The sequence below is a fragment of the Salvelinus fontinalis genome, chromosome 9, assembly GCF_029448725.1.
Source record: "Salvelinus fontinalis isolate EN_2023a chromosome 9, ASM2944872v1, whole genome shotgun sequence".
Classification (NCBI taxonomy): Eukaryota; Metazoa; Chordata; class Actinopteri; order Salmoniformes; family Salmonidae; genus Salvelinus; species Salvelinus fontinalis.
The window spans coordinates 41,409,478-41,553,656 of NC_074673.1; the positions used below are offsets into that span (position 1 = coordinate 41,409,478).

The 144,179-nt window shown below is 44.1% G+C and overlaps 4 protein-coding genes across 5 annotated transcripts; 2 read left to right on the top strand and 2 right to left on the bottom strand.

Moving 5' to 3' along the window:
* The first annotated feature begins 3,738 nt into the window (after positions 1-3,738).
* Positions 3,739-12,228, top strand: klhdc4 (kelch domain containing 4). Its single transcript, XM_055934461.1, has 12 exons — positions 3,739-3,967; positions 4,222-4,313; positions 4,667-4,745; positions 6,234-6,332; positions 9,010-9,146; positions 9,266-9,358; positions 9,564-9,726; positions 9,885-9,963; positions 10,101-10,309; positions 10,428-10,842; positions 10,934-11,080; positions 11,418-12,228. The coding sequence occupies exons 1-12, from the start codon at positions 3,866-3,868 to the stop codon at positions 11,591-11,593; spliced, it is 1,791 nt and encodes a 596-aa protein (XP_055790436.1). The 5' UTR covers positions 3,739-3,865; the 3' UTR covers positions 11,594-12,228.
* Positions 12,229-14,797: 2,569 nt separating this feature from the next.
* On the bottom strand, positions 14,798-72,339 carry jph3b (junctophilin 3b). Of its 2 annotated transcripts, none has more exons than XM_055934463.1 (5): positions 70,725-72,339; positions 48,290-49,091; positions 25,695-25,819; positions 19,960-20,915; positions 14,798-18,527 (listed from the first exon to the last, which is right to left on the bottom strand). In XM_055934463.1, exons 1-5 carry the CDS (start codon positions 71,104-71,106, stop codon positions 18,447-18,449), a joined length of 2,346 nt encoding a protein of 781 aa, XP_055790438.1. In that variant the 5' UTR covers positions 71,107-72,339; the 3' UTR covers positions 14,798-18,446. The 2 variants fall into 2 exon arrangements, with proteins under 2 accessions (XP_055790438.1, XP_055790437.1); XM_055934462.1 differs by having other exon boundaries at positions 19,960-20,921.
* Positions 72,340-89,589: 17,250 nt separating this feature from the next.
* On the top strand, positions 89,590-134,577 carry zcchc14 (zinc finger, CCHC domain containing 14). The gene is made up of 13 exons (XM_055934464.1): positions 89,590-91,105; positions 93,787-93,913; positions 117,745-117,815; positions 117,984-118,055; positions 118,261-118,346; positions 120,743-120,840; positions 121,385-121,421; positions 124,355-124,634; positions 125,089-125,177; positions 128,503-128,627; positions 130,564-130,719; positions 130,825-131,994; positions 132,128-134,577. Exons 1-13 carry the CDS (start codon positions 90,464-90,466, stop codon positions 132,181-132,183), a joined length of 3,009 nt encoding a protein of 1,002 aa, XP_055790439.1. The 5' UTR covers positions 89,590-90,463; the 3' UTR covers positions 132,184-134,577.
* Positions 134,578-135,731: 1,154 nt separating this feature from the next.
* On the bottom strand, positions 135,732-140,998 carry map1lc3b (microtubule-associated protein 1 light chain 3 beta). The gene is made up of 4 exons (XM_055934465.1): positions 140,723-140,998; positions 138,701-138,756; positions 137,790-137,896; positions 135,732-137,581 (listed from the first exon to the last, which is right to left on the bottom strand). The coding sequence occupies exons 1-4, from the start codon at positions 140,760-140,762 to the stop codon at positions 137,407-137,409; spliced, it is 378 nt and encodes a 125-aa protein (XP_055790440.1). The 5' UTR covers positions 140,763-140,998; the 3' UTR covers positions 135,732-137,406.
* Between the last annotated feature and the right edge of the window lie 3,181 nt (positions 140,999-144,179).

Genomic DNA, 144,179 nt, shown 5'->3' on the forward strand with positions numbered 1-144,179 from the left:
TTCCACAATATTTTAGAGCCAAGACAGAACAGACACATACTGTAGCTGCTCTACTGCTCAGGATTAGGACATCTGGGAAAACAGTATGTTTCCTTCTTTCGTTTAGCTACAACGTCTGACGTCTTACGTCATTCCATTCTTACGTCATTTCTCTCTTGCACATAGCCACGGTATGGCCATACCTGTCGCCACTCACTAGGGCACAATCCAAGAGGATTGAGCATGTTTTCACTCCTTTTCGAAGTACCCCAGTTACTGGGACACACTCTCTTCCCCCTCTGCAGATTTATTACACCCTTGGTGCGCATGACACGCAGACACTAGCTTATTCCAGCCTCTAGAGACCCCGCTTCTCGCATCGATCCAGACTGACTGCCAGACTGTTAGAGGTGACAACCCTGTAAGGGTTTTTAGAGACTCCATCCCCAAGTGGGGATAATGCACCACTAGGGGTGAAAGCGCTAGCACACCCTTGGCAAGGATAATGCCTTACGCTTTTTCCTACTCTATGCCTAATAGTCCCCACTCCAGTAAACAGAGTGAGGGAACAGGGCTTATCCCTCATCTTCGAGACCCCTCGGTGACCAGGGAAGCTCTGGTTGGCAGAGATCACTCTCCTGCTTTACAACCAGCCCAGGCAGCTATCTTAACGCAGGGATCTTTTGACCCAAGTGAAGGAGGAGATTTGCCATCCTCACCAAGAAGCCATGACCCTCTGGCCCTGGCCTGTGAGAGGCTGAATCTGAATGTGACAGACTTGCCACTCAAGGCCATTGAGTATCCAATGCCTGAGCCCCTTCTACACGCCCAATGTATGGAAAAACAAGTGGTGTGTCCTAAAAAAGACAATTCCTTACCAATGCTCTGTATCCAAGATTTAATTAGGAGTGAGTGTTTGTGTGTGTGTTGGAGTGACAGTGTTGTGTGAGTGTGTAGGGCCCTGTGAGTGGGCATAGAGACAGTGCAAATATTGAAATAGAAGGTCAGTAAAGATACAAGGTAAACTCAGTCCGTGTAGCTATTTTGTTAGTTATTTATCACTCGTATTGCTTGGGGATAGAAGCTGTTGATGTCAGACTTGATGCACCAGTACTACTTGCCTGATGTGACTAACCTTATCTGACCAACCATCCTATCAGCTAACTTCCACTGACATACTGACCATGTTCCTTAATAAGGTGATGTTCCCAGAATACATTTGTTATACCTCAATGCTAGAACTGTAGATCAGGGCAGGACTCAAAGAGAACCCCAAAACAGCATCAAGATTAGACACTGTGTGAGAGCCATACATGAAGCCTGCCGGGTGCACATGGTCTATGCCTGTCACAGGGTTTCAACAGTAAACTGAAGCTCGTTTCATCAATTTGAAGGTGATGTTAAATTATACACCACCAGGAGGAACATTTTTTTATAATATTTTTTTTACATTTCACCTTTATTTAACCAGGTAGGCTAGTTGAGAACAAGTTCTCATTTGCAACTGTGACCTGGCCAAGATAAAGCATAGCAATTCGACACATACAACAACACAAAGTTACACATGGAATAAACAAAACATACAGTCAATAATACAGCAGAAAAAAGAAGACAAGAAGTCTATATACAGTGAGTGCAAATGAGGTAAGATAAGGGAGTTAAGGCAATAAATAGGCCATGGTGGCGAAGTAATTACAATATAGCAATTAAACACTGGAATGGTAGATGCGCAGAAGATGAATGTGCAAGTATAGATACTGGGGTGCAAAGGAGCAAGATAAATAAATAAATACAGTATGGGGATGAGGTAGATAGATGGGCTGTTTACAGATGGGCTATGTACAGGTGCAGTGATCTGTGAGCTGCTCTTACAGCTGGTGCTTTAAGCTAGTGAGGGAGATATGAGTCTCCAGCTTCAGTGATTTTTGCAGTTCATTCCAGTGATTGGCAGCAGAGAACTGGAAGGAAAGGCGACCAAAAGAGGAATTGGCTTTGGGGGTGACCAGTGAGATATACCTGCTGGAGCGAATGCTACGAGTGGGTACTGCTATGGTGACCAGTGAGCTGAGATAAGGCGGGGCTTTATCTAGCAGAGACTTGTAGGTAACCTGTAGCCAGTGGGTTTGGCGACGAGTATGAAGCGAGGGCCAACCAACGAGAGCGTACAGGTCGCAGTGGTGGGTAGTATATGGGGCTTTGGTGACAAAACAGATGGCACTGTGATAGACTGCATCCAATTTGTTGAGTAGAGTGTTGGAGGCTATTTTATAGATGACATCGCCGAAGTCGAGGATCGGTAGGATGGTCAGTTTTACGAGGGTATGTTTGGCAGCATGAGTGAAGGATGCTTTGTTGTGAAATAGGAAGCCGATTCTAGATATAATTTTGGATTGGAGATGCTTAATGTGAGTCTGGAAGGAGAGTTTACAGTCTAACCAGACACCTAGGTATTTGTAGTTGTCCACATATTCTAAGTCAGAGCCATTCCAGAGTAGTGATGCTGGACGGGCGGGCAGGTGCGGGCAGTGATCAATTGAATAGCATGCATTTAGTTTTACTTGCATTTAAGAGCAGTTGGAGGCCAGGGAAGGAGAGTTGTATGGCATTGAAGCTCGTCTGGATGTTACTTAACACAGTGTCCAAAGAAATTCCCAATCTGGCCCTCAAACCATCATGGTCACCTAATAATCCCCAGTTTACAATTGGCTCATTCATCCCCCTCCTCTCCCCTGTAACTATTCCCCAGGTCGTTGCTGCAAATGAGAACGTGTTCTCAGTCAACTTACCTGGTAAAATAACGGTAAAATAAAAAAATAAAAAAAAGGGGCCAGAAGTATACAGAATGGTGTTGTCTGCGTAGAGGTGTATCAGAGAATCACCAGCAGCAAGAGCGACATCATTGATGTATACAGAGAAGAGAGTCGGCCTGAGAATTTAACCCTGTGGCACCCCCATAGAGACTGCCAGAGGTCCGTACAACAGGCCCTCCGATTTGACACACTGAACTCTATCAGAGAAGTAGTTGGTAAACCAGGCGAGGCAATCATTTGAGAAACCAAGGCTGTCGCGTCTGCCAATAAGAATGTGGTGATTGACAGAGTCGAAAGACTTGGCCAGGTCGATGAGTACGGCTGCACAGTAATGTCTCTTATCGATGGTTATGATATCGTTTAGGACCTTGAGCGTGGCTGAGGTGCACCCATGACCAGCTCTGAATCCAGATTGCATAGCGGAGAAGGTATGGTGGGATTCGAAATGGTCGGTAATCTGTTTGTTAACTTGGCTTTCGAAGACCTTGGAAAGACAGGGTAGGATAGATATAGGTCTGAGTGATTGGGACTCTCCTGACCAACTCAATTAATTATGTTACAACATGCAACAGGCCTGTCCTCTCTAAAAAGAATGAGCTTAATCTTTTTACGTGCCCTTTAACATACTTCTTTACAATACCAGGCATTATGTCTTACATGATCCAAATATGAGTTGAAACATAATTTATTTAAATGTAGCATAATCTACTGAACTCATTGTGTGAAATAACATCTGCAATGCTTCCCAGATCACTGGTCCACAGAACTAGCCTACACTTTCCAAGTTGATATTCCTTTAGATTTACAGTTTTTCACGAACTAACTATTTCTAGAGTCTAAACTTGCTTCTCATTTTACTAGGAGTGAGCTAGTACTACATCCAGTCCAACGGGTGGCACTGTTTCATATTGTATAGACAATAGACATGTTTCTATGTCACTTTGCTGTTGTTGCCGGAAGTGAACCGCGCTTGTCTGTGGAAGTACATGTGAGTTTATTTAGCTAGACAATTTACATGTGGTTCTGATTCCACAACTGATTCAAAGCTAATCTGTAGCTAGTACTGTCCTGTAAAAATGGGCAAAAAGGGTAAAAAAGAGCAAAAGAAAGTGAAAGGAGCAGAGAAGACAGCAGCCAAAATGGATAAAAAGATTTCAAAGCGGTCTAAACGAGAAGAGGTAACATGTCTGTCTCCCTTTCAACCGCTAGCTACTAACATTAGCTAGCTAGATAGTTCTACAGTACATTACAATGTCTTTATAGCATAACATCTTATTGCATCAAATTGTGTGTGTGTGTGTGTAAAATTCCAAGTCAATTAACTTCTACTCAATCACATTACATTAATGTCGTTGTCTGACAGACATTGTACAGAGTGAATAGTTTCAGCTGTTGTTCACTGCTGTGTTGTTTTCCTTTGGCATTGGTACAGGAGGACCTGGCTGCGCTGATAGCTGAGTTTCAGTCCTTGGATGCAAAGAAGACAACAGTTGTGGAGACCGCCTGCCCGCCCCCCTCACCCAGGTGACCGACCCACTACTCTGTCCTAGGTGTTGATTTGGCTCGTGTTCAATGGGCACAAAACGGGAGAAAATGTGTTGAAACCAGGGAGTTACTATGGCTGATCTTGTACAATAAGAATTGTCTCGTTTTAGATGTTTTAAATTTCAAAACCTTTGCTGTTTCGTGCCTACTGAACATGAGCCTGGTGTTAGGTGTGGCAGCTCAGGTTAGAGCCAGGTGTTAGGTGATTTCACAGCCAGGTGTCACAAGCATTTTGCTACACCTGCATTAACATCTGTTAAATATGTGTATTGCGACCAATAAAATGTGATTTGATTTGATAGTAGTGGTATCCTGTTTGTATCATCACTCAGGTTGAACGCCTCTCTGTCAGCACACCCCGACAAGGATGAGCTGATCTTGTTTGGAGGCGAGTTCTTCAATGGCAAAAAGGTACGATTCATATACACTACATGACCAAAAGCACGTGGACACCTGCTCGTCGAACATCTCATTCCAAAATCACAGGCATTAATATGGAGTTGGTCCCTCCTTTGCTACTATAACAGCCTCCACTCTTCTGGGAAGGCTTTCCACTAGATGTTGGAACATTGCTGCAGGTATGTGCTTCCATTCAGCCACAAGCATTAGTGAAGTCTGATGTTGGGCGATTAGGCCTGGCTCGTAGTCGTCATTCCAATTAATCCCAAAGGTGTTCGATGGGGTTGAGATCAGGGCTTTGAGCACGCCAGTCAAGTTCTTCCACAACGATCTCGACAAACCATTTCTGTATGGACCTTGCTTTGTGCACGGGGGCATTGTCATGCTGAACCAGGAAAGGGCCTTCCCCAAACTGTTGCCATAAAGTTGGAAGCACAGAATTGTCTAGAATGTCATTGTATGCTGTAGCATTAAGATTTCCCTTCACTGGAACTAAGGGGCCATGAAAAACAGCCCCAGACCATTTTTCCTCCTCCACCAAACTTTACAGTTTGCACTATGCATTCATATGTCAGACTATCAGATGGTGAAATGTGATTCATCACTCCGGAGAACACGTTTCCACTGCTCCAGAGTCCAATGGCGGCGAGCTTTACACCACTTGCGCATGGTGATCTTAGGCTTGTTTGCGGCTGCTCGGCCATGGAAACCCATTTCACGAAACTCCCGACAAACAGTTCTTGTGCTGATGTTGTTTCCCGAGGCAGTTTGGAACTCGATAGTGAGTGTTGCAACTGAGGACAGACGATTTTTACAAGCTTCAGCACTGAAGCTTACAGTCTCGTTCTGTGAGCTTGTCTGCCCTAGCACTTCGCGGCTGAGCCGTTGTTGGTCCTGGATGTTTTCACTTCACAATAACAGCACAGCATTTTGATGAACTGACTTGTTGGAAAGGTGGAATCCTATGAAGGGGCCACACTGAAAGTCACTGAGCTCTTCAGTAAGGCCATTCTACTGCCAGTGTTTGTCTATGGAGATTGCATGGCTGTGTGCTCGATTTTATACACCTGTCAGCATAACCAAATCCACTAATTTGAAGGGGTGTCCAAATACTTTTGTATATATAGTGTATGTTGAACACCTTTTTTTATTTGACCTTTATTTAATCAGGCAAGTCAGTTAAGAACAAATTCTTATTTACAATGGCGGCCTACACCGGCCAAACCCTAACCAGGACGACGCTGGGCCAATTGTGTGCCGCCCTATGGGACTCCCAATCATGGCTGGTTGTGATACAGCCTGGAATCGAACCAGAGTCTGTAGTGATGCCTCTAGCACTGAGAAGCAGTGCCTTAGACCGCTGCGCCACTCGGGAGCCTTTATATTCATATATTTATTAATGTATTCATATATTTATATTCACCATATTTTTGTCTGTTATTAATCCTTTTTGACTTTGGATGAATAGGGTTGACAGTGGGTTAATTTTCTTCCTTTCAGACGTACCTCTACAATGACCTGTTCTTCTATAACATAAAGAAGAACACCTGGGTGAAGTCAGACATCCCCAACCCTCCTCCACGACGCTGTGCTCACCAGGTAACTATGTACCTCCTATCAACCTCCAACCACCATCTCTACAACCACCCCCATTTTCTTTCAGGGATGCAAACATGTCTCTTCAATGATATTCGCCGTTTAGATCTCAAAATAGATCATCCACGTGAAATGTGTAGATCCTTTAAAGGAAGGTGTTGGGCGGATCTGACGCAAAGTTCACAGACGTAGAGTGTATCACACATTAACGCTATAAAAGAGAACGCAAACAGATCTTCTCCCTCTGCGATTACTGCCTTCTCTCTCTAAATGAACGAGTACAGGATGCATCCCTACTCTACGCGTCCTACAAATTGAATATCAAACGGAGTTCAGAGCGTGATGTCAGATATATTATATCAGAATGAGTGCTTCATCCAATATCACGTGTGACAGATGTGAGCAGTCAGCCGCATCCCCCTAACCAGCCATTAGCCTACTCAGCTGCTTCTCGCCGTCCGTTCTTTATGCACATCAGTTTTGAAAATGTTATTTAGCCGTGATGGCGAGTTGGGGTGTGCAGACAGTCATGGGGTTTCTGTTGTTACATTTGTTTAATTATTAGAGCAGCTCCCAGGGTGAGCAAAGTGGATAGGTATCTTTTCATTTCGCCTGTAAGAACAAGCAGGCCATTTTGTGAGTTTTTGGTTTCATAACAAACGACCTTGTTTAGTCATGTTACCTGGCTAGCTAGCGAACACCATGGTACCTTGGCTATGCGCACATTTGGATGGCGCAGGGAAAAGGACTAGATAGCCTAGTCAAAGAGATGCTTCAAAGGTAGGATGCATATGTCTAATCAATATAATTCTATTCTCAATCTGAGGGGGTGGATCACCATACTACTAGGTATTGTGGTAGTTGGCCTGGTATCACGTTGTTAGTAAAATCAGAATACCCTTTATTCGACAAGTACATTTACACATACTCAGAATATTACTTAGTGATATGGTGCTGCTAGTGATAGACAATATTTAGAGACAGAATACAGACAGCGGCGTTTAAACAAAGTTTACATACATGATATACAACTAGGTAGAGTGAGCATAGAGCTATAAGAGAATGAGCAGTTATACAAATATACAGTGGGTGTACGGTTGATATACAGTGGGTATACGGTTGATATACAGTGGGTATACGGTTGATATACAGTGGGTATACGGTTGATATACAGTGGCTATACGGTTGATATACAGTGGGTATACGGTTGATATACACTGGGTATACGGTTGATATACACTGGGTATACGGTTGATATACACTGGGTATACGGTTGATATACACTGGGTATACGGTTGATATACAGTGGCTATACGGTTGATATACAGTGGGTATACGGTTTATATACAGTGGGTATACGGTTGATATACACTGGGTATACGATTGATATACACTGGGTATACGATTGATATACACTGGGTATACGGTTGATATACAGTGGGTATACGGTTGATATACAGTGGGTATACGGTTGATATACAGTGGCTATACGGTTGATATACAGTGGCTATACGGTTGATATACAGTGGCTATACGGTTGATATACAGTGGCTATACGGTTTATATACAGTGGCTATACGGTTGATATACACTGGGTATACGGTTGATATACACTGGGTATACGGTTGATATACAGTGGGTATACGGTTGATATACACTGGGTATACGGTTGATATACAGTGGGTATACGGTTGATATACAGTGGGTATACGGTTGATATACAGTGGGTATACGGTTGATATACAGTGGCTATACGGTTGATATACAGTGGCTATACGGTTTATATACAGTGGCTATACGGTTGATATACAGTGGGTATACGGTTGATATACAGTGGGTATACGGTTGATATACAGTGGATATACGGTTGATATACAGTGGGTGTAAAAATGTACAGTATCAGTATGAATATACCTAAATGTAGAGAGACAAACATAACATTTCCATCGATTTCTCGTGTTTCCGTGAAACATTTTTTTCAACTTTTTGAACCCTCACCAGTTTGCATCCCTGTACTTTACAGAGCTCACCAGATCCCCCCTGCCTTCTTCAAGGAGTCTATCTTTACTCTTTATAGTCACTTAGACAGCTCAGGGTAACGTTTTCACACCTTTGTTCTACTTCTGGGGAACTCAAAGGCATATCACACCTTTACTGACATGTTTTATTTTATTTGTAACTTTTTCTCTGTTGTGGATGAGTGATTCCTCTCACTGCGGGTCTCAGCTGGCAGCCTGCCCATTGTTCTGTCGTTCTCCCTTTTGGACACCAGGGGACAGACTCTGCTTGATACAGCTATGAAGAGATTTGAGAGATTGCCAAAGTAGATGGTATCTATCTGATAACTCTCTCTCTCCCTTCCAACTTTCTCCATCTTTCTCTCTCTCTCTCTCTCCTTTCTCTCCTTTCTCTCCTTTCTCTCTCCTCTCTCTCTCTCTCTCTCTCTCTCTCTCTCTCTCTCTCTCTCTCTCTCTCTCTCTCTCTCTCTCTCTCTCTCTCTCTCTCTCTCTCTCTCTCTTTCTCTTTCTCTTTCTCTTTCTCTTTCTCTCTTTCTTTCTCTCTCTCTCTTTCTCTCTCTCTCTCTCTTTCTCTCTTTCTTTCTCTCTCTCTCTTTCTCTCTCTCTCTTTCTCTCTCTCTTTCTCTCTCTCTTTCTCTCTCTCTCTTTCTCCCTCTCTGCAGGCGGTGGTAGTTCCCCAGGCAGGGGGGCAGCTGTGGTTGTTTGGCGGGGAGTTTGCGTCTCCTGACGGGGAGCAGTTCTACCACTATAAAGACCTCTGGGTTCTTCACCTCTCCACAAACACCTGGGAGCAGATCAAGTGAGGGAGCCATATTGCTATTGTAGTAATAGTGGGTTAAACGTATGTTTGAGATGCTACTAGATAAACCTGTTTGTGTCAGTGTGTGTGTGAATTCAAGTGTTGTGTCTGTAACCCAGGGTTCCAGGTGCACCCTCTGGTAGGAGTGGACATCGTATGGTCCTGAGTAAGAGGCAGTTGCTGGTGTTCGGAGGCTTCCACGAAAGTGCTAGGTAAGGAGAGATGATGGGAGGAGCTATTGTGTCAGTTAAGGAGAGGTGATAGGCGGAGTAATTGTAGGAAATAAGAGGAGAGGAAAGAGAACCTTCTGGCTAGCTTTATGGAGGTCAAACTATCACAATATTAGATACAGCCGCTGCATGAAATATGCAAAATGAACTAGATTATTTTGTTGATAGTATACTTCTTATATTGCAGGGATTTTATCTACTACAACGATGTACACGCCTTCAGTTTGGACTCTTTCACCTGGAGTCGCCTCTCCCCCTCCGGCAACGGCCCCTCCCCTCGCTCAGCCTGCCAGATGACCTCTACCCCCGATTGCTCCGGGGTCATCATCTACGGAGGATACTCCAAAGTGGTGTGTGTGTGTGTGTGTGTGTGTGTGTGTGTGTGTGCACTCAACAGGTTCTTAAGTTTGCTCATGTTAATTCGATATGATATTGAGAGATATGCAGCAAGTCTTTGAATAACTCCATGACATTTTAATCAAAGTTGTGTTTTATTGTTCCCTATTAGAAAGCTAAGAAAGATGTGGAAAAGGGAACCATCCACTCTGACATGTTTCTTCTCAAGAGAGATGGCAAAGAAGAACAAGGTACAGTGATGCTCAGGCTTATACTTACTATTGGCTACAGACTAGCCTGGACATATAAAACGCAGGGCAGAGAGGCAATGGGATTTCTGTTCACATAACATTGCTCCTCATGTTTATTTTCTCCCTGTCCCTTTCAGAGAAGTGGTTGTGGTCTCGGGTGAGTCCCTCAGGCTCCAAGCCACCCGCCCGGTCGGGCTTCTCCCTGGCTGTGGGGCCCACGGGCCGGGCGCTGCTCTTCGGAGGGGTGTGTGACGAGGAGGAAGATGAGACTCTGGAGGGGGACTTCTACAACGACCTTTACCTGTATGACATCAACAAGCACCGCTGGTTCCCTGCTCAGCTCAAGGTAACTGCTGGAAACCTCCATTTTGGCACATACAGTAAATATAATGTTTACTTGGACATTTGTAAGCAACTGTGTTAATATTATTGTTGTTGACCTGTTTTTCCCTCCCCTTGTCCAGGGCTGTAAGTCGGAGAAGAAGAAGCGTCGACGGGGGAAGAAGGGAGGGGAGACAGGGGAGGGTTCAGGGCAGGGTCAGGAGGAGGAAGGAGCAGCAGCACAGGGACCTGTGGAGGTCATCAAGGAGATTGTCACTGAAGACGGAACGGTCATGACCATCAAGGAAATAATCCCCGGGACACAGGCGGAGGAAGAGAGTGAGGAAGAGGAGGAGGAGGAAGGTGAGGAAGGTGCCTCGGCCATCCTTGTCGAGCCTTGTGCTCGCTCCAGTGCCATGGCAACAGTGAAATATGGGAAGCTGTATTTGTACGGGGGCATGTTTGAGGTGGGCGACCGCCAGTTCACCCTCAACGACCTGTACTGTCTGGACCTCCACAAGATGGACCAGTGGGAGGTGCTGGTCGAGATGGACCCCAGTAAGTAAGAGGGAAACTGGGATTTTCTGTCTGTGTGTTTCTGTGGGATGGAGGTTGTCTTCCTGATCACACTGACCCCTTCTCTCTGCAGAGACCCAAGAGTGGCTGGACGACTGGTCTGACTCAGAGGACGATGAGGAGGGGGACGAAGAGGAGGCTAAAGGAGGTGATGACGAAGAGAAGGCTAAAGGAGGTGATGACGAAGAGGAGGAATCTGAAGAAGAAAGTGACGAACAAGGTAAATGAGAAATATCCCTCTATTCTTTTCAGTGTATGTTTCTAACCCTACTTTATTCTGCTCTTCATGTATTCAATGGTGCTGATTGGCTGAAAGCTGTGTTATATCAGACAATATAAACTGAATGGTTCGAGACCTGAATGCTGATTGGCTGAAAGCCGTAGTATATCTGAGAATGTACTTCTCCACTAGAGCAGTGAACAGGTTGCATCAAAGCCGAAGCCAAAAGCCTCTTATAGAAAGCCTCAAGGGACAGTGCTGTCTAAACACAATGTCAGTCGCAGTAGTGTTGACACCAGCAGTAACACTCTCTTCTGTGTGGTGTATGCGTTTACAGATGAGGAGGATCACCCACCAGTGCAGCCAGGTGAGGCGCTGGAAGACTTCCAGAGTCGTACAGAGCAATACTGGGTAGGCCAGGCCCGGGCCAACATGGGCCCAGAGGTTAAGGATACAAAGGTGCAGAAAGTGGGCATAGCCATGGCCAAGGTGTTCTATGAAGACCAGCAGTGAGCCAGGGTGTATGTGCATGTGTATCCGCCTTCTTTGTGTGTGTGAGTGAGAGAATGGGACAGGTGGGGAGTGATAGTTTGTCATAGGGAAGAATGAGGGTACTCATCAGTGTTTCCCAACTCCAGTCCTCAAGTACCCCCCCCCAACAGCACACATTTGTATTGTAGCCACGGACAAGCACACCTGATTCAACTTATCAACTAATCATCAAGACCTCAATGAGTTGAATCAGGTTAGTTTGTTTGGGGCTACAACAAAAATGTACGCGGTTGGGGGTACTCGAGGACTGGAGTTGGGAACCACTAATGAGTACCCTCATTCTTCCCTATGACACATTATTAGAGTTGGAAAACACTGCTTTAAACTGAAGAGGCCAATGAAATAATCTCTCTGCTTGGTGAACATTTTCTGCCCTCATAACCCCCCATGCCTTTGTACAGTAGGCCTAACTGTGCAAGAAAATATGCTGCTGTTTTGGCTGTTGGACTATACTGCAGTATGTATACTGTATCGTATTTGGAATTAGTTTCTAGTTTCATATCTTCAAGAAGATGGTAAGAAAATCCTTGTCATTGCTCACCCCCTTTGATTATTGTTTTCTAAACCAATTTGTCATTAAACATCCAACCATAATACTTCTGTAGTGTCTGTAGTCTTTTTAAAGGTGATGGCCAATTTGTTTAGTGTTGAAAATGGCTCAACTTGATAAGTACTGGTTGGTCTTTCCCTGGGTTTGTGTTGTATTGAAGATAAGAAGATTATGTTTTAGCCTTTAAAATAGGTTGTTGACTCAACTCTTGACATATTTGAACCACTCTACCCTTCTGACTTATACCAAAGCTTTGCCACAACATATACACCTATGTAGTACATTGGCTCTCCAACTGTTAACCTTGCACTGTGCAGCGGTCACACATGTAGTCAAACTCCCCCTGCTGTATGCTAAAAGTGAATTGTTCCTTCGTTTTAGCTCTACCTCTCCTCCAGACTCATCTTCTTATCTGACGATGGAGAGAGGAAGGTATAACGCAGAGGGAGGACGATTCAGCGACTGAGTGATTTGTGATTTGAAAAGGACAATAAATACTTTAGAATAGTAGTCAGGTATCAATCAATCAAATGTTTTTTTTTTAAAGCCCTTTTTACATCAGCAGATGTCACAAAGTGCTATATAGGAACCCAGTCTAAAACCCCAAACAGGAAGCAATGCAGATGTAGAAGCACGGTGGCTAGGAAAAACTCCCTAGAAAGAAACCTAGAGAGGAACCAGGCTCTGAGGGATGGCCAGTCCTCTTCTGGCTGTGCCTGTGGAGATTATAGGAGTACATAGACAGCCATTAAGGCCAGATAATTCTTCAAGATAAGAGACGAGGGGCGAGGAAAGCAGTGCCTCCAAATGAAAGTTATCCCAGAGTGACCTATTTTCTCAGCCCTGAGAAGAATGAGGGATGAAGAGTGGAGAGATGAATAATAGATGGAGAGCAGATAGATGGATGAGGTTACTGGGATGCTGCAGACTGTCTCCAACTCTTTCTCTCACTCCCTTCTTCATTCGCCTTCAACCCCATTTAAAAAATAAATAAAAAATCCTGTAAAAAGACAGATATAAATAACTAAAAATATACTTTTTTTGGGGCCCAGTGCTGCTGACGTGTCGGAGCACATGAAGTGTTATCTTCACAGACTCGTCAGTAGTCCCATGTGAGACTCATTCAGAGCGTATGGCTACTTCAGTGTTAGTTGTATAATTTCATACCCTGTTTTCTTGATCTTTTTGGTGTTCTCCTATTTGATAATAGCATATTAGGTGTTTTTAGACTGACTAGGTGCAATAATCATTCATTATCAACCCTTCTCCATGTTGTCGCACTGAAGCTGTTCCGGCCCAGTATTCTGACTCATAACATGCTAATACAGTTTCCAAGATAAGAAGTCAAATAATTCAATTTATAGCCATTTGTTTGTGTGTTTTATGTGAGTAGTTGTGATACACCCAGCTGTCAGCTGGACAGATATTTGGTGAGTCCACGACAGACTGTTACCTCTTTCTCTACCTCCTCTCTACCTCCTCCAATAGATTTAGAGAAATTACCCATCATCCTGTTCTAGTGGTGGGACACAGCTCAACTCCACACAGTGATTTCATTACAGTAATCTGGTGAAATTGGCTTAACTTCCCTTCAGACAATGAGCAGACAGGGAGGCAGTCAGAGACACGACAAGACAGACCGAGAACTGCACTGAGAAAAGGACAATGGTTCTGGAATCTGAGATAGGGGTTACTGGGAGTTGACAGGGGTACGACAATACTAGCAATACAACTAGGATATGTTCTTATGTACTTGTGCCATTATATACCAGCTAAGCTAAAGAATATAGTTTGTATGTAAGTTGCATCCTGCTGGTTTTGTTGTGTGGTCTTGCTGTCTGATGTAGCAACATGAAGGCCACACACACAAACTAATGTCATTGACATGAAGCCTACAAGCTGCAGTTGTGTATTTGGAGTGTACCATTTGAAATCTATTCAGGGGGAAGACTTTTTTTTCTCTGGGTAATGGTAATGCAAGAGCATGGGAAATAAAGAAGAATAGAAAAGGATAGAGGAAGGGTTCACTTACAGTATATAGACTGAAATGGCACAGAGAGGGAAGACTGAGGGAAATGAAGGTGTGTCGAGCTTGATACACCATTTTCCTCTCTCGCTCTCTCGCTCTCTCGCTCTCTCGCTCTCGCTCTCGCTCTCGCTCTCTCTCTCTCTCTCTCTCTCTCTCTCTCTCTCTCTCTCTCTCTCTCTCTCTCTCTCTCTCTCTCTCTCTCTCTCTCTCTCTCTCTCTCTCTCTCTCTCTCTCATATTGTGCAGATGGGTCCCAGGAGACAAACCCCGCCCTCATGTCTGACCACGCCCCTCATATGATGGAGGGGAATACTAAGTCAGGGTTGCCATGGTGACCCACCCTCCAATGCTGCAGTTTAAAGTAGCTGCTTGGTTTACTCCTGTGTCTTTGTTGTTCTTTGGTATCTAACATGTTGTTTACCTTAAACAATTTAACAATATGCAGTGTATACCTGCATACACACGCACATTCAATGAATTTTATCTCTGACATCTTAAATCCTTTTCATTATGGACAGAAGACCTGAGTAAAACCAGACTTGAAGAAAGAGGGAGAGGACAAAGATTCAATAACCACAAACCAGGAGTTTTCTTTCAAACACTTTCATAATTTTCTCCACATAACTCAAAAACGAACAGACCCCCAAAATGTAAAGAAATAAAAGAGAGGAGAAGAAAAGAACTGGGCATGCTTGGGCATGCGATGGGCTCACAGGGTGATGGGTACTTCCAGTCGGAATGGTAGAAAAACCACAGGAGCAGGTAGATCAGCCAGTTGTCACCTCTGCACCTCTCAGTATCATCAACAGCCACTGGAACACTTTTCCATAGTTGTTCTTTGAATCAGTAAACCCTTTCCCATAATATGCCTTAACCCTGTAACGCTATCAGTCCAGTTTCCAACAGTACCTACGAACTCATGTAGTCAAGACTGGGGGAGCAAATGTTGTTGAAAAATAAAACTCCACACATTTGGCCCCAACTTTCATTCCTTCACAGTGGCAGACCTGTTTAACTTTGCTGGATAGAGAAACGGAGAGGCATAGGAGGAAGAGAAGAGCGAGCACACACAGACTGGATGATCACTTACAGGAGGACCAGGAAAATCAGGGTGGAGTACAAGCCCCTTACAGACATGCGATAAAACATCTCAGTCTTTGAGTTAGTTAGCCAGCTATATATAAAAAAAAAAGCAAAACACTTCTCTTAGTTTGTCTGTTTTTTCTCTCTTGTTTTCATTGCATCTAAGATGTGGGCTTTGTCTTGGAGAAGCAGTGGGATGCAGTAGACTAGTAGCCTGTGTCTGGATCTTGTAATGTACTGTAATGTACTGTACTGTAGCGCAAGCCCAGGCTACCCTATGGAAGAGTCTGCTTCACAGAACAGTACTGGACAACATCTGGAAAGGTTCTGCTTGCTCAGGACTAAGAGCAACTTGGCAAAGCCTGTAAAGTACCACTTTTATTTAAATGTAATTTTTTTGCAGCCCCCCACCCCCCCACTCCCCTCTTATACTGCTTCCAAAACTAGCCCTCTACTGCACATCGTTGCCCTCGGGCAACAGAACATATTTTTGCCCCTCAACCTCCCCATATTATGATAATATGTGATGACATGTCTGTAAACAATCCAATGAGGTGCAGAAGTTGGTATGATGTATCAACTGGGGGAGGGACCTTCTTTCAGGAGGCAGAGCAACCTGAGCATGTGGTGTGACTGAAGTGTACAATACATTTCATTCTTTTGCATGTTTAACTAGAGATTAAAAATATCTACTTGTGTAGGAACCTGTAAAGAAGCATATTTGATAGGTTTTGAACACACACACATATATATATATATATATATATATATATATATATATATATATATATATATAAACAAATATAGTTTTCTTTTTGTTGCCTCAGGGCAACGTTGTGCAGTTAGGCTACTTTTCAGGGCAATATCATGCTCAATGAAAGACATGTAATTTGATGGATATGGATATTTTTGCCAAAATATACACTGACATTCACATGCAATGGACACAGCGACATTCTATGGGCGAAAGGATCCTAATGGAGCAGTTAGGATCACCCTCTGATATTGAGGACAGTGAGCTGGAGGACAGTGACAGCGAGGAAGAATCAGGTTTGAGAGGCAGTGAAATACTAGTTTATGCCCCCAACTTGTATTTCCTTATGAAAAGAGTGGGTTTTTTCTACTATGTTCCTCTTAATAAATGTTCTAAATATATCAGATTTTCCTTGTGGTTTTAGCAACAAAGAAATCTGGGTGGAGGGGGAGAAAAGCCTAAATCTTCCCAAAAAATAGGATGGAATATTAGCAGTAGAGGGCTAGAGGAGACATTTATATTTTTCCCCAAAAAGGTTTATCTATACAAAACTAAAACATACATGAGCATGCATTTTCGATATTTTTTTCAACTTTATAAAACAAGGCAGTAGGCGTTTTTTCAGAAGTCTTGCAAATAGCACAAAAATATGATTTTTTTCTGTCTTGGTAAATAATTTGTTTTGAAAGCAGCAGTTTTAAACATAACAGTCTCTGAACTTGCACTAGGCCTCTTACACTAGGCCTCCAGACCAGGTGTGTGGGTTAAGATTTGGGTAAAAACCTTTAGACATGAAACTGTAGAGAGAGAAAAAGCGAGAGAGAGAAAGAGAGAGCGAGAGAGAGAATTGCTCTGTAGGGGACAGAGGAGCAGATAGATGAGAACTGACATAATGTTATGCGTTAGTCCTCATATAAAGTTCAACCTGTGCGTTAAAGGCCAGAGAGACATTGAGAAAGTTTTTTGGAATGTCAATATTTTATATGAATATAGCTTATCATCATTCACATACCACGGTATGTGTGGGAGTATTGTACCTGTTGTGTACATGGTATTGTACAATGTGTGTGTGTGTGTTTGAGAGTTCTTTCCTTTAGATCATTTGTTCATTTTGTTGTATGTTGACTATAAAGAGAATCTTTCACATTAGAAGCCCTTTCAGACAGACTATTCCTACTCTGGTTGCAGACAGATTAGAGTTGATATACAGTAGTTCTTTGCACATGGCTCAATCTTGGTAACCCAAGTTGCTACATTTGCAACAGGTTTACTAATATAGATAGGTTTTATGGTGCTATAGTTGTTAGAGGCAATTTTGTGTTGGTCATCCCGGTTTTTCAGATTGTAAACATGTCCTGTTGCTAACTAGGATCTGTAGTTGCAAAAGTGTTTTTGTAGCCCTATTTTATTTAATCATATCTATTTTTCATGAAGCACCTGCTTGCCATGGACATTCTCTGGTCTATTTGGGGAAGTCTTGGTTAAGATGGCTGGTTGTAGGAATAGTGGAGCATGGTGGGGCATTAAATAAAAGGAGAGTTACATGAAACAAATAAAGGGGGTAACAGGATATGGCGTGATGTCATGAGGGGACTACCGGGAAGTCGGAGGAAGGGGGGATGAGAGACTGAATTAATAACTGGGAAGAGTAACAACGTGTCAGGAGGGAGAGAAGGGGGAGGGTTTGGAGGGCAGTGGGTAGGACAGGGGTCCGTTTCCCATCCCTTTAACGTTGTATTACCTGGTTGGACAACACACCTGGGTTTAAATAGTACTTGAAATCTTTCAAATACTTTCAGCATTTGCTTTAGCCTGCCTCGACCACCAGGTAGGCAGGGTTTTGCACTTTTCAGACTTTTCTATTGTTTCCATTGCAACAGGCAAGCTCAATAAAGCACAGCTAAAGTATTTTAAATTATGTCAAATAGTTTTTGAACCCAGGTCAGGTGGACACAGCCATAACCAGACTAGATACATTATATCCTGTCTCATTCGACACAAGAAGTGCTCATCTGAGTCTACCATTCCAAACAAACTAAACCAAAAGAACATCAGCAATATTAACAGAGAAAAGGCAAGTAAGGAATAAAAAATGATTTAAATGAATATATCATACGTGTGCAAATAAGTTACAAACCTTTTTTAAACAATGCTTTAAGATGAAAAACAGGTAATGTCAGGGAGAGAAAGAATTTACATATATATATATATATATTTTGCAGATCACTGCTTATCTGAAATCTGGGCATTGGGAACCAGCTTTATCCCCATATTGTTAATCCTCTTACTATACTCTTTACATAGTGTCAAATGGCCAAGGGCTGTATAGTTATGATAATACTCATAATATGTTATAATAATAGCATAGATAATAATAGGATTGAATAGGCAATCCATTTTTAAATAAAAAAGTGAATAAACAAAATTGCGACTCCAATGTTGAGCAAAATCACCATGACGACCAGAATTGAGCTGGAGCCCTGTGGAGGAGGGAGGGAGAGAATAAAACGTGTTAATTCAGACTACACACACACACACACACACACACACACACACACACACACACACACACACACACACACACACACACACACACACACACACACACACACACACACACACACACACACACAGAGCTCTACCTGTACACACACAAAAGCAAAGGCACAGCAAATGTGTACTTTATTTAATGTTGGTATTTAGGTTCATTTGAGAGATACTGCCTTTGCATGTACTGTAAATGAGTCTCTCAGTGTTATTGAGAGCCAGCATGTTAAAAAAGCAGACTATTAGGGACATCTAACTGATGGGTTTTTGTAACTCTGCCATGGAAAATATATAGGACTGGAGCACTCATAAAAGGGAAAGAGCATTACAAATGACCTATGTAATTATCAAAGCAATTACTTAAGTTGAATCCATAGTATGACATCTAAAATACTTTAAACTGTAATTCACATGCTCATTGGTAGCCTCTAACAACAGCTATGTTTACTCTACACCATGCAACTGAATGATCATTCCCGAAGGATATGTATGTTGTGTATAATTGATGCATTTCATATGCCAGTGACCCTGTCTTTATGGTGATGCACTCGCCATGCCAGACATGTTGTGTAGATGGCTCAGTTCACTGATCCCATTTGTCTGTGATACGTTGACATTAGCTCCATGTGCCCTGTTGGCGTATCCTCGTGGATATCTATACGTTTAACTGTGCTGCTGGAATAGATTATAGGGGAGAGCTTTGTGCAAAAGTGTTCTACAATGCGATTACTTAAAGAATCTGTGTCTGCTTATGCATGAATGTATCTGTGTTTCATGTGAACCTGTCTTACACAAGTCAGCTGCATTACTCGCCTCTCTGCGGCTGCAACCCCCCCCCTCCAGTCACCATTACACGCCCACTGATTGGCTACTGCTGAAGCAAGGCATAAGCTGTTTCCTAGCAACAGAGCGTGGGGCAGCCAATGCGGGGATGCTTTGTGGAAGGAGCTACTTTGCCAATCTGCTGTTACTAAGGTGCAGTGGGAGATGGCTAGCTGAGGCTGTGTGGTGCGGTGGAGGGGATGTGGGAGGTTAGAGTGTCCAACCATAGCGTCTGTGTTGTGTAGAGCACCTGCCTATCAGGAGACTACAACAGGTCCCCGGATGCTCCCACTTACTACTGTACATAGCTACTGTATGATTTCATTCTGTTATTATGTCTGTACATCGCACAGTAATGATACATTCATAGCTCTTCTATCATTGATTACAGTACAATTGTGTCTGAATGCTGTGTAAATGCAGTTACATCTGCATGCAAGTGATTACTCACGCGTGTGTGATTTTCTGCATGTGTGCACATGACAAGCAAATTATATGACTAAGTGTGGCTATGAATGTGTGGGTGAGAGGAGGCGTCCTTACCGAGTTTGCTTTGAGCTGGGTTAGTTTCTTGTCATCGTCGTGTTCTAGTGCAATGGGTGAGGATTTTTGTGGGGGGGAGAGGGTGAGATCCCTGCGCAGAGGCCGAGCTTCCAACTTGTCCCCCTTGCTCAGACTGTCCAGCTTTTGCATTGAGTCTGGGGTCGGTCCCTCCCTTTCCCTGCCCTCCCGGGTCTTAGAAGGCCGCTGTCTCTGCAGTGTGTGGGAGCGGGCCTCGCCACTGTGACCATGGCGCTCCTCTCCCAACCCATAGGGATTCTGGGAGTTGGAGTCCATGGGCTGCAGCGGCCTCATCTCCATCTCGTAGTTGCTCAGCTTCTCCTCATCCTGCTCCAGCAGCCGCGTGTCACCGCTGTGCGTCCGCTGGGACCTCCACGATGTTGACGGGCAGTCCGACCATCGGTCCCTGGAGGCCTTGTGATTGGACGAGCCATGCTCTCGAGACTTGTGATTGGAGGAGGCGTGCCTATGGCCGTGGCCGTTGGTGCGGTCCCTGGCCTCGTCCTGGACAGAGGGGGTGGTGGAGCGACCGCTGCCCCTGCTGCCCCCCCTGCTGCCCCCCCTGCTGCCCTCTTTAGAAGAGCGTTTGTCCTCGCTCCAGCTGTTGGCCCTTAGGTAGTCCCCCCCTCCACGGCCCTCCATCAGCACCTGGATCTCCTGGCCACCACTGCCCCCTCCCCCGCCCCCACCGCCACCACTCCCAGCGTCGTCCACAGCACTCTGCCGCAGGAAGCGTGCGTTCTTGGTGCAGTATGGCTTGGAGGTGGTGGGGCTGCAGGGGGGCGAGGAGGGGTGGCTGGCCTCAGGGCTAAGGTCAGGGGTCAGGTTGGGGGGTGTGGTGCCCTTTATGTAGAGTTCAGGACTGTCTGGCCCCGTGCCACCGGAAATCACCTCAATGTCGTTCTCACTGGAGTTCTGATGCTTTGGCCTTTGGACCTCTACTCCTGACCAACAGCAAAGAGACACAGGGAGAGAGACACAGGGAGAGAGACACAGAGAGAGAGACACAGAGAGAGAGAGACACAGAGAGAGAGAGACACAGAGAGAGAGAGACACAGAGAGAGAGACACACACAGAGAGAGACAGAGAGAGACAGAGAGAGACACACAGAGAGAGACACAGGGAGAGACACAGAGAGACACAGGGAGAGAGTCAGGACAGCATGACACACAACTTTGGGATAGTCACATTTCAAAACATTGGTATAGTTCCATTTCAAAGTGAATGATTTAGAGTTATTTAGCTATTCTCTGTTTTGCATGCATGTAGTCCAACATCTGCTTTATAGGCGAGACCAACTTACCCCGTAAATGCCATGAACAACTGTACTGCTAATGTCAACCAGATGATGTCAGTATAATGTTAAGGAAATCAAAGGGACGTGCATCTGGAAGGAACCATTACCCCACACATTGACTTTAATTAAATGACCTAATTTTCTTTCCAGAGATGCGTGTATTTGACGTCCCCATTCTATTATGCAATCATGCACACAGCACATAATACCTCTTTAAATTAGACAGACTATTCGTGACCACCCTTGTTCTGTCTGTAGACTAGACTCTGCCTCTTTTCAAGTCAGCAGAACCAAAGTGAGATCGGAGCTGGTGAAGCATTCTACTCAGTTACTCTAATGACCTCTCTCTTTCTCTGCATTGCCTACCTTACCTTGTCTTCTAGACATCTGCACCCAGACAGTCACAGCACTTACACAATCTTTATCTTCTGCAACACATCACAGTACACTCATAGAAGAAAAGGAACCCTGAAGAACCTTTTGGGGTTCAAAACGATTGCCACTGTGGGAGAACCTTTTAAATTCAAAAAGGTTCCTTGAGGAACCCCTCTGAAAGGGTTCTTAGAGGAACCCCTCTGAAAGGGTTCTTAGAGGAACCCCTCTGAAAAGTTTCTTAGAGGAACCCCTCTGAAAAGTTTCAAACATGAACATCAAACATGAGCCCCACCTCTGGATGAGCATTTTCTTGTTTGCTTATGGCCTTATACAGCTTGTTGAGTGTGGTCTTAGTGCCAACATCGGTTTGTGGTGTTAAATAGACAGCTATGAAAAATATAGATGAAAACTCTCAGGCGAGACTTCCTTAATATTAGATTTTGTGCACCTGCTGTCATTGACAAATAGACACAGACCGCCACCCCTTGTCTTACCGGAGGCAGCTGTTCTATCTTGCCGATGGACTGAAAACCCAGCCAGTTGTATGTTATCCATGTCGTCATTCAGCCACGACTCAGTGAAACATAAGATATTACAGTTTTTAAATGTCCCGTTGGTAGGATAGTCTTGATCGGAGCTCATCCATTTTAATATCCAATGATTGCACGTTGGCTAATAAGACTGATGGTAGAGGCGGGTTACTCACTCGCAATCGGATCCTTACAAGGCACCCCGACTTACGTCCCCGATATCTCTGTATCTTCTTCATGCGAATGACAGGGATTTAGGCCTTGTCAGGTGTCTGAAGTAAAACCTTTGCGTCTAACTCGTTAAAGAAAAAATCTTTGTCCAGTATGAGGTGAGTAATCGCTGTCCTGATATCCAGAAGCTCTTTTCGGTCATAAGAGACGGTAGCAGAAACATTATGCACAAAATAAGTTTCAAATAACGCGAAAAAACACATAAAACAGCAGCCATCTCATCCGCCGCCATATTTAAGCATGTCTCTTGGCTCTCTGTCACTGGAAGAGCCCCTCAATCTTCGCTCCTGGCACTCCCCTGAGGTAGTGGCAACGAGGAAAGTGATGACGACACACTCCTCACTCACAGGCTGGGGCGTAGGTCACGAGGGGAAGCCAATAAATGGAGTGTGGAACCCACAACTCTGCATTGTTCACATAAATTACCTTGAATTGCTGACAGTGTTTCTCTCTCTGAGACACTTTTGACCCTCCCTTCAGAATTTCCACGTCTTGATCAGAACGGCATTTGCTCCCGTCACTTACACAGACTATACGTTGGGATTATTCTGTGGCGCAGAGTACACCTACTGTCACTTTTTGCCACTCAACCTGTCTCCGACAGACGTGCGTGATTGGTTCTTCGAGCTTCTGAGATTCTGGTGAATCCCTCTTGTGATATCTCCCTCATAATATCAGTGAACCGGGGTTAGGCAGTATAGTAACCTTACGTTTTATTCGCCCGTAGCAGCTTGTTGAAATGAACAATTTTTCAAAGAGCGGTTAGGACAATCTGCTGCCATGGCTCTGAGGATAAACCCAGCCTTATAGGGAATCTGTGACTGTGATTCTTTATAATGTCATGACATTAAAAACAGCTATCAAGGTATCGTCAGGTACGTGGACAAAAAAAACATGCTCGGGACAGTATATGTCAGGAAGTGTGTGTGTATGTTTGTGTGTGTGTTTGTGTGTGTGTGTGTGTGTCAGTCAGCCTGCCTTGCATGGGCTTGTTGGAAAGGTCATTGTTGACCTCCCTCCAGCTTCCTGTTGCTCCCTCCATCACTCATGGCCTGCACTGCACTGTGGGTAACCGGTCCCATTGGGCACGAGCACATACTCTACAGCAATCACACGCCTGACACTGACACCTGATTAACTTTGTCATTCTCTCCTATCTATCTCCATTAGTTACATGGTCCTCTCTATTAGTTACATGTTCCTATCTCCATTAGTTACATGATCCTCTCTCCATTAGTTACATGTTCCTCTCCATTAGTTACATGTTCCTCTCCATTAGTTACATGTTCCTCTCCATTAGTTACATGTTCCTCTCCATTATTTACATGTTCCTCTCCATTAGTTACATGTTCCTCTCTCCATTAGTTACATGGTCCTCTCTCCATTAGTTACATGGTCCTCTCTCCATTAGTTACATGGTCCTCTCTCCATTAGTTACATGTTCCTCTCTCCATTAGTTACATGTTCCTCTCCATTAGTTACATGTTCCTCTCCATTATTTACAAGTTCCTCTCCATTGTTACATGTTCCTCTCTCCATTAGTTACATGTTGCTCTCTCCATTAGTTACATGTTCCTCTCTCCATTAGTTACATGTTCCTCTCTCCATTAGTTACATGTTCCTCTCTCCATTAGTTACATGTTCCTCTCTCCATTAATTACATGTTCCTCTCTCCATTAGTTACATGTTCCTCTCTCCATTAGTAACATGTTCCTCTCTCCATTAGTTACATGTTCCTCTTTCCATTAGTAACATGTTCCTCTCTCCATTAGTAACATGTTCCTCTCTCCATTAGTTACATGTTCCTCTTTCCATTAGTAACATGTTCCTCTCTCCATTAGTTACATGTTCCTCTCCATTAGTTACATGTTCCTCTCCATTATTTACATGTTCCTCTCTCCATTAGTTACATGTTCCTCTCTCCATTAGTTACATGTTCCTTTCCATTATTTACATGTTCCTCTCCATTAGTTACATGTTCCTCTCCATTATTTACATGTTCCTCTCCATTAGTTACATGTTCCTCTCTCCATTAGTTACATGTTCCTCTCTCCATTAGTTACATGGTCCTCTCCATTAGTTACATGTTCCTTTCCATTAGTTACATGTTCCTCTCCATTATTTACAAGTTCCTCTCCATTGTTACATGTTCCTCTCTCCATTAGTTACATGTTCCTCTCTCCATTAGTTACATGTTCCTCTCTCCATTAGTTACATGTTGCTCTCTCCATTAGTTACATGTTCCTCTCTCCATTAGTTACATGTTCCTCTTTCCATTAGTTACATGTTCATCTCCATTAGTTACATGTTCCTCTCTTCATTAGTTACATGTTCCTCTCTCCATTAGTTACATGTTCCTCTCTCCATTAGTTACATGGTCCTCTCCATTAGTTACATGTTCCTTTCCATTAGTTACATGTTCCTCTCCATTATTTACAAGTTCCTCTCCATTGTTACATGTTCCTCTCTCCATTAGTTACATGTTCCTCTCTCCATTAGTTACATGTTGCTCTCTCCATTAGTTACATGTTCCTCTCTCCATTAGTTACATGGTCCTCTCCATTAGTTACATGTTCCTTTCCATTAGTTACATGTTCCTCTCCATTATTTACAAGTTCCTCTCCATTGTTACATGTTCCTCTCTCCATTAGTTACATGTTCCTCTCTCCATTAGTTACATGTTGCTCTCTCCATTAGTTACATGTTCCTCTCTCCATTAGTTACATGTTCCTCTCTCCATTAGTTACATGTTCCTCTCTCCATTAGTTACATGTTTCTCTCCATTAGTTACATGTTCCTCTCTCCATTAGTTACATGTTCCTCTCTTCATTAGTTACATGTTCATCTCCATTAGTTACATGTGCCTCTCTCCATTAGTTACATTTTTCTCTCCATTAGTTACGTGTTTCTCTCCATTAGTTACGTGTTCCTCTCTCCATTAGTTACATGTTTCTCTCCATTAGTTACATGTTCCTCTTTCCATTAGTTACGTGTTCCTCTCTCCATTAGTTACATGTTCCTCTCTCCATTAGTTACATGTTCAGGAGACATATGTGACAATGAGGTGGTTGCCTCCCTTTGATACAGTATTTTCTCTCAGCATTTCGAGTTGATAACATAAAGTGACACACTGTAAGTGTCAAATAGACTAATAGCATTAGTGCATTGGCATTTGTGGTTATAAATAGACGACTGTGTGTCTTCAAAACTGGTGCTTCTGGTGTATTGTATTGATGGTTGCCATGGGGATGGTGATCACGGCAGTGAGTGGTGGGCACACTCACCGTTTTCGCGGTGCTGGAAGGAGGGGGAGAACCCTTTGGCGGTGACCCTGGCGAGGCGACACTCCTCCTGGGCCTTCTGGCTGGCTCCAATGGCCGCCTCTGCCTTCCCCCGTGCATGGGCCGTCCTGGGGGGGGGGGGTAATAATAATATTAATAAAAAATCGAAATAAATTCCAGACAGCAACTAAACGGGGCATGTTGATATGACTGACTGTGATTGTACTGTAAGTGCATTGGAAAGTACAGCTTTTTTGTTGTGCTTAAAATATAATAGATGGCCAATTTCCCTTTTCCTAAGAGCCACTCTGAGGTCAGGCCCTCTAAGTAGTAAGAGGCTGGCCAGCTGGGATAGCCTAATAAATAATGCACCTGCAGAAACAATGAGTCCACCCTGTATCCCAGCCATAATCACTGTCTCCTCTGTTTTCATCTGGCTGCTCTCTCATTGATCTCTGTCATATTCTTTACCTACCTTCAATCCCACGTTAGCCTCAGATTCCTCTCTGTAGTCTGGTGAGGTAGCCTACTGACTGTACAGTACATATGATGACAGACAGACAGCCCCAGGCTTTCATCTTTCTCTGTCATGCTACTGTGGTCTTATAAAAGAATAGAGGCCTGTTGATAATGTGCACTTAACAATCCCTTCAAATGGATAGTTCTGTTTAAGCTCGCATGACATAATGCCGACAAAGTCGTTTTGCTTTTACCACTCTTCCTAGTCTCTCTCTCTTTGTGTCTCTCTCTCTGTCTCTCTCTCTGTCTCTCTCTCTTTGTGTCTCTCTCTCTGTCTCTGTGTCTCTCTCTCCACACCCTCTATTCAGTCTCGTTCTTTTTCTATTTCCCTCTCTCCTCCTTGTTTGTGCAGGAACTGTCTTGGTGCAGTATTGCATGTCGATGGTTATTGATTTTTTTTTGCCTCTGTTTCTTTTTGCTTCTGGCTCTCTTCACCCTGGCAATAGAGCCATGCCGGACATATCAGAGAACTCGCAGCACTGTGTGTGTCTGTGTATGTGTGTGAGCGAGAGAGATATTGTATGAGTTATAGCGTGACTAATAGTCTGTACATTTTTCTGTTTATTAGGTTTAGTTAGCCATGTGTCGAAAGTGTTGGCTGGCTTGGTGTGTTTGGTAGGGACACATTAGTGGGTGTTGGAGAGGGGTGTGGTCAGGATGGGGGTGAGGAGGCAGCTGAGGTGAGATAGAGCTCCATTTCCTGCTCTACACTGGGAACTAGCCCTCTCCTGGACCGTTGTCCTAGCAACTGCAGGAACGAAATATTGAGAGAAAGGAAGAGAGAGCGAAAGAGAGAGAATGAGAGAGAAAGGGAGAGAGAGCGAAAGAGAGAGAATGAGAGAGAAAGGGAGAGAGAGCGAAAGAGAGAGAATGAGAGAGAAAGGGAGAGAGAGCGAAAGAGAGAGAATGAGAGAGAAAGGGAGAGAGAGCGAAAGAGAGAGAATGAGAGAGAAAGGGAGAGAGAGCGAAAGAGAGAGAATGAGAGAGAAAGGGAGAGAGAGCGAAAGAGAGAGAATGAGAGAGAAAGGGAGAGAGAGCGAAAGAGAGAGAATGAGAGAGAAAGGGAGAGAGAGCGAAAGAGAGAGAATGAGAGAGAAAGGGAGAGAGAGCGAAAGAGAGAGAATGAGAGAGAAAGGGAGAGAGAGCGAAAGAGAGAGAATGAGAGAGAAAGGGAGAGAGCGAAAGAGAGAGAATGAGAGAGAAAGGAAGAGAGAGCGAAAGAGAGAGAATGAGAGAGAAAGGGAGAGAGAGCGAAAGAGAGAGAATGAGAGAGAAAGGGAGAGAGAGCGAAAGAGAGAGAATGAGAGAGAAAGGGAGAGAGAGCGAAAGAGAGAGAAGAGAGAGAAAGGGAGAGAGAGCGAAAGAGAGAGAATGAGAGAGAAAGGGAGAGAGAGCGAAAGAGAGAGAATGAGAGAGAAAGGAAGAGAGAGCGAAAGAGAGAGAAAGGAAGAGAGAGCGAAAGAGAGAGAATGAGAGAGAAAGGAAGAGAGAGCGAAAGAGAGAGAATGAGAGAGAAAGGGAAGGTAGGCAGCGCGAGGGAGGATAGGAATCTTCCATTCAGTGTTACTGTGCCCCAGAGCACTGCATGAGTTCATTTAGAGTTTCATGATTCAGACATAATGCAGTGATCATCGCTCTCTCAATTCAATTTCAATTTCAATGTCAATGTAAGGGCTTTATTGGCATGGGAAACATATGTTTAGAAATAGATAATAAACAAAAGTGAAATAAAACAATACAAATTAACAGTAAACATTACACTTAGAAAAGTTCCAAAAGTATAAAGACATTTCAAATGTCATATTATGTATATATACAGTGTTGTAATGATGTGCAAATAGTTAAAGTACGAAAGGGAAAATAAATAAACATAAATATAAATTGTATTTACAGTAGTATTTGTTCTTCACTGTTTACCCTTTTCTTGTAGCAACAGGTCACACATCTTGCTGCTGTGATGTCACACTGTGGTATTTCACCCAACAGATATGGGAGTTTATCAAAATTGGATTTGTTTTCAAATTCTTTGTGGGTCTGTGTAATCAGAAGGAAATATGTGTCTCTAATATGGTCATACATTTGGCAGGAGGTTTCCACCTAATTTTGTGAGCAGTGTGCACATAGCCTGTCTAGTCTTGAGAGCCAGGTCTGCCTTCGGTGGCCTTTCTCAATAGGAAGGCTATGCTCACTGCGTCTGTAAGATTTCCTTAATTTTGGGTCAGTCAAAGTGGTATGGTAACCTGCCACTGTGTACTCTCTGTTTAGGGCCAAATAGCATTCTAGTTTGCTCTGTTTTGTGGTAAATTCTTTCCAATGTGTCAAGTAATTATCTTTTTGATTTGGTTGGGTATAATTGGGTTGCTGTCCTGTGTTGGTGAACACAAACAGAATTCAAATAAAAATTCTGAAATTCGAATTCAGATTGCTTTATTGGCATGAAATACAATTTGTAGATATTGCCAAAGCAGTATAGTGGTACAGTATTTCAGTAAATACAATGCAATTAGGTTACAGTTAATTTCACTAGTAATAATAATAATAGTACATATAATCATGTATACAGGTACAACACTACTGCTGTTGTATTGTGTAATCGTCGTTCGATACATTTAATTAAAGAAAACTACGATTATAAAAAGAAAAAGAAAGAATGGCTAATAAATAACAAAATGTACACGGATGATGGTTACATTATGTATTACTTGTAAGTTATATACAATGTACATACTTTAGGGAATTAATGGTCATGGGATGTCCCTCAGGCTAGGGCAATCATATTCATACCTGGCAGTAATATTTGCAGTTACTCCTTCACCCAGAATAATTCCCAGCTTTATGTCATTAGTAAATGCACAAAAGCTGGGAATTGATAGAGATTCTCTCTCCCCCCCCCCTCTCTCTCTCTCTCTCTGTAGGGATGGCGTGTAAGGCAAATATGGATCGGATCTATATTTACTGTGGTACTGGGTTGAGGTGTACATATTTTCTGTCTATTTACAGGTCATTCGGAAAGTATTCAGACCCCTTTACTTTTTCCACATTTTGTTTCATTACAGCCTTATTCTAAAAATGATTCAATAGTTCTTTCCCCTCATCAATCTACACACAATATCACTTAACAACAAAGCAAAAACAGGTTTTTAGACATGTTTGCACATTTATTTAAAAAAATATTTAAACAAATATCATATTTACATAAGTATTCCGACCCTTTACTCAGTAGTTTGTTGAAGCACCTTTGGCAGTGATTACAGCCTCGAGTCTTCTTGGGTATGACGCGACGAGCTTGGCACACCTGTATTTGGGGAGTTTCTCCCAGTCTTCTCTACAGATCCTCTCAAGCTCTGTCAGGTTGGATGGGGAGCGTCACTGCACAGCTATTTTCAGGTCTCTCCAGAGATGTTCAATCAGGTTCAAATCCGGGCTCTGGCTGGGCCACTCAAGAACATTCAGAGACTTGTCCACGAAGCCACTCCTCCATTGTCTTGGCGTGTGCTTAGGGTCATTGTCCTGTTTGAAGGTGAACCTTAGCCCCATTCTGAGGTCCTGAGCGCTCCGGAGCAGGTTTTCATCAAGGATCTCTCTTTACCAGTGGAGGCTCCTCAGAGGAGGAAGTGGAGGACCATCCTCCTCAGTGAAATTTCATATAAATAAAAATAGTGAAACACTAAAAAAGTTATACATTTTTCATAAAACTATACTAAATATATTCATATGTCACCAAATAATTGATTAAAACAAACTGTTTTGTAATGAATGTCTATAGTAACTTCAACAGCACCCTTTGCCTTGATGACAGCTTTGCACACCCTTGGCATTCTCTCAACCAGCTTCATGAGGTAGTCACCTGGAATGCATTTCCATTAACAGGTGTGCCTTGTTAAAAGTTAATTTGTGGAATTTCTTTCCTTCTTAATGCGTTTGAGCCAATCAGTTGTGTTGTGACAAGGTAGGGGTGGTATACAGAAGATAGCCCTATTTGGTAAAATACCAAGTCCATATTATGGCAAGAACAGCTCAAATAAGCAAAGAGAAACGACATCACTACTTCAAGACATGAAGGTCAATACGGAACATTTCAAGAACTTTGAAAGATTCTTCAAGTGCAGTCGGAAAAACCATCAAGCGCTATGATGAAACTGGCTCTCATGAGGACCGTCACAGGAAAGGAAGACCCAGAGCTACCTCTGCTGCAGAGGATAAGTTCATTAGAGTTATCAGCCTCAGAAACTGAATCCCAAATAAATGCTTCAGAGTTCAAGTAACAGACACAACTGTTCAGAGGAGACTGCGTGAATCAGGCCTTCATTGTCGAATTGCTGCATAGAAACCACTACGAAAGGACACCAATAAGAAGAAGAGACTTGCTTGGGCCAAGAAACATGAGCAATGAACATTAGACCGGTGGAAATATGTCCTTTGGTCTGATGAGTCCAAATGTGAGATTTCTGGTTCCAACCCCTGTGCCTTTGTGAGATGCTGAGTAGTGTGTGGTTCCCACCGTGAAGCATGGAGGAGGTGTGATGGTGTGGGGGTGCTTTGCTGGTTACACTGTCAGTGATTTATTTAGAATTCATGACGCACTTAACCAGCATGCCTACCACAACATTCTGCAGCGATAAGCCATCCCATCTGGTTTGCGCTTAGTGGGACTATCATTTGTTTTTCATCAAGACAATGAACCAACACACCTCCAGGCTGTGTAAGGGCTATTTGACCAAGAAGGAGAGTGATGGAGTGCTGCATCAGATGACCTGGCCTCCACAATCACCTGACCTCAACCCAATTGAGATGGTTTGAGATGAGTTGGACCGCAGAGTGAAGGAAAAGCAGCCAACAAATTCTCAGCATATGTGGGAACTGCTTCAAGAATGTTGGAAAAGCATTCCAGTTGAAGCTGGTTGAGAGAATGCTAAGAGTGTGAAAAGCTGTCATCAAGGCAAAGGGTGGCTACTTTGAAGAATCAAAAATATTGTCACGTCTACTCCCGCTCCTCCCCTCCAGCGTTCGACATCACCGGTTTACTAACCACTGGCCCTGGCAACCATCATTACGCGTACCTGTGTCACATCCTGAGACACACCTGGACTCCATCACTTCACTGATTACCTCCCCTATATCTGTCACTTCCTTAGGTCCATTCTACAGGACGTATTGACTATGTGTTTCATGTCTATACGCTACTCGTGGTTCTTGTATCGTTCTATGTTCCGTTTATTATTTAACTGCACTTGCTTTCCAACTCCCAGCGTATACGTTACAAATATAAAGTATATTTTGATTTGTTTAACACTTTTTTGGATACTACATGATTCCATATGTGTTATTTCATACTTTGATGTCTTTACTATTATTCTACAATGTTAAAATAGTCTAAATAAAGCAAAACCCTTGAATGAATAGGTGTGTCCAAACTTTTGACTGGTACTCTACATGGTAATTATGACCACTTCCAGAGGACGACCTCCAACCAATCAAAGCTTATGCAGTATGAACTAACATGTTGTCCATCCAATCATAGGATTAGGATCAGAGAAGGAACCTAGTATGTTGTATTGGGGTTGTGCCACAGATCATTATGGGGGGGTTCTATGTGTTGAGAAGCTTGGTGAGTTGGGAAAATTATTGGATAGAGATTGAAAAGTGATAGTTGAGCATTTTTGGGATATTATTCAATTCATATTCGTTTCTTAAAATTACAGGAGACGGTGGAGGTAGATTATAAATAGTTTTCTTGGTTTTAGAACTTTACTTTTGTGTCCAGTAAGTGCAATTTATTTAAATTTGCCTTGCTAACTTCAGTAGCAAGTAGCAGTAGCTACCAGCTCGAGTGTGCAGTTTTCACCACCAACACTACTACAAACGTTGTTGACTTTTTGTTGAAGAACCCCTTTCATTCTCAGGGGTACACAGAAAAGGTGTGAATTAAAACCGAGGGTCGACCTCTGTGTAACCATGTGCACTGAGAGTCGGGAAGCAAGTTCAGCGAGGGAGTGTTTTAATAAATAAACACATCTAAATACAAAACAAGAACCACAAACAACGCACAGACATGACACTGGAACAGAAACAGCAACAATGACGACTGGGGAAGGAACCAAAGGGAGTGACATATAAAGGGCAGGTAATCAAGGAGGTGATGGAGTCCAGGTGAGTGTCATTATGTGCGTAACGCTGGTGACAGGTGTGTGCCCTGATGAGCAGCCTGGTGACCTAGAGGCCAGAGAGGGACACGTGACTCTGCCTGAGATTAGTTTCATGAAGAGGGATGAAAAGGTGAGGGCATTTAATACCAATTGGTATCAGATGTATAGCTGGTTTCATCAAGCCGCCTGTATCGCTGGCCTTCCCTGCTTTCTGGAAAGTCTGAGCCTTGGGTGAAAGATTGGTACAGTGACCTGAAGAACATAGATCGTTCAGCTAATCGGCAAAACAAAAACAAGGAGCATATAAATGCCAACATCAGATTCAAGCTTCTGGGAAGCAGCCGCATTGATCATGACGAAGGTCTGAGTATTCAAACTGCGCAACACAACGAGAAAGTAAGAAGAAACAGGGATGATGTTCTCAAGCAGCTTATCAACACCACTGCGTTTTTGGGAATGCAAGAATTGGCTTTTAGAGGAAATGACGAGAGGGAAAGTTCTGCTAACAAGGGCAACTACAAGGAGCTTGCAGTGGTAATCACAGATCACGATGCTTTACTTGCTGAACATAATGGAACTTTCTCCTGTCTTTTCTGGGATGTCGAAATCAATTCAGAATGATTTAATGGCTTCCATCGCATCATCCATTAAAAGTTAGATTAAAGACAGAGGTTGACGCAGCGCATTTTCTTTCTGCATACATTCCGAATGCACTGTATATCCCACCAAGTCGCAGCAGTAAGAACACCACTTCTGATTTCACAGAGACACTAATCGTTCCATGACATCAGACACACAAAGGCCTTCCTGCCTACACTCTGTTAATACAACATCTTCGCACGCACACACACACGTATGCATACACACACTCAAATAAGTTATTCCACCCCTCTATGACTCTGACACTAATTTGTGCACACTGTCTCTATACTTCTTGAACCCTCTTTCTCATGCAAACACAGACACGTTTTCTCACGCAAACTGCACTCACCTTGCAACACCTCCCCTCTAGCACACGTTCAGAGAGCTAACTTCCTCTCACACCTTTATCTATCTAACACATGTATTCACACTGAATATACACTAAGTGTACAAAACATTAAGAACACCTTCCCCATGCTGACTCCAATGCTTCCCACAGTTGTGTCAAGTTGGCTGGATGTCCTTCGGGTGGTGGACCATTCTTGATATACCCGGGAAACTGTTGAGCGTGAAAAACGCAGCAGTGTTGTGGTTCTTGACACAAACCGGTGCGCCTGGCTAGGGCAGTGGTGGCTCATGAGATTTTGTCAGACAGTGATTGTCAAGCAAATAACTGCCGGTCTCATGGTAATTAACAGAAACACATTTAGCATCTCCTGGCTTCCCTGCACAGCCTACAAGCCACTGATGCAGACCTTTGGAACATCTACATTTTAAAAAGTCTAATAAATCCATTTAATATAGCCTACACCTTCACAATAAATCCATTATTTATTTTAGACAGGTCTAAAGAAACATGATATGAAGAAAATGTAGTCTATTTCAGAAGAACAGAATAGCATAATCTGAGTTTAGGCCCTGATGTGACTATGCCATATGGCTGTGGGCTACACTAGTTCATTAAGCAGACAAGATTTGCTTAGAATTCCGTGGCATTATTTTATATTATTTTATAGTATGAAGAATAGAATTGAACATGGCTGAATAAAATAGAAAGGATTTTTTCTCCAAACGATTTGAGGAAGTGCGCACATGCGGCTATTCTGTGTTGAGCAGTTAACAAAGAAACAGGAATTCCTATGCTTAATTTAGTTATTTATGTAAGTTGTGATATAAATGTTGGGCTATATGTTTAGATTTTCAATACATTCTAAGTTCGCATGATGTGACTCAGATTTGAAAAAAGTCACATGAAAGGCATGAGCTCTGCTTTGTTTTTTTGCGCAGGTTGTACACACTTCATCAGTCTCTTATTCACAATTTGACAAGAACTTGATAATGCCTTGAATTTCCCGGCTGCATGCCGAAGCACCTCTCACTCACATGGCTTTCTGTCACATGATCGGGTCTTTCTCACAGGCTACAAGTGAAGACAGACACATTGGGGATGCAACTGTGCGCGTCCTTATCCAATTCCGAGGCGCATATTGAAGATATTGGAAGAACTGTCCACATTTACTTTTCATCAGCCAACAAGATGGGCTCTCATGAAGTGTTTTATTAGATTTTGGATTACACTTGCATTGATGTCAGAGTGATTAGAAGGACAATAGCACAGGAGGTTGGTGGAACCTAAATTGGGGAGAACGGGCTCGTGGTAATGACTGGAGCGGAATAAGTGGAATGGTATCAAATACATCAAACACATGGTTTCCAGGTGTTTGATGCATTTGCGCCGTTCTGGACATTATTATGAGCCGTTTTCCCCCTTAACAGCCTCCACTGGACAATAGAGTGCTGAGTACCAGGCAGTAAGCAAGTTTGGTAGGCTACTAATGACCATCAGAAGCATCAGAGTTTGGAAAAGCCTAATTACCGTGACTAAACGGTCACATGGAATTTGACTGCCGTCATGACTCGTGACCACCGGTGTGGCGATAATAAGGTCACCGTAACAGCCTTACGCCTGGTATCTATTACCATACCCCGTTCAAGGGCATTTAAATATTTTCTCTTGCCCATTCACCCTCTGAATGGCAGACATATACAATCCAAGTCTCAATTGTCTCAAGGCTTAAAATTCCTTCTTTAACCTGTCTCCTCCCCTTAATCTACACTGATTGAAGTGGATTTTCACATCATAGCTTTCACCTGGATTCACTTGGTCATGGAAAGAGCAGGTGTTCATAATCTTTTTTACACTCAGTGGATTTGTCTTGAGAAAAGCTGCTAACCTTATGTTACTGTAAAAGGGGCCATGCTTACAATCTTTAATAACCTAGAATGGCCTGACTAAGGCATAGTGAAGACACGGCTTGGCGTGAGAGGCTCCATCCCAAATGGCACCCTATTCCCTATATAGTGCATTACGTTTCACCAGAGCCCTATGGTGAAATTGGTGCCATTTGGAACACAAAGAGTCTCACTAATCCTCAGGATGACACAAGTAAGCTGCCTCTTTTTAATAAGTTGCATCAAGATGGACTTGAGCGGAGCCAGAGATGATTCATGCTTGTTTCCGTTATCAGTGCCTCATCAGCAGCACATGTGTGGAGGACAGGATTCTGTTTTAAACATGACCTACATGACACAGGGACTCTGATAAGCTTATTTAACACATCTCACAAACATCTGTTTCTGTATACTGTTACTTTGGTCTCCCTTTGCCCCTGTTTGAGAGTGTTTGTTTGTGTGTGTGTGAGAGAGAGTTTGTTGTTGTCCAAAATATGTTGTCTATATTATTCTTTGACTATGCATTAGTGCCTCTTACAGTAACTTTTGTCTTGGTGTTCTACAAGGAAAATACCTTCCCTCATAATATCTGGGTTAGCCTGAGTACTGCATGCACCAGAGAACTGCTCTCGAGGCAATTCCAATGTTTAGCATAGGAATGACTGAGGTCCCCTGTCCTCTCTTCTCACAGACAGACAGACATATGCTACTGACGTTCTCCTTACTGTATTTTAGCACAGCTGCAAAGTATTGTTCCTGTATACAAAATAAAAACACTTCTCTGTCCTTCCCCCAGACAACTGCACAAAAAATGCTGGGCTGTATGGGTCTTATTTGGGGTTCCTACTGAACCTTCATACAGCTCTGACCTCATTATTTTACCCCAGTTCTTCTCCTCTCCTCTAACTCCATTCTACAACAGTGCCACACTGAGTCAGCTGACATGGGTTGCCATCTCCTGCTGTAGCGAGGACCTACAGTGCATTTGTAAAGTATTCTGACCCGTTGACTTTTTCCACATTTTGTTACGTTACAGCCTTATTCTAAAATTGATTAAATCAATATTTTTACTTCTCAATCTACACACATTAATCCATAATGACAAAGCGAAAGGTTACAGTACCAGTCATACCTTTGGACACATCTACTCATTATTTTCTCTTTCTTTTTTACTATTTTCTACATTGTAGAATAATAGTGAAGACATCAAATCTATGAAATATCACATATGGAATCATGTAGTAAGCAAAAAAGTGTTAAACAAATCAAAATATATTTTAGATTTTAGATTCTTCAAAGCAGCCATCCTTTGCCTTGATGACAGCTTTGCACACTCTTGGCATTCTCTCAACCAGCTTCACCTGGAATGCTTTTCTGACAGTCTTTAAGAAGTTCCCATATATGCTGAGCCCTTGTTGGTTGCTTTTCTGCGGTCCAACTTATCCCAAACTATCTCAATTGGTTGAGGTCGGGTGATTGTCGAGGCCAGGTCATCTGATGCAGCACTCCAGCACTCTCCTTCTTGGTCAAATAGCCCTTACACAGCCTGGAGGTGTGTTGGGTCATTGTCCTGTTGGGTCATTGTCCTGTTGAAAAACAAATGGTAGTCCCACTAAGCGCAAACCAGATGGGATGGCGTATCGCTGCAGAATGCTGTGGTAGCCATGCTGGTTAAGTGTGCCACACATGCAGAGATCATCCGTTCACATACTCTACGCCTAACAAAGACACCGTGGTTGGAACCAAAAATCTCACATTTGGACTCAGACCAAAGGACAGATTTCCACCGGTCTAATTTCCATTGCTCGTGTTTCTTGGCCCAAGCAAGTCTCTTCTTATTATTGGTGTCCTTTAGTAGTGGTTTCTTTGCAGCAATTCGACCATGAAGCCTGATTCACACAGTCTCCTCTGAACAGTTGATGTTGAGATGTGTCTGTTACTTGAACTCTGTGAAGCATTTATTTGTGCTGCAATTTCTGAGGCTGATAACTCTAATGAACTTATCCTCTGCAGCCGAGGTAACTCTGGGTCTTCCTTTCCTGTGACGGTCCTCATGAGAAACAGTTTCATCATAGCGCTTGATGGTTTTTGTAACTGCACTTGAAAAAACTTTAAATGTTCTTGAAATTTTCCATTTTTACTGAACCTTAATGTCTTAAAATAATGATGGACTGTCGTTTCTCTTTGCTTATTTGAGCTGTTCTTTACCTTAATATGGATTTGGTATTTTACCATATAGGGCTATCTTCTGTATACCACCCCTACCTTGTCACAACACAACTGATTGGCTCAAACACATTAAGAAGGAAAGACATTCCACAAATTAACTTTTAACAAGGCACACCTGTTAATTGAAATGCATTCCAGGTGACTACCTCATGAAGCTGGTTGGGAGAATGCCATATGTCTTATTTCATAGTTTGATGTTTTAATTATTCTACTATGTAGAAAATTGTACAAATAAAGAAAAAACATTGAATGAGGTGTGTCCAAACCTTTGACTGGAACTGTATAAAAAAAATAAGAAACAGAAATACCTTATTTACATAAGTATTCAGACCCTTTACTATGAGACTCGAAATTGAGCTCAGGTACATCCTGTTTCCATTGATCATCCTTGAGATGTTTCTACAACTTGGAGTCCACCTGTGGTAAATTCAATTGATTGGACATGATTTGGAAAGGCAAACACCTGTCTATATAAGGTCCCACAGTTGACAGTGCATGTCAGAGCAAAAACCAAGCCATAAGGTCGAAGGAATTGTCCGTAGAGCTCCAAGACAGGAATGTGTCGAGGCACAGATCTGGGGAAGGACACCAAAAAGATTATGCAGCATTGAAGTTCCCCAAGAACACAGTGGCCTCCATCATTCTTAAACAGAAGAAGTTTGGAACCACCAAGACTCTTCATAGAGCTGGCCGCCCGGCCAAACTGAGCAATTGGGGGAGAAGGGCCTTGGTCAGGGAGGTGACCAAGAACACAATGGTCACTCTAGAGTTCCTCTGTGGAGATGGGAGAACCTTCCAGAAGGACAACCATCTCTGCAGCACTCCACCAATCAGGCCTGTATGGTAGAGTGGCCAGACGGAAGCCCCTCCTCGGTAAAAGACACATGACAGTCCGCTTGGAGTTTGCCAAAAGGCACCTAAAGGACTCTCAGACCATGAGAAATAAGAATCTCTGTTGTGATGAAACCAAGAATGAACTCTTTGGCCTGAATGCTAAGCGTCACGTCTGGAAGAAACCTGGCACCATCCCTACAGTGAAGCATGGTGGTGGCAGCATCATGCTGTGGGGATGCCATTTAAGAATAAGGCTGTAACGTAACAAAATGTGGAAAAAGTCAAGGGGTCTGAAAACTTACCAAATGCACTGTAGATACGTACTTAGTGTGTGCCCTGTGCAGATACTTAGCTGTAGTCAGTGTTCCTTACGTAGATACTTAGCTGTAGTCAGTGTTCCTTACGTAGATACTTAGCTGTAGTCAGTGTTCCTTACGTAGATACTTAGCTGTAGTCAGTGTTCCTTACGTAGATACTTAGCTGTAGTCAGTGTTCCTTACGTAGATACTTAGCTGTAGTCAGTGTTCCTTACGTAGATACTTAGCTGTAGTCAGTGTTCCTTACGTAGATACTTAGCTGTAGTCAGTGTTCCTTACGTAGATACTTAGCTGTAGTCAGTGTGCTTTACGTAGATACTTAGCTGTAGTCAGTGTGCTTTACGTAGATACTTAGCTGTAGTCAGTGTGCTTTACGTAGATACTTAGCTGGAGTCAGTGTGCTTTACGTAGATACTTAGCTGTAGTCAGTGTGCTTTACGTAGATACTTAGCTGTAGTCAGTGTTCCTTACGTAGATACTTAGCTGTAGTCAGTGTGCTTTACGTAGATATTTAGCTGTAGTCAGTGTGCCTTATGTAGATACTTAGCTGTAGTCAGTGTACTTTACGTAGATACTTAGCTGTAGTCAGTGTGCTTTACGTAGATACTTAGCTGTAGTCAGTGTTCCTTACGTAGATACTTAGCTGTAGTCAGTGTGCTTTACGTAGATACTTAGCTGTAGTCAGTGTGCTTTACGTAGATACTTAGCTGTAGTCAGTGTTCCTTACGTAGATACTTAGCTGTAGTCAGTGTGCCTTACGTAGATACTTAGCTGTAGTCAGTGTGCTTTACGTGGATACTTAACTGTAGTCAGTGTGCTTTACGTAGATACTTAGCTGGAGTCAGTGTGCTTTACGTAGATACTTAGCTGTAGTCAGTGTGCTTTACGTAGATACTTAGCTGTAGTCAGTGTGCTTTACGTAGATACTTAGCTGTAGTCAGTGTGCTTTACGTAGATACTTAGCTGTAGTCAGTGTGCTTTACGTAGATACTTAGCTGTAGTCATTGTGCCTTACGTAGATACTTAGCTGTAGTCAGTGTTCCTTATGTAGATACTTAGCTGTAGTCAGTGTGCCTTACGTAGGTAGATACTTAGCTGTAGTCAGTGTTCCTTATGTAGATACTTAGCTGTAGTCAGTGTTCCTTATGTAGATACTTAGCTGTAGTCAGTGTGCCTTACGTAGATACTTAGCTGTAGTCAGTGTGCTTTACGTAGATACTTAGCTGTAGTCAGTGTTCCTTACGTAGATACTTAGCTGTAGTCAGTGTTCCTTACGTAGATACTTAGCTGTAGTCAGTGTACTTTACGTAGATACTTAGCTGTAGTCAGTGTTCCTTACGTAGATACTTAGCTGTAGTCAGTGTTCCTTACGTAGATACTTAGCTGTAGTCAGTGTGCCTTACGTAGATACTTAGCTGTAGTCAGTGTGCTTTACGTAGATACTTAGCTGTAGTCAGTGTTCCTTACGTAGATACTTAGCTGTAGTCAGTGTGCTTTACGTAGATACTTAGCTGTAGTCAGTGTGCTTTACGTAGATACTTAGCTGTAGTCAGTGTTCCTTACGTAGATACTTAGCTGTAGTCAGTGTGCCTTACGTAGATACTTAGCTGTAGTCAGTGTGCTTTACGTAGATACTTAACTGTAGTCAGTGTGCTTTACGTAGATACTTAGCTGGAGTCAGTGTGCTTTACGTAGATACTTAGCTGTAGTCAGTGTGCTTTACGTAGATACTTAGCTGTAGTCAGTGTGCTTTACGTAGATACTTAGCTGTAGTCAGTGTGCTTTACGTAGATACTTAGCTGTAGTCAGTGTTCCTTACGTAGATACTTAGCTGTAGTCAGTGTGCTTTACGTAGATACTTAGCTGTAGTCAGTGTGCTTTACGTAGATACTTAGCTGTAGTCAGTGTGCTTTACGTAGATACTTAGCTGTAGTCATTGTGCCTTACGTAGATACTTAGCTGTAGTCAGTGTTCCTTATGTAGATACTTAGCTGTAGTCAGTGTGCCTTACGTAGGTAGATACTTAGCTGTAGTCAGTGTTCCTTATGTAGATACTTAGCTGTAGTCAGTGTTCCTTATGTAGATACTTAGCTGTAGTCAGTGTGCCTTACGTAGATACTTAGCTGTAGTCAGTGTGCTTTACGTAGATACTTAGCTGTAGTCAGTGTTCCTTACGTAGATACTTAGCTGTAGTCAGTGTTCCTTACGTAGATACTTAGCTGTAGTCAGTGTACTTTACGTAGATACTTAGCTGTAGTCAGTGTTCCTTACGTAGATACTTAGCTGTAGTCAGTGTTCCTTACGTAGATACTTAGCTGTAGTCAGTGTGCCTTACGTAGATACTTAGCTGTAGTCAGTGTGCTTTACGTAGATACTTAGCTGTAGTCAGTGTGCTTTACGTAGATACTTAGCTGTAGTCAGTGTGCTTTACGTAGCTACTTAGCTGTAGTCAGTGTGCTTTACGTAGATACTTAGCTGTAGTCAGTGTTCCTTACGTAGATACTTAGCTGTAGTCAGTGTTCCTTACGTAGATACTTAGCTGTAGTCAGTGTGCTTTACGTAGATACTTAGCTGTAGTCAGTGTTCCTTACGTAGATACTTAGCTGTAGTCAGTGTGCTTTACGTAGATACTTAGCTGTAGTCAGTGTGCTTTACGTAGATACTTAGCTGTAGTCAGTGTTCCTTACGTAGATACTTAGCTGTAGTCAGTGTGCTTTACGTAGATACTTAGCTGTAGTCAGTGTGCTTTACGTAGATACTTAGCTGTAGTCAGTGTGCCTTACGTAGATACTTAGCTGTAGTCAGTGTGCTTTACGTAGATACTTAGCTGTAGTCAGTGTTCCTTACGTAGATACTTAGCTGTAGTCAGTGTGCTTTACGTAGATACTTAGCTGTAGTCAGTGTGCCTTACGTAGATACTTAGCTGTAGTCAGTGTGCTTTACGGAGATACTTAGCTGTAGTCAGTGTGCTTTACGTAGATACTTAGCTGTAGTCAGTGTGCTTTACGTAGATACTTAGCTGTAGTCAGTGTGCCTTATGTAGATACTTAGCTGTAGTCAGTGTGCTTTACGTAGATACTTAGCTGTAGTCAGTGTGCCTTACGTAGATACTTAGCTGTAGTAAGTGTGCCTTACGTAGATACTTAGCTGTAGTAAGTGTGCCTTACGTAGATACTTAGCTGTAGTCAGTGTGCTTTACGTAGATACTTAGCTGTAGTCAGTGTGCCTTACGTAGATACTTAGCTGTAGTAAGTGTGCCTTACGTAGATACTTAGCTGTAGTCAGTGTGCTTTACGTAGATACTTAGCTGTAGTCAGTGTGCCTTACGTAGATACTTAGCTGTAGTAAGTGTTCCTTACGTAGATACTTAGCTGTAGTCAGTGTGCCTTACGTAGATACTTAGCTGTAGTCAGTGTTCCTTACGTAGATACTTAGCTGTAGTAAGTGTGCCTTACGTAGATACTTAGCTGTAGTCAGTGTGCCTTACGTAGATACTTAGCTGTAGTCAGTGTTCCTTACGTAGATACTTAGCTGTAGTCAGTGTTCCTTACGTAGATACTTAGCTGTAGTCAGTGTGCTTTACGTAGATACTTAGCTGTAGTCAGTGTGCTTTACGTAGATACTTAGCTGTAGTCAGTGTGCCTTACGTAGATACTTAGCTGTAGTCAGTGTGCTTTACGTAGATACTTAGCTGTAGTCAGTGTTCCTTACGTAGATACTTAGCTGTAGTCAGTGTGCTTTACGTAGATACTTAGCTGTAGTCAGTGTGCCTTACGTAGATACTTAGCTGTAGTCAGTGTGCTTTACGGAGATACTTAGCTGTAGTCAGTGTGCTTTACGTAGATACTTAGCTGTAGTCAGTGTGCTTTACGTAGATACTTAGCTGTAGTCAGTGTGCCTTATGTAGATACTTAGCTGTAGTCAGTGTGCTTTACGTAGATACTTAGCTGTAGTCAGTGTGCCTTACGTAGATACTTAGCTGTAGTAAGTGTGCCTTACGTAGATACTTAGCTGTAGTAAGTGTGCCTTACGTAGATACTTAGCTGTAGTCAGTGTGCTTTACGTAGATACTTAGCTGTAGTCAGTGTGCCTTACGTAGATACTTAGCTGTAGTAAGTGTGCCTTACGTAGATACTTAGCTGTAGTCAGTGTGCTTTACGTAGATACTTAGCTGTAGTCAGTGTGCCTTACGTAGATACTTAGCTGTAGTAAGTGTTCCTTACGTAGATACTTAGCTGTAGTCAGTGTGCCTTACGTAGATACTTAGCTGTAGTCAGTGTTCCTTACGTAGATACTTAGCTGTAGTAAGTGTGCCTTACGTAGATACTTAGCTGTAGTCAGTGTGCCTTACGTAGATACTTAGCTGTAGTCAGTGTTCCTTACGTAGATACTTAGCTGTAGTCAGTGTTCCTTACGTAGATACTTAGCTGTAGTCAGTGTGCTTTACGTAGATACTTAGCTGTAGTCAGTGTGCTTTACGTAGATACTTAGCTGTGGTGAATGTCTCCGGAAGAGTTTGATGAGCTTAAATAGGATTTTAGTTTTAGAGAGGGACCAAATATAGCAAATGCATACCCTTGCATGTACAGTGTCTTCGGAAAGTATTTATACCCCTTGACTTATTCCACATTTTATTGTATTACAGCCTAAATTCAAAATTTATTAAATACATTTTTTATCCGGACACACAACAAAATGTGAAAAAGTCAAGGGGTATGAATACTTTCTGAAGGCACTGTAAGTATGTGTACAAACACAGACACGAAAACACAAAAGTGGTAGAATTGCCCTTTAAGACTTTGGAGCTCTTGGAAGAGTGCGCTGGGTATGAATGTTGTAAGCATGGGTGTTTGAACATTTGTTAGCTGCAAATTGTGTGTGTGTGTGTGTGTGTGTGCGTGCGTGCGTGGGCCAGCCTCCAGTTCAGCCTTCCTGGTCTCTTTCCGGCTGTCCGCCAACACTGTTGGCATAATGCGGAAATTGCTCCCTCCCTCTTCTCTCTCGCTCTCGCTTGCTTTCTCTCTCTCTTCCTCTCATAACGCCTTTCTAGAACATCCCTCCAGGAGTAGGCCAGGCCTCCATGGCCCAACACATCCCTCTAGGAGTAGGCCAGGCCTCCATGGCCCACATATCCCTCTAGGAGTAGGCCTCCATGGCCCAACACATCCCTCCAGGAGTAGGCAAGGCCTCCATGGCCAACACATCACTCCAGGAGTAGGACAGGCCTCCATGGCCCACACATCCCTCTAGGAGAAGGCCAGGCCTCCATGGCCCACACATCCCTCTAGGAGAAGGCCAGGCCGCCATGGCCCACACATCCCTCTAGGAGAAGGCCAGGCCTCCATGGCCCACACATCCCTCTAGGAGAAGGCCAGGCCTCCATGGCCCAACACATCCCTCTAGGAGAAGGCCAGGCCTCCATGGCCCACACATCCCTCTAGGAGAAGGCCAGGCCTCCATGGCCCACACATCCCTCTAGGAGAAGGCCAGGCCTCCATGGCCCACACATCCCTCTAGGAGAAGGCCAGGCCTCCATGGCCCACACATCCCTCTAGGAGTAGGCCAGGCCTCCATGGCCCACACATCCCTCCAGGAGTAGGCCAGGCCTCCATGGCCCACACCCCCCTCCAGGAGTAGGCCAGGCCTCCATGGCCCACACACCCCTCCAGGAGTAGGCCAGGCCTCCATGGCCCAACACATCCCTCTAGGAATAGGCCAGGCCTCCATGGCCCACACATCCCTCCAGGAGTAGGCCAGGCCTCCATGGCCCAACACATCCCTCTAGGAATAGGCCAGGCCTCCATGGCCCACACACCCCTCCAGGAGTAGGCCAGGCCTCCATGGCCCACACATCCCTCTAGGAGTAGGCCAGGCCTCCATGGCCCACACATCCCTCCAGGAGTAGGCCAGGCCTCCATGGCCCACACATCCCTCTAGGAGTAGGCCAGGCCTCCATGGCCCAACACATCCCTCCAGGAATAGGCCAGGCCTCCATGGCCCACACATCCCTCTAGGAGTAGGCCAGGCCTCCATGGCCCACACATCCCTCCAGGAGTAGGCCAGGCCTCCATGGCCCAACACATCCCTCTAGGAATAGGCCAGGCCTCCATGGCCCACACATCCCTCTAGGAGTAGGCCTCCATGGCCCAACACCCCCCTCCAGGAGTAGGCCAGGCCTCCATGGCCCACACACCCCTCCAGGAGTAGGCCAGGCCTCCATGGCCCAACACATCCCTCTAGGAATAGGCCAGGCCTCCATGGCCCACACATCCCTCTAGGAGTAGGCCTCCATGGCCCAACACATCCCTCTAGGAGTAGGCCAGGCCTCCATGGCCCAACACATCCCTCCAGGAATAGGCCAGGCCTCCATGGCCCACACATCCCTCTAGGAGTAGGCCAGGCCTCCATGGCCCACACATCCCTCCAGGAGTAGGCCAGGCCTCCATGGCCCAACACATCCCTCTAGGAATAGGCCAGGCCTCCATGGCCCACACATCCCTCTAGGAGTAGGCCTCCATGGCCCAACACCCCCCTCCAGGAGTAGGCCAGGCCTCCATGGCCCACACACCCCTCCAGGAGTAGGCCAGGCCTCCATGGCCCAACACATCCCTCTAGGAATAGGCCAGGCCTCCATGGCCCACACATCCCTCTAGGAGTAGGCCTCCATGGCCCAACACATCCCTCCAGGAGTAGGCCAGGCCTCCATGGCCAAACACATCCCTCTAGGAATAGGCCAGGCCTCCATGGCCCACACATCCCTCTAGGAGAAGGCCAGGCCTCCATGGCCCAACACATCCCTCCAGGAGTAGGCCAGGCCTCCATGGCCCAACACATCCCTCTAGGAATATGCCGGGCCTACATGGCCCAACACATCCTTCCAGGAGTAGGCCAGGCCTACATGGAACACGTTGTCGTACATGTCGATCCAGAGTATCACAAACACGCTCAATGGGTGACTGGTGAGTATGCAGAACTGGGACATTTTCAGCTTCTAAGAATTGCGTACAGATCTTTTGATGGAGGCGAATGAATGGCACGACAATGGGCCTCAGGATCTCGTCACGGTAACTCTGCATTCAAATTGCCATCGATAAAATGCAATTGTGTTCGTTGTCCGTAACTTATGCATGCCCATACCATAACCCCACCGCCACCATGGGGCACTCTGTTCACAATGTTGACATCAACAAACATACTGCCAAATTCTCTAAAACAATGTTGGAGGCGGCTTATGGTTGAGAAATTAACATTTAATTCTCTGGCAACAGGTCTGGTGAACATTCCTGCAGTCATCTTGCCTTTTGCATGCTCCATCAAAACAAGGTGCACCTGTGTAATGATCATGCTGTTTATTCAGCTTCTGGATGGATTATCTTGGCAAAGGAGAAATGCTCACTAACAGGGATGTAAACAAATTTGTGCACAAAATTTGGAACATTTGTGGGATCTTTTATTTAAGCTCATGCAACATGGGAGCAACACTTTACATTTTATATTTTTGTTCTGTGTATTTCGTCAGTCCAATCAGAAAGTGAAAGCCAGTCTTCATCCATTAGGGGATACATCCACAAACTAAGCCCTAGTAAATGCTATTTGGAGATACTATAAGCTCTCCATCCAGCTTAACCCAAAGCTGACCCTCTACCAGCCTCCTGAGAATGCTGTGTGTATGCTGTGTGTATGTGAGAATGCTGTTAATTGACTACAGCTCAGTGTTCAACCCGCACCATAGTCCTCTCCAAGCTCGTCACCAATCTCAGGATCCTGGGACTGAACACCTCCCACTGCAACTGGGTCCTGGACTTCTTGATGGGCTGCCCACAGATGGTGAGGGTAGGCAACAACACATCCAACACGCTGACCCTCAACACGGGTCCCCCGAGGGGTGTGTACTTAGTCCTGTCCTGTACTCCCTGTTCACCCACGACCGTGTGGCCATGCACGGCTCCAACTCCATCATCACGTTTGATGACGACACAACGGTAGTAGGCCTGATGTGGTGCCAGGACTACATCTCCACCTCAACGTCAGCAAGACCAAGGAACTGATCGTGGAAAACAAAGGGTGGGGGCGGGGGGTGGGGGTGCACACCCCTATCCACATTGACGGGATGAGGGCGTCCTCATCACTGATAACTTAACATGGACAGCGCCTCTTGCCCTCAGGAGGCTGAAGAGATTTGGCATGGACCCTTAAACCCTTAAAAACTTCTACAGAAGCACCATTGAGAGCATCTTGACTGGCTACATCACTGCCTGGTATGGCAACTGCAAGGCCCTACAGAGGGGGGTGCAGACGGCTCAGCACATCACTGGTGGCGAGCTCCCAGCCATTCAGGACATACACAACAAGCGGTGTCTGAGGAAGGCCAGAAAAATTGCCAAAGACTCCAGCCACCCCTGCCATAGACTGTTCTCTCTGCTTCCGTCTGGCAGGCGGTACCAGAGTATCAGGTCCCGGACCAACAGGCTCTGAGACAGCTTCTAACCCCAAGCAATGGGATTTTTAAACAGATAGACGATAGCTACCCACTCACACACACCTACACTGACACTGTTGCAGACTCACATACTCACACTAACACCCACACACATACACTCACACACACACACACACACACACACTCAGCACCACGCACACACCCACCCACTGCTTATCCTCCTGCCATATTGTTCACTATAATTATTATTTCTCCAGCTACTAGTCACTTTCTCCTAATCCCTGCCTACATGTACATACAGGTAACTGCTCAATTTAAGAAAACTATGTAAAGTGTTTTAGGGTGTTGGGCCACCACGAGCCAGAACAGTGTGTCTGGAACTCTATCGGAGGGGTGCGAAACCATTCTTCCACGAGAAATTCCATCATTTTGTGCTTTGTTGATGGCGGGGGAAAGCGCTGTTTCAGGCGGCATTTTAGAATCTCCCATAAGTGTTCAATTCGGTTGAGACCTGGTGACTGAGACGGCCATGGCATATGGTTTAAATAATTGTCATCCTCATCAAACCATTCAGTGACCACTCGAGCCCTGTAATTGGTGGCATTGTCATGGTAGCAGAATAATGACCAAAATAATGCCCTTCCCAGCATTTTTATACATGATCCTAAGCATGATGCTTAATTAACTCAGGAACCACACCTGTGTGGAAGCATCTAATTTCAATAAACTTTTTATCCCTCATTTACTCAAGTATTTTCATTATTTTGGCAGTTACTTGTATCTACCTCAGCTACTCGAGTATCCCTGCACATTGTAAATGTGGTTCTTCCTCTCTTATTTCCTATTTCTTTTTGTGTTGCTATACTATCTTGATATTGAGTACTGTACTGTTGGGAAGAGCTTGCAAGTTAAGCATTTCACTGTACTTGTGCATGTGACAAATAAAACTTGAAATATAAACACAGACTGCTGTAGTAAGGCCTACACATGGACCTGCTCCTAATAAAGCCTACTAGTGAGGCCTCATTTACACCTTCCACTTAAGTCCGCCCCTTTCCACACAGTTGTCCACATCCTCATCAGGGCAACTCCCTTGAAAAGTGTTCTGTGGACGCAGAGATTTAGGGACTGGATGTATGAATTGGATAATTTAATTTGAGTTGACCTAGAGGACAGCGTGGAAGTGGAAGGTGTAAATTAGGCTTAAGGCCTATACATGGACCTGCTGCTGGGTCTTACCTGGACATGGCGATCTCAGCCTTCTGATTGGCGATGTCCGCAGCCTTTTCGGCCGCGTCCACAGCCCGGTCCACCTTCTCTCTGATCTTACTGGCTCGGAGGGGGATTAGGTTCTTCCTTTTGCCGCTCACCAGGACGTTCTGCTTGTACTTGCCCTCCTCCTTGGTCCCGTCAGGGAAGGTGGTGCAGCCGTATCCGTGCCGCTTGTTTCCCACCCACTCACCCTTATAGTGCAGGCCGTCCGAGCGCCGGCTCACCCCACAGCCCGTGCGCTTGTCGTTCTTCCACTCGCCGCAGTAGGTCTCTGTTGCCGTGGCGTCCACGTCGTCCTCGGCGATGGCCAGCTCGGCTTCGCCCTCTCCCAGGCTGATGGTGGAGTTGATGTCAGAGTTGACCGAGCTGACCGTGCTCATGCCCGCCTCACTGCGGAACGAGCTCTGCTTGGAGCGCTGGCTGGCCAGGGAGCTCTTGGACTCTGACTTCCTCAGTTTGAGTCCGCTGAGGATGGAGCGACCTCGGAACAGACCCTTTTTCTTGCCCTTCAGCAGCTCTGCCTCGCTGTGTGCAGTGAGCACGAAGCCCCCCCGCGACACTGCCGGACTGCCGGTGGAGCCTGTCCCGCCCACACTCCCCACGCCGGCCCGGTCCGTGAGCAGAGCCGTCCCGTTACTGTGCTCCGAGCGCAAGGAGTTTATGGAGGTACGCAGCGGAGAGCGTATGACGGCTGCCATGCCGTATGGCACACTCTGCCGCATGCCGTATCCATGCCGCATCCCCCCCACCCACTGGCCTTGGTACGTACCTGCAGAAAGACACAGAGACAAATGTTACAATGCATGCCACTATGATATAACAGCATATCAATATCAATACATAATTAATTTTCATATATTTCAAGGACACCCACAACACTAGTGAGAGAGGTATGGGCCTAAGGTGTCTGGGGGGGTCATGTTTGTTCACCCTCACAGTGAGACCTTGTTGTATCACATTGTTAGCATTGAGACACCAGACCACCAGTAACAGGTCAGCTGTAGGGCTGAACTCCTGGGCAGAGAGCAATGATATTATCCCCTTAGACTCATACCCACTCTTTAGGTTCTTCAAAAGGGAATGGTATCATTGCTAGCAGACAACAAAATACACTACACGACAACCGTCCACTCACTTAATGCTTTATAGAACAATACCAAAGCTCCCTCTATGTCTGCTCTCCCTTTCATTCCCCGTTTATAGAACAAACCAATCAATCCTTTTCTCCTCCAATCTTTTTAGCACCTACGTCAAAGCTCTTCCTTCACTTTCTCTGAACACTGCACATACAGTGAGCTACAAAAGTATTGGGACAGTGACAATTTGTGTTGTTGTTTTGGCTCTGTACTCCCCTGTACACTCTGTATTTTGAAGTGCTGACTTTCAGCTTAAATTTGAGAGTATTTTCATCCATATCGGGTAAACCGTTTAGAAATTACAGTACTTTTTGTACATAGTCCCCCTCGTTTTAGGGGACCAAAGGTTTTGGGACAAATTCACTTACAGTTCACTTTCATTAATGCAACACCATTAAATGTTTTCCTCCACACTTTCCTGAAAGTCATATTTGGGGAATAATGTGATGACATGCTTTTAATGTGTTCCGGCCATTGAGAGAGAGAGAGAGAGAGAGAGAGAGAGAGAGAGAGAAAGGAACATAAATTTCAACATACCAATTAGGATCTGGCTAAAAATACTTGAATCAGTCATAGAGCCCATTGCCCTTTATGGTTGTGAGGTCTGGGGTCCGCTCACCAACCAAGATTTCACAAAATGGGACAAACACCAAATTGAGACTCTGCATGCAGAATTCTGCAAAAATATCCTCCGTGTACAACGTAGAACACCAAATAATGCATGCAGAGCAGAATTAGGCCGATACCCAGTAATTATCAAAATCCAGAAAAGAGCCGTTAAATTCTACAACCACCTAAAAGGAAGCGATTCCCAAACCTTCCATAACAAAGCCATCACCTACAGAGAGATGAACCTGGAGAAGAGTCCCCTAAGCAAGCTGGTCCTAGGGCTCTGTTCACAAACACAAACACACCCCACAGAGCCCCAGGACAACAGCACAATTAGACCCAACCTAATCATGAGAAAACAAAAAGATAATTACTTGACACATTGGAAAGAATTAACAAAAAAACAGAGCAAACTAGAATGCTATTTGGCCCTAAACAGAGAGTACACAGTGGCAGAATACCTGACCACTGTGACTGACCCAAACTTAAGGAAAGCTTTGACTATGTACAGACTCAGTGAGCATAGCCTTGCTATTGAGAAAGGCCGCCGTAGGCAGACATGGCTCTCAAGAGAAGACAGGATATGTACACACCGCCCACAAAATGAGGTGGAAACTGAGCTGCACTTCCTAACCTCCTGCCCAATGTATGACCATATTAGAGAGACATATTTCCCTCAGATTACACAGATCCACAAAGAATTTGAAAACAAATCCAATTTTGATAAAATCCCATATCTACTGGGAGAAATTCCACAGTGTGCCATCACAGCAGCAAGATTTGTGACCTGTTGCCACAAGAAAAGGGCAACCAGTGAAGAACAAACACCATTGTAAATACAACCCATATTTATGCTTATTTATTTTAACTTGTGTGCTTTAACCATTTGTACATTGTTACAACACTGTATATATATAATATAACATTTGTAATGTCTTTATTGTTTTGAAACTTCTGTATGTGTAATGTTTACTATTAATTTGTATTGTTTATTTCACTTTTGTATAATATCTACCTCACTTGCTTTGGCAATGTTAACACATGTTTCCCATACCAATAAAGCACCATTGAATTTTGAGAGAGAGAGAGGAGAGAGGAGAGAGGAGAGAGGAGAGAGGAGAGAGGAGAGAGGAGAGAGGAGAGAGAGAGAGAGAGAGAGAGAGAGAGAGAGAGAGAGAGAGAGAGAGAGAGAGAGAGAGAGAGAGAGAGAGAGAGAGAGAGAGAGAGAGAGAGAGAGAGAGAGAGAGAGAGAGAGAGAGAATGTGTAAATCCCTCTGTCAGGACTCAGCTGATAGAACTACAGTAATACTTGCTGCCCAGCATTGTCTGCATCTTACCTGAGACAATGAGTGCTTCAACTAGGGATTATAACATTCAGTATTTTTTATTTAACTAGGTAAATCAGTTAAGAACAAATTCTTATTTACAATGACAGCCTACCCTGGGAACAGTGAGTTACCTGCCTTGATCAGGGGCAGAACGACAGATTTTTACCTTGTCAGCTCAGGGATTCGATCCAGCAACCTTTCCGTTACTGGCCCAATACTCTAACCATAAGGCTACCTGCCGCCCCAGTATAACTATATTAACAACAACCAAAAGTACCACGACTACTATTACCAGTAACGCCACTACTACTACTACCAGTACCAACACTAATACTACTACCACCAGTACCAATACTACTACCAGTACCACCACTACTACTACTACCAGTACCAACACTACTACTACCAGTACCAATGCTACTACTACTACCAGTACCACCACTACTACTACTACCAGTACCAACACTAATACTACTACCAGTACAACTACTACTACCAGTACCAACACTACTACTACTACCAGTACCAACACTACTACTACCAGTACCAACGCTACTACTACTACCAATACCACCACTACTACTACTACCAGGACCAACACTACTACTACTACTACCAGGACCAACACTACTACCAATACAACCACCACTACTACTACTACCAATACAACCACCACTACTACTACTACCAGTACCACCACTACTATGACTACCAGTAACACCACTACTACTACGACCAGTACCAATACTACTACTACTACCAGTACCACCAATACTACTACTACCAGTACCAACACAACTACTACTACCAGTACCAACACTACCAGTACCACCACTACTACTACTTCCAGTACCACCACTACTACTACTACCAGTACCAGTACCACTACTACTACCAGTACCAGCACTACTAGTACTACCAGTACCAACTACTACTACCAGTACCAACACTACCAGTACCACCACTACTACTACTTCCAGTACCACCACTACTACTACTACCAGTACCAGTACCACTACTACCACAAGTACCACTACTACTACTACCAGTACCAGTACCACTACTACTACCACTACCAGTACCAATACTACTACCAGTACCACCACTACTACTACTACCAGTACCACCACTACTACTACTACCACAAGTACCACTACTACCACTACCAGTACCAGTACCACTACTGCTACCAGTACCAGTATGACTACCAGTACCAGCACTACTAGTACTACCAGTACCAACTACTACTACCAGTACCAACACTACCAGTACCACCACTACTACTACTACCAGTACCACCACTACTACTACTACCAGTACCACCACTACTACTACTACCACAAGCACCATTACTACTACTACCAGTACCAGCACTACTACTACTACCAGTACCAACACTACTACCAGTACCAGCACTACTACTAATATCAGTACCAACACTACTACTACTACCAGAACCACCACCACTACTACCAGTATCACTACTACTACCAGTACAACCACTACTACTACTACCAGTACCACCACTACTACTACTACCAGTACCACCACTACTACTACTACTACAAGCACCATTACTACTACTACCAGTACCACCACCACTACTACCAGTATCACTACTACTACCAGTACAACCACTACTACTACTACTACCAGTACCACCACTACTACTACTACCAGTACCACCAGTACTACTACTACCACAAGCACCATTACTACTATTACCAGTACCACCACCACTACTACCAGTATCACTACTACTACCAGTACAACCACTACTACTACTACCAGTACCACCACTACTACTACTACCAGTACCACCACTACTACTACTACCAGTACCACCACTACTACTACCAGTACCACCACCACTACTACTACTACCAGTACCACCACTACTACTACCAGTACCACCACTACTACTACTACTAACAGTACCACCATCACTACTACTACCAGTACCACCACCACTACTACTACTACCAGTACCAACACTACTGCTACTACCAATACCACCACTACTGCTACTACCAGTACCAACACTACTGCTACTACCAGTACCAACACTACTGCTACTACCAGTACCAACACTACTGCTACTACCAGTACCAACACTACTGCTACTACCAATACCACCACTACTGCTACTACCAGTACCAACACTACTGCTACTACCAGTACCAACACTACTGCTACTACCAGTACCAACACTACTGCTACTACCAGTACCAACACTACTGCTACTACCAGTACCAACACTACTGCTACTACCAGTACCAACACTACTGCTACTACCAGTACCAACACTACTGCTACTACCAGTACCAACACTACTGCTACTACCAGTACCAACACTACTGCTACTACCAGTACCAACACTACTGCTACTACCAGTACCAACACTACTGCTACTACCAGTACCAACACTACTGCTACTACCAGTACCAACACTACTGCTACTACCAGTACCAACACTACTGCTACTACCAGTACCAACACTACTGCTACTACCAGTACCAACACTACTGCTACTACCAGTACCAACACTACTGCTACTACCAGTACCAACACTACTGCTACTACCAGTACCAACACTACTGCTACTACCAGTACCAACACTACTGCTACTACCAGTACCAACACTACTGCTACTACCAGTACCAACACTACTGCTACTACCAGTACCAACACTACTACTACTACCAGTACCAACACTACTGCTACTACCAGTACCAACACTACTGCTACTACCAGTACCAACACTACTGCTACTACCAGTACCAACACTACTGCTACTACCAGTACCAACACTACTGCTACTACCAGTACCAACACTACTGCTACTACCAGTACCAACACTACTGCTACTACCAGTACCAACACTACTGCTACTACCAGTACCAACACTACTGCTACTACCAGTACCAACACTACTGCTACTACCAGTACCAACACTACTGCTACTACCAGTACCAACACTACTGCTACTACCAGTACCAACACTACTGCTACTACCAGTACCAACACTACTGCTACTACCAGTCCCAACACTACTATACTAAATATAGAGTAATAATACTACATCCCAGACTGTATCCTAGTCATCAATATACACTGAGTGTACCAAACATTAAGAACATGTTTTGTCATCAGAATAGCCTCAATTCGTTGGGATGGGCTCTACAAGGTGTAGAAAGCGTTCCACAGGGATGCTGGCCTATGTTGACTCAAGTTGGCTAGGTGACCTTTGGGTGGTGGACCATTCTTGACACAGGGAATGTGAAAAACCCAGCACCGTTGCAGTTCTTGACACAAACCGGTGTGCCTGGCACCTACTACCATACCCTGTTCAAAGGCACTTAAATATTTCGTCTTGCCCATTCACCCTCTGAATGGCACACATACACAATCCATGTCTCAATTGTCTCAAGGCTTAAAAAACCTTTAACCTGTCTCCTTCCCTTCATCTACACTGATTGAAGTGTATTTAACAGGTGACATCAATAAGGGATCATAGCTTTTACCTGGATTCTTCTGGTCAGTCTATGACATGGAAAGGGCAGTCCTTAATCTTTTGTACACTCAGTATATGTATGAGTGAAACTGTGGAGAGGTACTAAGTAAGTGAAGAGCACTCATAACATCTATCACCATGTCCATCCCGTTTCCTGTCAGCACCGTTATTTATGGGACATTTTGCCAACAAAATAATGGAATGTTATTTTCCCTGAGACATCCAGTATGGCAGCTGTTTATCATCTTGTCTGCCAACCCCTCTGGTAGATCACGTCTCAGAATTTTTATTTTATTTATTTATTCTTTATTTTACCAGGTAAGTTGACTGAGAACACATTCTCATTTGCAGCAACAACCTGGGGAATAGTTACAGGGGAGAGGAGAGGGATGAATGAGCCAATTGTAAACTGGGGTGACCAGTTTACAATTGGGTGACCATGATGGTATGAGGGCCAGATTGGGTATTTAGCCAGGACACCAGGGTTAACACCCCTACTTTTACGATGAGGTCCATGGGATCTTTAATGACCTCAGAGAGTCAGGACACCCGTTTAACGTCCCATCCGAAAGTCGGCACCCTACACAGGGCAGTGTCCACAATCACTGCCCTGGGGCATTGGGATATTTTTTTAGACCAGAGGAAAGAGTGCCTCCTACTGGCCCTCCAACACCACTTCCAGCAGCATCTGGTCTCCCATCCAGGGACTGACCAGGACCAACCCTGCTTAGCTTCAGAAGCAAGCCAGCAGTGGTATGCAGGGTGGTATGCTGCTGGCTTAAATAGTCCTATATACAGTGCATTCGTAAAGTATTCAGACCCTTTGACTTATTCCACATTGTGTTACGTTACAGCCGTATTCAAAAATGTATTAAATTGCTTCTTTTTACACACAATTAATTCATACACAATACCCCATAATGACAAAGCTAAAAACAGGTTTTTGACATTTTGGAAAATTTACAAAAAATACTAAAACTGAAATAATCACATTTACATAAGTATTCAGACCCTTTACTCAGTACTTTGTTGAAGCACCTTTGGCAGCGATTACAGCCTCAAGTCTTCTTGGGTATGACGCTACAAGCTTGGCACACCTGTATTTGGGGAGTTTTTCTCATTCTTCTCTGCAGATCCTCTCAAGCTCTGTCTGGTTGGATGGGGAGCGTAGCTGCACAGCTATTTTCTTTTGTTTTTTGCTCTGTCAAGCACTGTCAACCGTGGGACCTTATATAGACAGGTGTGTGCCTTTCCAAATCATGTCCAATCAATTGAATTTACCAGAGGTGAACTCCAATCAAGTTGTAGAAACATCTCAAGGATGATCAATGGAAACAGGATGTACCTGAGCTCAGTTTCGAGTCTCATAACAAAGGGTCTGGATACTTACGTAAATAAACTATTTCTGTTTTTTATTTGCAAAAATGTGCAAAAATTTCAAAAAAACTGTTTTCACTTTGTCATTATGGATACTGTGTGTAGATTGATGATGAAACACATGTATTTAATCGATTTTAGAATAAGGCTGTAACGTAACAAAATGTGGAAAAACTCAAGGGGTCTGAATACTTTACAAATGCACTGTAGAGGTAGCAAACTGATCCTGACTGGCTAGGGTCAAAGGTTAGGTTTCCATTGTCATTCAAAAACAATAATGCTTCACTCTGAGATTGACCCTCTCTCTGGATTCCGTAAATCAGTTCAGTGCTATACTATTATGTGAGATTATGTGACAGATTTTCAGGCTGATGCGATACATGACATGGTGTTTTGACAGTTTTGAATCATTACAGGCCTTTCTTTAGAGATAGTAGCATGGCTTCATAACGTGAACTACACTGATTCTTTTTGTCTGTGAATAGGTGCAATCCAGTACTTTTCCTCTGTACACTGGCTTAGTAGCTGGTATTTTAGATGTAGCAGGATTTCTCCTATATTTCCCATTACAGCTTAGGTCCAACTGTGTGGTGCTAAAATCTAGGACAATTCACTGCCTATCTCTCTATCTGTCGCTCTCTCTGTTTCTCTCTATCTGTATCTTCCTCTCTTACACGCACACATACACACTACACACACATACACTGCCGGATTGACGGATCTATGGGATCCATCTATGTACAGTATCAGCCTATCTAATCTATATTCTGTTCTTTCTGTGCTGCCAATGACTGAGCAAACCCTCTGATGTAACAACTCCTCTTGCTCTGTGATTCAACGTGCCAAGCATTCTATAATATGCTGCTTATGTGTGGAATCAGCACATATGGCCCCTATAAGGATTCCAACCAATCTCAGTATCTCTGTTTGTAGCACTCCTTTTCCAAACCCCCTAACCCTAGGCACACACACACACACACACACACACACACACACACACACACACACACACACACACACACACACACACACACACACACACACACACACACACACACACACACACACACACACACACACACACACACACACACACACACACACACACACACACACACACACACACACTCCCCTGTCCTCTTAGCCTTTATTGATCTATGTGGGCTGGCATGTCAGTGAAATGCATAGGGTTGGATGGCTCAATAAGGCAACAGCAGAGAGAGTGTTGGATATATAGCTGCTATATGAGCTGTTGCTACTGCTTCTACTGCTACTATAGGAGCTGCTGCTACTGCTGCTATAGGAGCTGTTGCTACTGCTTCTACTGCTGCTATAGGAGCTGCTGCTACTGCTGCTATAGGAGCTGCTGCTACTGCTGCTATATGAGCTGCTGCTACTGCTGCTATAGGAGCTGTTGCTACTGCTTCTACTGCTGCTATAGGCGCTGCTGCTACTGCTGCTATAGGAGCTGTTGCTACTGCTTCTACTGCTGCTATAGGAGCTGCTGCTACTGCTGCTAAAGGTGCTGCTGCTACTGCTGCTACTGCTGCTAAAGGTTCTGCTGCTACTGCTGATAGAAGTGTCGCTGCTACTGCTGATAGAGGTGTCGCTGCTACTGCTGCTAAAGGTGCTGCTGCTACTGCTGCTAAAGGTGCTGCTGCTACTGCTGCTAAAGGTGCTGCTGCTACTGCTGCTAAAGGTGCTGCTGCTACTTCTGCTAAAGGTGCTGATACTACTGCTGATAGAGGTGCTGCTGCTACTGCTGCTTTAGGAGCTGTTGCTACTGCTTCTACTGCTGCTATAGGAGCTGTTGCTACTGCTGCTATATGAGCTGCTGCTATAGGAGCTGCTGCTACTGCTGCTTTAGGAGCTGTTGCTACTGCTTCTACTGCTGCTATAGGAGCTGTTGCTACTGCTGCTATATGAGCTGCTGCTATAGGAGCTGCTGCTACTGCTGCTATAGGAGCTGTTGCTACTGCTTCTACTGCTGCTATAGGAGCTGTTGCTACTGCTGCTATATGAGCTGTTGCTACTGCTGCTATAGGAGCTGTTGCTACTGCTGCTATATGAGCTGCTGCTATAGGAGCTGCTGCTACTGCTGCTATAGGAGCTGTTGCTACTGCTTCTACTGCTGCTATAGGAGCTGTTGCTACTGCTGCTATATGAGCTGTTGCTACTGCTGCTATATGAGCTGTTGCTACTGCTGATAGAGGTGCTTCTGCTGCTGCTGCTACTGCTGCTAAAGGTGCTGCTGCTACTGCTGATAGAGGTGCTTCTGCTGCTGCTGCTAAAGGTGCTGCTGCTACTGCTGCTACGGCTGCTACTGCTGCTATTGGAGCTGCTGCTACTGCTGCTATAGGAGCTGTTTCTACTGCTGCTATAAGAGCTGTTGCTACTGCTGCTAGTGGTGCTGCTGATACTTCTGCTACCTATGCTATAGGAGCTGCTGCTACTGCTGCTAAAGATGCTGTTGCTACTGCTGCTATAGGAGCTGCTGCTATTGCTGCTATAGGAGCTGTTGCTACTGCTGCTATAGGAGCTGCTGCTACTGCTGCAATAGGAGCTGCTGCTATCGCTGCTATAGGAGCTGCTGCTACTGCTGCTATAGGAGCTGCTGCTACTGCTGCAATAGGAGCTGTTTCTACTGCTGCAATAGGAGCTGTTTCTACTGCTGCAATAGGAGCTGCTGCTATTGCTGCTATAGGAGCTGCTGCTACTGCTGCTATAGGAGCTGCTGCTACTGCTGCAATAGGAGCTGTTTCTACTGCTGCAATAGGAGCTGTTGCTACTGCTGCTATAAGAGCTGTTGCTACTGCTGCTATAGGAGCTGTTGCTACTGCTGCTATAGGAGCTGCTGCTACTGCTGCTATAGGAGCTGCTGCTATCGCTTCTACTGCTGCTATAAGAGCTGCTGCTATTGCTTCTACTACTGCTATAGGAGCTGCTGCTACTGCTGCTATAAGAGCTGTTGCCACTGCTGCTATAGGAGCTGCTGCTACTGCTGCTATAAGAGCTATTGCTACAATAGGAGCTGCTGCTACTGCTTCTACTGCTGCTATATGAGCTGCTGGGGGTTGGGAAGACAGACTGGTAGATGAAAATGGAAAAGCAGGAGGTATACATACTATAGAATAGTGTACTATTTTTGTATGAGAGACACTCCAGAGAATCTTCAAATCTACAGTATTCATTATGTAACACTTCAATGTGTCCTTAAATCAGTCAGTGTCTTTAAAATACTCCAGTATACTCTTCCTGTCACAGACAGCTGGCCGACATCTGGCCACACCCGCCTGATCAGTCAACAGCTGTGTGACATATGATGGATCAAACACAGGCCTCAATTTATAGGATTACATTTATATTCCCACAGAGAAAAACAGTGACAGCAAGACAGACAGAGTGAAATTAGCCAGCGCCTTCCAGCTCTGCTCTGGCACATCTCGTATTTCTATCCAGGATCACTTCCTGTTCTTCAGATCTCTGCTCCTCACCTTCACCCACTGTCTCTAATTCCAGCACAGACACTCCAAAGGTAGAGAGAGAGAGAGAGAGAGAGAAAGAGAGAAAGATAACGAGAGATGGGGGGTTGAGAATGTGTGAGTGTGCGTCTGTGTGTGAGTATGAGTGCTTCTTCCGTGTGTCTCTGAAAATGTAGTATTTTTACAGCTTTTGCTGACACAGCTGAAATAAAGTCCTGACTGAAATAACTTGGGTTATGTCTGGCTTGAACAGAGTCCACATACACAGAGAAGTTACTTCTCCTCTATTGAAAGTTTGATCAGGTCCATGACACAGCATATTATATTGCTGTTATAGTTTGCAGACACATTAACTAGAATCAGGCCGTAATGAAAGACTGGTGTGTCCCCGACCTGCAACAGCAGATTTTCTCAGTGAAGGAGGTCAAGCATAAAGAAAGTAGGGAAGGGATGTCTCTCTCTCTCAGGAGAGGGCAGCATGGGTAAATGCTGAGTCTTTGGGGATCCATTGACTCCATGGGAATCTCCCCATTAGGACTTGTATCTCACTACAGTCATTAGTCAAGCATTGCTAGGCTATAATGTCTGGTGCAACACACATAAACATGGATTATAGACATAAATTAAATCCAATGTCACATCTAGCAGAGAAAAATGCAGTATCTGTATAAACTTCTAACAAATGTGTGTTGATTAAATTAAAAGTATTAAGTGCCCATGAAATGTCAGTGACATTTTCCTTTTCCTTTCATTGACATTGACATAAAACGCATGTCATGAATCATTCCACATCAAGCATAGGCAGGCCTACTTGAATCGTGTCATCCGTAGAGTATGTAGCCGTTAGACTCCATGGTGCTTAAACGTTCTCTTTGTGAGGGTGGGTGGATGGATGCACGTTCTTTGGTGGTTTGCCTGAACAGTTTCTCACGGGGTATGTGCCCTTACAGCTCGATCAGGAAGTCGGAAAGCCTATTTCATTTCAGAATTAAGCTACAGTAGTTTCATCGGTTAACTCGGGCGTAGTAGAAAATTTTGCATTGTGGAGGCATCACTCGGTCGAGTTAATAATCAGGGAGCATATTTTTTAATTTCCCAACAGCCATGAAAACAGCTAAAGTTTTGAAAGAAACGCAACTGAAAACATCTTCCGTCGTTTTCATGCACAGCTTGTTCACATTAAGGCCTAGTATGTAATGCATTTAGCCTACAATAATCTTCTAAGAATAGTTGGTTTTCTATGGACTCTGCAACTCAGATGTCAAAACGAATTCGATGGAGGTTTTCATCCGAAGTGCTGCGAGATGCGTAAAAGCAGCACTACAGACGTCAGCACAAATGGTTAAACGCGGAAAGATCAGAGACGCGGACACATCACAGCGACCCTGATTTGATTACGCGCCAATACATCATTTATTATAGTGTCTTTAACAATGTGCGTTGTTCTGTTTTTAGGTTGAACTTGGCTGTTTGTATATTCCTTCCAATCGAGATTGCATTACTTTTTTCAAGTTTACTCAACCTGTAATCAAATGATGGCTCTCATTTTGATATTATAGGCCGCATACAGGCGCATAACTTGCGGGGGGACAGGGGGTTCATGATCGTAATAAATTAAAGGCTTTTAAATAAGAGTGCTTTGACTACTTCTGGAAGTTTGTTTACACAAAGGCTGTTCCGCAGTGTTTACTATCCAGCAGCAACTTCTTTTTGTTTTATAGTATTTCATCCCATGATCAAAGAGCACCTCGTGGATTAACCATAGACAAAAGAAGCGCTCCTCTACTGTGCCACTACATTGTGAGCAGTATTTCTCAAAATGAGTGATAATTGGTAACGGTTATATTAGGTAAAGTTTTGTGAGTTCAAAGACACATTTGGTAGTATTATAAACTTTGAAATAACTGGTTTCTAGAATGCTACAGAATTAGAGAAGGGCTGTTTCTTTGAACCTCAAGCATGCCTGTTTCATGTACATGTCCCTCAAATACCTCGTATCTCTCTGCACATTGATCTGTTACTGGTACTCCCTGTATATGGCGCCATTCTTGTGTATCTTAATTTATATCTAATGTGTTACTATTTTAATTACTACACTGCTCAAAAAAATAAAGGGAACACTTAAACAACACAATTTAACTCCAAGTCAATCACACTTCTGTGAAATCAAACTGTCCACTTAGGAAGCAACACTGATTGACAATAAATTTCACATGCTGTTGTGCAAATGGATTAGACAAAAGGTGGAAATTATAGGCAATTAGCAAGACACCCCCCAAAACAGGAGTGATTCTGCAGGTGGTGACCACAGACCACTTCTCAGTTCCTATGCTTCCTGGCTGATGTTTTGGTCACTTTTGAATGCTGGCGGTGCTCTCACTCTAGTGGTAGCATGAGACGGAGTCTACAACCCACACAAGTGGCTCAGGTAGTGCAGTTCATCCAGGATGGCACATCAATGCGAACTGTGGCAAAAAGGTTTGCTGTGTCTGTCAGCGTAGTGTCCAGAGCATGCAGGCGCTAACAGGAGACAGGCCAGTACATCAGGAGACGTGGAGGAGGCCGTAGGAGGGCAACAACCCAGCAGCAGGACCGCTACCTCCGCCTTTGTGCAAGGAGGTGCACTGCCAGCGCCCTGCAAAATGACCTCCAGCAGGCCACAAATGTGCATGTGTCTGCTCAAACGGTCAGAAACAGACTCCATGAAGGTGGTATGAGGGCCCGACGTCCACAGGTGGGGGTTGTGCTTACAGCCCAACACCGTGCAGGACGTTTGGCATTTGCCAGAGAACACCAAGATTGGCAAATTCGCCACTGGCGCCCTGTGCTCTTCACAGATGAAAGCAGGTTCACACTGAGCACATGTGACAGACGTGACAGAGTCTGGAGACGCTGTGGAGAACGTTCTGCTGCCTGCAACATCCTCCAGCATGACCGGTTTGGCGATGGGTCAGTCATGGTGTGGGGTGGCATTTCTTTGTGGGGCCGCACAGCCCTCCATGTGCTCGCCAGAGGTAGCCTGACTGCCATTAGGTACCGAGATGAGATCCTCAGACCCCTTGTGAGACCATATGCTGACACATGCACATTTGTGACCTGCTGGAGGTCATTTTGCAGGGCGCTGGCAGTGCACCTCCTTGCTCAAAGGCGGAGGTAGCGGTCCTGCTGCTGGGTTGTTGCCCTCCTACGGCCTCCTCCACGTCTCCTGATGTACTGGCCTGTCTCCTGGTAGCGCCTGCATGCTCTGGACACTACGCTGACAGACACAGCAAACCTTTTTGCCACAGTTCGCATTGATGTGCCATCCTGGATGAACTGCACTACCTGAGCCACTTGTGTGGGTTGTAGACTCCGTCTCATGCTACCACTAGAGTGAGAGCACCGCCAGCATTCAAAAGTGACCAAAACATCAGCCAGGAAGCATAGGAACTGTAACAGTCCTGACCTGTTTTATGTTGTTTTTTATGTGTTTATGGTCAGGGCATGTGTTTTGGGTGGGCAGTCTATGTTATCTGTTTCTATGTTGTTTTTGGTTTGCCTGGTATGGCTCTTGATTAGAGGCAGGTGGTTTGCGTTTTCCTCTAATCAAGAGTCATATTTAGGTAGGGCATTCTCACTGTTTGTTTGTGGGTGATTGTCTCCTGTGATGTTTTCGTGTTGTCGATGTTATTCACTTTCGGAGCTGTTTGGCTGTTCGTGTGTTTTGACGTTCCTGTCCGTAAGTTTACGTTTAGTGATGTGAGTTTATGTTCAGGTTTCGTTCTACGTCGTTTTGTTATTTTGTAAGTTTTGAAAGTGTTTGTTTTCGTGTCATCGGTTTTCGTTATAAAAATAAAGATGGCATATTTCCCTGACTCCGCATTTTGGTCTGAAGATCCTTCTCTCCTCACCTCATCCGAGGATGAGGAAAGCGACAGCCGTAACAGAATCACCCACCAACAAACAGAGACCAAGCGGTATGGGAATGCTCGACGGAGCAACAAGAACTTCTGGACTTGGGAGGAGATCTTGGACGGTAGAGGACCTTGGGCTCAACCAGGGGAATATCGCCGTCCAAAGGAGGAATTGGAAGCAGCGAAGGCTGAGCGGCGCTGGTATGAGGAGGCAGCGCGACGACGCGGTTGGGAGCCCGTGAGTAAGACCAAAAAATTTATTGGGGGGGGGCACACGAGGTGTGTGGCAAAGCCGGGTAGGATACCCGAGCAAACTCCCCGTGCTTACCGTGGAGGTAGAAGGCGTCGTACTGGTAAGAGACCGTGTTATGCGGTAGAGCGCACGGTGTCCCCAGTACGCGTGCTTAGCCCAGTGCGGGCTATTCCACCTTGCCGCACTGGGAGGGCTAGGTTGGGCATCGAGCCGAGTGCCATGAAGCCGGCCCAACGTATCTGGTCACCAGTACGTCTCCTCGGGCCGGTGTACATGGCACCAGCCTTACAGGTGGTGTCCCCGGTTCGCCTGCATAGCCCAGTGCGGGCTTTTCCACCTCGCCGCACTGGCAGGGCTACGGGGTCCATTCAACCTGGTGGGGTTGGGGAGGCTCGGTGCTCAAGAGCACGTGTCCTCCTTCACGGTCCGGTAGACCCGGTGCCACCTCCATGTACCAGTCCTCCGGTGGCAGCCCCCCGTACCAGGCTGTCTCTCCGGGTTCTCTCTCCTGCTGTTTCCTCCTCTCCAGCGCAGCCGGTGCCTAGACCACGCACCAGGCTGTCTCTCCTTCTCCTCCCTACAGAGCTATCTGTCTCCCCAGCGCCATCTGAGCCATCCGTCTCCCCAGCGCCATCTGAGCCATCCGTCTCCCCAGCGCCATCTGAGCCATCCGTCTCCCCAGCGCCATCTGAGCCATCCGTCTCTCCAGCGCCATCTGAGCCATCCGTCTCCCCAGCGCCGTCTGAGCCATCCGTCTGCCATGAGCCTGCAAAGCCGCCCGTCTGCCATGAGCCTGCAAAGCCGCCCGTCTGCCATGAGCCTACAGAGCCATCCGCCAGACAGGAGCCGCTAGAGCCGTCAGCCAGACAGGAGCCGCTAGAGCCGTCAGCCAGACAGGATCTGCCAGAGCCGCCAACCAGACAGGATCTGCCAGAGCCGCCAACCAGACAGGATCTGCCAGAGCCGCCAACCAGACAGGATCTGCCAGAGCCGCCAACCAGACAGGATCTGCCAAAGCCGCCAGCGAGCCATGAGCAGCCAGAGCCGTCAGAGAGCCATGAGCAGCCAGAGCCGTCAGAGAGCCATGAGCAGCCAGAGCCGTCAGAGAGCCATGAGCAGCCAGAGCCGTCAGAGAGCCATGAGCGTCGAGAGCCGTCAGCCTGCCATGAGCGTCGAGAGCCGTCAGCCTGCCATGAGCGTCGAGAGCCGTCAGCCTGCCATGAGCGTCGAGAGCCGTCAGCCTGCCATGAGCGTAGAGAGCCGTCAGTCTGCCATGAGTGTCGAGAGCCGTCAGCCTGCATGGACCTGCCAGAGCCGTCCAGCCAGGACCTGCCAGAGCCGTCCAAACAGGACCTGCCAGAGTCCTTCAGCCGGGATCTGCCCCTTGTCCCGGTGTTGCCCCTTGTCCCGGTGCTGCCCCTTGTCCCGGTGCTGCCCCTTGTCCCGGTGTTGCCCCTTGTCCCGGTGCTGCCCCTTGTCCCGGTGCTGCCCCTTGTCCCGGTGCTGCCCCTTGTCCCGGTGCTGTCCCTTGTCCCGGTGCTGTCCCTTATTCCGGTGCTGGTCCTTATCCTGGTGCTGCCCCTTGTCCCGGTGCTACCCCTTGTCCCGGTGCTACCCCTTGTCCCGGTGCTGCCCCTTGTCCCGGTGCTGCCCATTGTCCCGGTGCTGCCCCTTGTTCCGGTGCTGGCCGTTTATTTAGGGGAGGGTAGTGTTAGGGTGGTCATTAGAAGGGGTAGACAGAAGAGGGGAGTGACTATGTTGGTATGGGGACAGCGTCCTGAGCCGGAACCACCACCGTGGTCAACTGCCCACCCGGACCCTCCCCTGGACTTTGTGCTGGTGCGCCCGGCGTGCGCACCTTTAGGGGGGTACTGTAACAGTCCTGACCTGTTTTATGTTGTTTTTTATGTGTTTATGGTCAGGGCATGTGTTTTGGGTGGGCAGTCTATGTTATCTGTTTCTATGTTGTTTTTGGTTTGCCTGGTATGGCTCTTGATTAGAGGCAGGTGGTTTGCGTTTTCCTCTAATCAAGAGTCATATTTAGGTAGGGCATTCTCACTGTTTGTTTGTGGGTGATTGTCTCCTGTGATGTTTTCGTGTTGTCGATGTTATTCACTTTCGGAGCTGTTTGGCTGTTCGTGTGTTTTGATGTAACGTTCCTGTCCGTAAGTTTACGTTTAGTGATGTGAGTTTATGTTCAGGTTTCGTTCTACGTCGTTTTGTTATTTTGTAAGTTTTGAAAGTGTTTGTTTTCGTGTCATCGGTTTTCGTTATAAAAATAAAGATGGCATATTTCCCTGACTCCGCATTTTGGTCTGAAGATCCTTCTCTCCTCACCTCATCCGAGGATGAGGAAAGCGACAGCCGTAACAGGAACTGAGAAGTGGTCTGTGGTCACCACCTGCAGAATCACTCCTGTTTTGGGGGGTGTCTTGCTAATTGCCTATAATTTCCACCTTTTGTCTATTCCATTTGCACAACAGCATGTGAAATTTATTGTCAATCAGTGTTGCTTCCTAAGTGGACAGTTTGATTTCATAGAAGTGTGATTGACTTGGAGTTACATTGTGTTGTTTAAGTGTTCCCTTTATTTTTTGAGCAGTGTATATTTAAACGCTGCCTAGTTGGAAAGGGTTTCTTGGAAAAGTCTACACCAGTTGTATTCCGCTCATGTGACAAATACAATTTCATTTGATTTTGATTATCTCCCCAGTCAGAGGCAGCATGCCTGTCTCACAGACTCTGACCATCAGCAGCAGCAACATATCCTCCATATTTATGTTTAGAAAACAACATTTTTGGGGGAAAGCACTCATCATGTTAATGCAACCTAATAATCACCCTAAGAATGCTTCCAGAACCACCTTTACATTTGATTTCAACTGAGAAAATCTACAAAAGAAATTGGCCCGCCCTAGTTTTCATTGATAGGGATGCCTGTGACATTGCACAGCGGTTAGCTGGTTTATTTCTCCTTTATAATATTTTTCAGCAGATGCTGTTCCCCCATGATGAAAGGGGGCCATGACTGAAAGGGTTTAGGAAGCACTGGTCTATTTAATGATTAGCAAACATACAGATGGACAACCCTATGGTTCAGCCACTATGCTGCATCAGTTGGGCTTCAGGTGATCGTGCTTATATGTTGTTAGCCTCATTGGGAGGAGGGGGAATTATCTTTTCATGGCCTTACAATCATTTTATTTTCATACATTTTGGAGTAGAAAAGACACCAGAGCTGTGTTCAGTACAAATTGTTTTAATGCAACGTTCAATTAAACGGAAACAGTGCTGTTCTGAACGACCAGTTGAAAAACCGGGGAGGGGTTTGGGCTGTGGGTTTAAAATACACCGCTGCCCTTCAAATACGGCACTCATTGCTTCAAGCCACACCCCGCCACACACACCAAACAGAGCAAACGTAGGCTACCTCAAAGTCTACCCCTGAACAAAGTTTACCCCTGAACAACACCCTGGAACCAATTGACTTGGACCCCCCCAATATGCAACACAAAGCCCTCGACCGCATAGTGTGTACAATTCATAACAGAGGATATTCAAACTGGAGTAAGGATGGCAGAAAGTGTGTTTGGATTGACTCTTTCATGAATTATTAATACTTTTATATTTCATCAAGTCAGCACCTGAACTTCAGATTTGAGTGTGTTTGTGTGTGAGTGTGTGAGAGAGACAGACAGAGTAATGTGCATGGGACAGAACAAGAGACATGCTACAGCAGTGTTGTAAGATAGGTCTGGACTGTAAGCAGGTGCTGCTTTTGTAATATGTGTGTCATCTTCTGAAACAGGAGCATCATGTGGCTATGGGAATGTTTGATGTCACTCTGCTTGCAAGACAACCATAGAAGAGCTGGCTAGAACAGACACAGACAGACTGCAATCCAGGACAGACTACAGCTAGCGAAACTGCTAGAGAAACGCCAACATTCAAAATGAGCTGCAGTTAAAAGCTAAATCTCTCAGTAAGCTTAAATCGACTACGGATGTTATCCGGTTAAGGGATTTCGTTTTGGATTTTGTTTCTGTCGCAGAGAGGCGATGATGTGCTCCAGTCTTAGATTTGTCCATTTAAGGATTATTTAACTCATAGAAACATCCTAAAAATTGAATTATAATTTGAACGTTAATTCCCCTGAAAAATTGAATTGGGACATCACAAACGTTTGTTCACATCATGTTCATCATTTTGAGGAACTGCGCTTGCTGTCTCTTAGGTCTCATTAACATAATCTCTTTCAACAGCAAAAAGATTACCTCAATAACTTAGCTAACACACCTTGCCCAAGGATACAATAACCTAAATCGCCTGGCCATCTACACAATTAGGCCCCTCCTCATCTCTACATGGCACAAACCATTTCTAAACACCATGTTGGTTCAGTATGTAGGTCAGGGGTCAAATCATGCAGGCTACTGCACTGTAATATTGACTCATATCCAGAAACAACTGTCAGGACAGTTTCCTGTAGCTCCCAGTACAGTGAGTTTGCTTTACTCCCAATCACAGATGTGCTAATCAGCAATCAAGGTGGCGTGTCAACAACCATCAAAAACACTACATGACATGTAGTAACTTCTCTTTCACACGCAGTTGTAGTGTTCTCCTTAGATAGCTCCTTGGATGGGTTCCTCATTCCATGGCCATTGACAGTATACCATTTCTAACTCCTCCTGAGAGGAAAGACAATGCTACTGTAACCTCTCTGTATCTTTGTCTCCCCCTCTCTGTCACTTTCTTCTGTGATTATGATGTAGCAGCCAGATAAGCGCTCACTGCTCAAGTAAGTAAACAACATTAGCAGAGTCAGCCAGCCAATCAGAATGAGCAACACTGAGTCCCCTGTGACACGCAGCCCTGCTGCATGTCCGTGTGCGTTCCCACAGCAACTTGCTGTGCAGAGACAGAGGCGCCACTGCTGTAATGCAGTGGAACGAGGTAGACAGATATAAATATAGAGAAAAACAACTGCTCCGGGCATAGATCCTTCTCCTGAGGAGTGATATGATAAGCAGGGTGTGCAGGGTGTGAGCAAAGTTTGGGGGTAGAATGCAAGACTTTCTTATTGTCAATGTTAGATGGTGAAATCAACTGATAACAATTGTTGTTGGGCATAAAATGCTGAAGCCTTCAGACAGGAAGAGTATACGGGAGGATTTTAAAGACACTGACAGATTTAAGGACACATGTTAGTGTGTGTTACATAATGAACACATGAAGTGTTACATAATGAATACTGTAGATTTGAAGTTTCTCTGGAGTGTCTCTCATACGAAAATACTACACTATTCTATACTATACCTCCTGCTTTTCCATCTTCATCTACCAGTCTGTCTTCTCCAAATCCCTTTCTTTTACTTATGCCTCATACTCATTTCATTATAACAAAGCCTCGCTGGCCTGGTGCTCACTTCAGAGAGGACACTGTAACTGTTATCATTGTGGATATCGTCTGTGTCATATCTATTCTGCATATTCTGTCCTCATTAGCCTCCTCTTCTGACTCAGCCAGTGTTCATTGGGCTGTTGGTTGGGTGCATAGTTGTGTAAGGTTCTAGTGCTAGAGAGTTATATAACTTTAACAATGCACTCTTAGAAAAAGGGTTCCATATGGGTTCCTCGTTGTCTCCATGGGGTAACACTTTTTGGTTCCAGCTAGAACACTCTTTGGTTCCAGGTAGAACACTTTTTGGTTCTATGTAGAACCCTCTGTGAAAATGGTTCTACTAATTTCAACAAGGATACCCATTGAGACCAAGAGAGCCCTGCATTTTACAATTTCACACATTTTACAATTTATAAATGTAAAATAAAAGAGAATTCAAAACCAAATTGGAGAAGAAAAAATCCCTTACATGTAGAAAACAGGAGGGTGGTGGCACCTTAATTGGGGAGGACGGTCTCGTGGTAATGGCTGGTTTCTATTTGTTTGATGCCATTCGCTCCATTCCAGCCATCATTATGAGCCATCCTCCCGTCAGCAGCCTCCACTGATGTAGAACCTTTTTGGCTTCTCCATGGAACCCAAAAGGATTCTTCAAAGGGTTCTCCTATGGGGACAGCCATTGGATAACCCTTTTAGGTTCTAGATAGCACCTTCTGTTCTAAGAGTATGGTGTTGCACCAGGAGGTTTCACCAGAAGAAATCAAAATATTCTACAGACCGTCATGCTCTTTGACTGTGTGATTGTTTTAAGTGCCTTTGCCTTGCTAAAGGAAGTGTTTTGATAAATATATCTGAATGGATCTTAAATCCACCTTAGTAGAGAGAGAGTGTGTGTGAATTTGAGGTAGAGTAAGGACTTCCAGACTCTCATCACTGTCAGCTTCAAGGTGTGTATTTATGGCCTCCCAGCCAGGTTTACCATGATTCTGTCTATCTGCTTGTTCCCTGTGCTTTGGGGGTGACCTGAAATCTCTCTCTCAGGCTGCATGCGGAGTCCGGTGACCTTAATTTGGGCCTCGAAATGTCTCTCCCACTGCAGCACGAGCAGGGGAGAGGGAACTGCTTTCCCAATTGACAGATGGATGGAGAAAGAGAGATTAGAGAGTGTCTGAGAGATAGGAGAAGAATGAAGCAGGAGACAGTTAGATTGTGTGTGTGTGTGTGGTGGAGGGGGGTGGGGTTGGTGACCTCATGGAACACCTAGCACCTAGGTTTCCCCGAATACTGTCAACTTACTATGAAGAATGGGCCTGCATCTCAATATCCATATGTTGATGCTTTACACAGAGGGTACTCACCCATTAAACATGGCTCAGTCTGGGTCTGGGTCTGGGACTGGGTCTTACCTCCATCGGAGTAGGTCTCAGTGCCGTATCCGTCCTGAAGACCGTTGTTCCAGGTCCCCTCGTACTTCCCGCTGGTGCCGGTGCTCTCCCTGAGGCCGTAGCGTCCCTTAAATCCACTTGTCCACTCCCCCTTATACACCCACTTGCCCTTGTTCTCCATTCCAATCCCATGGCGCTTGCCCTGCGCCCAGGTGCCCTGGTAGGTGTTCCCACTGGGCCATGTGTACACCCCCACCACCTCAAAGCCATGGCTCCAGGACCCTGAGTACTCGCCTTGGCCCTTCGGCCCAGTACAGATGCCATGGCCGTGGGCTTTGCCTTCCTCCCACCCCCCACAGTATGACCCCCCATCATCAAAGTTGAACCTGCCCCCAGTGGACATGCATGAAATAGGTTTTGGCAAATCCCCCAAATCTCAAAAAAAGAAAACTAACTAAAAACAGAGTTGGAGGTGGGGTTAGGGATGATGATGAGGTGTGGGGGGGAGGAAGACACCCAAACAAATCCCCCGGGTTGACTTAAAGAGAAAAATAAAAAGAGGAAAAAGCAAAATAGACCCCCAGAGTGTAGGGTCCCTCCTGTCAGGCCAGGGAAGAGCAGCGGGAACCTCTTCAAACCATTATTCTGGAGGTTTGGTTCACTGTCACTCCCAGTCCAATCTCCTACAGCTGCAGCTCACAGAAGGGGGAAGGCCCTCGCCAGCCATGCGTCCTCCCTGCCAACACAAACACAGCAAACTCCTTTTCTTTGGGGTTTAGGTTCTGGCCCCCTCCCTCCACGCAGGGCCCCACTGCCGGCACACTCCCAGCTGCGTGTGCCTCCTCCTCTCTGGGGCTTTTAGCTTTAACTCTCCCTAGCAGCTGAAGACCACCAGGCTCCACTTAGAAACCTGGGATCCCACACAGCTACCAGTCAGCTGAAGACCACCAGGCTCCACCTAGAAACCTGGGATCCCACACAGCTACCAGTCAGCTGAAGACCACCAGGCTCCACTTAGAAACCTGGGATCCCACACAGCTACCAGTCAGCTGAAGACCACCAGGCTCCACCTAGAAACCTGGGATCCCACACAGCTACCAGTCAGCTACTGGCCAGATCCAACAGCATTTACAGCGTTACAGGTTCATCTCTTTTGGCTAGCTCAGCTTGTCGTTTGTACTCAACCCACCCAACATGCTCCTGCCACACAGTGCAACACAGAAATAGAGAGAGAGAAAGAAAAAAGAGGGCTTCAGCTTGGTTCTCTCCTGATGCCTCTGCTAGTGAACAGCAATGCAGTCTCTTCCCATATGCGCACACACATATGCACACTCTCACCGACAGCAAGTGCGCACACGGACCATGAAAATAAACAAGTGATCTGATTATTTTCCTCCTCTCCTTTCCCTTTCCCTCTCTCTTTTTTAATCCACGTCCTTAAGTGGTTTAGCGAAACTGATGCTTTTATTCTTGCGCCCTTGCCGGTGAGAAATCCAGATTTATTTCTCCTTTTCCTCTGATTCAATACATCATGCTCTTTTATGTATCACAGCCTGCATTCTGTTGTCATCTCATTTCCCCCTTTCTCCTTATGGTTGGGTCTCTCACTCTCTCTCTCTCGCTCTCTCTCTCTCGCTCTCTCAAATCTCCTCATTAGAGGAGGACTGTTCCAACTAGCCAACACCCCCTCCCCCTCACATGCGTGCTCCTGTTTTTAAAGAGACAGAGGCAGCATAAGATCCAAGCCTCTCTTCTCTCTCTTTTGCTGCCCTGAAGAGCAGAGATGGTTTTTTATTTGCTTTCTTAAGCCTTTAGCCCCTTTGACCTCTCCATCTCTGGTCTGTGCATAAAAACATGATTCATCAACATGTAAGCAAATTATAAGGTAATAGATAGAGACGGCTAAATCTGTTTATACGATAGTTTATAAGATAGCATTCGTATTTGTGGTAAGATTGTATTCACCACAATTCTGTTTCATTATGAGATTCGGAGACTACAGGAAATGGACGACTGAGCATGCCCCATCCACATTGAAGGGGCTGTAGTGGAGCGGGTCCAGAGCTTCAAGTTCGTTGGTGTCCACATCAGTAAGAAATTAACACGGTCCACACCAGTACTGCTATTCATATCCCACTCACCCAGCTCAATGTAACATCGATAGGTTTAGGCTACTACATGATACTAACATTTTCCCTATACCCATCATGAGGTTGCTACAACCTAGCCTACAAATTCAAGTTTATAACGTAAGTGCACAGGTCGAGAGAAATTTGAGTAATCAATGCGACAGACATTGACACATTCAATACTGCCTTTCACACTCTTGCCTGCATCTAGCTGATTTAGGGTGTAATCATTAGTTCTACAGTTGCAAAGAAGAGTCTCTATTGGACAAATTCAGGTATGTTTATCACCGTTTCATTCCGTTTTCTTCCATTTATGAAACGTTTTTCAACAGAATCGGCAGAATGAATACACCCCTGATCACATGCAAACACAGTTCACTTTCATAGCAGCTGCATAACAGCATTATCCCTTTGTTTGTTGCATTCCTTCTCACATCTATGCACTCTCCTCCTCTCACCTTTTCCCTTCACTTGTGGGAACTCCTTAGACTCATCACATATGCTGCTGCTACTGCTTATTATCTATCCTGTTGCCTAGTCACTTTTCCCCTACCTATATGTACATACTGTATCTACCTCAATTACCTCATACCCCTGCACATCGACTCAGTACTTGTACTCCGTGTATGGGGTGGCAGGTAGCCTAGTGGTTAGAGTGTTGGACCAGTAACCAAAAGGTTGCTAGATTGAATCACCGAGCTGACAAGGTACAAATCTGTCGTTCTGTCCCTGAACAAGGCAGTTAACCCACTGTTCCTAGGCTGTAATTTTAAATAAGAATTTGTTCTTAACTGACATGCCTAGTTAAATAAAGTAAAAAAAAAATATATATATATATATATATATATATATATATATATATATATATATATATATATATATATATATATAGCCAAGTTATCATTACTCATTGTAGCCCTCACCTGTCATCATGAATTGCTTTGAGAGACTAGTCAAGGATCATATCACCTCCACCTTACCTGCCACCCTAGAATCACTTCAATTTGCTTACCGCCCCAATAGATCCACAGACTATGTAATTGCCTGCACACTGCCCTGTCCCATCTGGGCAAGAGGCATACCTATGTAAGAATGCTGTTCATTGACTGTAGCTCTGCATTCAACAACATAGTACCCTCCAAGCTCATCATTAAGCTCGGGGCCCTGGGTCTGAACCCTGTCCTGTGCAACTGGATCTTGGACTTCCTGAAGGGTCGCCCCCAGGTGGATAAGGTAGGAAACAACACCTCTTTGCTGATCCTCAACACTGGGGCCCCACAAGGGTGCGTGCTCAGCCCCTCCTGTACTCCAACTTCACCTATGACTGCGTGGCCAAGCACGCCTCCAACTCAATCATCAGGTTTACAAACAACAACAGTAGTAGGCTTGATTACCAACAGCGATGAGACAGCCTACAGGGAGGTGAGTGAGGGCTCTGGGAGTGTGGTGCCAGGAAAACAACCTCTCACTCAACGTCAACAAAACTAAGGAGATGATCGTGGACTTCAGGAAACAGCAGAGGGTGCACCCCCCCCCCCCTTTCTACATCGACGGGACCTCAGTGGAGGTGGAAAGCTTCAAGTTCCTCGGCGTACACATCACTGACAAACTAAAATGGTCCACCCACACAGACAGTGTGGTGAAGAAGGCGCAACAGTGCCTCTTCAACCTCAGGAGGCTAAAGAAATGTGTCTTAACACCTAAAACCCTCACAAACGTTTACAGATTCACAATTGAGAGCATCCTGTTGGGCTGTACCACCGCCTGGTACAGCAACTGCACCACCCACAACCACAGAGCTCTCCAGAGGGTGGTGCAGTCTTTCCAACGCATTACCGGGGGCAAACTTCTCACCCTCCTGGACACCTACAGCCCCCGATGCCATAGGAAGGCTAAAAAGATCATCAAGGACATCAACCACCCGAGCCACTGCCTGTTCACCCCGTTATCATCCAGAAGGCAAGGTCAGTACAGGTGCATCAAAGAGACATCTTCTATCTCAAGGCCATCAGACTGCTAAACAGCCATCACTAGCACATCAGAGGCGGCTGCCTAAAAACATAGATTAGGAATCACAGGCCACTTTTAGAAATGGATCCCTAGCCACTTTAGCAATGTCTCTGTATCTTGCATTACTCATCATATGTGTAAACTGCACACTATACTATTCTACGGTATCTTAGTCACTTAATTGTTTGTAAATATTGCATCACCCATCACATACAGTATATATATATACAGTACGTCGCAGAAGTTTTAGGCAGGTGTGAAAAAATGCTGTAAAGTAAGAATGCTTTATAAAATAGACAGGTTAATGGTTTATATTTATCAATTAACAAAATGCAAAGTGAGTGAACAGAAGAAAAATCTACATCAAATCAATATTTGGTGTGACCACCCTTTGCTTTCAAAACAGCCCCAATTCTTCTAGGTACACTTGCGAACAGTGAACTAACCACAGTGAACTTGCACATCTTGGTGAACTGACCACAGTTCTTCTGTGGATTTAGGCAGCCTCTGATGCTTCTCTCTCTTCATGTAATCCCAGACAGACTCAATGATGTTGAGATCAGGGCTCTGTGGAGGCCATACCATCACTTCCAGGACTCCTTGTTCTTCTTTACGCTGAAGATAGTTCTTAATGACTTTCGTTGTATGTTTGGGGTCGTTGTCATGCTGCAGAATACATTTGGGGCCAATCAGATGCCTCCCTGATGGTATTGCATGATGGATAAGTATCTGCCTGTACTTTTCAGCATTGAGGAGACCATTAATTCTGACCAAATCCCCCACTCCTTTTGCAGAAATGCAACCCCAAACTTGCAAGGAACCTCCACCATGCTTCACTGTTGCCTGCAGACACTCATTTGTGTACCACTCTCCAGCCCTTCAGCAAACAAACTGCCTTCTGCTACAGCAAAATATTTCAAATTTTGACTCATCAGTCCAGAGCACCTGCTGCCATTTTTCTGCACCCCAGTTCCTGTGTTTTCGTGCATAGTTGAGTTGCTTGGCCTTGTTTCCACGTCGTAGGTATGACTTTTTTGCCGCAAGTCTTCCATGAAGGCCACTTCTGACCAGACTTCTCTGGACAGTAGATGGGTGTACCAGGGTCCCACTGTTTTCTGCCAATTCTGAGCTGATGGCACTGCTGGACATCTTCCGATTGTGAAGGGAAGTAAGCATGATGTGTCTTTCATCTCCTGCAGTAAGTTTCCTTGGCCGACCACTGCGTCTACGGTCCTCAACGTTGCCTGTTTCTTTGAGCTTCTCAAAAGAGCTTAAACAGCACATCTGGAAACCCCTGTCTACCTTGTAATGTCTACCTGGGAGAGACTGATGCAGGAGAACTACCTTGTGTCTTGTTGCTGTGCTCAGTCTTGATATGGTGTGTGACTTTTGACAGTAAACTGTCTTCAGCAGCCTTACCTTGTTAACGGAGTTTGGCTGTTCCTCACCCAGTTTTATTCCTCCTACACAACTGTTTCTGCTTTAGTTAATGATTGTGTTTCAACCTACATGTTGAATTGATGATCATTAGCACCTGTTTGGTATAATTGTTTAACCTTTCTGGACTACCCATCCCGGATCATTGTCATCAGAAACGCTGACTAGCATAGCCTAGCACCACATGGTTTAATCATACACCTGACTATATGCCTACAAAATCCCTGACTTTCTACAAGTGTACCTACAAGAATTGATGCTGTTTTGAATGCAAAGAGTGGTCACGCCAAATATGGATTTGATTTCTGTTCACTCACTTTGCATTTAGTTAAATTATAAATTATTATTATTAACTATTAACATGTCTATTTTTGAAAGCATTCTTACTTTACAGCATTTTTTCACAACTGCCTAAAACTTTTGCACAGTACTGTATATATGTGTACTGTATGTATATATATGCCAAGAGTGTGCAAAGCTGTCATCAAGGCAAAGGGTGGCTACTTTGAAAAATCTCAAATATATTTTGATTTGTTTAACTTTTTTTTTGGTTACTACATAATTACATATAAAGGGGCTCCTGAGTGGCGCAGTGGTCTACGACACTGCATCTCAGTGCTAGAGGCGTCAATACAGACCCTGGTTCAATCCTGGGCTGTATCACAACTGGCCATGATTGGGAGTGTAAGGGAAAGGGATAGGGGATACCTAGTCAGTTGTACAACTGAATGCCTTCAACTGAAATTTGTCTCCTCATTTAACGCAACCCCTCTGAATCAGAGTAAGGACAGACGCTGAGGGACGAGAAGCAAGTACAGGTGGTGAACATTTAATAAATAACGGACATGAAACAAAACACTGACAGCATCTGGACAGGGGAAACAAAATGACATTAACGCTGACACGGGGATCAAACTGAGGAACAGACAGATATAGAGGGGGCAATCAACAAAGTGAAGGAGTCCAGGTGAGTCCAGTGAAGCACTGATGCACATAATGATTGTCACAGGTGTGCGTAACGCCTAGGCGCCCTCAAGCGCCAGAGAGGGGGAGCGGGGGCAGGCGTGACAGTACCCACAACTTGATCAGAGAGCCTTCAAATGGGGGGCAGTGGGCCGCATCCGCCAGTTGCCCATCCCTGGCCTATTGTGACATGCATTTTTCAAGTACCCCTTGTGGATAGGCCAAGTACCCCCAGGAGTGCACTACCTCTTGTTCTGAAGAACTGCTCTAGTCTATACTCTGGAGCCAGGATAGTGTTATGGAAGGGTTGTCAATATTGATTACACAACTACTTTTCCTTTTGCTGGTTTAGCTGATGTAGCTCCTTTGGTTCAGCCTGTCAACTGCTTAGCATTAAAGAGGGAGAGGGGGGATTGTGGCAGTGATAGGCAGTGTTTGAGTCACGATTGGTGCCTCCTTGGAATAAGAGTGTTTCTGTATGGTAGGCCTCATCAAATAAATTGTGTCCCTATCTGTGTCCCTAAATTGTGTCCCTATCTCACCTTCTCTCAGCTTCTCATCTTCATTGGCTGACTCGATCACACTTTATTTGGATACTCCAGAAAGTCCATCTGTAGATGCTCTACAGATGGTCATACTATCAACAAATTATCTGTTGATAAGCAACTGCTTGCTACGGTTATGTTTAGGGTTAGGGTTTGGTTTAGAATAAGTGTAAGGGTTAAGGTTAGGGTAAGTGTAGATATCTCAAAATGGCTTCTAGGGTCCTTGGGAGTCCTTATGTCCCAACATTTTTGTCCTTGGATCCCTGAAACACAAATACACTCAAGTTACAATCTAGCACTCAGTTATTGTCACATACTTTCTGTTGTGCAGTATGCCAAATCGGGTCAACAGATGCCAAATATGTGCGCCTGCCATGAGGCTGTGAAGGAATTTGAGCGATTTGTCAAAGCATTCAATACAACTTTATTTATCCCCAAGGGGATCCCGAAGGGGCAAAAGCATGACGCGCCTATTAGTAAGCTGAGGCCCAGGTGGCCACACAGCTGATAGCTACTCTCAATGACAGAATGACAGTCACCATCCTTGTCAGGGAAAACAGGCCACGCTGATTCATTCGCATCATCATCATCATCACCAAACATTATGGATCCTCTCTGAAACGTATCTGTGGAACTTTACAAAAACATTCAACAGCAAAGGAGGGATTTCCCATGTTGTCAAGTGAAATAACAGCAAGGAGAGATAGACCAGTGATAAATAGAAACCTACTCTCTTGCCCTTCCATCTGTTTAAAAGGATCATCAAGTTCACATCTTATTTGTAACCACCCCCTAACAAATACATCTAGATTTGTGAATGTGTGTTGGAATTTTGATACTAAAGGTTTGGCAGCAGAATAGAAGTAGCATGATCGATCAGGGAAGATGGGTAATGCTGCTCTATCTACTGGTCATTAGAGTGCATTGACATGACCTCTGGTATTGTTAACAGTCACAATTTACACTTCCCACATACCATTACAGTTATGCAAACCTTGTACTTTTGGAGTCCTACTTTTGCATTTAATCCATAGTTTTATTCAGTCTATTAAATGTAATAATATGCAGTGCATTCATATTATAACATTTGGATTTTGGAGTATAATGGAGGGGGTACGCGCAATGCCGTCGGGGTTACGCCAAATAAAATGTGATTCACATTTAAAAACACATTTTCAAACAGTCCATTTATATTTTCCAACGGGGCTATACAATTGGGTGAGGTTTTTTTCTCACCTGAGTCGCCTTATTTCAGTGCCAAAAATAAAATGAAACCGTCAAGTGTTCAGCTAAATAACAACACAATGTCAAATACAGGTAGCCTAGTCAAATAATTAACATCCAATCACATTAACCATTACTCTCTCGTGGGAATTCCACTAACGGTCCATATGTTGCCAAACGTAGCTGCTGCTCATTCCGTTTGTCATGTTGGCATAAAGGAGTCGGGAGACAGGTGCAGGAATGCATAATATGTGTTTTTTTATTTATCCAAATTACAGCGTGCCATGTAAAGGCACGAGGACGAAGACCAACCAAACATGTATACAAAACACAGGGTTGAACCCCAAACAAAAGAGCGAGGAGTACCTCGAATAAATAACACCAGCGCACAATGATACCACACGGGACGAGACCTGTAATCATCTGCTCAATACACGCGGCACGAAAGTCAAAACAACAAGGCACAGGTACTCACACGACCAACGGACATTGGAACACTAATCGACAGCCCAATGGTGAACCAAAGGGCATATTTATACAATTACAATCAGGGAAATGGGGACCAGGTGTGCGTAATGAAAGTTTCGGAGGGATTGATAAATTGATAAATGGTTAAAAAAAGTAAGAGACACTACAGGCAGTACTACACCTGCACCTGTTGATGACACAAGTTGTTCTGCTTCCACGAGCACATCCAATGCTAGCATCAGTAATTCTACATGCGTTGTTAGCCCAGTTAGCATGGACACTGACAGTTGTGAATCTGATGCAGCCAAAGAGCTACTACCCACTTACCCCGGGAAAGCACCGAACAATAGACGGGGACTTGGACCATCGAAGAGGCGCAAATATGATGAGAACTACATTGATTTGGGGTTCACTTATATTGGGTGTAGTGCCTTTCCTCAGCCACGGTGTGTTATAAGTGCAAAAGTACCTCACAATACTCACAAAACTCAAAGAAACCTTCACTCTTGTGCAGACATTTCGAAACAAAATATGCCAATTTGAAAAATTGTTTTTTGGTGATAATTAAGAGTAGTAAGACATGTATTAAAGCAACATATACCATTAATAATAAGGGGCTAGAAGAGTCTTACACGGCGAGCTACCGAGTGGCTAGGACAGGCAAGCCCCATTCTATTGTGGAGGACTTAATTCTTCCTGCTGCCGCGGATATGGCTGGGACAATACTGGGGGAAAAGGCCAAAAAAACTATAGAGACACTGCCTTCATCAAACAACACTGTTTCACGATGCGTCAGTGACATGGCAGGAGATGTTTTGAAACAATTACTGCTTTGCATACAAGCCAGTGAATTATATGTCTTACAGCTGGATGAGTAAGCAGACGTGGCAGGTCTGGCACAGCTCCTGGTATATGTCCGTTATGTTTATGGGGGGTCAATTAAGGAAGACATCCTCTTCTGCAAACCACTGGAAATCAGGACAACAAGAGAGGATATTTTTAAAGTACTGGACAGCTTTGTGACATCAAATGGACTTTGGTGGTCAATATGTGTTGGTATCTGTACTGATGGTGTAAAAACCATGACAGGGAGACATAGTGGAGTGGTAACGTGTGTGCAAGCAGTTGCTCCCGACATCATTTGGGTACACTGCAGCATCCACCGAGAGGCTCTTGCTGCCAAAGGAATGCCCGACTGCTTGAAAGTCGTTTTGGACACTACAGTAAAAATGTTTGTTCAAGCAAGGCCTGTGAACTCTTGTGTATTTTCTGCACTATGCAATGATATGGGCAGTGATCATGTAACGCTTTTACAACCTACAGAAGTGCGCTGGTTATCAAGGGGCAAAGTATTGACACGTTTTTTTAAAATTGAAAGACAAGCTTAAATTTACTTAAAGAAAACTTTCTTTACTTTCTTTACTTACATTAACAAGGACAACACACTGGTCTTTCCATCAATGTCTGATTTTTTGTGTGCAAATGAACTCAAGCTTACGGACAATGTCAAATGTGATATAGCGAAGCACCTGAGTGAGTTGGGTACGCAATTATGCAAGTACCTTCCCAAAACGGATGACGCAAACAACTGGATTCGTTATCCCTTTCAAGCCCTGCCTCCAGTCCACTTACCGATATCTGAACAAGCGAGCCTCATCAAATTTGCAACAAGTGGTTCTGTGACAATTGAATTTAATCAGAAGCCACTGCCAGATTTCTGGATTGGGCTGTGCTCAGAGTATCCTGCCTTCGCAAATCGCGCTGTTAAGACACTGATGCCCTTTGCAACCACGTACCTATGTGAGATTGGATTCTCGGCCCTCACTAGCATGAAAACTAAATACAGGCACATATAGTGTGTCGAAAATGATTTAAGACTCTCTCCAATACAACCCAACATTGCAGAGGTATGTGCATCCTTTCAAGCACACCCTTCTCATTAACCTGTGGTGAGTTATTCACCATTTTTGATGAACAAATAACCATTTATATGTAAGATGGCTAAATAAGGAGAAAAATTATTGATTATTATAATATTATTATTTGTGCCCTGGTCCTATAAGAGCTCTTTGTCACTTCCCATGAGCCGGGTTGTGACAAACACTCACACTCATTCTCATGTTTAATAAATGTATCGTATAGTGTGTGTGAATCACATTGGCAGGCTTACAATGATGGCAATAAACAAAATTTGAGAGTGCGCTGACCCTGGTGCTAGAGGGAGTATGCAGCTGGAGGTTGAATGTTTGGAGGGGTACGGGACTATAAAAAGTTTGGGAACCACTGCTCTACAGGATTGCTGGGTCACCCGCGGGACGGTTGAGCTAACGTAGGCTAATGCGATTAGCATAAGGTTGTAAGTAACAAGAATATTTCCCAAGACATATTCATATATTATATTGTCAGAAAGCTTAAAATCTTGTTAATCTAACTGCACTGTCCAATTTACAGTAGCTATTACAGTGAAATATTATCATGCTGTTGTTTGAGGAGAGTGCACAGTTATGAACTTGAAAAGTTATTAATAAACCAATTAGGCACATTTGGGCAGTCTTGATACAAAATTTTGAACAGAAATGCAATGGTTCGTTGGATCAGTCTAAAACGTTACACATACACTGCTGCCATCTAGTGGCCAACATCATTTTTTTTTAAACACATGTTTTTTCCTTTGTATTATCTTTTACCAGATCTAATGTGTTATATTATCTAATGTGCTTCTACACCTGCATTCTAGCTGTTTGGGATTTTAGGCTGGGTTTCTGTACAGCACTTCGAGATATTATCTGATGTACGAAGGGCTATATAAAATAAAATTGATTGATTGATTGATTGATATTTTCCTAAATTCATTTAACATTTCCACAAACTTCAAAGTGTTTCCTTTCAAATGTTATCAAGAATATTCACATCCTTGCTTCAGGTCCTGAGCTAGAGGCAGTTAGATTTGGGTATGTCATTTTAGGCAACATTTTCAAAAAAGGGTTCAATCTTAAGAGGTTTTAACCAGAGAGTGTGTGTGTGTGCTGCCAGATCAGGCTATTGGTACTACAGTGCATCAAAGCATTAACTAATGTGGACATCTACTGGTTATTTATGGGAAGTGCAAGGTCATGTATAAGAGGTAAAAAAGCAACAACAAGCTCAGAAAACATGAAATTCTCATTAGGTGAAATTCAAGATTACCATATGCAAATAACACTCAATGTTTATGATTACAGCCTGTATGAGGTTGCAGGTTAGGGTTTTCCGTTGTGAATCTTGTTCTGGAGGCAGCTCTGCAGAGTGGTCACTAGCTGGCACAGACACAAAGTCCTCAAATCTGATTTTAAATATAACCATACCCTTAACCACAATGCTAACCCTAATGCCTAATCCTAACCTTAAATTAAGACCAAAAACCACATTTGAGTTTTAATGAATTTTTACAATATAGCCAATTTAGACTTTGCAGCTGGCCTAATTAAGGGGAAATCGCACCCAACTGGGCACAGACTGGGCACAGAAAGTTCAAATCAAATCAAATTTTATAGGTTGCATACACATATTTTGCAGATGTTATCACAGTTGTAGCGAAATGCTTATGTTCCTAGCTCCAACAGTGCAGTAATAACAATACACGCAAATCCCCAAAATAAAAAGTAGGCTAAGGAATTAAGAAATATATAAATATTAAAGCAAGCAATGTCAGACTCCTGAATATAAATATACAGTGCATTCGGAAAGCATTCAGACCCCTTCCCTTTTTCCACATTTTGTTATTTTACAGCCTTACTTAAATACATGTTTTCCTCATCAATCTACACACAATATACCATAATGACAAAGCAAAAACAAGTTTTTAGAAATGTTTGCAAATGTTTGTTTTTTAAAAATACAGAAATAACTTATTTATATAAGTATTCAGACCCTTTGCTACGAGACTCGAAATTGAGCTCTGGTGCATCCTGTTTCCATTGATAATCCTTGAGATGTTTCTACAACTTGATTGGAGTCCACCTGTGTTAAATTCAATTGATCAGACATGATTTGGAAAGGCACACACACCTGTCTATCTAAGGCCCCACAGTTGACAGTGCATGTAAGAGCAAAAACCAAAGCATGAGGTTGAAGGAATTGTCCGTAGAGCTCAGAGACCAGATTGCGTCGAGGCACAGATTTGGGGAAGGGTACCAAAACATTTCTGCAGCATTGAAGATCCCCAAGAACACAGTGCCCTCCATCATTCTTAAATGGAAGAAGTTTGGAACCACCAAAACTCTTTCTAGAGCTTGCCTGCCGGCCGAACTGAGCAATCGGGGGAGAAGGGCCTTGGTCAGGGAGGTGTCCAAGAACCCAATGGTCGCTCTAGAGTTCCTCTGTGGAGATGGGTGAACCTTCCAGAAGGACAACCATCTCTGCAGCACTCCACCAATCAGGCCTTTATGGAGTGGCCAGACAGAAGCAACTCCTCACGTAAAATTCTTATGACAGCCCCTTTGGAAATTCATATGACAGCCCCTTTGGAGTTTGCCAAAAGGCACCTAAAGGACTCTCAGATCTTGAGAAACAAGATTCTCTGGTCTGATGAAACCAAGATTGAACTCTTTGGCCTGAATGCCAAGGGTCACGTCTGGTGGAAACCTGGCACCATCCCTATGGTGAAATCATGGTGGTGGCAGCATCATGCTGTGGGGATGTTTTTTAGCGGCAGGGACTGGGAGACTAGTCAGGATCAGGGAAAGATTAACGATGCAAAGTACAGAGAGATCCTTGATGAAAACCTGCTCCAGAGCGCTCAGGACCTCAGACTGGGGCGAAGGTTTACCTTCCAACAGGACAACAACCCTAAGCACACAGCCATGACAACGCAGTAGTTGCTTCGGGACAAGTCTCTGAATATCCTTGAGTGGCCCAGCCAGAGCCCGGACTTGAACCCGATCGAACATCTTTGGAGAGACTTGAAAATAGCTGAGCAGCGACGCTCCTCATCCAACCTGACAGAGCGTGAGAGGATCTGCAGAGAAGAATGGGAGAAACTCCCCAAATATAGTTGTGCCAAGATTGTAGGTTCATACCCAAGAATAGTTGAGGCTGTAATCGCTGCCAAAGGTGCTTCAACAAAGTACTGAGTAAAGAGTCTGAATACTTATGTAAATGTGATATTTCTGTGTTTTTTTATACATTTGCAAACAAAATCGAAAAACCAATTGTTGTTTGTCATTATGGGATATTGTGTGTAGATTGATGAGGGAAAAAAACTATTTAATCAATTTTAGAATAAGGCTGTAACGTAACAAAATGTGGAAAAAGTCAAGGGGTCTGAATACTTTCCAAATGCACTGTATATGTAGATGATGGCGTGTATAGACATGGACAGTACATGAATAGAAAATGTTTGTACAGCAGTAGATATATAGTATGAGTCTTTTCTAGGATACAGTATATACATTTGAAGTGGGCAAAACAGTATGTAAACATTATTAAAGTGTTCAATGACTATGTAAATATGGTAGTAGTTTCTAAGGTGCAGGTTTGAGTACCGGGTTGAAGCTGGCTAGTGATATCTATTTAACAGTCTGATTGCCTGGAGATAGAAGCTGTTTTTCAGTCTCTCAGTCCCAGCTTTGATGCATCTGTAGTGTCAACTGTTCAACTTCTAGTTTTGATTTACATTGTGTTGAGTTTTCAATAATTTTGAGTTTGAAGTAAAATCAACAAAACATTTCACAATGCCATTGGATTTAGGTTAAAAGCTAGGTGAAAAAAAGACGAAATGCCCTTACAATGATGACTGGTGTAAATCCAACTAGTTTTCAATGTTGATTTAACATCATCATTTTGATTTTTGGGGGATTCAAATTACGTGGAAATTATGTTGATTCAATCAGTTTTTGCCCAGTGGGTCAGTTCTGCCTCCAGGACAGGACTCATGAGAATAAATGTCAATCTGCTATGAGGTCAAGGAAAGAAATTCCATTAGAGAATACTCAAACATCAAACAAGTGCATCTTTCAACAATATATGAATGCAATACACACATAAAAAATATGTTTGCAATAATATATACTATTAATACATAATTATGTAGACATCCCTTCAAATGAGTGGATAAGGCTATTTCAGCCACACCCGTTGCTGACAGGTGTACAAAATCGAGCTCACAGCCATGCAATCTCCATAGACAAATTTTGGCAATTAAATGGCCTTACTGAAGAGCTCAGTGAATTTCAACGCGGCACTGTCATAGGATACCACCTTTCCAACTAGTCAGTTTGTCAAATTTCTGCCGTGCTAGAGCTTCTGTAAGTGTAACTGTAAGTGCTGTTATTGTGAAGTGGAAACGTCTAGGAGCAACAATGGCTCTGCCGCGAAGTAGTAGGCCACACAACCTCACAGAACGGGACTGCCGAGTGCTGAAGTGTGTAGCGCAGAGAAATAATTTGTCCTTGGATGCAACACTCACTACCGAGTTCAAACTGCCTCTGGAAGCAACATCAGCACAATAACAATTTGTCGGGAACTTCGTGAAATGGGTTTTCATGGCAGAGCAGCCGCACACAAGCCTAAGATCACCACGCGCAATGCCAAGCATTGGCTGGAGTGGTGTAAGCTCACCGCCATTGGACTCTGGAGCAGTGGAAATGCGTTCTCTTGAGTGATGAATCACGCTTCACCATCTGGCAATCCTACGGACGAATCTGGGTTTGGCGGATGCAAGGAGAACGCTACCTGCCCCGATGCATATTGCCAACTGTAAAGTTTGGTAGAGGAGGAATAATGGTCTGGGGCTGTTTTTTATGGTTTGGGCTAGGCCCCTTAGTTCCAGCGAATGGAAATCTTAACGCTACAGCATACCATGACATACTAGACGATTGTGTGCTTCCAACTTTGTGACAGCAGTTTGGGGAAAGCGAGGTTCATACATAAATTGTTTGTCGAGATCAGTGTGGAAGAACTAGACTAGCCTGCACAGAGCCTTGACCTCAACCCCATCGAACACCTTTGGGATGAATTGGAACGCCGACTGCGAACCAGGCCTAATTGCCTAACATCAGTGCCCGACCTCACGAATGCTCTTGTGACTGAATGGAAGCAAGTCTCCACAGCAATGTTCCATCATGTAGTGCAGGTGTTTCCAAACTGGGGTACCCCCAGAGGCATGCACAATGCTGTCGGGGGTATGCCAAATAAAAATGTGATTCACATTTTAAAATATTTTTCTTTTTACATTATTATTTTTTTTTAAATGACATTTTCAAACAGTACATTTATATCGCGGACATTTAGAAACGAAAATGACAATTTGAAAAATATGCCACAGGAGTTTTTTGAGCGAGAAAAAATGTGACTTTCGAGTAGTAAGACATGTATAAAAGCAACAGATACCATTAATAAGAATGGTCTAGAAGCGTCTTATGTGGTGAGCTACCGAGTGGCTAGGACAGGCAAGCCCCATTCTATTGTGGAGGACTTAATTCTTCCTACTGCCGTGGATATGGCTGGGACAATCCTGGGAGAAAAGGTCAAAAAAACTATACAGACAATGCATTCATTAAACAACACTGTTTCATGACTCATCAGTGGCATGGCAGGAGATGTTTTGAAACAATTACTGCTTTGCATACAAGCCAGTGAATTATATGCGTTACAGCTGAATGAGTCAACAGGCGTGGCGGGCCTGGCACAGCTCCTGGTGTCAGGACAAATCAGGACAACATGAGAGGATATTTAAAAAATACTGGACAGCTTTGTGACATCAAATGGACTTTGGTGGTCAAGCTGTGTTGGTATCTGTACTGATGGAGCAAAAGCCATGACAGGGAGACATAGTGGAGTGGCAACGTGTGTGTAAGCAGTTGCTCCCGACGACCACTTGGGTACACTGCAGCACCGAGAGGCTCTTGCTGCCAAGGGAATGCCTGACAGCTTGAAAGACATTTTGGACACTACAGTGAAAATGGTTAACTTTGTCAAGCAATGCGCGTGAACTCTCGTGTATTTTCTGCATTATGCAATGATATGGGCAACGACCATGTAACGATTTTATAACCTACAGAAGTGCGCTGGTTATCAAGGGGCAAAGTATTGACACATTTTTTTTAAATTGAGGGACAAGCTTTACTGAACATAATTTTCACTTGTCTGACCGCTTGCATGATGACGAGTTTCTCACACGACTGGCCTATCTGGGTGATGTTTTTTCTCTATGATCACAGGGACTCTCCGTAACTATATTCAATGTGCGGGACAAAATTGAGGCTATGATTAAGAAGTTGGAGCACATCTCTGTCTGTATTAATGAGGACAACACACAAGTCCTTCCATCATTGTATGATTTATTGTTTGCAAATGCAGTCAAGCTTATGGAAAATGTCAAATGTAATATGGCGAAGCACCTGAGTGAGTTAGGTACACAATTACGCAGGTACTTTCCCAAAACGGACGACACAAACAACTGGATTTGTTATCCCTTTCATGCCCTGCCTCCAGTCCACTTACCGATATCTGAACAAGAGAGCCTCATCGAATTTGCAACAAGTGGTTCTGTGACAATTGAATTGAATCAGAAGCCACTGGCAGATTTCTGGATAGATTTCATGCCTTGGCAAATCGCGCTGTTAAGACACTCATGCCCTTCATAACCACGTACCTATGTGAGATTGGATTCTCTGCCCTCTCTAGCATGAAAACTAAATACAGGCACAGATAGTGTGAGGCAAATTATTTAAGACTGAGACTCTCTCCAATACAACTTAACATTGCAGAGTTACAGAGTTATGTGCATCCTTTCAAGCACACCCTTCTTATTAACCTGTGGTGAGTTATTCACCATTTTTGATGAACAAATAAGGTTTTATATGTAAGATGGCTAAATAAAGAGAAAAATTATTGATTATTATAATATTATTATTTGTGCTGTGGTTCTATAAGAGCTCTTTGTCACGTGTCACGCCCTGGCCTTAGTATTCTTTGTTTTCTTTATTATTTTAGTTAGGTCAGGGTGTGACATGGGGAATGTTTGTGTTTGATCGGTTTTGGGTGGTTATATGGTAAAGGGGGTGTTGGGTGTAGTGTATGGGTTTGTGTTGAGTGTATGTGTCTAGCTGTGTCTATGTTATACGTTTGTAGCCTGTGTGTGCACTACGTTTTATTAGCTTCACGGTCGTTTATTGTTTTGGTTAAGTTCGTAAGTGTTTTGTTTTCGTTTTGCCTTCTTCTAAAATAAAAGTAGATGGCTTATTTTCCAAATGCTGCGTTTTGGTCCGTCAATCCTCCACACGACCGTGACATCACGTCCCACGAGCTGGGTTGGGACAAAAACTCACACTCATTCTTATGTTTAATAAATGTATTGTATTGTGTGTGTGTGGCAGGCTTACAATGATTGCAAAAAACAACATTTGAGAGTGCGCTGACCCTGATGCTAGAGGGGGTATGCAGCTGGAGGTTAAATGTTTGAAGGGGTACGGGACTATAAAAAGTTTGGGAACCGCTGATGTCATGAAAAGCCTTCCCAGAAGAGTGGAGGCTGTTATAGCAGCAAAAGGGGAACTAACTACACATGATTTAGGAATGATGTTCGAAGAGAAAGTTTCCACATACATGTAGTGTCATGTAGTGTATTTCTCATGTAGTGTATTTCTCCTTTTTTTTTACGCCATAGTCAGAACAAGCTAGAGTACAGATCTACTGTAAAATAAAGGCCATGCACCAAACAATGCACACATCCAGAGTGACGCTATGGAAATGGAAATTCCAGAAGTTCCCAAACTTCATCACTGTTCTGCTCTTTCTTTTCTGCTGCTCGTCTTTGACTAATATTAGTTTGAAAATATATTTGATGACAAAAGATGCCATATGCATATGTCTTTAAAACAATACACTTCCTCAAATCCTAGGCTTTAGAGGGTGACTTGCTCTTTAAAAAGTACAGTATCTCGCTGACCAAATCGGAGAGTTGTATGTATGAGCGCATATGAAAAAGATGTGTAGTGCGGATACTTTTCTGACCAATCACACCATTAGCTGGGATTACTGACAAGATGTTCACCCAATCGAAGTGGATATTTTTCAGTTAATGGGCTTATCTGGCATAGTTTGGGATAATGTATCACACAGCTGTTTTTCTCGATTTCAGGGTTATGACAGAATGGAAGGGAGTGGGCGTATTCCTTGAATTGCATTTCGAAAAAGCTACGGACTGTTTAACGAAAATATAATCCTTGTCGTTATTTCTTTGGAACAAATCTGCATGCGCCACTTGTTATGCTTACGACCAATAGGATTTAACTAAATAGTTTACGTTTAAACTTTAACACTAAGGTAGCTGGATGCAGTTCATACATACAGTTTATGGTCTTGTTTATTAGCCGACGCTCTCAGAAGTTCAACGAATGCCATGCGGATTCTCATCGAAAAGTATTGTTTTACAGAGGGAAATCAGAGAGTGGCTCCTCTGACACTGGAAGTAAAGTATCTCTCTGTGTAATACTTATATGCTATTTTTCATTTCAATCTACTTCATGGAGGAATGTGCATGCTCTGTTCCATAATCGATTGACGTGGGGACCTCCGGGGGCTGGCAGATGACTGGAGAGCTGGCACTACGCTGAGCCTCGCAGTACAGTAAACCCAGACTCATGCTTTTGTTTATAGAGTTTCACCTGAACAACGTTTTGGATGCATATTGCAACAATGTTGCGACTGGCCTGTAAACAAATAAAGCGGGCGTGCGGTAGGCCCAACTTCTGTTTCCGAAAACTCAAGTAGTCCTGGATACATTGAATACGATTTTTGTCAAAAGAATAACCAGCGCCAGGTGAACGTTCACAAAGTAACTGTTCCGGCACCCGAATTGCTGCACTCTTTTGTTTTAAGTTTGTTATAGTAGTCCTAGATGGAGTTTTGGCTGACTCATTTTAGTCTTGCCGTTTTATTATTTTTAGGCCTAATTACTATCAACAAAATAATACATGTTTTAAATTTGTGAGTTGCTGTTAAAATGGTAGAAAATCGGTGCTCCGTTCAAAGGGAAGGGGTCTACCACTGGTTCTCGATATTGAACTCGGCCCAGAGAGCTGAGTTCCTTTGTGGGCTTTTGGACCTCTGTGTTCCAATCGAACTACGCTTCCTCGGGTCATGCTTGGAAGACTTAGCCCGCAAGGACTATCACTCCCTCAGGGACGCCGAGATCAAAGCCAACAACCCTGCTGACCTCTCGAACCTTACCAACATCACGGACGACGTCGTGAGGAGCAAGCTGCTCATCTCCCTCGCACTTCTCAACTCGGACAACCGAGATGCGGCGGGTGTTCTCTTCCGAACGCTCACGCACATCGACAGCGTCATCAACAACTATGGCCTGCAGCTCAACGATGGACGAACGGGGGAGCAGTTCCTTCTCCTCTTCACCATGGCATCCAATCATCCGGCGTTCAGCTTTCACCAGAAACAGGTGCTAAGACAGGAGCTGACCCAGATCCAGGAGATCCTGCAGGTCACCTGTGGAGAGCAGCAGGCCGGGACTGGAGGCTGCGGCGGGACTGGCGCGCTGGCCACCCTGTCTCCCGCCACTAGCATCCCTACCTACATCACTGCGCCCACCCTCAACTCCAGTCAGGCTGGGTGTCCATGTTGTCATAAGGTAGGTAATATATTGTCCCTGTTGTCACTTACTTGATGGCTATATATATGAATGGTCTTGTGCCACTTCCAAGTTTGAGCAGCCATCCAAAACACAAAGTTGTAGGATACCTAACAAGCAAAAGAGTTAGTGAGTGCCAGTGCTAGGAGGACAACCATAGTCATTCAACAGCTCCCAACACTGTCCAGGTTCTGGTATAGTGGTCTAAACTCCACTACATGGAGTGGAGTTTAGTCCGCTAGTTCTGGTAGTGATGTTGTACTAGGGCCTTCACATCCTTCACAAATGCATCTTGTGGGACAGCTCTGTACCCTCTTTGGTATGAGAAGATCATATGAAGGAAAATGTTTTGTGGTTACACTGTAGGCCTACATTATTTATAACCGATTGAGAATAGAGTATTGTTACACGGTAAGAACACTGTAATACGCCTGCTCCTTTTACTTGTGTGAGTTTTTCCAAAAGTAGGGAGGGGGTGATAACGTTATAGCGCTTCCCCTGTTTCCAGGTCAGTTTGAGACAAACTCTAAGGAAAGTGACCTGAAAGGAATTCATTTAACTAAACAAACATGTTTTTCACTGGTCCCCCAGGGGCATGTCTGTCGGTTGTCCCCGACCATTTGTTGTCCCCCTGAGTCCTGAACATTCACTCACAATGTCTGCCTGTAGATTCAGCATTACTTTGACTTCTCTGGAGAAGCGGATGTCAACATAGCAATGTGGGAATAGGAATCCACGTCTTCCTTGTTAACAAAATATACAGCTTTCTTTGGTTTTAAGATGGATTACAAAACGTTATGAATGATGTTATGACAGTTTAAGGGGCTTTTGACAAACATCAGGAATATTATTATTTACAAAAAACAACCTCTAGATACATCTGAAAATGTGTGTGTGTACGTGTGTACGTGTGTGCGTGTGTGTGCTTATGTGCATATGCGTGTCTGCACAGGCGTGTGTGAGAAAGAGAGTAAGGAACACTTAAAAGGCCAAATATAATGTTACAAATTAAAAATGAACCGTAAACCATCAGTTGGATTTGAACACATTGGCACACAGGTTTAGGATCACTACGAAGGCCTGTTTGTCATTGGTTTAAATCAGAGACACACAGCAGACAAACACAGGGCCGTTCAAACTCGTGGCTGAGAGGAAAGTACCCTGACTGCTCAAAGGAAAGTGGTTGGTTGTATTTAGTGTTGTTTTGGTCTTGGCCTCCATTAAGTGCAAGCCAGCACATTTCTCAACACTGAAATCAACCCTGTGTGAGAGAGACTCAACCCTCCGGTGAATCACCAGGACGCTCTGATTGATGCTCTCTCTGACTGTTCGAAGAAGAAGCCTTTATGGTCACCCTAACCCAAACAGACATGAAATAATAACCACACTCACATATTAATCATTCAGTAAATTATAAACTTATGGTGATGAGTGATGAGAAGAAAATATATATATATATTTTTTTTAAACCTCACATATTTGTTATTAGATAATGTACTACTTTATTTGGGGTTTAAGCCTTCAGGAAAAAAGGCAAGAGGAACTCCTTTGCGGTGTTTCAGTATGTTATCTGCCAGGACCTTTGCCACTGTCATGCCCATTTCAGCTCTAAACCTAGCATCTCTCCTAACAGCAGGATTTCCCCTTTTCCTCAAGAAAAAGAGCAGATTTCTCAGGAGTGGATGCGGATGTGGCAGTGGCAGACTGTAAAGCATACTTAATTGGTTTCAGAGCTTGTCTGTGTGTGTTTCTGTTGCTGCTTGGGTGAGCATGTATGCTGCATGACCTCTGCTGTTAAACACATCAGCCTCACCACTGAGAGTGCTTCAAAAAGGAAAGAAAGACACAACTGTATACACATTCGGTTTGGAATCAAGCCATTCCCATGACCAATCAGTTTGAACTGCACAACTCTAGAAAATACATTTTACCGGTCAATTATTACTGAAGCAGTAAGATTACTAGGCATATACAAGTAAAGACGAGCAGGATAAATTGTCCTGAAATAACATAAGAGTAGACCACCTAACAACAGTCCTTTTCAAACGGCTCACCTTTCCAGGAATCTGGTTAGTTGTACAGACAAGTGTTTAGAGTAACAGTAGCTATTACTCTGCCCTAGCTGTCTTCTTGACAACTTTTCAAGGTACCTAATCACAGAGCAAGCAGGACAGACACCTGCAGGCCTGCTTAGTGTGTCAATGCCCACTGTCAATGGTCATAACGTGTAACTCTTAAGACAATATAGACTACTGTGAAAGAGCTCTAACATTTTGTGAAAGACCAGCTGTCATATTCGTGGGAACCTTTAACTAATGACAGCTTTCCATCTCTTAAAAGGGCACTTCATCACCTCATCATCCATATTCAGTATCTCCAGCACCATACCATTTTCTATGTGAAAACAGTGGTTTTCTGTGTTCTGTAGTTAAAAAGAGAAAAAGTCCTGAGAAAATGACACCCTATGAGGTCAACAGACGTCATTTTCAAATGATTTCAGTGATTTTGAAAAATGTGTGTGACCCTGTCTCTTACCTCTTTGAGTTATGGTAGAATGTGTGAGACAGTCTGAAAAGGCTGTCAAGGTGCTGAAAGATTACAGATCCGTAAACTTCTAACTACTTCTGACCATGATATTAACCTCTGACTACTTGACCTGAGCTTTGACCCCTGTTTCACAGACACCGCACCGAGAGGACGGGGCAGGGCGAGTGGACGAGGGGATTGGTCCAGAAACCATGCCTCACATGACATCTCTCTCATGCAAGGAGCTGCCAGGCAAGGTGCATGTTGGGAAACCGAGCAAAGGTGAGACACAGAACTTTGCTCTGACATACTTATATGGTACACAGAAATCTGTCACACTTATCTACCCTGTCTGCGTACGAGACAGGACAGGACATCCCTGTGACAGTAAGGGTCAAGGTTCTCTCCAACAACGTCACACACTAGTATGGGAATCTTGAGTTCAAAGGTAATACGTTGTCAGTCATTCAGTACGTGTCTTTAGAATAAGCAGCTTAATTTGTGCCAGACACTGACACATGCACCCAGAACAAGAAACCACACGCTGAAACACCGAAATCGACAAACCAGGCTCATTGAGGAATGTGGAGGCATGCTTGCCGTACTGCCCTCCCCCTATCAGAATGGGAAGGGAGAAAGATGGTCATATATCTAGTTCTCAATCTGAGGGTGCGCCGTGGTGCAGTGAAGGGTATCAGTGTTATGTTTTACACATTGCTACGCTGCTCTGGTCCGGATGGAGCAGCTGCTGCAGGAATCTGCCATCATCCTCTGTTTCACACTTCTCATTCTCTCATTTTTCAACCACTCCTTTACACTGTACATACTGTACCTCTCACACACTACCGAACACTTCTACTGCTATGTGGAATGATGTTTACAACCTTTACTCTACTAGAGTATCACTTTAGTATTAAGGTATTTGTTATGAGGGGGAATACTACAGTATATATGCTATTCAATCAGAGTGTAGCAGGCTGTTGTCTACTTCTCCTTAGTACAATCTTTTGAAATATTTGCTGCGAGGCTATAAACAGACTGGAATATACACTTGAACGCATGCACACCCACGAAGAAACAAACTCACAAAGGGCCATGCTTGTTTGGATTTGGATGATACTGTTGCATTGCGTTATTTGAAGGTCCCAGACACTACAGCTATAAATATTGTATGTTTCTTAGTTGTCTGCTTTCTTTTCTATCTCTTTTTTCTTGTTGGCTGGACCAACACACAGATGTTGAATCCAAGAGTGGTCACATGTTATGTAATTCACGAGCCACGTTTTCTTCACCAGTTTTGGAAAGTTTAGTCTGGAGGTGGGGGGGGGGGGGGGGGGGGGGAATGGGAAATGATGACCTCAGCAATGTGTCTTTTCTCCAAAGTTCTCAAAATAGGCAGTAGATGGTAGTACAGTAGAAGTTCTAAATTCTAGATTCCTCTTCTTCTTTAATTCACTGCACTATCTTGTAGGTAGAAGTGACAGGTCACTGGATTGTACTGTAACAATTTCATATTTTGAACACAAGTATATGCACAGACACACTGTGTCAGTGTGCAGGATTGTCTTTTATCTGAACGTAGTGTAAATATTAAGGGGGTTGCTAGTTTTTTGAAGTGTGCTAGTGGGTTAAAGAGTTGATAGTTAGAGGAGCATGTTAAGCTGGGGTCTAATATTGCTTTGAAAGGAGCAAGTCTCTCGGTTACTCAGTAGGATTGGCCCTTTCATTTTCTGGTAACCCAATGCTGAGTTAGCTACACTACCTCATGGCCAGGGCTGCATGCCTGTCATCAGCAGCACAAAGCAGGGCAAGCATACCTCCAAGCACACACACACACATGCACACACACACACACAGTGGCAAGAGTGCACTTGTTATTCAAACATGCAGATGGTGAGTGACTATTATTTTGTAATGCAATCTTGGTTTTGCCGTCATTATCATAATACACAACACGAAAGATGCTGATAATGCACATAAGAGAATATCTACTTTTGTGTGTTATTGTGTGATGGTGTATTTTCACAGGGTGCAATATGTAACCAGATCTGTTAGAATGGCAGAATGCCCTGGATTAACGAGTCTGGCACCAGGCATGTGGAGCCTCCAGCAGCTGCTGCCTGCTGGGCACGGGGCATGGCAGGGTGCTGAGGGAGAGGCAAGGTGGTAGTGGGCTGGGTACCTGGGCACTGTGGGCAGTGGGCTGGGTGGCTGGACAGAGGGCTGGGCAGTGGGCTGGGTGTCTGGGCAGTGGGCTGGGCAGTGGGCTGGGTAGATGGGCAATGGGCTGGGTGGCTGGGCAGTGGGCTGGGTGGATGGGCACTGTGGGCAGTGGGCTGGGTGGCTGGACAGAGGGCTGGGTGTCTGGACAGTGGGCTGGGCAGTGAGCTGGGTAGATGGGCAGTGGGCTGGGTGGCTGGGCAGTGGGCTGGGTGGCTGGGCACTGTGGGCAGTGGGCTGGGTGGCTGGGGAGGGGGCTTGGTGGATCAGCAGGGGGCTGCTTGGCTGGGCACTGGGCTGTGCAGGGGGTTGAGTGGCTGCCTTTACAACAACAACAAACATTGTTTAAATTTAGAGTTCACATGTTAACACCACCTTTTCACATTTGAAAAGAAAAACATGTTTACACCTCATATGTGAAATGTGCAGTTTTACATGTGAAAAACTTTTTAATGTGAAAATCTTACTTTCACATGTGGAATAGCATTTTTACATGTAAAAAACAATCACATGATTTTCATATACCTGTAAGCCCTTGGGCTTCCAACCACACCTGCACCCAGTTTTGTTTTGATCTGTATTGATCTGTATGATCTGTTTTCTTTGGTGAAAATAAATAAAACTAAACACATAAAACAAAAAAACATGTAAGAAGATTAAACGGGCAAAAATCTCACTTTCACATGTGGAATTGCATCTTCACATGTAAAAAATAATCACATGTAAAAATCACATTTGCAGTTTCACATGTAATAAAACTCCACATGTGAAAATTTCACTTTCACATGTGGAATTGCATTTTCACATGTGGTGGTGAAATAGTGTTTTTCTCCTCACGTCAAAATGTGGTGTTAAAACTTCACTAGGGTAGGGCATTCGGAATTTTGGATGAAATGCGTGCCCAAATTAAACTGCCTGCTACTCAGGCCCAGAAGATAGGATATGCATATAATTAGTAGATTTGTATAGAAAACAGTATAACAGAACTGTGAGTATAACAGAACTGATATGGCAGGCGAAAACCCGAGGAAAATCCAAACAAGAAGTACTATTATTTTGAAAGGCTGTTTTTCCATTGAAAGCCTATCCACCATACAAAGACTTAGGACCCAGTTCACGGGCTCTATGGCTTCTTCTACATGTGGCCAGTCTTTAGGCATTGTTTCAGGCTTTTACTCTGAAGAATGAGAGAGATACAACACATTCAATGAGATGCCAGTGGAAATTTCCAGACATCAGCCATGTGCCTGATCGGGAACGTGCCTTTCTTGTTTCTCCTTTCCTATTGACGAAGCTTTTTTTGAAATATTTTTGATTATTGGGGGGCGGAGCTAGCATGTTGGAGTGAACGGCTGTGTGTGAGAGGCTCCTGCAACTTTTTTGCGAAATACTTAAAAACTTAACCTACTTTATGACACTTTTTACAACAAACGTTTCTTTCTAATACAATATTGTAACTTTCTATGTGAAAATGCAGAGTAATAAGTGACCAAAGGACAAAAAATCCACATCAGAGGCCTACTCCACACCAAACAACGAGACAGACATGGCGGAAGGCACAGGTAACAACGTGACACTTACAGAACTTACCCAGGCTTTGGGAGAACTACGTGTTGCTTTAACTGAGGATCTTAAGGCTACTATTGCTGAACTGGACACCAGAATCGAGAGCACCATTCAAACGGTTGCTTCGCAGGGCCAGAGTATTGTGGACCTTGAGAAAGCTTCTGAATTCAACGCTGATAGGATCGACGAGTTATAGAAGCTATGCATGTCATTGCAGGATAGTGTGCAGAGGCTTTCTGTGAAAGTGGTCGACCTGGAGGGCCGATCTGGCAGAGGGGGTGGAGGCGGGCTCTCACCCCACCGACTTCTTCGCCAAGCTATTGAAGGATGCAATGGGATCGGATGTTTTGGCTTCGGATCCCCAGCTGGACCGTGCACATCGCGCCCTTGTCCCAGTGCCTGGACCGGGCCAACGTCCTCGCCCAGTAATCATCTGTTGTCACAGTTTCAAGACCAAGGATCTTATCCTGCGCGAGGCTCGAATGAGGGGCAACCTGTTATATAAAGGGCACCCCTGTCTATGAGGATTATGCGCACAATGTGGCAAAGCACCGCGCCGGCTACAGAGATGTCATGACCAAACTCTACAAACTCCATCTTCGCCCAGCCTTGCTCTTCCCTGCAAGACTAAGAATTACCCCGCCTTCCGGTGAGAAGATTTGGCTCTCCTCGGTTTTGGACGCAGAGAAGTTTATCCGGGAATATACGCCAATCCCCCGTACAGGTTAGAGTGCCTTGTCATTGTGTGTTAGGGTCTGCTCATGGAATCGAATCCATACTATACCATAATGTGTGAAACCATATTAAACGGTCTCAGCAAGGGCTACCGAACATGTAAGACGCTGTGGAGGGTGGTCAGAGCTCTCATTTAAAGTTAAAGTTAAATTCACTTTCATTCCGGCTGTGTTCAGAGCGATGCCTATTTGGGAGGCTTTCCAGGTTTGATCATTGACACTTTCGGATGGATATACTTATATTCCCCCATTTTTGTTTTGTTTCGTTATTTATTTTTCAATTCTTACATTATTCTTACTACCATACCATTTATTTCTTGCTTGCAAAATACATGCATATAGGTTCCACTTTCAGAGGTACATCTTTTACAGTTAGGAGAAATGTCTGTTTTCATTTTATGGAGTCTCAAGGGAGTGTAATAAAATTTGTAATTAGATTCTTTCATTTTTACATTAGTAGAGGAGCAGTATACCCTGTCGCAAACCTCCGCCCATAACTCATCACTGATAGTCAGACCAAGGTCCTTTTCCCAGATTATTTTCAAAGGAGTAAAGGAGGAGCCTCCTTTCTCAGAAAGGAGTCTATAGATATAAGATATTTTGCCTTTAATGGATTGTGCTGTGACAAGAAGGGTTTCAACTTCATTCAACTGAGTTCTAAACCTCCTCTTGGAAGTAAATGAGGAGATTACAGGTCTAATTTGAAGATATTTTTTTTTTAAATGGGATCTTGGCACATTGAATTCATTGCAGAGCTCTTGAAAGGATTTCAGTGTAGTGGTCTTCTGATGAAATAGGTCTGAAAAGGTCCTGATTCCTAGAGTATGCCAAAGATTAAAGTTGGCATCCCTCAGGGCTTTTGGCAAGTCTGGGTTGCCTACTATAGGCGAGTGAGAACATATTTGGGAGGAGATGCCCAGGTATTTCTTACAGTCCCTCCACACTAGTAGGGTGCTGTAAATCACAAATGTTTTGGCTATGTTGCCCACTTCACTAAAGTTATCAATGAATATAGTTGAGCTTAGTGGCAATGAACCACAGGATTGGGCTTCTATCTGGATCCACTTTGACTCTTGTCTGTTTGTGATCCATGTTAGCATGTTGCGGATTTGGGCAGACCAGTAGTACAATTGAAGGGAGGGAAGGGCAAGACCACCCTTAGATTCAGGTTTCGATAGAGTGGAGAGCTTGATCCTAGGTTTTTTATTGCCCCATATAAATTTGGTGATGCTTTGGTTAATTGTTTTGAAAAAGGAAGCTGGGAGATAGCATGGGAGCATCTGAAATAAATAGTTCAGTCTAGGGAGGATGTTCATACGGATTACATTAATTCTTCCTACTAAGCTAATTTGGAGGGAGATCCAGGTTTGGAGGTTATTCTTGATTCGATCCAGGAGTGGAAGATAATTCTCCTTGAAAAGCCTATTCAGATCTGGTGTTATGAATATCCCAAGGTATTGAAACCCCTGTGTCTTCCATTGGAACGGACAGAGTGTCTTCATAGAACTGGTGAGTGTAATATTGAGAGGGCAGACAGTGGATTTGTTAAAATTAATCTTATAACCTGAAAATGTGCCATACTGAGCAATTGTGTCTAAAATGGGAGGAAGGGATTTCTCAGGGTTGGATATGTAGAGCAAGACATCATCCGCGTAAAGTGAAATCTTGTGCTGCAGGCCGCCTGCAGGAACACCCATAATACTTGGATTGCTCCTTATCAACTCTGCCAGAGGCTCCGCCCCCAACAAGTAGAGCAGGGGGGACAGCGAGCACCCTTGTCTTGTGCCCAAGCCCAAAGGGAATCTGTCAGAGTTCAGTCCGTTAGTAGTCACCATGGCATTTGGATGAGAGTATAGTGATTTGATCCATTTAATAAAGTTTGGGCCCATATTGAACTTTTCTAAGACTGAGAACAGAAAGCTCCACTCCATCCTGTCAAACGCCTTCTCAGCATCCAGTGAAGCCAGCAGGACAGGGGTCTTCTGTGCGTTTACTTGATCAATAATATCAAAAAGACGGCGAATGTTATCAGAAGAGTATCTGTCTCTAATAAATCCAGTTTGGTCCGCTTTTATTATTTTGGGAAGAAGAGTGTTTAGTCTTTTGGCGAGCAATTTGGTAATTATTTTGTAGTCGAAATCCAACAAGCTTATGGGCCGGAAGGAGAAGCAGGATAGGGGGTCCTTGTCTTTTTTGAGCAACACTGTAATGCGAGCTGTGTGCATTGAGTCTGGGAGAACTCCGTTTTTGCAAAAATCCTCCAGCATTGGCAAGAAAATAGGGCTAAGCTGGGGCCAAAAAGCTTTGTAGAACTCTCTGGGGAATCCATCTGGGCCTGGGGACTTGTTAGGTGGCATGGAGGTAATTGCCTCCAGGATCTCCTCAGGAGTGAAGGGGGAGTTTAGATCTTCTTGGTCGGTCTCTGATAGTTTAGGTAGCGAGATTCCCTCTAGGAAGGAGTGGAGTTCTGCCTCCGTGTGTTTTCTCTCAGAGGTATTTAGTTTGCAGTAAAAATCATTAAAAGTTAAATTGATCTTTTTTGGGTCATATGTGACCTCGTCCTCTGCTGTTCGGATAGCCATAATTGTACGCTTTGACTGCTCTTTTTTTAATTGATAAGCAAGCAATCTACTAGGCCTATTGCTATACTCATGGTATTTCTGTTTAGTAAAGAAAACTTTTTTTTTAATCTCCCGAGTATAGTCCAAATTCAGTTTGGCTTTGGCTGCTTTAAGTTGACTCCAGGAGGTGCTGTCTGGGGATTGTTTATGTACTTTTTCACAGCGTTCCAGCTCCCTCTCCAGATCTAGCCTGTGTGCTTCCATTGCTTTTTTCTTAGAGGAAGCATATGCAATTAGATGACCTCTTAGTGTGGCTTTAGCAGCGTCCCACATTGTGGCCGGAGAAACAGGAGAATCTTTGTTGTCTTGTGTGTAGTTGTCTATCCATGTAGTTACCAATGTATGGAATGCTTCATTTGACAGCATGGAGGTGTTGAATTTCCAGCTCTTTGACCTCGGGATGTTTTTGCAGAGGTCAAAGCGGAGGTGGACAAAGGCGTGATCCGAAAGCGCTATGGGTCCGATTGTACACGTGGCTGAATTTATGAAACTCTTTGGGATAAAAATGTAATCTATACGGGAGTAGGTGTTATGGACATTAGAGTAGTATGTATAGTCCATAGATGAGCTATTAGTCTCTCTCCAGATATCTATCAGTCCCATCTCTTTAGTAAGAGAGTTCAACATCTTTGCAGATCTAGGATTTGTGGTGGGGACTTGAGATGATTTGTCTAGGGTTGGGTTCAGGGTACAATTAAAATCTCCGGCCAACACTCCAAAGGAAACACAATGCTCATTGAACAGGGTTATAATTTTCGACATAAAAGCAGGAGTATCTGTGTTAGGGGCGTATATGTTTAAGATAGTAATTGGTTGCCCATACAGTGACCCAGTTATCAAAATATATCTCCCCTCCGGATCAGATATGTTTTTGTCAATTATGAATGGAACATTCTTATGGATAAGTATGGCTGTACCTCTACTGTTGGATTTGAAAGATGAGAAATACACCTGTCCCACCCAAGCTCTGCGGAGTTTGGCATGTTCAGCATCACAGAGGTGTGTCTCTTGCAATAGCGCATGACCTAGACCATGGCAGTTCCATGTCAATAGATTTAAGGTACTAGTCATCGTCATCGAACAGTAATCGAACTTTAGTGCAAGTCATCTCTGGGTAAAGGTGGATAGTAGTTACAGCTGCGTTCACATAAAAGGAAAATAAATAGTTTACATAAAATAACAATCTCTGAACACCCCAGCCGAGTTCCCAAACAACTCGACATATCCCGTTGGATCTATTACCTCCCCGCTCAGTCACAATTCTGTGTTCCAAAAAAACAAAACGTGAACAGTTAGCAACGCACAACGTCTCCCCCTCCCCACCAAAGAAATGCCTCATCCTCTCCGCCCGCATTGAGTAACTGCCAACGTAGCCCCCGTCCAGACCACAGTAAAAAAGGGAGAAAATAAAATCAATAGCCCAGCCTACATATAGTAGGCCTAGGTTATAATAATGGGGCCTATCCCTCTCAGCTAAAGGAACATAAATATAGATTAGACGGCTATAATGGCATTTAGCAGGGCGGGTGGGTCTTTGGATATCGGCTATATGTTGTCTTACCTCCTTTAGTAATAACAGTAATCGCATTTAGTCATTGGTCCATTTCTCATTGACCGGGGTTGTCTTTCAAAAAACGTTTTGCCTCTTCGGGAGTTTTGAAGTGTCGCAGGGCTCCTTGGTGAAGAATCCTGAGCTCGTTTGGGTATTTGAATCCCCTAAAGATGCCTCGGTCAATGGAGCATTTCTTCACCTCGTCAAACTCTCGGCGCTTTCGGCGTATTCCAGCTGACAGGTCCTGGTGTAAGGTGAGTTTGGCGTTTCCCACTGTAATGGTGTTGATTTTCGCCGCCTGTAGGACTCGTTCCTTGTCGGTGAATCTCAGGAAACGTATGGTGATTGGGCGCGGTGGTTGTCTGGCTGCTGGTGGGGGCCTCAGTGCTCGGTGAGCTCTCTCGAGTTCTATGGGCCTGTCGGTGGACATGTGGAGCCACTCGGGAAGTTTGTCTTGCAGGTAGCGGATCAGTGGCATGTTTCCCTCTTCTTTTTCACCCAGATTTAATAGAACACAATTATTCCTTCGCCCCCTGTTTTCCAGGTCCTCTGTTTTCTCTTCCAGCTGCTCTATTTTTTTTTTAGCATATGCTATTGTTTCCATGGCGTCTGTCAATAAGTTTTACGTGGATAGGATTCGCCCCTCTGCCTCGTCCAGGCGCCCCGCGTTTATGGTTATCTTGTTGTTTATGTCAGGCAAAGCATTTTCCAGGATTGTCACCTTGCCCCCTATCGCACTGAGCTGAGCGTTAATGGCATCTAGTTTAGTGTTGAGTTCTGTACGTTGGGATCTCAGCTCAGAAAAGATGTCTTCGACAGAGTGCGAGGTTGGCATTCGTTGGGCCTCGGGGGGGAACGGGTCCTCTTGCTCCTGGCTAATGGCGCTAGCTTTTTCTGAAGCTAGCTGCTTCTTGGAGGCTTTTTCCGTCGCTAATGCTCAAGTCCGGGTAAAAATGTCACCTGTTGTGTCGCCTTTTGTAGCCGCCATGACTTTTTGACTAAAGCTAAATGACTTTAAACTTGAAGTGGAGGTAAGATTAGGAATTGGAAACTACTTGTGCGGAGCTCCTAGTTCATGCGGCCATTTCGTTCAGGGGTCACGTGATCCCCCTAATTGCTATTTCTGACTTTTGTGAGCCCTCTCCTTGGCTGGAAAATGGCTGTATGGTTTTCTGTGGTAATTTTGTCTCTGAAACAAAGACACTCTTCTGAGTTGTTCGAGGAGGGAAGGAAAGGAAGGCTCCACACCACTCTCTCACTTGACTATCTGACTGAGTGATTTTCTGATGATCTCATTTTGTCTTTTGTGGCTTTGGTACAGTGTCTTCGCAAAGTATTCACACCCCTTCGAAGTGTTCCACATTTTGTTGTCTTACAACCTGAATTTAAAAGGATTATATTTTGATTTTTTTGTCACTGTCCTACACACAATACCCCATAATGTCAAAGTGGAATTATGTTTTTTTCGAAATGTTTACAAATGAATAAAAAATGAAAAGATGAAATGTCTTGAGCCAGTTAGTATTCAAGTCCTTTTTTTATGGCAAGCCTAAATATGTTCAGGAGTTTACATATGCTTAAAAAGTCACATAAAAAGTTGCCTCGACTCACAGTGTGTGCAATAATAGTGTTTAACATGAAAGGGATTTTCAATGTCGGCTTTTAAATTTTTTACCAATCTACAACTGAGGGACCTTACAGATAATTGTATGTGTGGGGTACAGAGATTAGGTAGTCATTAAAAAATCATGAATTTCAAACACAGATTCAACCACAGAGACCAGGGAGGTTTTCCAATGCCTCGCAAAGAAATGCCACCTATTGGTAGATGGGTGAAAATATAAAAGTAGACATTTAAAATCCCTTTGAGCATGGTGAAGTTATTAATTACACTTTGGACGGTGTATCAATACACCCAGTCACTACAAAGATACAGGCGTCCTAACTAGGGATGCACGATATATCGGTAAGCATATCGGAATCGGACAATATTAGCTAAAAATGCCAACATCGGCATGGGACCGATGTCTAGTTTAACGCCGATGTGCAAAACCGATGTCAAAGCTGAGGTGCATACCTATCTAACGTAAGTAGATGACGTAATGATGCCACGAAAAGTACAGCGCTACACAGAACAAAAGCAGAAAAATACTAAGCGCACACTTCCAACAACTAAACAAGTTTAAGTCCAGCAGTCATTTGAAAGAGTAAGAACATTTCAGTGAGGAAACTCAAAGGTAAAATCCATTACCGCCAAGATAATGGCATTCATTGCCCTTGACAATCAACTGTTCTCTGTCATGGATGATGTTGGCTTTTGCCGACTGGTCGAGCACCTTGAGCCCCAGTACAAACTACTAAGTAGGCTCTATTTTTCAGATGTTGCCCTACCGGAGTTACACAGTGTTGTTGAAACGCCGTACCAGGCGGTGATACAGCCCGACAGGATGCTCGCAATTGTGCATCTGTAAAAGTTTGTGAGGGTCTTAGGGGCCAAGCCGAATTTCTTCAGCCTCCTGAGGTTGAATAGGCGCTGTTGCGCCTTCTTCACAACCCTGTCTGTGTGGGTGGACCATTTCAGTTAGTCAGTGATGTGTACTCCAAGGAACTTGAAGCTTTCCACCTTCTCCACTGCGGTCCCGTCCATGTGGATAGAGGCGTGCTCCCTCAGCTGTTTCCTGAAGTCCACGATCAGCTCCTTTGTTTTGTTGATGTTGAGGGAGACGTTATTTTCCTGTCACCACTCCACCAGGGCCTTCACCTCCTCCCTGTAGGCTGTCTAGTGATTGTTGGTAATCAGGCATATTACTGTTGTGTCGTTTGCAAACTTGATGATTGAGTTGGAGGCGTGCGTGGCTACACAGTCATGGGTGAACAGAGACTAGAGAAGGGGGCTGATGTTGAGGATCAGCGAAGTGGAGGTGTTGTTGCCTACCTTCACCATCTGGGGGCACCCCGTCAGGAAGTCCAGGACCCAGGAGCAGGGTTCAGACCCAGGGCCCCGAGCTTTATTTTTTTTATTTTTTTTATTTCACCTTTACTTAACCAGGTAGGCAAGTTGAGAACAAGTTCTCATTTACAATTGCGACCTGGCCAAGATAAAGCAAAGCAGTTCGACACATACAACAACACAGAGTTAACATGGAGTAAAACAAACATACAGTCAATAATACAGTAGAAAAATAAGTCTATATACAATGTGAGCAAGTGAGGTGAGATAAGGGAGGTGAAGGCAAAAAAAAGGCCATGGTGGCGAAGTAAATACAATATAGCAAGTAAAACACTGGAATGGTTGATTTGCAGTGGAAGAATGTGCAAAGTAGAGATAGAAAGAATGGGGTGCAAAGGAGCAAAATAAATAAATAAATAAATAAATACAGTAGGGAAAGAGGTAGTTGTTTGGGCAAAATTATAGATGGGCTATGTACAGGTGCAGTAATCTGTGAGCTGCTCTGACAGCTGGTGCTTTAAGCTAGTGAGGGAGATATGAGTCTCCAGCTTCAGTGATTTTGCAGTTCGTTCCAGTCATTGGCAGCAGAGAACTGGAAGGAAAGGCGACCAAAGGAGGAATTGGCTTTGGGGGTGACCAGTGAGATATACCTGCTGGAGCGCATGCTACGAGTGGGTGCTACTATGGTAACCAGTGAGCTGAGATAAGGCGGGGCTTTGCCTAGCAGAGACTTGTAGGTAAGCTGTAGCCAGTGGGCTTGGCGACGAGTATGAAGCAAGGGCCAACCAACGAGAGCGTACATAACACAGTGGTGGGTAGTATATGGGGCTTTGGTGACAAAACGGATGGCACTGTGATAGACTGCATCCAATTTATTGAGAAGGGTATTAGAGACTATTTTGTAAATGACATCACCGAAGTCGAGGATTGGTAGGATGGTCAGTTTTACAAGGGTATGTTTGGCAGCATGAGTGAAGGATGCTTTGTTGCGAAATAAGAAGCCAATTCTAGATTTAACTTTGGATTGGAGATGTTTGATGTGAGTCTGGAAGGAGAGTTTACAGTCTAACCAGACACCTAGGTATTTGTAGTTGTCCACATATTCTAAGTCAGAGCCGCTCAGAGTAGTGATGTTGGACAGGCGGGCAGGTGCAGGCAGCAATCGGTTGAAGAGCATGCATTTAGTTGTACTTGTATTTAAGAGAAATTGGAGGCCACAGAAGGAGAGTTGTATGGCATTGAAGCTCGCCTGGAGGGTTGTTAACACAGTGTCCAAAGAAGGGCCAGAAGTATACAGAATGGTGTCGTCTGCGTAGAGGTGGATCAGAGACTCACCAGCAGCAAGAGCGACATCATTGATGTATACAGAGAAGAGAGTCGGTCCAAGAATTGAACCCTGTGGCACCCCCATAGAGACTGCCAGAGGCCCGGACAACAGACCCTCTGATTTGACACACTGAACTTTATCAGAGAAGTAGTTGGGAACCAGGCGAGGCAATCATTTGAGAAACCAAGGCTGTCGAGTCTGCCGATGAGGATGTGGTGATTGACAGAGTCGAAAAGCCTTGGCCAGGTCAATGAATACGGCTGCACAGTATTGTTTCTTATCAATGGAGGTTAAGATATCGTTTAGGACGATACCTTAGCGGAGAAGGTATGGTGGAATTCGAAATGGTCGGTAATCTGTTTGTTGACTTGGCTTTCGAAGACCTTAGAAAGGCAGGGTAGGATAGATATAGGTCTGTAGCAGTTTGGGTCAAGAGTGTCACCCCCCTTTGAAGAGGGGGATGACCGCAGCTGCTTTCCAATCTTTGGGAATCTCAGACGACACAAAAGAGAGGTTGAACAGGCTAGTAATAGGGGTGGCAACAATTTCAGCAGATCATTTTAGAAAGAAAGGGTCCAGATTATCTAGCCCAGCTGATTTGTAGGGGTCCAGATTTCGCAGCTCTTTCAGAACATCAGCTGACTGGATTTGGGAGAAGGAGAAATGGGGAAGGCTTGGGCGAGTAGCTGTGGGGGGTGCAGTGCTGTTGACCAGGGTAGGGGTAGCCAGGTGGAAAGCATGGCCAGCCGTAGAAAAATGCTTATTGAAATTCTCAATTATAGTGGATTTATCGGTGGTGACAGTGTTTCCTATCTTCAGTGCAGTGGGCAGCTGGGAGGAGATGTTCTTATTCTCCATGGACTTTACAGTGTCCCAGAACTTTTTTGAGTTTGTGTTGCAGGAAGCAAATTTCTGCTTGAAAAAGCTAGCCTTGGCTTTTCAAACTGCCTGTGTATATTGGTTTCTAGCTTCCCTAAAAAGTTGCATATCACGGGGGCTGTTCGATGCTAATGCAGAACGCCATATGATGTTCTTGTGTTGGTTAAGGGCAGTCAGGTCTGGAGAGAACCAAGGGCTATATCTGTTCCTGGTTCTACATTTCTTGAATGGGGCATGCTTATTTAAAATGGTGAGGAAGGCATTTAAAAAAAATAACCAGGCATCCTCTACTGACGGGATGAGATCAATATCCTTCCAGGATACCCCGGCCAGGTCGATTAGAAAGGTCGATTAGAAAGGCCTGCTCGTATTTCAGGGAGCGTTTGACAGTGATGAGTGGAGGTCGTTTGACCGCTGACCCATTACGGATGCAGGTAATGAGGCAGTGATCGCTGAGATCTTGGTTGAAAACAGCAGAGGTGTATTTAGAGGGCAAATTGGTTAGGATGATATCTATGAGGGTGCCCGTGTTCATGGCTTTGGGGTGGTATCTGGTAGGTTCATTGATAATTAGTGTGAGATTGAGGGCATCAAGCTTAGATTGTAGGATGGCTGGGGTGTTAAGCATGTTCCAGTTTAGGTCGCCTAGCAGCACGAGCTCTGAAGATAGATGGAGGGCAATCAGTTCACATATGGTGTCCAGAGCACAGCTGGGGGCAGAGGTGGTATATAGCAGGCGGCAACGGTGAGAGACTTGTTTTTAAAGAGGTGTATTTTTAAAAGTAGAAGTTCAAATTGTTTGGGTACAGACCTGGATAGTAGGACAGAACTCTGCAGGCTACCTTTGCAGTAGATTGCAACACCACCCCCTTTGGCCGTTCTATCTTGTCTGAAAATGTTGTAGTTAGGGATGAAAATGTCCGAATTTTTGATGGTCTTCCTAAGCCAGGATTCAGACACGGCTAGAACATCCGGGTTAGCAGAGTGTGCTAAAGCAGTGAATAAAACAAACTTAGGGAGGAGGCATCTAATGTTAACATTAGAGGTCGACCGATTAATCGGAATGGCCGATTAATCGGGGCCGATTTCAAGTTTTCATTACAATCGGAAATCAGTATTTTTGGGCGGCGTTTTTTTTTTTTTACACCTTTATTTAACTAGGCAAGACATTCTTATTTCCAATGATGAGGCACACGACATATTTTTAACCTTGTCAGCTCGGGGGATCCATTCTTGCAACCTTGCAGTTAACTAGTCCAATGCTCTAACACCTGATTACATTGCACCTCACGAGGAGCCTGCCTGTTAGCGAATGCAGTAAGCTAAGGTAAATTGCTAGCTAGCATTAAACTTATCTTATAAAAAACAATCAATCAATGACTGTCATTGCTCCAATGTGTACTTAACCATAAACATCAATGCCTTTCTTAAAATCAATACACAAGTATATATTTTTAAACCTGCATATTTAGCTAAAAGAAATCCAGGTTAGCAGGCAATATTAACCTGGTGAAGTTGTGTCATTTCTCTTGCGTTTATTGCACGCAGAGTCAGGGTATATGCAACAGTTTGGGCCACCTGGCTCTTTGCGAACTAATTTGCCAGAATTTTACGTAATTATGACATAACATTGAAGGTTGTGCAATGTAACAGGAATATTTAGACTCATGGATGCCACCAGTTAGATAAAATACGGAACGGAATAAACCTTTTGTTTTCGAGGTGATAGTTTCCGGATTAGTCAAAAGGTATGTGGTTTAGAGAGAAATAGTCGACGCGTTATAATTCCTGTAATAACTTGCGGCTGAACTTGAAAGGGGTTCCTTCGTTATTTTACCATTCATGTCTTCCATAGAAAATGTCTTGATCTACTTCAAATAAGGTCTGTGTTTTGTGCAGGCTTAAACCGCCTCGACGTTTTGATACCCGTGTAAATCTCACTAGGATAAGGTAATGTTTGTCAACATATTTTCATAAATCCACTCTACAAAAAAAAAGATCTTCGCTTATATTTAGCCAATATTGATCAGAGTTACCTTGTCCTATGGATATCTACACAGTTATAAAATTGGCAAGGTGGTGTAAGCCTACACGAAACACAGACCTTATTTTAAGTGAATCTAAAAATATCCTATGGAATAAATGAAGGAACCGCTTTTCAGATTTTTCTAGGTGTCATGGGAATTATGACTCGCACTTTGGTCGTCAATTCTTACCATGCCCATTATTAAAATAGGATTTCCTGCATATAGAAATGACAGTTTTTGTGTTCAACATTCATCACAGGTACCTTAAACTCTATTTTTATTCAAACAGTTGAGAGTATTTGTCTCCTAAGCAGACTCTTCAGTATCATTGTCACTTCAGAGCTGTGTGTGTGTGTGTGTGTGTGTGTATTTGTGTATTATATTAAGTTAAACTAAAAGTGTTCATTGTTCATTCAGTATTGTTGCAATTGTCATTATTACATAAATGTGTGTGTGTGTATGATATATATATATATATATAAAACATTTTTTTTTTTTATAAATCGGCCGATTAATCGGTATCGGCTATTTTGTCCTCCAATAATCGGTATCGGTATCGGTGTTGAAAAATCATAATCGGTCGACCTCTAGTTAACATGCATGAAACCAAGGCTATTACGGTTACAGAAGTCATCAAAAGAGAGCGCCTGGGGAATAGGAGTGGAGCTAGGCACTGCAGGGCCTGGATTCACCTCTACATCACCAGAGGAACAGAGGAGGAGTAGGATAAGGGTACGGCTAAAAGCTATGAGAATTGGTCGTCTAGAACGTCTAGAACAGAGAGTAAAAGGAAGTTTCTGGGGGTGATAAAATAGCTTCAAGGAATAATGTACAGACAAAGGTATGGTAGGATGTGAATACAGTGGAGGTAAACCTAGGTATTGAGTGATGATGAGAGAGATATTGTCTCTAGAAACATCATTGAAACCAGGTGATGTCATCGCATGTGTGGGTGGTGGAACTGAAAGGTTGGATAAGGTATAGTGAGCAGGGCTAGAGGCTATACAGTGAAATAAGCCAATAAACACTAACCAGAACAGCAATGGACAAGGCATATTGACATTAAGGAGAGGCATGCTTAGTTGAGTGATCATAAGGGTCCAGTGAGTAGAGGTTGGTTGGGGTCACGGCGATTCAGACAGCCAGCCGGGCCATCGGTAGCAAGCTGGCAGAAGATGGAGGTCTGTTTCGTGCATTTCCGTCAGTAGATTAGTGGGGTTCCGTGTGGTAGAATGTCATACATGATGGATCATTATCTTCCCTACAGAGAAGACACTAACCTTCACACATCTAGATGACCGGGAGGGAAGGGAGAAGGGGGGGGGGGGGGGGGGGGGGGGCAATATTACGGAATGTAAGTATAGTATTTACCTTCAAAGGTGAATGAATCAAACCAGTTGCTGTGATAAAAATGTTTTGTTGTTGTGCACTATCCTCAAACAATAGCATGGTATTTTTGTTGTTGTAATAGCTACTGTAAATTGGATACTGCAGTTATATTAACAAGAATGTACGTTTTCTGCCCGTATAAGACATGTCTATGTCCCAGAATTGGCTGTTATTTACAACGTCATTCTAGTCACATTATCGCATATAGAGTAACAACCGTCCCGGTTTAGAGATACCGATCTCGTAGAGGTTTTAACACGCTTAAATGTCTTACTCACATCAGCCACGGAGAATGAGAGCCCACTGTCCTTAGGAGCGGGCTATGTCGGTGGCACTGTGTTATCCTCAGAGTGGGCGAAGAACGTGTTCAGCTTGTCCGGGAGCAAGGCCTCGGAACATATCCCAGTCTTGAAGCATGGAATCCAATTGGTCAGACCAGCATTGAATAAACCATAGCACGGGTACTTCCTGTTTGAGTTTCTGCCTAAAGGAAGGGAGGAACAAAATGGAGTCGTGATCTGATTTGCCGAAGGAAGAGCGGGGGAGGGCCTTGTAGGCATCTCGGAAGGGGATGTAGCTGTGGTCGAGCGTTTTTCCAGCACGAGTACTACAGTCAATGTGTTGACAGAACTTCGGTAGTGTTTTCCTCAAATTGTCTTTGTTAAAATCCCCAGGTACAATAAATGTGGCCTCGGGATATGTGGTTTCCAGTTTGCACAAAGTCCAGTGTAGTTCCTTGAGGGCTGCCGTGGTATCGGCTTGAGGTGGAATATACACGGCTGTGACTATAACCGAAGAGAATTCTCTTGGGAGGTAATATGGTCGGCATTTGATTGTGAGGTATTCTAGGTCGGATGAACAAAAGGAATTGAGCTTTATGTACGTTATCACAATCACACCATGAATAGTTCATCATGAAACATACACCACCTCCTTTCTTCTTCCCAGAGAGTTCTTTATTCCTGTCTGCGCGATGTACTGAGAACTCAGCTGGCTGTATGGATGTGAACTGTATATCCGTAGAGAGCCATGATTCTCTGAAACAAAGTATGTTACAGTCCCTGATGTCTCTCTGGAAAGAGATCCTCGCTCTGAGCTCCTCTACTTTATTGTCCAGAGACTGAACATTAGCGAGTAATATACTTGCATCCTAGACCTTTCCACTTCACAACAACAGTACAGTTGATCGGGGGAGCTTTAGCAGGGCAGAAATTTGACGAACTGACTTGTTGGAAAGGTGGCATCCTATGACGGTGCCACGTTGAAAGTCACTGAGCTCTTCAGTAAGGCCATTCTACTATCAGTGTTTGTCTATGGCGATTGCATGGCTGTGTGCTCGAGTTTATACACCTGACAGCAATGGGTATGGCTGAAATAGCCGAATCCACTAATTTGAAGGCGTTTCCACAAACTTTTGTATATACTGTATAGTGTTTTATTTTTCATATATGCTTTACAAATTCAAAAATAATTATCCAATTTGACATTACAGAGTGTTTTGTGTAGATCATTGACAAAAAAAATGCCAATTAAATCAATTTTAATCCCACTTTGTAGCACAACAATACAGTGGGGCAAAAAAGTATTTAGTCAGCCACCAATTGTGCAAGTTCTCCCACTTAAAAAGATGAGAGAGGCCTGTAATTTTCATTAGAGGTACACTTCAACTATGACAGACAAAATGAGAATTTTAATGAATTTATTTGCAGATTATGGTGGAAAATAAGTATTTGGTCAATAACAAAAGTTTATCTCAATACTTTGTTATATACCCTTTGTTGGCAATGACAGAGGTCAAACATTTTCTGTAAGTCTTCACAAGGTTTTCACACACTGTTGCTGGTATTTTGGCCCATTCCTCCATGCAGATCTCCTCTAGAGCAGTGATGTTTTGGGGCTGTTGCTGGGCAACACGGACTTTCAACTCCCTCCAAAGATTTTCTATGGGGTTGAGATCTGGAGACTGGCTAGGCCAATCCAGGACCTTGAAATGCTTCTTACGAAGCAACTCCTTCGTTGCCCGGGCGGTGTGTTTGGGATCATTGTCATGCTGAAAGACCCAGCCACGTTTCATCTTCAATGCCCTTGCTGATGGAAGGAGGTTTTCACTCAAAATCTCACGATACATGGCCCCATTCATTCTTTCCTTTAAACGGATCAATCGTCCTGGTCCCTTTGCAGAAAAACAGCCCCAAAGCATGATGTTTCCACCCCCATGCTTCACAGTAGGTATGGTGTTCTTTGGATGCAACTCAGCATTCTTTGTCCTCCAAACACGTCGAGTTGAGTTTTTACCAAAAAGTTATATTTTGGTTTCATCTGACCATATGACATTCTCCCAATTTTCTTCTGGATCATCCAAATGCTCATCTCTAGCAAACTAGATCATCTCTAGCAAACTTCAGGCGGGCCTGGATATGTACTGGCTTAAGCAGGGGGACACGTCTGGCACTGCAGGATTTGAGTCCCTGGCGGCGTAGTGTGTTACTGATGGTAGGCTTTGTTACTTTGGTCCCAGCTCTCTGCAGGTCATTCACTAGGTCCCCCCGTGTGGTTCTGGGATTTTTGCTCACCGTTCTTGTGATCATTTTGACCCCGCGGGGTGAGATCTTGTGTGGAGCCCCAGATCGAGGGAGATTATCAGTGGTCTTGTATGTCTTCCATTTCCTAAAAATTGCTCCCACAGTTGATTTCTTCAAACCAAGCTGCTTACCTATTGCAGATTCAGTCTTCCCAGCCTGGTGCAGGTCTACAATTTTGTTTCTTGTGTCCTTTGACAGCTCTTTGGTCTTGGCCATAGTGGAGTTTGGTTTGACTGTTTGAGGTTGTGGACAGGTGTCTTTTATACTGATAACAAGTTCAAACAGGTGCCATTAATACAGGTAACGAGTGGAGGACACAGGAGCCTCTTAAAGAAGAAGTTACAGGTCTGTGAGAGACAGAAATCTTGCTTGTTTGTAGGTGACCAAATACTTATTTTCCACCATAATTTGCAAATAAATTCATAAAAAATCCTACAATGTGATTTTCTGGATTTTTTTCCCTCATTTTGTCTGTCATAGTTGAAGTGTACCTATGATGACAATTACAGGCCTCTCTTATCTTTTTAAGTGGGAGAACTTGCACAATTGGTGGCTGACTAAATACTTTTTTGCCCCACTGTATGTGGAAAAGTCAAAGGTTGTGAATACTTTCTGAAGGCACTTGTATGTGTGTGTTTTCTACCCCAGTTCGCTCCTCTTCAATGTAGGTTTTACAGATGCTCCCCTACCCCGTAGCGGCAACCCCTCTAATGTTGTGTACCCTGTGTGCACAACCCATGTGGAATTCCTAGTGCCCTTCAGTCTCTACACTTTTTGGCACTGACGGAGACATTGATTACCCCAGAGAACACTGCTGTACCAGCTGCTCTCTTGTCATCTGACTATATTGTTATTTATTTTTTGGGCTCTTTTGCACACCAGTATCTCTACTTGCACATCATCATCTGTACATCACTCCAGTGTTAATGCGAAATTGTAATTATTTCGCCACTATTGGCCTATTTTATTGCCTTACATCCCTAACCTTACTTCATTTGCACACACTGTACATAGATGTTTCTGTTTTGTTATTGACTGTTTATCCCATGTGTAACTCTGTGTTGTTGTTTTTGTCGCACTGCTTTGCTTTTATCTTGGCCCAACCCCAACTCAAACTTGTATCTCAAACAGACTGTTTAAAAAATGTTTGCTATTTCCTCATAGTGGATGATGTCAACCTCCCGAGGAGGATGAGCTGGCCAATCAACGGTCTACTGAATATTGAATATTTGAGTTCATATTTTTCATGACCGTTATACACCCACACCATTCTGTTGTTGGGGTATGCCATACTTAATTAAATTTTTTGGGGAAGGAGAACTATTTCACTCATATTGTAATTAATTTAAGTCATATTTAAAAGAAATCTAGAAACACTGGACAGTTACTTTAATGCCAATTTGTCTATGGATGATCATACCATACCAAATCATCTCTATCAAGACCAGTCATTGTCGTGTGAACAATGGGAAATATAGTTGCATTTTTAGTTGACTTACAATAACATACACTGAACAAAAAAATAAACACAAAGTCCCATGTTTCATCAGCTGAAATAACAGATCCCAGAAATATTCACAAAAACATTTCTCTCAAATGTTCTGCACAAATTTGTTTAGATCCCTGTTAGTGGGCATTTCTCCTTTGCCAAAATAATCCATCCACCTGACAGTTGTGACACATCAAGAAGTTGATTAAACAGCATGATCATTACACAGGTGCACCTTGTCCTGGGGACAATAAAAGGCCACTCTATAATGTGCAGTTTTGTCACATAACACAATGCCACAGATGTCTCAAGTTTTGAGGGAGCGTGCAATTGGCATGCTGACTGCAGGAATGTTCCTCAGAGATAATTTCCAGAGAATTGAATGTTAATTTCTCTACCATAAGCTGGCTCCAACGTCGTTTTAGAGAATTTGGCAGTACGTACACCCGGCCTCACAACTTAGACCACGTATAACCACGCCAGCCCAGGACCTCCACATCCGGCTTCTTCACCTGCGGGATTGCTGAGCCCAGCCACCCAGACAGCTGATGAAACTGTGGGTTTGCACAACCAAAGAATTTCTGCACAAACTGTCAGAAACCGTCTCAGGGAAGCTAATCTGCGTATTTGTCATCCTCACCATGGTCTTGACCTGACTGCAGACAGTGTCGTAACTGACTTCAGTGGGAAAATGTTCACCTTCGATGGCCACTGGTACGCTGGGGAAGTTTGGGATGCTCTGGATCGACGTGTATGACAGAGTGTTTCAGTTTCTGCTAATATCCACTAACTTTGCACAGCCATTGAAGAGGAGTGGGACAACATTCCACAGGCCACAATCAGCAGCCTTATCATCTCTATGCGAAGCAGATGTGTCGCGCTGCATGAGGCAAATGGTGGTCGCACCAGATACTGACTGTTTTTTTGAAGGTATCTGTGACCAACAGATGCATATCTGTATTCCCAGTCATGTGAAATCCATAGATTAGGGCCTAATGAATTTATTTAAATTGACTGATTTCATTATATGAACTGTAGCTCAGTAAAATCTTTGAAATTGTTGCATATTTTGTTTATATTTTTGTTCATGATACCAATTTAAAAAAAGATCTGCTTAGATTTGTTCTAGGTGAGTTTTTATCATTTTCTATTGCGTGAGGATGGAGGGGGCTGTGCCTGATGTGTAAACTCTGCCGTGACGGAGAGTGCATGGTATTAGGGCAGGACTGCTCTATTGCTGAGCCTGTGGCTACTGTATAATTCTGTATGGACAGTAGAGGGTCATGGCTAGAAGGGATACAGCTTTTTGTAAAATTAATGTCAGATATGACTTTTCACAGCAGGTTAGGAGAATTAACGAGGCAGGTTAGGAGAATTAGGTTAAGGTTAAGAAAATAGTTAGTTAGCTAAAATGCAAAAAAAAAGAATTGACGTTAATTTTACAAAAGCTGGATCCCTTATAGCCGTGACTGCAGGAGAGGGAGCTCACACAGGAAGGGAGAATCCAGGCCAGACAGCATGACATAGTTCCTCTGCTGTCTCTCACTCACATCACATTCACTTTCCCCACTTGGCTCTTTTACACACAGTGTTCCTACGCTCTTTCACTTACACACTCACACATGCCTGTGCACGCACGCAGGCACCACGCACACACACACGCACACGCAGGCCCCACGCACCACGCACACAAACACGCACACGTGTGCGCGCACACACTCATGCGCACACACACACACACACACACACACACACACACACACACACACACACACACACACACACACACACACACACACACACACACACACACACACACACACACACACACACACACACACAAACAGTGAGAGTAATGACGTTTTAGCCTTTAGTAAAGCAGTTTAGACTTACAGTGAGGCCTATAGACTTTTTTTGCTACTCAGTACACTTCAGATGAGTTCACACTTGCCTGCCGGGGGAGAGGCCCTTTCCTGGCCTGAGACTGAGAGCCAAATCTCTGGGTAAGAACAGTTACATGGGGAGGTTTTTCAAAATATTTCTACATTTCTGATCCCCTCAGATAGGTCACATTCAGCACAGAGCTTCATTCAGCTAGCTAGTGCCTCTCCCAGTGCTAATACACACCGGAGGAAGTGCTGAGTCTGCAGAGTATATTTAACAAACAGTCCTGTGTGTGTGTGTGTGTGTGTGTGTGTGTGTGTGTGTGTGTGTGTGTGTGTGTGTGTGTGTGTGTGTGTGTGTGTGTGTGTGTGTGTGTGTGTGTGTGTGTGTGTGTGTGTGTGTGTGTGTGTGTGTGTGTGTGTGTTCTCTGAATCCGATACGGAGTTCAGCCAAATGTTTTAAAATGTCACTGGCAGGATCCCTAAAATGTGCCACTAGTCCAGCCATAAATCTAGATCATCCTCCTGTCACTTTTTCTCTCCATTGCTCTCTTTCTTTCCAACTTGTTTCTCTATCTGTATGTTCTCTCTAGTCTTTTTTGTTCTATCTCGCTGTCCTCCTCTGTTCTCCAGTTTAAAGTGTTTAATGTGTTTAAATAGACACCCGGTGACATCATTCCCTGTGATGTTCTCTATGAATTCAGATATGTCATTTAAGTACATTTGGTGCCAAAAAAACAGTCTCGACAGTAGATCTAACAGGAACTACGTTTTCATCTAGCATGCATGGTAGAAAAATATGAGACACCAAAGCAATGTCTTACTTGATGTTCTTTGTTTGCTGAATGATAATATCAGATAATCCAAATAGTATATACATATTTTTTTTTTCAGTGAACATAGAGAGGATAGAGCTGAGTGGAGTGACTCACAAAGGGGAGAAACCAAGTGAATATATGCTAGAGGTGGGTATACACACACACACACACACACACACACACACACACACACACACACACACACACACACACACACACACACACACACACAGCAACACACAAGTTCCAGTATGTACTGTATGTTAGTTATTGTATACTATTGGCCTGTCTACTCACTCTCTCCTTATCCCACAGGTCACATGGTCAGACTCCTCTGTTTCCAATGTGAGCAGGACTCACCAGGAGGTGCTGAACTTTCTCTCCCAGGTAAGAAAGTGGCTGAAGCACAGAGAGGGGACTGAGCGCTTATGTCTCTTATCGACTGTTCTGCTAACTAGCAGCCATATTTTATGAGGCTAGGATTTACAGAATTTGAAGTGGGGGGAAAAACTGTTTTTATGTCCACTGTACCCATCTGCCATCTGTTGAATAGTGAGGTGAAGGTCAATATCCTATTTTGTGTTTCTCCCAGGTCTCCCAGCTTTTCCCTGACGAAGGTCTAGAGAAGTTTCTGCTTCAGTCCCTTGGCCTTGATCAGGCCCCTGAGCTGGACCCCAGGTAAGGTCCATCAGCAGTGTCACTGACCAAGGTCGCCCACCTGAATATGTTCACTTGATAACAGTGGTGCATAGTTAACACTGTATGTGTTGTGATATATAATATTTTCATACTACATATGTATGATAATGAGTAACAACCAAGTAGTTACTGTGCTTCATCAACAAGTGCATCGATGATGTCGTCCCCACAGTGACTGTCTGTACATACCCCAACCAGAAGCCATGGATTACAGGCAACATCCGCACTGAGCTAAAGGGTAGAGCTGCCGCTTTCAAGGAGAGTGACTCTAACCCGGAAGCTTATAAGAAATTCTGCTATGCCCTCCAACGAACCATCAAACAGGAAAAGCATCAATACAGGACTAAGATCGAATCGTACTACACCGGCTCCGACGCTCGTCGGATGTGCCAGGGCTTGCAAACTATTACAGACTACTAAGGGAAGCACAGCCGAAAGCTGCCCAGTGACACGAGCCTACCAAACGAGCTAAATTACTTCTATGTTCGCTTCGAGGCAAGTAACACTGAAACATGCATGAGAGCATCAGCTGTTCCGGACGACTCTGTGATCCCGCTCTCCGCAGCCGATGTGAGTAAGACCTTTAAACAGGTCAACATTCACAAGGCCGTAGGACTAGACGGAATACCAGAACATGTACTCCGAGCTTGCATTGACCAACTGGCAAGTGTCTTCACTGACATTTTCAACCTCTCCCTGTCTGAGTCTGTAATACCAGCATGTTTCAAGCAGACCATCATAGTCCCTGTGCCCAAGAACACTAAGGTATCCTGCATAAATGACTACCGACCTGTAGAACTCACGTCTGTAGCCATGAAGTGCTTTGAAAGGCTTGTCATGGTTCACATCAACACCACCACCCACTCCAATTTGCATACCGCCCTAACAGATCCACAGATGATGCAATCTCTATTGCATTCCACACTGCCCTTTCCCACCTGGACACACCTACAGTATGTGAGAATGCTATTCATTGACTACAGCTCAGCGTTCAACACCATAGTGTCCTCAAAGCTTATCAATAAGCTAAGGACTCTGGGACTAAACATCTCCCTCTGCAACTGGATCCTGGACTTCCTGACGGGCCGCCCCCAGGTAGTAAGGGTAGGTAACAACACATCCGCCACGCTGATCCTCAACACGGGGGCCCCTCAGGGGTGCGTGCTCAGTCCCCTCCTGTACTCCCTGTTCACCCATGACTGCACTGCTAGGCACGACTCCAACACCATCATTAAGTTTGCCGATGACATAACAGTGATCATCGACAACAACGAGACAGCCTACAGAGCCGTGTGATGCCAGGACAACACCCCCTCCCTCAATGTGATCAAGACAAAGGAGATGATTGTGGACTACAGGAAAAGAAGGACAAAGCACACTCCCATTCTCATCGACGGGGCTGTAATGGAGCTGGTTAAGATCTTCAAGTTCCTTGGTGTCCACATCACCAACAAACTAACATGGTCAAAGCACACCAAGACAGTTGTGAAGAGGGCACGACAAAACCTATTCCCCATCAGGAGACTGAAAAGATTTGGCATGGGTCCTCAGATCCTCAAAAGGTTCTACAGCTACACCATCAAGAGCATCCTGACTGGTTGCATCACTCCCTGGTATGGCAACTGCTCGGCCTCTGACCGCAAGGCACAACAGAGTGTAGTGCGTACGGCCCAGTACATCACTAGGGCCAAACTTCCTGCCATCCAGGACCTCTATACCAGGCGGTGTCAGAGGAAGGCTCTAAAAATTGTCAAAGACTCCAGCCACCCTAGTCATAGACTGTTCTCTCTGCTACCGCATGGCAAGCGGTACCGGAGTGCCAAGTCTAGGTCCAAGATGCTTCTAAACAGCTTCTACCCCCAAGCCATAAGACTCCTGAACATTTTATCAAATGGCTACCTAGACTATTTGCATTGCCCCCCCATCCCCCCCTTTTACGCTGCTGCTACTCTCTGTTAATATCTATCACTTTAACTCTACCTACATGTACATATTTTCTCAATTACCTCGACTAACCGGTGCCCCCGCACATTGACTCTGTACCGGTACCACCTGTATATAGTTATTTTACTGCTTCTCTTTAATTATTTGTTACTTTTATGTCTTAGTCTTTTTTGGGGGGGGGTATTTTTTTAAACTGCATTGTTGGATAAGGGCTTGTAAGTAAGCATGTCACTGTAAGGTCTACACCTGTTGTATTCGGCGCATGTGACAAATAAAATTTGATTTGATTTGTTTTGAAAACAAACCATGTTGTTTTAATGTTGTTTTTGACCTAGTTCCAGGTGTTACTGTCAAAGACAAGAGATAAGGAGGGAAGGAATCATATCAGGCATGGAATGTAACGTAATCTCATATGTTCGTTCCTTGTACAGGTGCCTGACAGTGCTTCCAGCCCACATTCTCAAACACTACCAAGCCGAACTCTTCTTCAGCACTGCCACCACCGCCCTCTCCCCCCCCTCCACTGCAAGTAAGACTCCTGTCCTAACCCTACTCTGTGTTCATGGGACGTATATGTCCCCCTCTCTGTTTGGCTGAGAGGAGTGGCACTTCATCTCTGGGGTTTGAAGGGTGTTGGGGGGGGGGTTATTTATAGTGCCATCCTAGAGTTTATTTATAGTTCCGTCTCCCCAGGCAGGGCAGTGGCAGTGGGAGAGACCTGGATGTCTGTCTGACTGTGTCTGGAGCAGCTAGCATTTCGCCCCTTTGCTGATATTGTGAGACCCTTGGGATGCAGTGAAATAAAAATCTATCTTACTCTGCTGTAATGTGGTACCACAGGCCCCAGTAAAGTGCTGAAATATCACACTGCTCTTAAATTAAACTGGAAAAACTGGTGATCCTCAGCTGATATTTCGTTCCTACCTTGTAAAGAGGTCAAGAAGTCAATAAACAATAGACAAGATTCAAAAATGAGTTTTGCGTACTGTATATATCGCCATTCATAGAGTATACTTGTTTAGAGGTTGTTGATTATGTGGCTGACTGATCTATGTTTCTTTCATATGCTACAGGTCTTGGGTGCTTGTTTCAATACAGAGGAGCCAACAGGTGGGCTCCCCTCTTTAACACTCAACATACACTATATATACAAAAGTATGGAGACACCCCTTCAAATTAGTGGATTTGGCTATTTCAGCCACACCCGTTGCTGACAAGTGTGTAAAATTGAGCACACAGCCATGCAATCTCCATAGACAAACACTGTCAATAGAATGGCCATACTGAAGAGCTCAGTGACTTTCAACATGGCACCATCATAGGATACCACCTTTCCAACAAGTCAATTCGTCAAATGTCTGCCTTGCTAGAGCTGCCCTGGTCAACTGTTAGTGCTGTTATTGTGAAGTGGAAACGTCTAGGCGCAACAACGGCTCAGTCATGAAGTGGTAGGCCACACAAGCTCACAGAACGGGACTGCCGAATGCTGAAGCGCGTAGACACTCGGTGCTCACTACCTAAGATCACTGTACGCAATGCCAAGCTTCGGCTGGAATGGTGTAAAGCTCACCACCATTGGACTCTGGAGCAATAGAAATGCGTTTTCTGTAGTGAAAATCACGCTTCACCATATACAGTGGGGCAAAAAGGTATTTAGTCAGCCACCAATTGTGCAAGTTCTCCCACTTAAAAAGATGAGAGAGGCCTGTAATTTTCATCATAGGTACACTTCAACTATGACAGACAAAATGAGGAAAAAAAATCCAGAAAATCACATTGTAGGATTTTTAATGAATTTATTTGCAAATTATGGTGGAAAATAAGTATTTGGTCACCTACAAACAAGCAAGATCTCTGTCTCTCACAGACCTGTAACTTCTTCTTTAAGAGGCTCCTCTGTCCTCCACTAGTTACCTGTATTAATGGCACCTGTTTGAACTTGTTATCAGTATAAAAGCCACCTGTCCACAACCTCAAACAGTCACACTCCAAACTCCACTATGGCCAAGACCAAAGAGCTGTCAAAGGACAACAGAAACAAAATTGTAGACCTGCACCAGGCTGGAAAGACTGAATCTGCAATAGGTAAGCAGCTTGGTTTGAAGAAATCAACTGTGGGAGCAATTATTAGGAAATGGAAGACATACAAGACCACTGATAATCTCCCTCGATCTGGGGCTCCACGCAAGATCTCACCCGTGGGGTCAAAATGATCACAAGAACCACACGGGGGGACCTAGTGAATGACCTGCAGAGAGCTGGGACCAAAGTAACAAAGCCTACCATCAGTAACACACTACGCCGCCAGGGACTCAAATCCTGCAGTGCCAGACGTGTCCCCCTGCTTAAGCCAGTACATGTGCAGGCCCGTCTGAAGTTTGCTAGAGAGCATTTGGATGATCCAGAAGAAAATTGGGAGAATGTCATATGGTCAGATGAAACCAAAATATAACTTTTTGGTAAAAACTCAACTCGTCGTGTTTGGAGGACAAAGAATGCTGAGTTGCAGCCAAAGAATATCATACCTACTGTGAAGCATGGGGGTGGAAACATCATGCTTTGGGGCTGTTTTTCTGCAAAGGGACCAGGACGACTGATCCGTGTAAAGGACAGAATGAATGGAGCCATGTATCGTGAGATTTTGAGTGAAAACCTCCTTCCATCAGCAAGGGCATTGAAGATGAAACGTGGCTGGGTCTTTCAGCATGACAATGATCCCAAACACACCGCCCGGGCAACGAAGGAGTTGCTTCGTAAGAAGCATTTCAAGGTCCTGGAGTGGCCTAGCCAGTCTCCAGATCTCAACCCCATAGAAAATCTTTGGAGGGAGTTGAAAGCCTGTGTTGCCCAGCAACAGCCCCAAAACATCATTGCTCTAGAGGAGATCTGCATGGAGGAATGGGCCAAAATACCAGCAACAGTGTGTGAAAACCTTGTGAAGACTTACAGAAAACGTTTCACCTCTGTCATTGCCAACAAAGGGTATATAACAAATTATTGAGATAAACTTTTGTTATTGACCAAATACTTATTTTCCACCATAATCTGCAAATAAATTCATTAAAAATCCTACAATGTGATTTTCTGGATTTTGTTTTCTGATTTTGTCTGTCATAGTTGAAGTGTACCTATGATGAAAATTACAGGCCTCTCTCATCTTTTTAAGTGGGAGAACTTGCACAATTGGTGGCTGACTAAATACTTTTTTGCCCCACTGTCGTAGTCCGACAGACGAATCTGAGTTTGGCGGATGCCAGGAGAACGCTACTTGCCCCAATGCATAGTGCCAACTGTAAAGTTTGGTGAAGGAGAAATAATGTTCTGGGGCTGTTTTTCATGATTTGGTCTAGGCACCTTAGTGAAAGGAAGGGAAATCTTAACAATACTGCATTCGATGACATTCTAGACGATTCTGTGCTTCCAACTTTGTGGCAACAGCTTGGGGAAGGCCCTTTCCTGTTTCAGCATGACAACACCTCCATGCACAAAGTGAAGTCCATACAGAAATGGTTTGTCGAGATAAGTGTGTCAGAACTTGACTGGCCTGCACAGAGTCTTGACCTCAACCCCATCGAACACCTTCGGGATGAATTGGAATGCCAACTGCGAGCCAGGCCTAATCGCCCCACATCAGTGCCCGACCTCAATAATGCTCTTGTGGCTGAATGGAAGCAAGTCCTGCAGCAATGTTCCAAAATCTAGTGGAAAGCCTTCGCAGAAGCGTGGAGGCTGTTATAGCAGCAAAGGGGGGACCAACTCCATATTAATACCCATGGTTTTGGAATGAGATGTTCGACTAGCAGGTGTCCACATACTTTTGGTAATGTAGTGTACTCTTTCACTCAGTTTGATATAGACTGTTGCTGCCTATCCAAATCTGCAAACTGTATAATTATCTTAATATCTTAATTACATTAATTCCATCCTTTGCAATATGTCTCTTCACTGTCCTTTTTCTGTCATGAACCTTTCCCTATTTTTCCTCCATGTTTCCTATCCTCTTTCACCCCCCCCCCCCCCCCCACCCCCCACCCCTCTCTCAGGGCTTTATGTGGTGTAGCCAGTATCCAGACAGTCATGAGCGTTCACAACTCCATTCAGACTCGCTCTCCTACCCAGCTGCCCCCCCAGGGCACTGTGCCCATCCTTCCCCCCGGTGGGGTGGGGGTAGCAGGGGGGGACAACGCACTCCCTCCCGGCCACCTCCAGAACCCTGGTCCTCCACTGCAGAGCATCCCAGAACAGAACGGCATCCTGGACTGGCTGAGGAAACTCCGCCTGCACAAGTACTACCCAGTGTTCAAGCAGTTGACCATGGAGGAGGTGGGTGGGCTTTGAGGAAGGAGAGAGTCTCTCATTGGTGGGTTTAGGTTACAGTGGATGAGTGGCATTTAAGACACCTATAAAGCTGAAGAGATAAGGATATAACTAAAAGTGGCTTTGTTCTGGCTTGGAAATGGGGTGTATGCAGGGAAAGAGTTCAGATTCAGAAAACGTGTATGTCCTCAAAGAGAGATTCATTTTGCAGCAATCACAATACTGAAAAATTACATATTAAAAAACAACATCAAACAGCAAAGGATATTTAGAAGCAAGTAGTCTGGACAAGTGCAATATCAATGATAACATGTCAGAATGAGGCTACATGTCTGTTATTAGAAAGCCCCAACAATAGACATTAGAATAGATCAAACAACAGTTGCTGTCTTCCCCTAACAATCACATTCTCCCTAGTAGCCCCTATCTGTGCTCTTAAATGTGTTTTTGTCCCCTGCAGTTCCTTGGACTCACAGAGGAGGATCTGAACAAGTATGACCTCACCCAGGGAGCCAAGAAGAAGCTGAAGACGCAGCTGGAACTGCAGAAGTGAGTCTGAACACTGAACTCAGACCCCTTATCAAGCCCTCTGTCCCCCAGCCCCATAAAAGCAGTGACGTGCCCATTCCAACATACTCCTGTGTAGACACAGGTAGTTCAGTGGGTAATGAGATGGATGGATGGGTAGATGGATGGGTGGGTAGATGGATGTTGGGTGGATGGATGGGTGGGTAGATGGATGTTGGGTGGATGGATGGGTGGGTAGATGGATGTTGGGTGGATGGATGGGTGGGTAGATGGATGGATGGATGGGTAGATGGATGCATGGGTGGGTAGATAGATGGATGGGTGGGTAGATGGATGGATGGGTAGATGGATGGATGGATGGATGGATGGATGGATAGATGGATGCATGGGTGGGTAGATAGATGGATGGGTGGGTAGATGGATGGATGGGTAGATGGATGGGTGGGTATATGGATGAATGGATGGGTAGATGGATGCATGGGTGGGTAGATAGATGGATGGGTGGGTAGATGGATGCATGGGTGGGTAGATAGATGGATGGGTGGGTAGATAGATGGATGGGTGGGTAGATGGATGCATGGGTGGGTAGATAGATGGATGGGTGGGTAGATGGATGGATGGGTAGATGGATGGGTGGGTAGATGGATGACTGGATGGGTAGATGGATGGATGGGTAGATGAATGGGTAGATGGATGGATGGATGGATGGATGGGTAGATGGATGGATGGGTAGATGGATGGATGGATGGATGGGTAGATGGATGGATGGGTAGATGGATGGGTGGGTAGATGGATGAATGGATGGGTAGATGGATGAATGGATGGGTAGATGGATGGGTGGGTAGATGAATGGATGGGTAGATGGATGGATGGGTAGATGGATGGATGGGTAAATGGACGGATGGATTGGTAGATGGATGGATGGATGGATGGGTAGATGGATGGGTAGATGGATGGATGGATGGGTAAATGGATGGATGGGTGGATGGATGGATGGATGGATGGATGGATGGATGGATGGGTAGATGGATGGATGGGTAGATGGATGGATGGGTAGATGGATGGATGGGTAAATGGATGGATGGGTAAATGGATGGATGGGTAGATGGTTGGGTAGATGGATGGGTAGATGGATGGATGGATGGATGGGTAGATGGATGGATGGGTAGATGGATGGATGGGTAGATGGATGGATGGGTAGATGGATGGATGGGTAGATGGATGGATGGATGGATGGGTAGATGGATGGATGGGTAGATGGATGGATGGGTAAATGGATGGATGGGTAAATGGATGGATGGATGGATGGATGGGTAGATGGATGGATGGGTAGATGGATGGATGGATGGGTAGATGGATGGATGGGTAGATGGATGGATGGATGGGTAGATGGATGGATGGATGGAGGGGTAGATGGATGGATGGGTAGATGGATGGATGGGTAAATGGATGGATGGATGGATGGGTAGATGGATGGATGGGTAAATGGATGGATGGATGGATGGGTAGATGGATGGATGGATGGGTAAATGGATGGATGGGTAGATGGATGGATGGGTAGATGGATGGATGGATGGGTAGATGGATGGATGGGTGGGTAGATGGATGGATGGGTAGATGGATGGATGGGTAGATGGATGGATGGATGGGTAGATGGATGGATGGATGGGTAAATGGATGGATGGGTAGATGGATGGATGGGTAGATGGATGGATGGATGGGTAGATGGATGGATGGGTAAATGGATGGATGGGTAAATGGATGGATGGACGGATGGATGGGTAGATGGATGGATGGGTAGATGGATGGATGGATGGGTAGATAGATGGATGGATGGATGGGTAGATGGATGAATGGGTAGATGGATGGATGGACGGATGGATGGGTAGATGGATGGATGGGTAGATGGATGGATGGGTAGATGGATGGATGGGTAGATGGATAGATACTCTATTTACAACTAATGTTTCATACTTTTATCATTTAGATAGTCATACTTCATAGTTTGTGTAGCATTTGTTTATTTTATTAAACATTAACACAGGAGATTTGTCAATGGTGTTTATGTAAGGGACAATCAAGACGAGGTTATGTGTTCTATGGAATATAATGAACGACACGTGGTAGCGGAGTGGAACTAACCTTCCATGGAGTTGCATTATTTCCCTGAGAGCCACAAGTTGATAATCCCTTTTATACTAAGGCTTTCAAAGCAGCTCAAACAAAACATGTAAAAATTAACTATGGCCATTGAATTGCAAATATACCGTGCGTTATAAGAAAATAATGCTCTAGAATGCCCTTCAAGCCAGAAATTTGTATTCAACAATCCCTTACAAAAAAATATTGCCGTTTTTAAACTGATGTAAAAGTGCAGTAACTGCAGTCGACTGTGGTATTTTGGACTCAATAATTGCAGAATAACTACAGTGAACTGCAGTTAAACTGCAGTTATACTGCACTGTAACTGTAGTTATGCTGCACTGTAACTGCAGTTACACTGCAAATTACCATATTAAAAGAAACTGTGTTATTTTGGACGCAGCATACTGCAGTTGTACTGCATTCTAACTGCAATCTTTTTTTGTAAGGGATGTCATGGTATAAAGATGAATCGTAATTTGGTTGTCAATGGTTAAGTAGCATTCCGGTGGGGTAGATTGGTTAGTCCAGATAAGTTGTACCTAAAGGGAAGATGGAAAGAATAAACTGGATGGAAAACCCAGTCACCTGTTGTAGCGTAGGAGTGGTACTGAGAGAGAACACTATCACTCAGCGTGTTTCCACAGCTAATATCAGCATGTTTCCATTAGCCAGGTTTAGCCAGGTACGACCATGTGTGTTGGTGACAGGAAGTGGAAAGTTCCTCGGGTGCTTTTCCATAGATCTGTCTATCAGTGAGCTTAATGGGAGCTTATTCGGGATCACTCATTACACTGTCAAGCCTGTTTTTTTTTCTCCACCTGGCAATGCAGCTAAATTAACACGATTTTCCCTAGCTATATAATATGGTGAGTTGTCAAAATTGTGTATGTGTCATATGTCCACCTCCGTGTCCTGTGTTTGTAAGAGTACTGACTCAAAAGTTGTTCAAAAAAATGTCTAGCAATTCTCTGTACCATTCATGGCACTGGTGTTCATCTCAAATAACTATTTCTCACACAACTTGTTGCTGGTGTGTTGGTGAAACAGAGGGTGTTGATGCTGTGCTTTTGTAATCTTGACGGCTAGACTAGAGCACCCTCTAGGGTTTCAATAGTGCTACTGTCTCCAGATCATACTCTGGCTGTCCCCTATGTAGAGATGGCAAAGATGTTTTTGTGATGACTGACTGTGTTCCTATCAGTAGGGAGAAGATGGAGAAGAGGTATATGTTGTCCCAGTTCCCTGTGTCCTGCAGTGGCATCGCTAGGGTTACTCCATCCAGCCACATAGGCTCAGTGGCACACGTCTACTCAAGTAGCAACACAGGTACAGTATGCAACTCATCTGACAGGTTATAATTTCAATACAAGTAAACTTGACATTTGGAATAAAGCTTACACAAAGACAGGATCGGTACTCTGTTGGCATGTAGACTACACTTTTATTAACATAGGCAATCCCTCAACATGTACACCAGAGGAGGATGGTGGGGGGAGCTATAGGAGGATGGTCCCATTTTAATGGCTGAAATGGGATAAACAGAACGGAGTCAAATGTGTGGTTTCCATATGTTTAATGTGTTTGATACTGTTCTGTTCCATTTATTCCATTCCAGCCATTACAATGAGCCGTCCTTCTATAGCTCTTCCCACCAGCCTCCTCTGACGTACACATTCTCAGCATGACCCTACAGTTGAAGTCGGAAGTTTACATACACCTTTGCCAAATACATTTTAAACTCAGTTTTTCACAATTCCTGACATTTAATCCTAGTAAAACCATTCTCTGTCTTAGGTCAGTTAGGATCACCACTTTATTTTAAGAATGTGAAATGTCAGAATAATAGTAGAGAGAATGATTTATTTCAGCTTTTATTTCTTTCATCACATTCGTAGTGGATCAGAAGTTTACATACACTCAATTAGTATCTGGTAGCATTGCCTTTAAATTGTTTAACTTGGGTCAAACGTTTCGGGTAGCCTTCTACAAGTTTCCCACAATAAGTTGGGTGAATTTTGGCCCATTCCTCCTGACAGAGCTGGTGTAACTGACTCAGGTTTGTAGGCCTCCTTGCTTGCACACACTTTTTCAGTTCTTCCCACAAATTTTCTATGGGATTGAGGTCAGGGCTTTGTGATGGCCACTCCAATACCTTAACTTTGTCATACCGCTCAGGAAGGAGACGCAATCTGTCTCCTAGAGATGAATGTACTTTGGTGTGAAAAGTGCAAATCAATCCCAGAAGAACAGCAAAGGATCTTGTGAAGATGCTGGAGGAAACAGGTACAAAAGTATCTATATCCACAGTAAAACGAGTCCTATATCGACATAACCTGAAAGGCCGCTCAGCAAGGAAGAAGCCACTGCTCCAAAACCGTCATAAAAAGCCAGACTATGGTTTGCAACTGCACATGGGGACAAAGATGCTACTTTTTGGAGAAATGTCCTCTGGTCTGATGAAAAAAAATAGGACTGTTTGGCCATAATGACCATTGTTATGTTTGGAGGAAAAAGGAGGAGGCAAGTCGAAGAACGCCATCCCAACGGTGAAGCACGGGGGTGGCAGCATCATGTTGTGGAGGTGCTTTGCTGCAGGAGGGACTGGTGCACTTCACAAAATAGATGGCATCATGAGGAATGATAATTATGTGGATATATTGAAGCAACATCTCAAGACATCAGCCAGGAAGTTAAAGCTTGGTCGCAAATGGGTCTTCCAAATGGACAATGACCCCAAGCATACTTCCAAAGTTGTGGCAAAATGGCTTAAGGACAACAAAGTCAAGGTATTGGAGCGGCCTGACCTCAATCCTATAGAAGATTTGTGGGAAGAACTGAAAAAGTGTGTGCAAGCAAGGAGGCCTACAAACCTGACTCAGTTATACCAGGTCTGTCAGGAGGAATGGGCCAAATTTCACCCAACTTATTGTGGGAAGCTTGTGGAAGGCTACCCAAAACATTTGACTCAAGTTAAAACAATTTAAAGGCAATGCTACCAAATACTAATTTAGTGTATGTAAACTTCTGACCCACCGGAAATGTGATGAAATAAATAAAAGCTGAAATCATTCTCTCTACTATTATTCTGACATTTCACATTCTTAAAATGAAGTGGTGATCCTAACTGACCTAAGACAGGGAATTTTTACTAGGATTAAATGTCAGGAATTGTGAAAAACTGAGTTTAAATGTATTTGGCTAAGGTGTATGTAAACTTCAACTGTACACCTTCAGCTTCATTGATCACAGTTTCTTTGTTTAGAGCTGTGTGTGGAGGTAGAGACGGGCGTGCACCCTCTCACCCGGGACAGCAGCTCCTCTTCAGGGTATTCCAGCGCCCCCTCCAGCCCCATGACCCCTCACTCTCTGTCTTTGTCCCGGGAAGGGGTCTTCAACAGGGCCAAGGAGCCACACAGACGTGAGTCTATCTCCCTCAGCAGTTATCATGCTAACTGAAATGGCCTTGAATAAGTTGGTATATCACTGATAACATTTTGTTCTGTGTCATCCTGTCCCTATCCAGGGATGGAGTCAGGACTAGAACTAGGAGAGAAGGACAGGACTTACGTTCTCCTAAACCCCACCGTTACAACAGGGCCTAGTCGGCCCACTGCTCAGGTTCTGCCCGTGCAGAATGACCCTACTCCCTGCCCCTCCCACATGAGCCTCCCTCCTCCCTCCCGAAGCCTACAGTCACCAGGACGCATCCCGGGTTCCCCCTGTAAGCCCCGGCTACCTCCCTTCTGCCCTGATGAGCGGGCCAAGCCCCTTGGTTCAGGTGTGGCTGTTGGGGTGCGACTGGAGAGGGTGTTCCCTGCCCTGAGTGTGGACAGTATGGGGTCCCCTCCCCTTCGCCAGGACTCTGCTGGGCCCCGGGGGCCCTCTGGGTTCACTGTGCTGCGCCCCCCTCCAGTCTTGATGGTGGACACCAGCTCCGCCCTCACCACAACCTCCAACACCCTTCACCACGTCTCACACCCCCCTCTACACCTGCTGGTGTCCCCCTCTCTACGGCATACTGGACACTACCCATACCCCTCCTCCTCTGCCTCCTCCTCCTCTTCCTCCTCATCTCCTGCCTCCAAGTTAGCTTTTCCGTCTGTGGGTGGCGTTCACATGGGAACTGCGAGCAGTGTTCCCATGGCAGCGGTGCCAGGCAACACCTACTGTGTGAACAGTAGCGCCGCTGTCCAAACCAGCTCCAGTCCCACCTCCACGGAGACCAGCATCTACGCTGTCACTTCTGGCTCCACCCCTAACTCCTCCGTCTGCGTCTGCAGCTCTTGTGGCTGCAGTGGGAACTGTGGCTCCTACGGGGCCCTCCCGGCCAGCTACGCAGGGTACTTCCAGCACCCCTTCTCAGGGACGTCAGTGTTCCCCCTGGGGCCCCTGCTTCACCTCAGTCCCCTGCTGGCTGGGAGCAGCACTGCCACCCCCTTCCCCTACCCCTTGGTGGCACCGCCCCTCTACAACAGCAGCGTGTCTCACAGCCACGACACCCAGGGGCAGCAGGGGCTTGTCCTGCCCCCCATACAGGGCTTCCTGGGGGCCGGTGCCAACGTGCACAAGCCTCATGGGGGGGTGGGGAACGGAGGGCATAGAAAGCCAGGGAGCTTGTCCTGCTACAACTGTGGGGTCACCGGCCATCGGGCACAGGAATGCAAGCAGCCACCCATGGATGCTGCTCAGCAAGGTATAAAGTAGAAACCTTACAGCTACTAAAATAGATATTGTAATTCCATGATTAAATATACATATGTTTAATATCTACAGAAACCTCTTGGGGAACTTGATATATTTAGCACCATTGGTATTTTGTTTTGCAGGCACGTTCCGGCTGAAGTATGCTCCCAAATCAGACAGCCAGGACTCTGGGGACTAAGTACAAGGAACTCCTGTGACCTGTGACCCCTGTGCACATCAGCACCTTATGCTCCTCCTGGTGGAGGAGTCCCTTTCATTTAGGTAACTCTTTGACTCTTTGAACACACTTTGATGATTGGTGAATGAATGGTGGCCTGAGGCCACTTAACTCAACTGATGAAAGTCAAAGAATGGAGTCGGTTTGGAAGGAGCTATTAACCCCAGTCCATCTGTAACATATGATTTTGATCATACCAAATAAAAGAGATGGTCAGGTCTAAACCCTGAGGCCGAAGGGTATACAGTATTTTCGAATGGGAAATGATTTAGCTGTACAAAACCCACAGTTGAAAATATGATGCAATACTCCTCACACTACTTGGTACACACCTCAGCCTCACTCAGTCAATCGGTCAAACTCCACAGACCTACACCTTTCATAACAACTCATGCGGTATGCAAAGATGTCCTTTTAAGTCGCTCTGGAGATAAGTTGGATGTATCTGAGAGGATGCTGATGTGTGAATGTAAAGACGTACAGTATAATATGACTGCCAAATAATGCACATTGACTGACTGACTACCAAATCCTTCTCCTCTGGGACAGAGCAGGTCTGTGAGAAACACAGAGGAAGAGAAACGAGTGCTTTATTCTACACATCATTCGCTGTGGGTACTTTGCCCTATACAGTGCAGGTATTAATGGTGAAAGAAATGGTGCGAGCATTCTTAGTTTAGATTTTAAGATGTGCCATTGACATTTGTGTTGTTTAATCGTTTAGAAGTTGGAGCAGTCTAATATTATAATGATTGTTGAAATGTGTGTAGGTTTTAGTTGTATGTATAAGGTTATGTATGTTTGATTTTATAATAGTTGGATTTGATGTGATGAGGTTGTGCTATGTAAGAGGATCCTTTTTGAAAAAGATTTGATATTGAATGTCAGTGAATGTGTCCTTGAGTTGCCACAATGGTGTGGCATGTGAAAGCACTTTTATGAGACCGGCTGGTCCCAGTCCATTGGATGTGAGTGTGACATGAGGACCGTAGTCCTCAAGGATGGAGAAGTTATTATAGTTTTTTTGTGTTGCACTGGAATGTTCCTTGCCAGGTCTGGAGGACACAATTCAGTCATAAGGGACATTTCGTTGAAAATTATGTTTATGTACCAATAAACACTTGCACCGATTGCTTCAAATTGGTCATTAAAGGTCAACTGCACTTCCTATTTTGGCGTCATTTTAGATTTGACTCATTAAGAAATGCTCGGGGCCATGACTGAATTCAAACTGAGTTGGTTTTGGGGTGTGGTTTGATGTGGGTGTCTTTTGTGTGTGTTCGCAGGTGGGACGAGTTAGCCAAATTATTTAGCCAATTTGCTTCAGCCAGCTAGTCCGGGACCTCTGCAAAGTTGACTTTAGATAGCCTATCTTCTGGGCTAGTTAGGGACTTTCAATAAATGACACAATATAAATTAGACAATATTTTCATGTTGCAGAACTTTTCGTTTTCATTAAATGCTTTCAATATTTGCATATGAATTTCTACAATTTATAGTTGGTTTGATGTTTTAAGTAATTGAAATGTGGAGCTATTGGAATTTTTACATATTGTCCCTTGTATATTGTGTAATTTACAGATGGTCCATAACTAGCCACATAGGGATATCCAAAGTCAACCCAAATTTACCACAGGCATTACGATTGTGTTGCGTGCAGCTCCACTCTGAATTTATGATTACTTGTGTGCTGTCAGCTGTGGGCACATGGGCAGTATTGAAACAAACCCAACCTTCATTTACATTGTGATGCAGTCACGACCACAACACTTAAAAAACTCTGTTTTAGACAAGACTGACTTTATGACCAAAATGATCCTATTTACACTTCGTAGTCAATTTTGACAGTATAATAAATGTTTCTGACTCATTTCGATGCCACATAGGGCTGTTTCTAAATGAGAAGTTGTTTTTTAGTGGCCGTTGCTCTTTAAGACTTTGACTAAATCAGGATCCTTTGGTTGAAACAGGAAACAGATTTACAGTAGTTCTATTCTGCTGGGTGTGATCTGGTCTGAGGACCGAAGATCAAGGAATTGTAGGGCACAATCAAGGATTGTATCTGACTATCTGTAGAGTATTGCATGCTAGGGAATGTTGTATTTTGTATAAAAAGTGTCAAAGCTTTGTGGTCAAACCTTTTTACCACATCTGTACTGTCTAGTTCTCATGGGAGTAATAGAGCTTAGTGACAACATTACTGTAACAGTACGCCACATACATTTACATTACATTTACATTACATTTAAGTCATTTAGCAGACGCTCTTATCCAGAGCGACTTACAAATTGGTGCATTCACCTTATGATATCCAGTGGAACAACCACTTTACAATAGTGCATCTAACTCTTTTAAGGGGGGGGGGGGGGGGGGGGGTTAGAAGGATCACTTTATCCTATCCTAGGTATTCCTTAAAGAGGTGGGGTTTCAGGTGTCTCCGGAAGGTGGTGATTGACTCCGCTGACCTGGCGTCGTGAGGGAGTTTGTTCCACCATTGGGGTGCCAGAGCAGCGAACAGTTTTGACTGGGCTGAGCGGGAACTGTACTTCCTCAGAGGTAGGGAGGCGAGCAGGCCAGAGGTGGATGAACGCAGTGCCCTTGTTTGGGTGTAGGGCCTGATCAGAGCCTGAAGGTACGGAGGTGCCGTTCCCCTCACAGCTCCGTAGGCAAGCACCATGGTCTTGTAGCGGATGCGAGCTTCAACTGGAAGCCAGTGGAGAGAGCGGAGGAGCGGGGTGACGTGAGAGAACTTGGGAAAGTTGAACACCAGACGGGCTGCGGCGTTCATACAGAACTAGCATGGACCACGGTCACAGAATAGACATGATTATTTCTCTGGTGGTGCATTTCTTTTTACATTGTGCCTAATGAATACACCCTGGTTCATGCTGCAAACATTGTGTAAACCAACCGTTTTCATTATATCATTCAAATGAAAAAGAGTGATATGATTGACCATTGGAAATCATGTTTGTGCACTAAGCTGTTTATCCTGGGTTCCTTAGCAACCCTGCATGGTACAATCATTTACTAACGAAAATGTATGGCCATAATAAAATGACACCATATTTTTGATTCTGGAACTGGTTCACCTTACTTGGTTCCAATGAGGTTGTTGTCAAACATACATGACATCCCCCTGTCCAAAATACAAATCTAATTAGCTGGTATTATTTGAATGTAACATAGCTATCTTCTTAGTCAATAGCTATGCATGTTGCTTGATCTCAAGTCAACATTTTGTGCATTTAAAAGGAGTTTTAAAACATTTGGTATTATTTTGAAGCAGATTTGAGCCTGAAGGGCATATCATTTGTTCATTTTTATGTACAATTTTTGTATTGTATAGTGTCTTTAAGAATTGTTTGTTTTATATACTGCATCAAAAACATTGTAAAAGACATTAAAATGTTTTCGGTTTCCATCATTTCATGGCAACATTTGCATGTTTCTCCCTGATCAGTATTTTATCTAATTCAAACGTCAGGATAGGAGTTCTAGATGGGGAATACCTTTACATAGTCTGTTTTATTCATAAAATACCAACAAATACAATAAAAGGCTGTGTAATATTGCTGTGAATATGAAGAATGAGAGCGGCAAACAGCGGAGCATGCAGAGGAACGTTGGGCTGATAAAACTGCATCATTCCTCTGTTATTAAACCCTCAATCAAACTGATCATAGAATCATTCGTATTCATTACACACACATATAGCATATGGACATTTGTACAAGGAAGTAACATCACATTAAATAAAAACAGAAGATTATCTGCCAAAAATTCTAAGATAAAAAGGCATCTAACATTTAAACAGTTCCAACAGTTGAGAGGACAGCGAGAAGGAAAAGCACAACAGTCAGCACACATTATAAAAGGCATAAATAACCCTCTATTAAACAAATTGAATATTCTAAAAGCGTGATGCCACCCTGGGATGAGTACTGTTCAGAGCCCTAGGGCAGGTCTAGGAGGGGGACGGATGGACAGTTGGTTGGTGGACAGACCCGGCCGTGATGCCCGCCCAGTCCAAAACAGCCACCAACCCCACACCCTACTTCTGACATCAGCATTATCCCACATCAGTGACCCTTTCACACGCGTGCAATTCGATCATCATGCTGTACATGGAGGCAAATTTCTTATTACAATCATCATAGCAGGTTTTCGGCAGCATTTTTTTCCTTTTTAACCAGGAGTCCCTAACATCTCTTCTACGTGGAGATGTTTACAACAAAGCGCAGGAAGAAAAAAATATAAAATATATTTTTTAAAAGGACCTTCATTTTTTTTTTTAAAGGAGCCAAGTAAAATAATTTCTGAACCCACAACCCTTATCAAGTAGCTCAACAGAGCAACACAGGGGGGGGGGTGCTGCTAAACTCAACGCACATTAACATGTTAGCCTTAAGAACTTGTATTAATACAATAAAGCCTATAGTTGGCCTAGAATATTCAACCAAGTTGCTAAAGGAAAGACTAAAGAGGAAAAAGAACCACTCATTTTGTCACAGAGGTTGAGACTATTGGCCTGAGCCACCAATTATAGGAGACTTTTAACACGATGAAACATGTTCTTGTGGAAGTAGTATGTCCCATGTCTGTCAAACTGGATTCAACGCTTTAACTAAACTGTTAGAAAATTCCTCAACAGCTGTTGTGATTGAAGCTTCATCCAAAATACTGAGCTCATTCAAGTTTAGCAAACATAACAAATGGAAAATAAAATATGGAGATTTCTTTATAACTGAACTCAACCATGATGGACTCAAGCAGGGATTTAAGCTGTAAATTGTTTGAGTCGAACTCAACCTGAACTGGCAATCATCTCTGCTATACTAATCCATTCTATACACCAAACAACCCAAAGATAAGTATTGAATCTCTTTTCCTAAACACATGGCTGGATGAACGGGGAGGTTTTGAGTAATGGATGAAGGGGGAGAGGTTTTGAGTAATGGGTAGTGGGCAGTATGAGAAGGTGTAGGACATGGCTTTTAATATCTATAAGGGGCCCTTAAGGGCATGGGAGAAGAGGTCTGTCTGGTTCCTATTGTCTTGGCTAAGGTTGTAAGCAAGTGATCGAGGGAAGGCAAGGGGGATCGGTCTGTATTTAGGAACAAAGGATTAGGGAGGGAGGAGGTGGTATCATTGTCCGAGCTATGGTGTGGTGGTGGCAGGCTGTTACTGGGGGGTCACGGTTCCGAAGGTCTCCTGCGAGGCGTACACCATGTAGAGGAAGCCATCATCGTCCTTCTCGCGATCGTACACCTCAGCGATGGCTGCCGACACGGACACCATGCTGTGGCCGTTCACCAGCAGGAAGAAGGCCTGGTTGGAGTTCAGCTGGAGGCGCCTCCTAGTGGGGGCAAACATACAGACAGCGAGTTTAGCACATCTTATCCTCACATAGACAAGAGAGTAGATATTGTATCTGTGTATCAGATCCTCACATGTATTTTTAATGATTTGTAAGATCAACTAAGTGAATTTGCTTTGGTGATTAAATGACTGATAAAGTGATGTCAGTAAATACAGAGAAGAGAGGATGATGGAACATCCTGTACCTGATGATTTTGATCAGCTCACTCATATTGACATGGTCAGGAACCAGGAACTTGGTTTTATCCAGGATGGGCAGCTGCTTCTCTCCCTTGTATCTCTCGATGATGACCTGAAAGGGAGCAGAGGAAACGTCTTATTATAGAGCTCCCTGGACCCAAGCTACACCCTGCTTGGAGGAGTCACATTACAAAGACACAGCTAGTGTTAGTCACAGGGGGAGGGGATAATACCAAGACACAGCTAGTGTTAGTCACAGGGGGAGGGGATAATACCAAGACACAGCTAGTGTTAGTCACAGGGGGAGGGGATAGTACCAAGACACAGCTAGTGTTAGTCACAGGGGGAGGGGATAGTACCAAGACACAGCTAGTGTTAGCCACGGGGGGAGGGGATAATACCAAGACACAGCTAGTGTTAGTCACGGGGAGGGGATAGTACCAAGACACAGCTAGTGTTAGTCACGGGGAGGGGATAGTGCCAAGACACAGCTAGTGTTAGTCACGGGGAGGGGCATTACTCAGCACTTTGTGACCCTGGAGAGACAAAGGAAAGGCTCAGGAAGCGGTCATGTAGTGTAACTGAGGCTCTGTTAGGCTCTCAGTGTGTGTGTGTGTGTGTGTGTGTGTGTGTGTGTGTGTGTGTGTGTGTGTGTGTGTACATCTGGGTGGAGTAGGGGAGAGAGGCAGCAGATGGAAGGTTAGAGCGATATTCAATCTGCTATGTGGTCTGCTTGGGTCCTGATACATTGCTAACACAGAGAAGGTTCCACACCCTTCTACCTATTCCGCATGAGCATAACCACTAGGGAGGATACCCTCGGTGTGTTGAGGCAAGCAAGGGTGGGTCTGTATTGAGGAATATTTTCTGTTCATGTATACATTAGGATTGTTGTGGCAATAGATGTAATACTAACTGGGATCTTGTTGGGGTGCTGCTCTCGAATCAGTCTCACATCATCTACTCTCTGCTCTGTGGACACAAGGAAGAACAGGTGAGATGACAAATCAATTGGAAAATATATGGTAGCCTGTTATCTTAAACCTCCTATGTTTACACAATACAATCTGTGCAGCAAACCACCAGGTGCTGAATAAACTCAGACCCTAAACGAAACAGCAAGTGAACATTATCGGCACTAATCCAGCCCACCTGACCTTTGCACCTCCATGACCATTTGTAACAAGGACAAAACTACTGTTTCCATGGCACCAGATAAGGCCCTGGGCCCCTTTGTTACCACTCAAACCCTGGTCTGGGTTAGTTCTGACAGACTGACAGAAGAAACAACAATAACACAAATGCCTGGAAGGATGAACTGCCTGATCCCAACTCCTCCAGTAAAATGTTCTTATTGTGGCCTTTCTATACAGAAATACACTAGAGAAACAGGTGCCTACAGGACTGATAGCTCACTTTTCTCTTATGTAAATCCCCCCAAACGTGCAGTTTAACAGGTTGAAAGCCAGAGCAGTTAGAGAAACAAGGAAGCTCTGGCTACCTCTGGGCTACAGTCAGTGGACCAATATGTTGCTCAACACTTGGAAAGAAATATAACAGAAGGGAAATGAAAAGCTTGTTAACACCATCTCTATTTTCACAAACCCTGTTAAAAAAAGTTATTAGGAAAGTGGACACATTTCACGTCTGTAGCCTCAGCGCATAGATCAAGCCTACTCGTGACTTCATAGCCACATATTTTGATATAGCTGGTCAAATCTACACACTATGTGATGGTAAGTTAACGTTTTAGATTTAACTTTTCAACCCATAGATGTCACTTATGTATAACTACAATAATATAATAACCAATGCAATAACTACATCCCCTGTTGTAACTACTGCAGTGTAAACTAGTAGCATGTTACAGCAACATTGTAACTGGTAAGATGTTTATGTTCTCTGAGTTTGGGACACTGCACGTGTTCAGTCAGTGCTCTCATTCTCACGTGGTGATATTGCGCAATTTTTTTGGAAAGGTTGAAGACTGACGTTTGGTCTGAATTGTTTTGAAGAAATTTGCCATGACATCAGATACTTTACTGTGACGACAAATTGGCCAACTTCAAATTCAAAGAGCTAGGAAAGCTTCGGAGCCAATGCAGACTCACCCAGGAAATGGTAACTAACCGATATTTTGGTTACATGGCTTTTATCGCCAAAAAGCTAACTGTCGCGAAGTAAACAAGGGGCCTCATCTCAGACGAAAAAATGTGTCGGATATAAACGCCTATTTGCGGAAAGCGAAGCTAACAGTCCAAATATGAATTGTCGTGTTATCTAGGTCTAGGCCTACATGATAAAGTCACAGAGGTTCCAGACATTTGTTTTTGTCCCTTTCCCCTAGGCCTTCCTTTCACCTACGCAATACGTCCCATCCCCCAATCATGCAGCGCACTTTCCTGCTTTTCGAGAAGAGTAATATCGGCTACTTGTTGTTTTTTAACATCTCGGTCACAAACAAGCTGAGCACACGATAATATATTTAACGTTTCGCTGCCACACGCTTACATTTTACAGAGACATACATTATATGCTACAGCATACAAACTAAACACAACAACACCATATTTGCAATCCGTCTGTTCGGGTTGCATAACATGAGCCAGATCCATTAGCCTATACAAATACAGCTACCACCTTTAATTATCACGAATTTGTCGGTGTGAAAAGCCAAGTGGAGGCCTATATTTTATAATAGATCAAATAAAGTATCTCCCATTTGTACTTAGACTGTTTATTGCCTTTGGTTTCTGATCGAAGTTGAGCTGATTAACTATTCAGACACTAGGCCTACTAGGGGAAATTGGAAAACCATCTGTTCTCCAAATAAAGGCCGATACTGAAATAAGAAGCCACTACATTTGATAAAATCGAAATAATATACACAATTAGACAACTTCAATGTTAAAACTTGCTTTACTAATAGGCTACATACCAAATGTCCTCCTTTGTTTGAACGTCTTCTCTGAAGGCATATTTCACGCAGGTCAAACCGTTTTGTAAACGAGGCAAAATATCCCTGTATGATTTGAAAATATATTTAAATGTAGGTGATATAAATTTTGGGGCGATCAAAGCCCAGTTTTTTTTGTAATAATAAGAAGTTATTTGAGTCCTTTGATGTTGTGCTATTCCTTCTTTGCTGATTGCTGCGGAGTCTATAGCGAAACAAACCAGTCAGCTGATATTTGACGTCACAGAGAGAGAGCGAGAGAGAGGCTCTGTATTTGCCGTTGGCTCCCCACCACCACAGAAAGCACTGAGCTATCAGCCTAGCTCAGTGCTTTCTGTGGTGGTGGGGCAGCCAGCGGAGACACATATTTCCCTCAGATTACACAAACCCACAAAGAATTTGAAAACAATTCCAATTTTGATAAACTCCCATATCTACTGGGTGAAATACCACAGTGTGCAATCAAAGCAGCAAGCTGTGTGACCTGTTGCTACAAGAAAAGGGCAACCAGTGAAGAACAAACACCATTGGAAATAAACTATATTTATTTTCCTTTTTGTAACTATTTTCACATCATTACAACACTTTCTATAGACATCATATGACATTTGAAATGTCTTTATTCTTTTGGAATTTTGTAAGTGTAATGTGTATATTTTATTTTTTATTTCACTTTTGTTTAATTATTTCACTTGCTTTGGCAATGTAAACATATGTTTATATGTTGTGTGAGATTTAAGCTACAGGCTGCATACAGAACAACCCTACCAGCCCTTGCACACCTTAGGTGCTGGAACTGGATAGATATAAACAATATGGCAAAACCGTATTAGAGGCCCTAGGAGGTAGGATGTAGGGTTTATTTCTGGACGTGTACTATATTCAAATACTCCACCATTCTCCCTGAAGTATGAATTTGCTCAGAGAGCCCCACATCTTCTGCCATTTTCTTACAGCAGTCCATTCCATTAAATCCAGCAGGGGGAGTGAATGAGCTGGATAGAGCAGGTTTAATAGTAGAGGACCAATACCACAGCCTGAATGGTATTAGTGGCAATAAGGTCTATGCTGTCAGAAAAGACAGAAATAAAACGGATAACAAGGATCCCTTTTTCCAGTCCGCAATCTCAAACCCTTCTTCCTGTGCAGTTTACAATTGTTCTTGCAGAGCCCCACCTTTCTAGCTAAAGAAATATATGCATGTTTTGCATGTTATTTCGGCATTAATACGTAGGGGTCGGTAATGTTCTCTAGTTGCGTGATTGGCTCAGTGTTCTGTCACTCATGGGGACACTACGTCGCCGCCAAATCTAAGGGTAGAGCTAGCTGCCATAGAGTTACATTAGAAGTGCCCATCCAAGAAGGCTCAAGGTCATTGGCCACAGATAAAATTATGTCAAATCACATTAAATCTACAGCAGCTGATCATGTCAACGTCATACTTTCAAAATCTTAGCTAGCAAGCAACAGTCATTATCATGAATAAAGTCAACAAAATCTACTGGCTAATCCTTTTCAAATGAAGAGAAATAATGAAGAGAAATTATAGATAAAATGTATCAGTGCTCATCGGCCATAAACATTACACAAGTTGGAAATCACAACTTCAACAATGACTGGTTTGGAATGACTCATTGGCTAACAGCAATAATTGCAACGCAATCACTAGCCTGCTATTCAGATTTTGTGCGGTCCCAAGTCTAGGTCTCTTTTCCAAGCTTAAAAGGATAAACATTGGCCATGGTGTCAATCCAGCATGATTCCTGCCGTGCTCAAAACAACTGGAAACTGGGACTGAGCTACCAGCCTAGCTCAGTGCATTCTGTGGTGGTGAGCCAGCCACTGGGAAATCTGATTTCAGTGAGTTCAAGACAGAGCTGGGTTTAAATGCATGTGTCACGTCAGTATGAATGATTCGAGAGACAGGAGCAGGAATGCGTAATATATTTTTAAAATTATACCCAAATTACGGCGTGCAGTGTAAAGGCATGGGGACGAAGACCAAACAAACATTATACAAAACACCGGGTTGAAACCCAAAACAAAAGAGCGAGGAGTACCTTGAATAAATAACACAAGCGCACAATGATTAACACACGGGACGAGACCTGTAATCATCTGCGCAGTCCACAATGGCACGAAAGCAAAAAAAAACACAGGTACTCACACGCACGAACGGACATTGTAACAATAATCGACAGGACAATGGCAAACCAAGGGCACACTTATACAATTACTAATCACTGGGAATTGGGGCCAGGTGTGTGTAATGAAAGTTCCCGAGGGATCCATGACAGCATGGGACTGGAATATTTAAATATTTGTATTTTAAGAAGAAGAAAACCCGCTGTGTTTTGAGTACATGTCAATTCTTTTCAAGTGTATTTCCAAAATATGTTTTCAAATATTCAACTAGGTGTATTGTCAAAGAAAAAATATCCAAACTTTGAAACAAGTGTGAAAGTAATTTCAAAATATCTTAAATAGTATTTAAACCCAGATCTGGTGTGGTGTATTACCCTGAAACAAGGGTCCCGTGTGACTCAGTTGGTAGAGCATGTCGCTTGTAATGCTAGGGTTGTGGGTTTGATTCCCATGGGGGACCAGTATGAAAATGTATATAAGTTACTCTGGATAAGAGCATCTGCTTCATGACTGAAATGAAGGGGTGTCTTTATGGAACAATATTTTCATGATGACTAACTATGACCATACTGTTACCATGTTATTAGTCTACTGCTTTATTCTGTGCTACAGATAATGTCATAAACATTCAGTACTTCTTGTATATGCGTGCCTTACAAATTGCACTGTGCACACATTTCATGGGGGTTCTATTGATAGTAGCACTGAAAGGTACACTACATGACCAAAAGTATGTGGACAGCTGCTCGTCAACACATCTCATTCCAAAATCCTGTGCATTCATATGGAGTTGGTCCTCCACCAAACTTTACAGTTGACACTATGCATTGGGGCAGGTGACAATCTCCTGGAATCCACCAAATCCAGATTTGTCTGTTGGACTGCCAGATGGTGAAGCGTGATTCATCACTCCAGAGAACGTGTTTCCTCTGCTCCAGAGTTTAATGGCAGCGAGATTTACACCAGTCCAGTCAAAGCTTGGTATTGCGCATGGTGATATTAGGCTTGTGTGTGGCTGCTCGACCATGGAACCCAAACCCATTTCATGAAGCTCACGACAGTTACCGTGTTGACCTTGCTTCCAGAGGCGGTTTGGAACTCGGTAGTAAGTGTTGCAACCGAGGACAGATGATTTTTACGCTCTACGCGCTTCAGCTCTTGGCTGTCCCGTTCTGTGAGCTTGTGTGGCCTACCACTTCGCGGCTAAGACGTTGTTGCTCCTAGATGTTTTCATTTTACAATAACAGTACTTACAGTTTCCCGGGGCAGCTCTAGAAGGGTAGGAATTTGACGG

Bases quoted from the DNA above. Each gene is read 5' to 3' on its own strand.
- jph3b (XM_055934462.1), bottom strand. From the start codon at position 71,106: ATGTCCACTGGGGGCAGGTTCAACTTTGATGATGGGGGGTCATACTGT. The intron at 49,092-70,724 runs GTAAGACCCAGT...GTCTTTCTGCAG, and splicing joins TGAGACCTACTCCGATGGAG to GTACGTACCAAGGCCAGTGG. The intron at 25,820-48,289 runs GTAAGACCCAGC...CCCCCCCCCCAG, and splicing joins GCTGAGATCGCCATGTCCAG to GACGGCCCATGCACGGGGGA.
- zcchc14 (XM_055934464.1), top strand. From the start codon at position 90,464: ATGGTAGAAAATCGGTGCTCCGTTCAAAGGGAAGGGGTCTACCACTGG. The intron at 128,628-130,563 runs GTACAGTATGCA...TTCTTTGTTTAG, and splicing joins CTACTCAAGTAGCAACACAG to AGCTGTGTGTGGAGGTAGAG. The intron at 130,720-130,824 runs GTGAGTCTATCT...GTCCCTATCCAG, and splicing joins GGCCAAGGAGCCACACAGAC to GGATGGAGTCAGGACTAGAA.
- map1lc3b (XM_055934465.1), bottom strand. From the start codon at position 140,762: ATGCCTTCAGAGAAGACGTTCAAACAAAGGAGGACATTTG. The intron at 137,897-138,700 runs GTTAGTATTACA...GCTCCCTTTCAG, and splicing joins AGCACCCCAACAAGATCCCA to GTCATCATCGAGAGATACAA. The intron at 137,582-137,789 runs GTACAGGATGTT...TGCCCCCACTAG, and splicing joins GAGCTGATCAAAATCATCAG to GAGGCGCCTCCAGCTGAACT.
- klhdc4 (XM_055934461.1), top strand. From the start codon at position 3,866: ATGGGCAAAAAGGGTAAAAAAGAGCAAAAGAAAGTGAAAGGAGCAGAG. The intron at 9,359-9,563 runs GTAAGGAGAGAT...CTTATATTGCAG, and splicing joins GGCTTCCACGAAAGTGCTAG to GGATTTTATCTACTACAACG. The intron at 11,081-11,417 runs GTAAATGAGAAA...ATGCGTTTACAG, and splicing joins AGAAGAAAGTGACGAACAAG to ATGAGGAGGATCACCCACCA.